General features: G+C 40.8%; 3 protein-coding genes across 12 annotated transcripts; 2 read left to right on the plus strand and 1 right to left on the minus strand.

Moving 5' to 3' along the window:
• Positions 1-6,216: 6,216 nt before the first annotated feature.
• Positions 6,217-47,805, minus strand: LOC135700565 (uncharacterized). Its single transcript, XM_065221092.1, has 5 exons — positions 47,639-47,805; positions 25,066-25,185; positions 15,892-16,099; positions 15,023-15,265; positions 6,217-6,583 (listed from the first exon to the last, which is right to left on the minus strand). Exons 3-5 carry the CDS (start codon positions 15,959-15,961, stop codon positions 6,486-6,488), a joined length of 411 nt encoding a protein of 136 aa, XP_065077164.1. The 5' UTR covers positions 15,962-16,099; positions 25,066-25,185; positions 47,639-47,805; the 3' UTR covers positions 6,217-6,485.
• An 8,104-nt stretch (positions 47,806-55,909) lies between these two features.
• hyd (E3 ubiquitin-protein ligase hyd) lies at positions 55,910-117,023 on the plus strand. 10 transcript variants are annotated; one of them, XM_065221070.1, is made up of 17 exons: positions 55,910-56,459; positions 78,660-79,364; positions 85,780-86,207; positions 86,411-87,446; positions 87,508-90,025; positions 90,084-90,567; positions 90,623-91,107; positions 91,177-91,381; positions 93,336-93,437; positions 96,087-97,382; positions 97,450-97,646; positions 97,895-99,279; positions 99,351-99,557; positions 99,647-99,794; positions 99,866-100,096; positions 100,186-100,338; positions 116,948-117,023. In XM_065221070.1, exons 1-17 carry the CDS (start codon positions 56,398-56,400, stop codon positions 117,005-117,007), a joined length of 9,702 nt encoding a protein of 3,233 aa, XP_065077142.1. In that variant the 5' UTR covers positions 55,910-56,397; the 3' UTR covers positions 117,008-117,023. The 10 variants fall into 10 exon arrangements, with proteins under 10 accessions (XP_065077142.1, XP_065077151.1, XP_065077141.1 ...); XM_065221079.1 differs by lacking the exon at positions 116,948-117,023 and having other exon boundaries at positions 90,084-90,561; positions 96,087-97,102; positions 97,175-97,382; positions 100,186-101,691; XM_065221069.1 differs by lacking the exon at positions 116,948-117,023 and having other exon boundaries at positions 100,186-101,691.
• On the plus strand, positions 77,093-78,362 carry LOC135700546 (testis-specific serine/threonine-protein kinase 1-like). The gene has a single exon (XM_065221060.1). It carries the CDS (start codon positions 77,391-77,393, stop codon positions 78,360-78,362), a length of 972 nt encoding a protein of 323 aa, XP_065077132.1. The 5' UTR covers positions 77,093-77,390.
• Positions 117,024-144,179: the final 27,156 nt, after the last annotated feature.

The raw sequence follows: 144,179 nt of genomic DNA on the forward strand, positions 1-144,179 counted from the left end.
TTAGGCTAGCTCATCTCTTATTATCTAAGAATTGTTCGACCTGAGTTGAAGAATTTCTCCTGATGGATTAAAAAATTAGTGCATGGAACGTTGAACTACCGATTACAAATTTATAACATTATTCCACTCGTTATTATCCCAAATGGTCATTACCCCGAATCCCTTGCGAAAAGCTATTGATTATATATTTTCCTTATATATTAAAAGAAGGGAATATTCCCTTCTTTATCGGTTAACCAAAAAATTAATTGTTTCCTTTTACTTTGACTATATGTTTAGTATTACTTCTGCGTGAAGTCAACGATTTACATAGTTGAAGATGTAAAAAAAATACCACTTTAGTCTGTTATTTGAAATTAGCATCTTTAACTATATTTCCTTTTGTTATATTTTCAAAGAAAGGAATATTCCCTTCTTTATCGTTTATCCAAAGAATTAATTATTTCCTTTTCTTATATTTTCAAAGAAGGGAAAACCCATTGATCCATTAAGGTCTCCTAAAACCCCTTGACCCATTAAGAAGCTTTTTTCTTCTTTTTATATACACGAAAGAAGATTCCAGGAGTGACTATAATAAACAAAAATAGTAAATCTAATACATGTCATACTTTTCTGGGGAATGGTTTTCTGGGGAATGTTATAGAACCGCTTAACAACCCCCCTTTTTAATGTAAATTTGACAAATACCACGATTTTCATTGTTGTGAACCATGAATTTCGTTGTAATTTGATGGTAATGGTAAAAAATGTCCTATGTTTGGACAGTAAATTTTTTTTTCTTTATTAGAGTGACTTTCAGCCACTGGCTGGTTCGTCACTTAAAAGGGATAGAGGGCTTCGGAGAGCGGCCCCCCTGATTGTAAAGTGTACAATTGTGTTGGACAGAGTTATAATAACGGAGTTGGTTTTGTTGGCAGATATTCAGATAACTTGCGGTGTGTCTAGTAGTTGGTCCTTGTCATAATCCATTGTCGTCGCGTGGTCTTGTGTCCGATTATTGTTGTGACTTTGCTTTTATGTGTAGTAGTTTTCCGTGTTCAGTTCCATTGTTGTCGCTGTGTGTAATTTTGTGCCATCATCCGTCTATTTTCGTGTCCTTATTCGTGCATCATCTTAAGGGGAGGTTTACTTGGATTTGGCTGAAAAACAGTTGAACTTTGGAATTTTTTTTCAGGAGAATGCAAAGACATACGAACTTCCGGTTTCGATAATTATATTTGTCCACTATTCCTGAATACTTGGAAATTTTTTGAAGGTTAAAAAACAAAATGGCGGCTCGCGTGGAGGAGTATCAGTCAGGTTTTGCTGCAGAACTTCGAGTGCACACCCTCTGGTGGTGAACTGAAATGAAAATTGATAATATTCCCTATGGTTTATACCTAACTAGAACCACAGACAAACAGACGTAACTCTTTGAAAAACTTGTTCTTGAAAACATAGTATCTCAAAACATATAACGTCAGTAACGACATCTCTCTGGCTTCTCGCGGAAAACAAGCTTGCTCGTTAACTCTTAAACAATATTGCATAAAAGTTCTATATAATCCCCCCTATTCTGCGAGTCACGTGACTCTCTCTCACCGGTGAGGTGACAATAGTCACCTCGTGTGAGGTGACTCTCCATTTGATTTGCATGGAGAGTCACCTCACACGAGGTGACAATTGTCACCTCACCGGTGAGAGAGAGTCACGTGACTCGCAGAATAAGGGGGAATATATAGAAACGTCAAAGTGATCCGATGCCAGCGCTGCGGCGAGTAGTTCGCGGAACTGATAATATTCAAATCAACCGTTAAATGCATGAACGAAGCTACACAATGAAGAGTTACGTCTGTTTGTCTGTTTTCGTTCTAGATCCGACAAAAATTGACCAAATTATGGACATTTGAAAATTTAGTGCTTTTTTTACCCCTTTTTTTCTCACTTTCACCTTGCTTAAAAAATAGTAACTAACATTTTTTTTTTTCATTTTAGGTATAAGCCATACAAGTACCATATAAGTATCCTTCAAAGCGCAATTTTCCGATTGTAAATCGGATCATTTGTTCAAGCCCTATGCTCTAAGTTGTTATAAAAAATATGGTTTCGAGAAAAACGCGTTTAAAGTTTTTGTAAACTTTAAGTTGGGATTATTTTCTCATCAGCGCGCATGACAAAGGTTCACTCAAAGCGCCATAACTCGCTAAATATGTTTCGGATCGTAAAATCCTTTTGGCCACATATTCTACACACTTGTAGCTTTCATTTTATGCAAAAAAAATCATTTTTTTTTTAAATCCAAGTAAACCTCCCTTTATTATAGTCGCTCGTCCGTTTTGAGTCAGTGGTTTTTGCTAATAGTAGTTCAATCCTTTGTCCGTTGTCGTTGCTTGGCACAATATTGGGGCATATATCAAATTTGGTTGATCAATCCTGTCTCCCGCAGAAATGAGAAGAGCGCTGTGGTGCTAGAGGGGTCATAACTCAGGGTGTCCCTGACGCTTGCTGAGATCCCGTATTGGATGCGTGGTCCATAGTACTGGGGGCAGTTGCATAGGAAATGTTCCACTGTATGTGGCACATTGCAAGTCTCGCATTGCTTCCTAAATGGACCTCCGCCTCCCATGTTATGAGAGGCTTTGGTATGACCGGTTCTCAGCCGCGATAGAATTACTTGAGATCGGTGTTCAGGCGGGTCATCCCATCTTCTGGTATCCCCTTTAATTTTCCGGATAAACAGATCTTGAGATCGCAGCCATTCATTTGTCCAGCAATTCCATACTGTAGTCACGATCCACCGCTTGATGTCTTGAGCAGGGACCTTTTGGGTATAGAGGTTTGCCTGTCTTCCGGATGCCGCCAGATGATCCGCTTCCTCATTTCCTCTGATCCCGCAGTGTCCTGGGATCCAGATGAAAGTTGTTCCTTTATGAGCGAGCTTCTGGATAGCCTGGATCCAAGGGTGCTTGGCTGTATCGGACTGAAGAGCTGTTAATACGCTGGCTGAATCAGAAAATATGGCGACAGGTTTGTTGGTAGGCGAGGTGGCGGCTACTAGTATGGCGGCAGCTTCAGCAGAGAAAACACTGCAAGGGTCCGGAAGTCGGTAGAAGGTGCGTAGCTCCGGATCGGATATCCCAATGCCTACCCTTCCGCCTGTTCGAGATCCGTCAGTGTATCTTGCTAGGTGATTTGGGTACTTGGTTCGTTGTAGTTCGGCCACCGATCTCACTAGTGCGGGGGAGTTGGTTCCCGCCCGGAATCTGTTTTTTATCGCCAAGTCGATAGAAAGTCCGGGTGAGTTCCAACCCCTGGCTCCACACCAGTAGACCCTGGCTACCGGGGGGAGTTCTAGGTCGGCGGCGTCCTTCAGGAGTTTGTTCGCCTCCGGACAGTAAATTTAATGGTTACAATAACAATGAAAATCATTGTATTTTTATTGGATTTTTTTTACGGGGCCTCAAGAAAACATAATATTCTTACCCGTTGTTTACAAGGTCTATACCAAAGGTGCTCATTTTACCCCAACGATTTAATTTCAGTTACAAAATGAACATTTTTTAAATCTTCTTTCACTTTTAATATTCAATTTGTATTCATGATGTAAATAGGGCTTTAAACTATCCATTTGGTTAAACATCATTCGAATTTTCCACTGAATTTTGTTTGATTAGTGATGAATTTTTTAAGGTGTCCCAATCATGCCAAAAAAAAACAGTTTATACTGAAGGGAGTGGAATCAACCTTTCATTTAGGTATTGTTTAAAACAAGACGTTTTGAGGATCGCGTGCAAAACACATGCTAACAAGGATTTTTCTCAGTTTTTCAATTATAGACCACACATACTGTTGCAAACGTTTCGCCTTGGACGCAGTGCCTAACTGCGCACGCTTAATATTTATTCACAAACGCATTATTCAATAATGTTCATTTTTATTGTTCCGGCAATAAATAATCAATAATCATGTAAATATATAATTGTAATAATAATTATAATAATACAATAACCGTATCTATAGCGTCAAGTTGGTTAAGTGTGGCAACACAGAAAATGCTCTCATGTTGTTTTATTTTGTGTTTTGTCTCAGAATCGCGTGGACATTTCATATCTGTTTCACACATCTAATTTCGATTGTTTCACTCTCATCAAGATTCTTAAGTTAGTTCATTATAGGTGTGGGCATTCAATAATGTCTGTTGTGTGTTATCTTGTTTGTTTGATGTTTGCTGTTCAATTCAATTGACACATTATGTAAGATTTGATCAGCGGAATATGTATACGTTAGAAAAAGGTAGAAAGATGTTATGATACACACTTTGAAGTTACATTATTACTCGTTTTATTGGTTTTCACTATCATCCAAGCTAACAAACTTTTTATTTGTCCTGTATTCTTGGCTACCAGAGATTTTTTTTATATTTCCAATCAGTAACTGAACTTTTTATTAATTTTTCACCTAAAACGCTTTTAAATTTCGTATGCCAAACATTAAAAATGAAAATCACAAAAAAAAACAAAATTCGATTCTGAAATTCGTTTGTGTCCAAAGCTAGGAACCGTCGATTAATTGTTTTTTTTTTTTTTTTTGTTTAATTTGTGACAAATCCAAAAGAATTCACTTTACAAAGTGTCTCATTCGTGAAGAGGAATATCCTGCCAAATGATCCGTAACATTCACGCGATTATGCTATAAATTCTGAACGATCTGCTGTTCGCTTCGTTTCCCGAATTGATCGATCAATGGTGAGATACAAATGCTTTTATATTGATTTCAATGGAGAATGAAAACAATCGTCACCAGTCTTGGCTGGTTCACGGTTCAAAGACTGTTATTTACTTACAAACTAATACGTTTGCGTTACAATGTGTGCCTTGACTATTTTCAGTACTACTGTAATAAATATTGTTTTCGTTAACTTTCTGTTCAAAATGGTTATCAATTCAGAATGCTTTAGTGAGAAAAAAAATAATTCCAGGTATGTTAATTTCGAATTACGTTCAGTAAAAGGGCTGGTGTCGGGAGAGCTAAAGGGTGCGGTAAACTTAATCTGTTAGCGAACGAATGTGCTTAAATAACTAAAGAGCTAAAGTCAATGTGACCACATAACATCGGCGATCAAATAGGGGTTAATGAAATCGATTACATAACAAAATTATGACTTCCAACGAAGCAAGACAGGTGATTCTTTTCCAGTACATTTTGAATGAATTTACTAGATGATAATTGTCGATATTATGCTAAACGAGATTTCTACACTTGTTGTCGTATAGATTAAGCTCTTAAGGAACATAAGGTGCAAATAAGCGTGAGTGCAATTATTGTTGTCTAAATTAAAGCCAAAATTTTACGATCCTATCAAAATGGTTCATGAAAATTTAACACACATCATTGTTTCCAATACAATTAAGTCAACTCAATGGGATGCCTTACAACATGTTTCTATCAATAAGTAAAACAAACGAAGATTTAGCCAAACTAGTTTGTACTCTAAGAAAATACGGATAAATAGATACTAAATAGAATCAAGATACTGCTTCTAGCATTCTGCAGCGCTTATACCTAACTTAACTACCTCTACTCAAATACAGTTCAAGTAATCTCCTTGGTCACAGACAGTGCTGTCGAATCACAATGACAGGAGAGAAAAAAAATCAATGGCCAAATTCGTTTCGGTTTGTAATAAACTTATACCTTAAATACTTTGTGCCTGGGACAAATTCCTACGTAAAAGTAACATTTCGAAAGATAATTTCAACTATTTTTGATCGCTAATTCATCATATTCACTATATCGTAACTGCACTTATTATTCATTCCGTAACACGGAGCTCAGGGAACCTACGCTTTAAATTGCCGATTCAAAAGGTGTGAAAAATCTTTGGTCGTCAAACACATGGGTAGTCACAGTACACGCTAGTAAAGAAGTAATGCACAATACTTTTGATCAATGACCATTGTGATGTTTTGCTTGGTTGTTTATTTGTTGTTTTGTTTGTGTGTTTGTTGTGTTTCGAAGCTCATTCAGTCGGGTTTGCATTTCAGCGTCAATAATACCTCACTGCTTTGGGGCTGTCCATAAACTACGTAGACAGTTTAGGGGGGGGGGGGGGTTGGCAATTATCCACGGCCCATACAAATTTTAAAATTTTTGTATGGACAATTGTCTACGCAGGGGGAGGGGGGGGGTCAAGAATCCCAAAAAACTGTCTACGTAGTTTATGAACAGGCCCTTTCTAGCTAAACGAGATCTTTCGGTTGCAAAAATAAAACTGGTTTCTCCTTTATACAATCGATGAACTAATAATCGCAAAATTGGACCACACCACGTGAGATTGGATGCTGGGATTAGCCGGGAGTATGGGTTAAAACCGAAGAACTTAGCCGTATTGCTATTTAGCTACTACAGCCCAGAAGGTTTCAGATTTCGAGCGTTGCGCACAGATCGGAGATATATTCTTTTTGTTTTTGTTTTTTTGTAATTGTATGGTGAATGGAGAGCTAATTTTAGGAACCACTTCCTGTGGCTGGAGTCGTTGGGGTATTGGTGATCATTGTGCTGCCACTGCCTGCAGATGGCGTGATGGTGGGTTTGTTGGAACAATCTGTAATTCAAGGATGTAAATTAATACGTTGGGTATACGAATTTCTCATTTAAATATCGTTAATATCATGTTCATTAATCCTTTCCCGAGCAGGAGAAAATATAGCAGCACTTCCCGAGCAGAGAATGAAAACATAATAAAAACTAAATTTGATATTTTGATATAAGCGCTCGTGATACCATATTTTGCCTACCGTGTGGTCGAGTTAACAGTAATCATAACAAAAATGATATCTAAATGGTATATGAAGGATATTAAAAAGATAACAAATAATGTTTTCTTGATAACAAATCCATGTATGCGTTTTGATATTAGTAATTTCGTTAATAATAAACAAAATAATAGTTGAAGATGCTAATTTCGAACAACTGACTGAAGTGGTAATTGTTATACGATAGATGAGGAGGAGATGAAAGTATAGAATTGATAGTTCCGTTTAGATTACGGCAGTGTGAAAATTGCATATAGAAGAGTAGATAGCGAGCTAGGACAACTTTTAAGGAAGGTACAAATCGGTTTTATCATCTCTGTTTGAAACACATCGTTGGTACTTGAGCGATCGGCGATCATCTCTTTTTGCCAGTGGTGGCGGGGGGGACATCCCTCACCATCCCTCTCCAAAGGGGGAGTTTGGTAAAGAGAGATGATAAAACCGATTTGTACCTTCCTTAAAAGTTGTCCTAGCTCGCTATCTACTTTTCTATATGCAATTTTCATACCGCCGTAATCTAAACGGAACTATCAATTCTATACTTTCATCTCCTCCTCATCTATCGTATAAAAATTACCACTTCAGTCAGTTATTCAAAACTAGCATCGTCAACTATGTAAATCGTTGACTTCACGCAGAAGTAATACTAAACATATAGTCAAAAAAATAGGTTCTTATAACTATGGTAACAAACAATTCAAAAACTAAATTAGTTATTATTTTGATATCTTGATCAAATTTAGTAATCTGAATGTTTTTAAATCTATTGGTTGATATTAAGATTCAAAATCAAAAAAATTTAAATAAAGTGCGAATGGTGCCGTATTAAAGTACAGAACTCGAAATAATCAACCAGTGGTACAAATTACACGAAAGTATATTATGAATCGCTTTTGTCATAGACTAATTACAAAAGTTAAAATAATAAAACATGATTGTTATCTAAGGCGGTTACGGCTCCATGGATTTATTTTGCTTAAGTCATTTAATTACGTTACAAATTTAGATAATAACAAAAACTGCACATGTTCGTCACTGACTACATTGTCAGCTCCCCGCATAAGCGCGAACCATAAATTGACCTTACCTAAAATGGTTAAAATTGTTTATAATCCCTGCTAAACTTGAACTGAAATGGTTATGGAACTTTACATGAACGTTTAATGATAAAGTTTTAACCTTAAGTATTATAGTTTTTTGGAAGTGGACCTTACAAATAATGGGTTGTTAAGAACCATTACCATTCAAAATTCTTGTTTTCTCCATACATTTTCGGAAAGAAAACTATACTAAAACCTTTTAACTTATGGTTTGAGAACATTAATGGTAATGGTTATGGTAACCAGTAAGGTCCATGCATGGTTTTATAACATCGATCAACTTTATGTGGAATATATCGCGAATTGGTTGCCTGTAAATTACTGATTACCAATTCACGATATATTTCACGTAAAGTTGAGCGATAATACAAAACCATTAATGGACCTTACTGACTACCATAACCATAACCATTAATGTTCTCAAACCATAAGTAAAAACGTTCTAATATAGTTCTCTTTCCGAAAATCTATGGAGAAAACAAGAATTTGGAATGGTAATGGTTCTTAACAACCCATTATTTGTAAGGTCCGCTTCCAAAAAACCATAATACATAAGGTTAAAACTTTATCACACAAACGTTCATGTAAAGTTCCATAACCATTTCAGTTGAAGTTTAGCAGGGATTATAAACAATTTATAACCATTATCGGTAAGGTCATGTGATGGTTCGCGTTTATGCGGGTCAGTGAGTGACGAAAGCTGTTATGTAAATATCGCCATGTATAGTTGATATTTTACAGCACTGGGCAGGATGGTGTATTCAAAACAAATAGAACGAAGTTAACATTTAGCTTCAAACCCCGAAACAATCGCCTAATTATATTATTAGTGTAGTGTTTGTGAGATCCGGCTTTCAGAACTCAACAGAGATCTTCAAGCGTAATCTCAAGAACACTAAAATCCAACATCCATATGAGCGGTTCCATATCATTAAAGCAACGAGTAATTTTCATCTTTGTTGATTTGCATGAAACCTTGCATACAAGTTTTTGGGGAAGAAAAACGCCGTTTTGCATACTTGGTTCGCCATTTTGAATCTAGCCTTACTTATGAGAAGGGCCTATGAAAAATGCACATGATATCTTCAAAAAATTGTATCTCGGAAACGGTTTGTCCGATTGGTTTGGTGTCTTGGGCGAAGTTTTAGACAATTGTTGGTGTTATATGGAAAAAATATGCACGGTAAAAAAAAAGTTTGGTATTTGTGTTTTGAACTAAAATATAAATTTTCCCTTTAAAGTGACATGTCAATAATTTTTTTATTATCCTTATGTTATAGCTGACTGAAAATGCTATCTAGTGCACAGTAGGTTGTTCTGGAGAAAAATAGGTTACAATGAAAAAAATTGTTTTTTAAAAAAATACAATTTTCAAAAAAGCTATTAAGAAAAGTCAAAAAAGTTTGTCACCCTAATTTTATGAAAGTACCTCAAATTTGCAAACAAAAAGTACTTCGGTAACATTTTTCTAAGATGCACCGTTTAGAAGATATTACTGATTTAATATTGTTTTTTTTTGATAACTTAATAAGTTTTAGCCCTTTTCGGATGTACTCCGTGTTTTTCCAGTTTCAAAAGTATTTTTTTCGGAAAGATTGGAAAATTTTGAGTTAAAATGACACTGACAGCTTAAAGATTCGAGTGAAATTCTCTGCCTTAAAAGTATTTTGAAAAACAAGTTACAAAATCCCACTATCAGGAACAAAGATTTCTTCAAGTGATTTTTGGTGCGTTGTGCTGAAAATGTGCATTCAACTCTTGCATATCGCCTAACAGTTTAATCCATTTAAACTGGATGTGTTTATACTGTGCATATTTTCTCTCTATTGCCGAACATCGCCACAGACATCAAACCGATGAGACAACTCGATTTCGAGATACACCTTTTTGAGAACTGCAAATGTAAGCTCCTCAATTAGCAAGATTCAAAAGAGCGAATTAAGCTTATTTTTCAGGGATGGTGATTGTGTGCAATAAAAAATAACATTATATGTTGGATATCATCAGTTTATTTTTATTCCTGTATTTTTATAAAATTATTGTTTACACAACTTTCTTAACAATATTGAATATTTTGGCATCATTGTCAGGACAGTTTGAATAAAGCTTTGCCTTTATTGTATTTTCTGATAGAGGAAGAAATGAGTGGAATTTTAGAGTTCCTTGAATTGTTTTTGCATTATTATATTGATTATTTAGCTGCAAAGACATATTTTCGTATTCTTCTGTAGTAGAATAACAAAATGACAACTTTGTAAGTTCTTCTTCTTTTCGTTTGTTTGCCCAATTAAACAACTCTCTTGCAGTCTTTATCGGGTGTTCGCGTTCTTTGGCTAAACTTGCTCTGGTAGCCATGCGTTTTATCGTACCTCCAATAGCATCGCATGGACCTTTTCCGTGCGATGTTGCGAAGAAATGCCATTCAGCGTCAATACCATACTTTGACTTAAATTTACAAAGGCTAGAAAAATTTTTTTTCGGTTTTTTACTGTGAAGCAGCACCATCTGACATAAAATAATTTTTTTTTATGTTTTTATTTTGATCAATTTGTAAAAAGTTTATCATTTTATCAATAAACAAATTGACAGCGACTGAATCATGTCTTAGTTCTTCAGAAATTATAATGAAGCTAAAATGTTTAATTTGCATATTTTCAGTATAATATATTACGAAAGGATGGATTGTGGCCTGTTGCACGTTCCAATGGTGTGATTGAACTTCATCCTGCAAAACGAAGCTGTAATTTTCAGAAAAGTCACAAATAGCTAAAAATTACCTGTATCTAATACTTGTTAGCACGTTTTCAGCACAACGCACCAAAAATCATTTGAAGAAATCATTGTTCCTGATAGTGGGATTTTGTAACTTGTTTTTCAAAATACTTTTAAGGCAGAGAATTTTACTCGAATCTTTAAGCTGTCAGTGTCATTTTAACTCAAAATTTTCCAATCTTTCCGAAAAAAATACTTTTGAAACTAGAAAAACACGGAGTACATCCGAAAAGGGCCAAAACTTATTAAGTTATAAAAAAAAACAATATTAAATCAGTAATATCTTCTAAACGGTGCATCTTAGAAAAATGTTACCGAAGTACTTTTTGTTTGAAAATTTGATGTACTTTCATAAAATTAGGGTGACAAACTTTTTTGACTTTTCTTAATAGCTTTTTTGAAAATTGTATTTTTTTAAAAAACAATTTTTTTCATTGTAACCTATTTTTCTCCAGAACAACCTACTGTGCACTAGATAGCATTTTCAGTCAGCTATAACATAAGGATAATAAAAAAATTATTGACATGTCACTTTAAAGGGAAAATTTATATTTTAGTTCAAAACACAAATACCAAACTTTTTTTTTACCGTGCATATTTTTTCCATATAACACCAACAATTGTCTAAAACTTCGCCCAAGACACCAAACCAATCGGACAAACCGTTTCCGAGATACAATTTTTTGAAGATATCATGTGCATTTTTCATAGGCCCTTCTCATAAGTAAGGCTAGATTCAAAATGGCGAACCAGTATGCAAAACGGCGTTTTTCTTCCCCAAAAACTTGTATGCAAGGTTTCATGCAAATCAAAAAATACAAAAAATAAAAACTGGAAAAATTTCCCACTTGTTCGTGGAACCGCTCATATATAAAAACGAAAAAGAAGAAGAAACGAAAAGGTATCGCGATATCATAACTACTTATAAAGGTAGCGCGGTCTCACGCACACTTTTGTGCATCTGGAGAACTCAATAGACAATAGACGTTTGTGAAATCAAATGCACAGCGTTTACGGGCGGATTAAGGCAGATTTGGACCTGTTTCGTACGACCAGAAGGTGTATGCTGGTCAAAAATTCCAAACTGATTTCCTACGTAAGTGATATGAATGTCGCGAATAAACACGAGGAGGATTGTTTATACACTTATACATTTTTGCCAAAACATCAGCCTTATACATTCCATAAGACAAACCACATAAGATTTTTTATGCATCGCTTATACATTTCATTTGACACATGATCTTCATATCTTTTTGCAAGGCGTCTGTTTATTAGTTGACTTATACATTTTATAAATAATCAGCAATAGAAATTTGCCAAAATGTATAAGGAGATTTCTATCCGTGTAAAGGGTGTCCACGATGAAATTGCCACACACAAAATTGATTCGCAAAATTCGAGTTTTCATCCGATTGCCATCAAATTTTCAGGGATTGAGAAATAATTATTAAACTTCATTTTACATTTTACTCGTATTTTATTTACAGTCCATACGCAAATGCCCACACCTTGGCCTTAACCCCGGCCATAAGATTCTGCACAACCTGTGAATCAACCGTTTTTTGCATGTAAACCCATACTTTCTTCAGTTCCTCGACTGTCTTCACTACCTTAGGTCGTTTAAGAAGGTGCTGCTTCATAATCGCCCAGTACTTCTCGATGGGGCGGAGCTCCGGAGTGTTGAGATGGTTGAACATTTTCGGCACGAAATTGACCTTATTGTCCGCATACCACCACGTCGCGATTAGGGGCCTTTTGTACCTTGAACGTTCGAAGCCCAGCCTTAGTTTTGGCCTTCTGGACAAAACATCGGCTTAGGTGCAGCTTCTTAGCCACATCCCTAACGGAGGCGTTCGGATTTCGGTTGAAGGCCCCAACTACGCGGTTGTGATTTTTGGTGTAGTACGGAATACTTTTTCCTTCACTTCTGGGCTTCCGATCGGTGGTCAACCGTTCCTCGAACCGCTTAACCACTCGCGACACCGTGGAATTCGCGATTCCCAACGTTTTAGCGATGGAACGATGCGAGAGATCCTTGTTCTCGTGATGAATGCGCAAGATTTTATCACGCACGAGCTGTTCTTTCGACTCCATTTCCGCGAGTTTTGATCACAGGACTTTAAAACTTGCAGGATGTAAATAATGCACTAAATCCACCCAAATTTTCATTAAATTCTACCCAACGGTTAAAAAGTTAGAGCAATTTCATAGTGTGGCAATTTAATCGTGGACACCCTTTAGCAAAAATTTCCATATACACTCAAAGATAAATTAAATCATAAATGCTTTAAAAGTATGCAGTTTCCCGCTTCACCTTATTGAGTCCGAGCCATGATTACTTCGGCAATAGTCATGCATGATTAAAATCGAAATAATCTTTCCAGTATTAAATTTTATTGTTTTTCAATACTGATATATAATCAAAAAAGATTAAAATTCAATCAAAAATTATTAAAATAGAATCTAAAATGATTAAAATAATCTACAATCTATTCAACCATGATTAAACTGGGACTAATATCAGATGCTTATTTTTTAGAAAGCGAGGATTAATTTTTAATCATTCGATATGATTAAACTGAGTTTAATGTCAAATTGATTAAATTTCAAGCAAAATGGGAATAGTTCAATTTATCAGTGTACAATATTCTTCTTCTTCTTTCCTTTGTTTAACGTCGGTCTCTGTTCCGCAATCTAGTGCCAATCACCGACGGACATCGATTGCCATCCATTGACGGCATTCGAATGTGCAGGAAGGCAGCTTCCACACAGGATATCGCACCCATTCAACACACATGGGCCGGGACCAACGGCTTTACTTCCCTTCCGAAGGATGACGTGACCAGAGTGATTTCGTGGTTAAAAATATTAAACAAATCGATTTGACACGAATACTCTAGCAAGGTTGTGTTAGTGAGATCTTGCGTCGAGAAATCAATATAGTAATTTCTACTGCAAAATTCCTTTCAGTGTATAAACGTCATTGTGTTGGACCTGCTTGGCTCAATAGAGTTCTCTATCAGCGTTAGTATTAGTGAGCAGTTTCACTAATACATGCGTTTTACTGGTTGAAAATAAAAAACAAACCGCTGTCAAGGCGAACACTTTGACAGCTGATTTCGTCGTTGAAAATAATAAACAAATCGATTTTACACGGTTACACTAGCTACACGAAACGAAAATCAATCATTTTATTCATGTGTTTCACTTATACATTTTTCGAGGGGAGCGACACATCTAAATCTCAAGTCTAGATGCTCAACAAATCTCACACTAGCGAATCAATCTTCTAAAAATCTTCTTTCATTTCTCACATCTACTTACATTTCATAAGACAAACCACATAGGTCCTATAACAATGCATGAAAGGTATGTGTGACCGCTTATACATTTCATTTGACACATGAGCTTCATTATTTTTTTTGCAAGGCGTCTGCTTATTAGTTGACTTATACATTTTAATAGAAATTTGCCAAAAGGTATAAGGAGATTTCTATTCGTGTAGGTTGCATTAGTGAGATCTTGCGTCGAGAAGTCAATGAACCTACACGGCGAATGAGAACGACCCAAATTTGAGTTTAGTTCACTCATAATCGCCAAAAGTGCAGGAACTCAGCGATGAGTATAATTTGTCTCATGGTTTCCTGTGGAAAACCTAAAAAAGAGAAGAACTCAGCCACAGTTGTCAACATGTAACTTCTTGTCTGTCAGAAGTAACCACGCTCGGATAGCAGGGTTAATCGATAACTTTCCATTTGTCAAATATTAACCAAAAGTTAAAATAATCCACCAAATGGAACACAGCGTAAGAGGATACTGTAAAATTTATGAAATCCCATAGTGTAAATATTTGATGCCAGTCCCGTGCAATGAACACCCGTTCGATCCGATTTATAATTTTCTTAATTTTTGCGACAGAATGTCTGTAAAAAAAACAATTGGAAGTAGAGTCGTTTGTCCTTGTTCTTCTCTGAAATCCTCGAGGTCAAACGACCGAGTTCGACCTGCTAGAACTTACTCGCACTGAATAGTGCGAGCTGTTCCAATGAACGGCAAAGGGCTGAATGAACAGCTCGAACCAGCACAAGCAACTTGAAGTACGAATGAACGCCTTAAAAGAGACCACAAGTTTGTCGCGATCTGTTTCGACCGCTCACTAAACAAAAGCTGCCGATGCGAAGACAACGTGAATCGATCAAAACGATCTACTGATAATATACTGCGTCTGCTATACGTATTCGCAAACACACGTCAGTTATAATTATTACGACTGAGATACCGTTGTTCGACAATGAATTCTATATTTATCTGCTAAATGAACGCGATATCTTTGACTGTACAGAATCCACTTACCGGAGGTACTCAGCGCTCCCATCTGCGTCGGCAGATCAGCTGTCGTGGTGGTACAGTGTGATCCTAGAATATCTGGTAGTGCGTTCCGTCGACCTATGCGTCCCGTATTGTAAAATTCACTGTGAAATTCGTCGCTCGCCGCTGTACCTCCTCCGCCGCCACCGCCGCCTCCCCCGACGCCACTTTCACCGGCAGCCGATTCCTTCATTTTATCCATTGTAAATTGTTTGATAATGCTCAACACTGGGATCGGAAGAGATAAGAACATAAAACGGCAATTAGGGTACTTACTACATATCTGCTGAATCTAAATTTATCAGCTATCAAGCCAGAGATTATTGAATGTTATGGATGTACACAAATAGTATCACTGCATGCAAACGTAGGTATGTATTAGGCGAAGCATCCCTCCTTTGGTGGTCGGTTTTTGCTTCCCGAGAGCGAATTTACGTCACAACGAATCCAGCTCTGACGACTGTGCACGACACCGTCGATTACTATTTGTTGATAAGATACGACATTTTCCAGTGCTGTTATCAGTGTTATAACCAAGCGATAATGTGTATGTCGCGCACACGGTGGGTTTATTGTTCATTGGGGCGCTTTTCCGCTATCGTCATCACGCGACATGAATTAGTAAAATTAGTGCATTCACCGTATGCTGTTCTCTTCATTCAATCGGATCAACTAGCAGACAGACTGTTTGTTGCTGGACAAACAAGGGAACGGGATGAGTGTTCTATATAGATACATGTAATTGGCAAGCACGTTACGTGTTACAATGAGTGAAACAGAGCTACGCAGGGGAATGGCGGCTGTTTTAATTGCCGATAAAGCCGTATAACACTCTTTCCATATGGAATAAATACCTTGCAAACGGGTAAACTTTTTCGCCAGCCTCTGTTTACCGATAGGATGATCTTGAACGATGTTCGGCATTTTGCAATACTCTTCCTTGGCTCTCGCCGGCCGCGTGCTTATTTCTTTTCGGGGGAATTTAAAACGCTTACCGTTTGCGTATGTATGTACTCTTTCGCGCGCGTTCCGATGCTGACTAGAGCAACTCGAAAGAGTTTACTGTCGAGGAGAATAATATAATAAGATAAGACGTCAATCGGACGGTATCATTATCGGTTGTCTCGGGGCGGGATGTGTGTATTGGGCGGCGTGAGACACATTTGGACACAACCAGAAAGGGAAAAGGAGATATGATGATTGTCTTCGGTTGTACGATAGTCGACAGCACACTGAGAGACCTGCATATACGCTATACCGCGTTCGCTGCGTAACTGACCTATATCAGCGCGTGGCGGAGAATGTCTTCGGTTGACCATGAAATGGAATAAGATATGTATAAGCATCACGTATGTATAAGGCAATGAATACAATTATTAGAACGCGGGAAAGGGATTTTTTTTTAATAAACATGAGTATTAACGCCGGTAAGCTCCATCTCGGATAAACTTTTAAAACCGGCCCTGATTGAAGAATCTACTACATGTTTGTTAAGGATCGTATTGATTAACATCGACGTCGACAACATTCGTGATCGGGATTTTTTTCCTCTGTTCGGGACATAACACTACTGCGACCAGTAATTTGATCTATTGTAGTATATCTCATGTCCTTAGTTTAGTGCATGTCGTATTACTCCATCACTATTGAGAAATGATGAAGTATTCGGTTTTGATACAGTTGTCATTCTTGCCTTCATCGCAAGGAATCGATTCTAATTGAAAGGTTCCGCTATTTATACCCTTCGGAGTTGGAACACCCTCCAAAGGCGCGCCCCTTTGTCAGTCAAAATTGGATTCGTTAACAACAAAAACAAGCTATGACACCGATAATGACCATGAACCCTATTCTGAACCACTTCAAACTAGGGAACAACGATTAGAAGATTTGGAATCACATCGGTGAAGACTAACTAACTCATTTTTTCCTTGTTTCAAGATCATCCTCGGTCCAGGCAACCCGAGGACTTATCACTATCAACAGGGCATAAAAATTAACAAGGACTAAGATGTGTTCCTTTGATTACTGCAAAATCCTGTTTCCCTAGTTTGAAGAAGTCAGGACTAGGAATCGGTGGTAGATCTTACATCCCGTAACGTACCACGAAAAGGTGATCTACCTACGTTACGGGGCGTGATCGAGATTTAATCCGAGGATAATACCGGTTGGAGATTGTGCTACGTTTGGCCTTAAGTCGTTTGGCATAATGGTCGTTTGCCATAATAGGTTAACATATTAACATATTGACGCACAAAATCAAGAACAGTAAAACTCGAAAGAACTACTCATGTTTAAAACAAGGAAAAATCCATTGTGCCAAACAACTTTATACCAAATAACCATTATTCCAAACGGGCTTATGCTAAATGGCCTTATTCCAAACAATGTTTGGTCAAACTGCCATAAGAGACTAGGTTCCCACTCAGAGAAGGCCAGCTTTTAGAACGAGTTTTCAAGTATGTACCGCCAAGAAGCCATTCACCGTGTTTTTTTTAAGAACGTTCTATAACTTTTGCAACACAGTGTGAAATACTATATTTATACCAGATACGAACAAAAGAGAGCTCTGTTGTTCATATTCGGTGTATAGGGGAAATGGATGTAATGTCGGCCTAAATGCCCCTAATTTGGGCCCATACATAAATTCAGTAAGCGACCAAAATATCCATTAGTACCGTCCCAATGACGCGTTCATCTAGATAAAATTGATAAATAGCAGATTTTTAGCGATGGGCCCAATCTTAGATCCATAGGCCAACATTAGAGCCATTTTCCCTATGTAGTATTTTTGCACTATATAGAAAGAGTAATTGTTTATTGTTTATTGTTTATTGAAAAATTCAACTGACAATTATTGTCTAAATGAATAAAACTTAAACTAAATAGTTACGGTCAACGGTACGGAAAAAGCCAAGTAGCCGATGACGAAACACGTCAGCTGATACATTGAAGTAGAACATATAAAAAAGTTGCTCGAATCGGATCGTGTTGTGTATAATTCCGGCTCCGTGGTTCCATAAACAGAAAGTCGCGTTGACGAAGAGACCTTTCAGGGGCATACATATTTAGCTGTGACAGCAGTGTTGGACAGTCAATGTCACCCGTAAACAGCTTTCCAGCGAACATAGCTTGAGCGACCGTCCGTCTCACCTCTAATGGCTCGATTCCCAGGAGACGGTAACGCTCCTCGTACGGTGGCAAGTTCGGTAGGTCACGCCAGTTGAGGAAACGAAGAGCATATCTCACAAACTTGCATTGAACGGATACAATTCTAGTGATCCAGCTAGCATGGAAAGGGCACCAACCAACTGAACTTGACTCCAATAAGGATCGCACAAGCGAGCAGTAAAGTGACCTGAACGGGTCACGAAACTCGTCGACAATTTTGAAAATAATGCCCAATTGTCGATTAGCTCTGGAGATGATGTCATTGTAGTGGATTCTGAAAGTGAGTCTGCAGTCCTAGGTCCTTTATGTGCTCTACACGAGCAAGACAGCGTCCGTAGAGAACATAGTCAAACATGATTGGTTCGATTTTTCGGTGATAGGAAATAATGTTACATTTTTCTATGCTTAGACTCATCAAATTTCTTGAGCACCAGTCAGCAAAAATACCTAACATGTTCTGGAGATCCCAACAGTCCGAGAGGCTTTTAATAATTTAATAGATTTTCGTATCGTCTGCATAGAAAACGCGGCATCCTGATGGTATCAGCAAGGCGATGTCATTTAAAAAGATCGAAAATAGTAGCGGTCCTAGGTTACTGCCTTGCGTAACTCCCGAGTTGTTTGAGAAAACATCCGATTCCGACGCGCCAATCTTGACATGTACATAGCGATTCATCAAGTAAGATCTGAACCAATCCACAGCAGTTGACGAGATGCCAAGTATCTCCAGCTTGGCCAGCAAGATATTATGGTCCACCGTGTCAAATGCAGCTTTTAGATCCATATACGCAGCATCGACTTGCCATCCTGAATCCATGCATCGCAGACAGTTAGAAGAGAACTGCACCAGGTTTGTGGACACGGAGCACTGGATGGATGGTTACGAAAATTCATTGAGTGGAATTAAATGGAAGAAAACCTTTTTTGCTATGGTTGTTTCTTTGGTTTTGCATTTGATAACACCTTTCTATAAGCTGGAGAATCTTGGACATGCTGTGTTACCTTTTTTTTCCTTTGGTTTTGTTTTTTCCGTCGATCTTGTTTTCCGTGCTGAGCACCAATGCTACCGACGCCAGGGAGGCAGCTCCCACACCTGGACCCTACCTATCGACCCATCAACTAATGAACCGGGGACCAACGGCTTTACTTCCCTTCCGAAGGAAGGCGTGATCAGAGATGTTATGCCTCAGAACGTCCCGGCGGCGCCGACTGGGATTGAACCCAGGCCTGCTGGGGTGAGAGGTAATCACGCTTACCACTACACCACCGGCGCTAGTTTTTAAGTGATAATCCAATGGAATCTATCAATCATCACATAGAATGAATAAATCTGCTGACATTGCTATGTTATAAGATGGATCCAACAAACGGTACATGTCGATTTGTTTCAGTGTAGAGAGGGTCTAGTATAAGAGAGGAGCGGATTGGCTGGTATTGAGCCAAACTAACTGTCAAAGCCAGAGCCAATTGAGCAGCGCCTATTTTGATTGTATTGGCAGTGTTGCTAGAAATCACCTAGGCCTAGGTTGCCAAGGCAGTTTGTTTTGGAACCGCTCCTCTCTTATACTAGGCCCTCTCTAGTTGCAACTAAAACTGGACTGCTCCAACAACGCAAAAAGTATAATAAGTGCTCGTTTGCATTGAATCGTTTTGTTATCTTCGGAGCATTTACTATACGATTTAACGTAAATGTGTACTTTTATCACACTTTTTATTAACTGAAAACGCGCCAGTTTAGTTTGGTGGAAAATGTGAAATACTCTCTAATCAAGGATACACCCACTAAAATAAAAATCACGTTGGAGTTACGTTAAAAATTTAGGTAGCTTTCATCCATCCCTTTCTTCGCGTAAGAACTACATGATTCTACGATAGATTTATCCCCTTTTCATTGAAAGAAGCGTGCCATATTTTCACGTAAAAGTTACGTGATTTCATTGATGGTTTTGACGGTAAAGGGTATATTCGATAAAAATTGCACACCAAAAATCTTTTGAACTGTATGAGTAAAAAAACTGAAAACTGGAGTAAATCTTATTCATAGTGTATTGTTTACATATGTTAAGTTTCATAGTTATTGATACAGTAGTTCCAGTCATGTCATCGAAACAAGAAATTGTCCGTGAAAATATTGTGTGCACTTACAATCAAAATCCAGAGATGGATCGCTAAAAAGCTTGGAATTGCAAATACAACTGTGTCTCGTGTTATGAGAACCTTCAAGGGGCGTCTGAGTGCCCGAAGGATGAAAAGGAGTGGTCGTAAAAGTGGCCCAATGGACAATAAAATTGCCAGGAAAGAAGTGCAACAGTTCAAGAACCGTCCAAACATGTCAATTCGAGATGTCGCTAAAAGTCCAAGGTGTCAGTCGGTTTTGTACAGAAAACCATGAAGCATGCTGGGTTACATGTTTACAAGGTGCATAAAGCCCCAAACCGTAATGAAAAGCAAAACATCACTTCGAAAAACCGCGCCCGGAAACTTTACACGAAGTTGCTCACCAAATCGTGTTGCATCGTGATGGATGCCGAAACTTTCGTCAACTTCCTGTGCAAGAATATTTCGTTGCCAAGTCTAAGTTCGATGTTCCGGAGAATGTTGAAATTTTCAAAGATGTTCCTTATCTGGCAGGCGATTTGTGGATGTGGTGAAATAAGCGCTCCCTTCATCACTTCCAGAACAATCAACGATTTACACGAGCTTAATTTTTACAAACTTTATAAAAAATAATGTTACAACTTATAATTTAATTGACCATATATCAGTGAAACCAGTTCCAACCCAGTGTGAAACCGAACTTTTTTTTTTGTCAGTGTGAACCTCAACCTGAGGTAGGTTTGAAAAACAAAGGATCAAACTGACGTTTATCAGAAAACAAGCAAAACCCAATCTTGATACCCGATCCAGGTTGAAACTGAATTAAAAAACGAATTCGCTATTAATTGAAACTTTCAAGCAAGCACGCGCTAAACGGGAGCAACACGGAAACAGCAGTCTGGTAGGCTTTGGACGTGTATTTTCAATAGCGACCAAAAATATCCATTTGAACCGTCCCAATGACGCGTTCATCTAGATAAAATTGATAAATAGCAGATTTTTATCGATGGGCCCAATTTTAAATCCATAAGCCAACATTAGAGCCATTTTCCCTATGTAACGAATAAAGTTTGGTGCACAGGTAAAAATGAGGCACGCGAAGCCTCTGCCATATATTAAGGTTTATTGATTTTTTCCGAATTATCGGATATTTTTTCGGTTTTCCCGGTTAGTTGTCAAATTCCCTGTTATATCCCGATTTTCCCCGTTCGCTGACCTAAATTTCGACGAAAAAACTCCGAGACTCATGCATAGTCCATAATATTCGTGTTTCAATACCCCGTGCGCCACTCCATCGCAATTTTAAAATGTCTTCATTTTTCCCAATATCCCGACTCAGCTGATGTTGCCCATGGATATTACAGGGTATCTCAGAATAGGTGTCAATTTAGTTTAGAGCAAAACTAATCATACAAATTTAAACATAACGTCTGAAAGCTACACATTATACAATCAAGTCATACTGATTCAAGTCAAATCCCTAGTGGTTTTCGTTTAGAACTTAATATCCTGTACAGACTATGGTTTATATCATGTAATATAGGCTGTCTTGCAATGAGCACTTACATGGTATAAGCCATAGTCTGTACGTAGTATAGCCATAGAGGTAACTCTAAGACTAGAAGGTCCTGAAGAAATGGAATGGAAGAATTGACTTTCTTGGCCACGTCCCGAATCAAAAGGTGCGGATTGAACTTGAATTAATCGCCGTTGGGTCGTCTGGGTATCCTTAAACGATTTTACCACACGGGACACGGTCGATTTGTCGATTTCAAACTGTTTCGCGATCCACCTGTGGGACTGGTCTGGACTTTCCACGACCGCTCCCATAATTTTTTGTCGAAGCACTTCTTGCTTGGAAGCCATTGCGATACAATGTCATTTATATAAGGTCCGGGCCAACAGGCTTATTGGTGTTAGTGAAATGTGCAAATGTTTAGTGGTGTTCGTATTTCATTGCAATGTTAATTTTTTTATACGAAACAGCTGTTGGCAGTGACGTAAATCTCACTGTTCGCAGTATGGAATGTTATGGTAAAGTGACGTCGTCACTTGAGTGCTCAGCAATGTTTATAATATTTTTGCTTCTAACACCAGCTAGCTGCCTGTTGGCCCGGACCTTATATAAATGTCATTGATCGCGATAACCACTTGACAGATTGTGGCGAGATTTTGCACATGTAAACATGTAAACTAGTTTTACTCAAAATTTCATTAATTTTTACCCATGCAATAAAAAGTTATACACAAAAGAAAGTGTTGCTTTTTTTTCGAGTACAATCTTTATATGTTGTAGCAAATAGCCCAAACGAATTAGTCAAGGTGTGTTAATTTCTATATCTACTACCCGATTAAGGTCGGTTAACTAAATGAAAGCAAACCGATATTAAAGTTTGCAGTTCCTATCATAATGAAAACTCAGTTTGATTTCAATTGTCGCGACAGAAGTCTGATATCATATTGTGCTTTCATTATGAAGTAAAGACTTTTTAAATGAAAGCAACTTAACTTGAAGTTCTGCTGTTAATTTATTGTTTAAATTTGATGTAAGTTCATCTGTCGTTGAACTAACGACTATTGTGTATTTGTTTTGTCTAACACATTTTAAGTCATTCGTGACTAGCCTAAGGTGAGATTTAAGCTCAAGTCTTTCGGCGCGAGAAGCATGGATGCTAACCATTTACACCAGACCCGTATGCAGTCAAACATTATGAATGCAAAATCAGTAATCAATTGATTTAATTGAAAGTAGGATTACCCGCATGAACGTGAACCATAACTTGACCTTACAGAAAATTGTTAAAAATTGTTTATAATTCCTGCTAAACTTTAACTGAAATGGTTATGGAACTTCACATGAACGTTTGTGTGATAAAGTTTTAACCTTATGTATAATGGTCATACATAACATAAAACCGTCCTACGACTGAAGGCCCGAACGCAATGTGGGCGGAAGCGGAACGGAAACGGCAAGTTTGACAATTGTCACAAATGACATCAAGATGCCTAACCGCAGTCGATTTAATTCTAACTAGTTTTCAATCCGACAAGTAGGCTTACTCAGATCGGGCTTTTCCGCTACCACTGCCGTTCCGCTGTCATTGCGCTTGGGCATTGATTCTTCCCTCATGTTTTCAAAAAGATATTCTGCATTTACCGAAAAACCTCTCTCTGCATTGGCGTTGCCATGCGATAAGCAGCAAATCATTTTCATAACCAACAATAGTTCTGAATACGCCGACCAATAACCTGTGCCAAAAAACGTCCAGTCGTTCCTTTTTGCGATCATATTGATCGAATGTGCATTTACCTGTGCAATATTGTTCAGATGATCAATATTAATGAACCTTTCCATAATGCCTCTAACCATTTGAGACATCGCGTTGTACAATATATACAATATAACATAGAGTTGTCCGTCTGAAATTCACATAGAAATGGCTCAACTTCGACAGCAACTGATTTGAAGAAAGCTAGCTTAATACCACGTTCAGACTACAAAGTTATAACATGTTATAACGGTTGTCAAATAATTGCAAAACAGAAACCACCATCAAGATAGTGCTATAACATGTTATAAATCTGTAGTCTGAACGTACTATTAGCCATCAGCAGCGAGTCATTCGACCAGTTTTTAACATCTTGGTAGGAAGCTGACGTTGGTTCAATTTTGTCTTTATGGACGCCTTGAATAGATTTTCGTATTTGCGGAGTAATTTCGGTTGCCCTCTGAACAGCACCACTATTTTCCAACCAACGGTGACCGCAAAAACTTTAACGGGAATATGGTTGATCCAGAATGCAACGTGATAAACGCTCGTCTTCCTGGTACATCTTTGAAGATATTGTAGATACCACGCAAATATTTGACAACATCCCAACTGATACTGCGAACACTATCCTTGAATGCATTATGCAAAAAATGCAGCCCACAGCTTCCCAGATCTATCAGCTTCTCGCCACCTTTTTGGGACCATCCATGGACACTTGCAGCAACTTGTTCGAAGAGATACTGGCAAGGGCTTCCATAAACGCAGCGATTAGCACTGCTTTATAGTACGGAGCAATGCCCAGGTCACGTCCTAGCTGAAGCTTAGCAGTGATTTGACTGTCGAAAAACATTCTTTATATAACAGTCATTTCAACGAGCTCTTTGCCCCATTGCACCAGTTTTGGGGTAAACGAACTAGAAAGTGGGTACCAAAAAGCAAAATACTTAAATCAATGTGAGGTAGACGCGTTATATAAGGTTATAATTATATTGGATTTGACAATCACAGCATACCCCTGGCAAATTAGTAAAGGACCAACTACACTTACAAAATCAGGAAGGCCTGATTATTGTTCTGAACAAAGCGAAAGAGAAAACAGCCAAATGAAACAACACAAAATTTGTGTTTTAACCCAAAATACTCAATTCGGCTATTTTGGTTCGTTTCAATGTCAACGTTAAATTGACTGGAATAAATCAAAAATAATTTTTTTTTTCCCTGACCTACTAAAATGCCATGACATTCCCTGACTTTCCAGATCATAAATAGAATTCCCCGACATTACCTGACTTTCCGGGTTTTTCCAGGTATGATTTTTCACGTAGCATAAACGTAAAGATAAATGGCTGTAGGAAAGTGGTGATTCTCAAGAAGTAAGTTTGTCAAATTTGTCGAAACTGTTAGTTCCCGTAGGCATCCATAAGATGCAGTCCACAAACCTAGTGTACAGTTTTTGAAAGGTTTTGATGTCGAGCCAAAAACATTACTTACCATAGATAGAAGATTTATTCCGTTAGTAATTCCTACAGCTGTTTAAATGATAATGCTTGTCAAAGGCAGTACCAATTCAGCTCAGTTATCGTTGACGAATATTCGAGTACATTTGCCGATCTGAGAAAGAAAAACAAAAAAATAGCATTAAATCACTACTGTTGATACGGGAAGGGACGCGTAAACAAATTGAATCAAATTCCCCTTCTACGCTGAATTAAAACTTTATAAAAAATATTACCCTGAGCAGCTCACTCTTAACGATACTCAATTCAATTAATTGAATATACTTTTTTCATTATCTCACGGGGCACGTCAAAGGGGTGGGGTGGGCGCGGAGGGAACGATGACACTGAGTAAACACGCACACCAAATCCCAGCGACAGATTAATTGATTGACTGTCACGGGAACGGTTTTGCAAGGCACACCTACCTATAATAAGTACGACAACGACGACGACGACCTTGAGACACATTCATTATGTGCTTGATTTCTTCCGAAAATCGTGCAGAAGGCAGCCTTCTTATACTCGTTTCGACCACGTGCACGAGCGAGCGAGGAAACAGAACGTGCGTAGTTAATTCTGGCGAACAACAAAATGAAGCTGAAGCATGAAACATTCCTGTCTAGGCGGATCGGTGTTCATTTGAGCAAATGTTTTGAACTTAATTTTGCTAAGCAGATGAATTCAGTTCACGATTTCTTGAGGTTCAAATAGTTCGAATTGTAGAAGTACCATTATTTCCAGCAACACTGGTTTCCATTGTTAACCTGTGGTCAACAACTAGTTCAGTTTATTGACGAAACAAGGAGGTGGGGGGCACCAGATTTGAGCGCAAGCACACGATAATTAGATGTTAGCACGAAAGCAATCTTACCCTTCTCCGCACTATGTGCTCTTGCTCAAAGAATGAAGTAATTCCAGTAGATCCCCTCTCTTCCTGAAACTCGTAACGGGCTTCCGCTACTCAAACGTTCGGAAATGTCTTGTTTTTCCGTTTACACATGACTGCTTCCTCCGAAAAGCGAAAAAAAAAATTCTGCCAATCCTCATACTCATTATACAGACGCCGAAGTTCATCTCTTCAAGAGAATCCATTTGTGCTGTTTTCGCGTTTGGTGTAGCATTAACCATACTACCTAGTTGGAGTAAACAAAGGTACAAGTTGTGTAAGGTTTCCTGGAAAAGTGTTCCACTTCATTCCAGCAGCTACGCCGCATCGAAAGACCCATTACAAGCTATTCCATGATAGGCATAACTTTTGCTTTATTCATCAAGTAATAAATATGAAATTTCGTAACACATAGTCTGTACGAGTCAAAGGACAAAAGCAAATAGGATGAATATTGGATTCATACGGTGGAAATCGATAGAAGGTGGAGATTTTTTTTTAAGATTATACTTGCTTATACTCTATTTTAGCCTTGAAAGCTGCCAACAAAAAGAAAAACTTTTGGCGACATGTTTTATTTATTAGATGGACTGAGTGTAAGCGATGTAGGTTGGTAAGGGAACTAGGGGCAAAAAGGTCACCCGGGGCAAGATTGCCACCCTCATTTTTTTTATTTGAAAATTAAGACCATAAATCTATAGACTTCTCTGAAGTTTGTGAAATGCACAAGGAATTAGTTCAGAACTTGGGGTAACTTATGAGTATTAGTGCAAGAAAACCTTTGAATTTACCCAAAGTTCTGCACTAATACTTGTGCAATTCACAAACGTTAGAGAACCCTAATAATCAAATACCATAAACGAACTGTATCCCGGATGGGTAAACTATCCCTGAAATGGTTTGGATGATACCCCGAACACGTCGTTAAGCTCTCTTTTATGGTTATTTTTATTAAGGAAGTCTATGCATGTATTTTCCTATTAGGCATTCTGAAAGTTCTGTCCGAAACGAAGTCTTAAAAAATGCAAAAAATCATTTTGTTTTGATGTACCGTACAACCCCGTAGTTTGAATAGCTGGAAATTACAGGGCGCTCATTTAGAATTTGTTCAACTGATACCCCCCTACACATATACGTTAAGCCATAGTTAAGTGTAGGGCTACCAGTTCAACAAATTCTAAATGAGCATCGTTTAAATGCAATTTTTTCTATTCAAACTAACGGGTTTCTATGGTATTGAAAATCAATTTATAATAATAAAACATCATAAAGTAAGGATTTCTGAATTTTAAATTTATTTATTTCACTATTTCTGCATTGAGACGTCATTATTGATTGTTGTTTGAAATATTAATGCACTAAATTATTCAGAGGCGTAGCGTGCCTCATTTGTTTACCTGTGCACCAAGCTTTGTTCGTTATAGTTTACCACCAAATATTAGTTTTCGTTCTATTTTTCAATGCTCCATGAATTCGAGGGACATATTGTCCATCACTATATTAATCACTACCTAACGTAACATTTGAAGGGCCTATCATTTTGTATAAACAAAACTTGTATGGCCTTTTTCGCGCTAACCGAAGTAGGAGGAATCGCAAAACTTAACTAATTCCAGCTGAACATTCTCTTCGTCGACTTTCTATTTCGTTAATAACTTGAGCACATAACCATTTCTTGTTGTGTTTGTCATATTAGATGCTAGATAAAAGCTTCTTTTATCGATCTGTGTGCTGAAAATACCTACAAAGAGAAAGTCGACGGAGAGAATCTGTCAATGTTACTTAGGACCTAATGCAATGTTTAGCTTGAATTATCGTTTTTATCAAAAGGCTAACTCTTTCGACTGAAGTGTAATAAAGAATATCCGTCAAACATTTCCGAAAACATTTTTTGAAACAAAACAATGTCAAAATCTAGAGAAAATTCATAGTCCCCTGGGTAGCAAACTTGAATTAATCTACTCTTTATTCATCAGAACAACACTATCAGAATGAACCAGGGAAAGCTCATAAGTTTTGACAGGCGCACCGGCGCCACGATGGTAAATGACAGGTGGGCAGGAACTCACAGTCTCCCAGTGTTGGTGAGTTCTTTGCCGTTAATGTTCACGAAAAGTTCACTATTTTGCTATACAGAAATTCAAAACAAAAATTTTTATCTGTGGATTTGAACAGTTTTTGACCTGTTTCATACTACCGGAAGGTGTATGCTGGTCACAAATGCCGTGCCAAACTGATTTCCTACTCAATTAATCAATCTTTGATGTGAAATTCGCTAATAAACACGAGGCGCATTTCTTATAGCAAACATGCCATAACAAAATGGGCATGGTTCATTTATGTAAACAAACTAACACTTCTTCCGACTGTGTCACCTCTCTTACTCGCCTAGCACCGGCGCAACTATCGGCAATTGAGAGATTCACAACTGACAAGAGAGTGAGAGCGTGCTTTTGTGCTCTCTTTCTCCATTACTCTCTTTGTCTGCAATCAGATATCCAAGTGCACAGCGAGAAATGCACACTTTGGGCACCCATACATCACAAATGTTCTTCTAATTTAAACTCACACATTCAAACCGGCCTGCAAGTATGATAAAGTCCAAAGCGTACCAGACTGCTGTTTCCGTGATGCCCCCGTTTGACGCGTGACTGCTGAAAGCTTCAATTACTCAATTACAACCAGTGGTGCAAACCGCCATGTATTGTGGAAAATTTGTAGTATGTTTCAAGAGGTGATAAAAGGTCTGCTTGGCTTACATCAGGCATTGACCATTCACAAACTTGCCACCCGCCAACCAAAAAAGCTCGCTTTTAGGTGCACTATTTAACGAGTTTTGTCATGCAAGTGTTATCGATATGCTTAGAAATCAATGCATTAGAGATTAGGCAGACCATCCGAACTGAATTTAACCCTTTTTGAAGCAAACCAAGGTCGAAGATTTAATTGAATCACACTATAAAATAGTGTATTCATGGTCACTTGTGGTTTGGAGTAAAGAAGTACAGCTTTAATGTGACCAGAAAATCTATAAAAAATTAAACGCATTTTTAAACTATTTACACCTGTGTCCTGCACAGGTTGCACATGTGGACGCGACGCCACTGAAATTATTATATATTTTCTTTAATTGATCAAAAATTGAATTCCAAAAAAATATCTCTGTACGGAGCAAGAGCATGAATCAAATGATACCAAAATAATCAGAAATTAGCACAATTGGGCATTTATGGCATTGTTTTTTTTTTTTTTATTTTGCAAAATTAACAGTATAAAATAGATCCACTCCATTTTAGACGTATGGTAGTTTTGCCCCATAAGTGTGGCACTCTTGCCCGGAACTTTTTTTAAGAGTAATGACATGACATTTAAAAAAAACATAAACATTTGTTTAAGACAGGGTGGCCAGTGAATTTTCATTTTGAAATTCCCGGTTTCCTCGGTTCAAACCTTGAAAATTTCCCGGTTGTTAATTTTCAACAAAAAACGAAATTGAACGTATTTTTAAAAAAATGCTGAATAGAATTTACTGAAAGGATAAAAAAGTGATTTACGAAGAAACTTTTCTTCAAAATTTGTGATTAATAGCAATCTTTATGAAAACATAACTAAACTTGAAAAAAATTCAAGATCACAGATTTGAAAAATAATAAATAATACTTATGACTCGTGGACTCATAATTGTCACGCTCTGAGACTTGGAAGCATTTTAAGGGTTATAACAAATTACAGAACAATCTATAGAATCTTGAGCTTGAGCTTGAGCTTGATTGACCGCCCACGGTTGCTACTCTGTTACTGCCAGATCAGCTGTAAATACACAGAGAACCAATAGACGATGCTTGGGACTAGCAATCATCCTCAATGTGTAAAAACTGGTGATCTTAAATTAGGCAATACCAGCGCCGGCCGCGCCCGAACACAGGTCAAGAAAGGAATGGGAAGGATTGTGTTGACATGACACTCGCTTTGTTGGAAGCCGAGAACACCTCTGCACTTCCACGAGGAATCACTGGGATGTTGGATAAGAGGGTTGGGTTTGCAGCAGGGTTCGTTTTGGTAAACGATAAGCTGAATTGATGTCCTAATGATCATATAACGCGAAGGAGCTTGCGACTAAACCCACGGTCTTCTGCTCAGTAAGCAAAAACGTTTGCCACTAGGCAGACTAGCACCTTTTTAATCACCGAGTTGCTGTTATTACCATGTAGTCATATTAACAAATAAAACGATTGACGAGTCTTGAATGTGGATGGGCCTGAGATTAGACTCATGATGTTCTGCTCAGTAAGCAAAAACGGTTGCTCTAAGGCCACCGAGCCCCTCATATCACATAATACCCTTGCTCAAATTTGTGTATCCATTCAAACCCGGAACCAACGACAACAACGAATTTCGCAAAATACACGATACACAAGCGATTTGACCATAAATCTCTTTGATATGTAAGGACTTGGGACCGCGTTTTTCTGCTCAGTAAGCAGGCCACTGTAACCGACGATCTTTCAAATCCGAAAACTAAAAACTACGAAAAAGTACTTAGGCCTTCATTAGGTCCCACTTTCACGCGACGTTCAATGACAGGGTCCTATCCAGGATTACATCTGAAAAATCCAAATCTGGCCAACGCCCACCTAAACCTGTTCTAATCCACCTGAAATGACTAACCAGACATGCAATAGTCTCATTCCGTGCCTTATGGCAACTTGATGATTATATTGAGCTCATCTTTTGGCACCACCCAGGGGAGACTTGGTCCTGTACCCAATGCTTAACTTATCTCCATTCCACTCAGCTACTCGCAATTTCTTGTGATATAGTGGACGGAATATTATTATATGAGACAATTCAATGCAGACGCCTTTCCAAATTTGGCAGATCCACAGGTAATCGGTGAATTACCACGATAGTTGCTATTCAACAACTCGACAACGTCCCATCGTCAACGCCTGCTATGAGAATTTCCCATTGCAGACGTCAACGAAATGACGTCATCGAGCTATCGATCAACTACCCTGGTTATCGCCTGGTACCTTATAGCACGATGCTAGGAGGCGAACCGGAAGAATCGATCGAAGAATCTCCCCCTACAGAACAATCTATAGAATCTTGCGTACAAACCCTGGAATTTGTAGTAAAATTAAAAAGAATTCAAAGTGTTGATTTCAAACAAATATTGAGAATTATTCTCACACAGGTTTCAAAGGAGAAGTTCTGAGCAGAATTTCAGAATTATTCTGACATGAAGTCCTTAGAAATTGTTAGATGAATTTGGAGGGATTTCTGCGGAGAAGAATGCAAGTTCTAAATTAAATTGAAGGTAATTTAAGAAGATTTCAAAAGGAGTTGTGAAAAACCAAACTTTAAGGAAAATTCCTACGTGATTCTGAGGAGATTTGTGTAGAGATCGTGAGGAAAATGACAGATGAATTTAAGGAAGAATTCCAAAAGAATTATGATCAGAATTAAACAAGAAACAGAGTTCTAAGGGTGTTCTGGCAATAATTTACTGAAAATTAGAAACAAATTCTTTACAATACTTCAAACGGTTTCTAAATAAAATTTCGAAAGATTTCTGCTGTTTTGAATAGAGTTAAAAGAAATTTTGAAAAGATTTCCAAAGGAATCAAAGTCTCTGAATAGGTTTAAGGGAATTCTAAGGAAGGATTCCAATCAAATTCTTAGAAGGGGTTTCAAGGAACTTTCAAAAAGAATTCAACGGTAATTATTATGCGGAGTGTTTTCTGGTTAATTTCCGAAGAATTCCATGATAATTTAGAGCAGAATTCCAAGTTAATTCTGGAATTCATATCATATCATAGAATTTTGAACAACTAAAAATTAAAACCCCGGAAAAGAATAATTCAGTTTCGGTTTTTACAAAGTCCAGCATCTTCAATATTTTCTTTCAAGGAGCATGCACTTTACATCTAAAATGGAAACGACGAAAATCAATTTGCAATATTGCTGAGTGATTAAATTCTAAAACAAGAAGCCGGGAAACTGAAGAAAATTATGCAGCAAATAGAGCAAGACATTCATTTGGTGAAGAATCACTCTATTTTAATGGTTTATTCTAAAAATCTGGTGTAAAATGTGTTCCTATGGTATGGTTTATTCATTTTTCCCGATTCTCTCGTCGAATTCCCCGGTTTTCCCGGTTACTTTTCAAATTCCCGGATATTTCCCGGTTTGCTGGCCACCCTGTTATGAGTTTAATTTTACTTACTTGAATTACAATGCGGTAAACAAACTCCTATCAATATTCATGAAATCACATATGTCAACGCAATATCATTAGAGTGACCTTCTTGCCCCCAGTTCCCCTACATGTCCGATATTTTGACACTACACTGATAAATTGAACTATTCCCATTTTGCCTGAAATTTAATCAATTTGACATTAAACTCAGTTTAATCATATTGAACGATTAATAATTAATCCTCTCTTTCTAAAAAATAAGCATCTGATATTAATCCCAGTTTAATCATGGTTCATTAGATTGTAGATTATCTTTTTTTGAATAAATTTTAATCATTTTAGATTCTATTTTAATAATTTTTGATTGGATTTTAATCTCTTTTGATTATATATCAGTATTGAAAAAGAATAAAATTTAATACTGGAAAGATTATTTCGATTTTAATCATGCATGACTATTGCCGAAATAATCATGGCTCGGACTCAATAAGGTGAAGCGGGAAACTGCATACTTTTTAAGCTTTTATGATTTAATTTATCTTTGAGTGTAGGAAAGATCATTCGATTTTGTTGTTCTGTCTCGACGAAGCGCTTACTCACTCACTCATGTATTCTGCTGAGGATATTTCGCATTGTCCACCGCCCATCCAAATTTACTTGCTGGATTTCCTTGCTCTGACTCTACTCTACTGCTATGAGTCCCTGAGTCTGACTTTGCTGCTATGTCCCACCGGGTTCCAAGCTAGCAACTGATTGCAGATTTCATTTCCGCCCACGTCCACTATGCAAGTAAATAAAGTGAAAAAGGAAGTTGGGCTGCTTTTACCCTGTCTAACTCGTGTAACCACCGGGGAAAATCTGGCCGGTGGTCGGAAACAATGTGAGCATATTTTTCCCATCAACTATATACTTGAGTCAGAAAGTGTTCGAAATTTCATCAAATTTGGTTGAAAAATTAGCTACATGCGATTTTTTTAATTTGAATTTTTTAAGAATATCCGTAAGAAATTTACAAAGGGAATTCTAAGAAAGGTTCAAGAGCTTTCCAAAGATAATTTCAAGAAAACTCCAAGAGATTCTTTCAAGGGTTTTTGGAGAAGAATTTCAACGGAGTTCTGAGGAAAATTCTCATGGAATTTCGGAGTGAAATCCAAAGATTTTTTTTTTAATACTTTCTACATTCTAAGAGCACCGCCACGGGAGTCTCCATACGAATCCCTATATCCAAGCCCCACATAGCAACGTATGCACGCACCGGTAGTAGCTAAACGGGGTTGGGAAATGAGAACGCAACCAAAAATAAATCATGAGTTTTCATATAACAGAGTGATAATGACGTTTTGCTACCTGTCAAATCGTATGGAATATTTTTTAGTAAATCATCAGTTTTGTAATTGCAAATCTGAAAACTAGGTGTCACATGACCAGTTTTACCTTTGCGTAAATTCATCAATTATGTTTGCTGCTTTTGTTCAAACTTTTTCCACAGACAAACAGACAAAAAACTCACAAGTTTTTCATCGAACAAGCAATTAACAGTCAATTTAAAAGTATCGTAGTTGGTAGTACCACCACCTGTGGCGCGCATAATCAATTCCCTTGCGTTTGACTTTTACTCACTACCGCCATCTGTTCAGCGTACTACCCACCACAGTGTACTCAACAGATGGCGGTAATGTTTTAGCGTCGATGTTTTACAGTGCGAAATATTCAATGTGTTATGTCTGTTTGTCTGTGCTTTTTTGGTTTACATTTTATGGTTCAGTTTAGGTTTCGCTTTGTGGTTCAATGCATTTCATTGCGTTGTGTGAGGATGAATACCAATGCAAGAGGTGAAAGCTGGACATCCGAAGAAGATACGGCGTTTTGTCTTGCGTGGTTGGATGTGTCCCAGGACCCCATCACAGGAACAAAGCAGAAGGCAGAAACGCAACGGCAGCAGTCTAATGATCCTAGCATTCCAGGAAATTCACGACTCTTTCCAACACGCTACAACCTCTCCACAACGTCAGGTTTCGGATAGTGTAGGTCTTGGGGCCGTAAATACGAACAGTGGTTTCACAAAACTCCACATGAGATTTCAGCACTGTTGTCTCTGTCATCCTGATGTATTCATGCATGCCATATGCAAGCTGACGGATTGCGGTGGTGCATTTTTGAAGGCCAGTTAATCCTAGTTTACCAGCCACATCAGGCTTTTGCACGCAATAAGGATTCGCGGCTTCTATTTCTGCAACAATCTTTGCAAACAAGTTTTGGGACATTCGAAACTGTGAATCGCTAAACGTGGGATTCTCGGAGAAATAATCCTAAAACAGTCGCTCAGCTCCTACATGAGCACTGAGCCCCCCTGATATTCGGTTTTTTGCCAGGTCGAGATCCTCGAACACGATTTTTCTCGTCTTCTTCCGCAGCCCTTCATGTGATTGCTGTACAACTTCAATGTCTTAAGGCCAGCGCTCAATAGATACGTTTTCAGGTTTTTTGACAGTTATCCCATGCATTATCTGTCAAAAAACCCGAAAACGTATCTATTGTGCGCCGGCCTTTACTCGTCACTTAAAATGATGGAATCAGCTGCCTCCGGGAAACAATCTACTGTCGATGCATTTGGAATATTCATGTTACAACTATACAACTACTGCACATTGATCGATCAATAAAAATGAAATATTACATCAAGATGATGATGTTCTTCGTGGTGATATTGTTTTGGGTTTTAGCAACAAACGGTAGAAAGATATTACTCAAGTCGCTAAACTCAAAATAGAAACCAACATGAATCAGCGGTGGAAGAATGCGGTGCTAATCTAAAATAGCTACCTATATGGAGCCTTATTATAGGGATAGAGACAGCGCCTCCCGTGGCGGGGCTCTAAAGGATATCCGAACAAACACGTCAATAGTAGAATCCAAGTGAAATTTATGCGTCACTAGTGGCGGGAAATAGTACTAGTCGATGGTGATAAATCTATGGCAGCCGGTTTAAATTCCAGAGTTTGAGTGATAAATTATTGAAAAAAGAGTTCAAAATAGTGAGATACGAGCATTACTATGGATGATACATATAGGAAATTTGTCGAATAATGTAATGTTATATTAATTTTCATTGCAATGTCATTGAGAGATAATAAAAATGCGTTTTTTTGATGCACCGATATTATTTAGGTTATGTTTTGTATGATTGAAATCGACGTCCGAGTCAGTCTGCTGGATGATGTTGGGGACTCCGTGCTAGCGGATTTAGAGACCTAGCATATTGTGTGCCTGGCAGCCCGGTAGCAGCAAAGCAAGAATTCATGGGATTGGTTTTGCAAAGTTCCCATCCCGGGGTGCGGCCACATGAAATTAATCTCCCCCCCCCCCCCCCGCCCTTATCCGATGATGTTGTTGGTTTGCGTGGGCGTTCTTTGGTTCGCGTGTAAAGGGCTTTAGAAAGTTTGTTTACAAATGCTTTTGTGCCGTTTTCAAATGTTATGCCTGATATGTGTCTATCCTAAAAAAAATACTAGTTTTCAAATAAAATTGAAAAAACATGCTAAGGTTATGGACAGGGTTATGTTAACAGCCATACCACATCGATTAATGTTGATATGGAGACGCCCTAATAAAAATGTTATGGTTAATTTGCTTAACGACGTGTTCAAGGTATCATGCAAACCATTTGTGTAATAGTTCAATGATTTGGGTTATCGTTCGTTTATGGTAATTTTTTTTAGGCCGTGACCAACCAAATTAAATAAAAATAGAAGAGCCCCTTTGTAAATTGTATTCCAATGCAGGCACTCGATGCTGGTTGATAGTTTAATACGGTAGGACCACAGACAAACAGACATAACACATTGAATATTTCTCACTGTAAAACATCGTCGCAAAAACATTACCGCAACATGTTGAGTACACTGTGGTGGGTAGTACGCTGAACAGATGGCGGTAGTGTGTAAACGTCAAACGCAAGGGAATTGACTATGCACGCCACAGGTGGCGGTACTAACAACTACGATACTTTTAAATTGTCCGTTAAATGCTTGTTCGATGAACAACTTGCGAGTGTTATGTCTGTTTGTCTGTGGTAGGACTGTACATATTCGGATACGATTTGCAACCATAGATCGAAGCATGCAGGGATTTAGTTGGTTTTATCATGTTTGTTCTACGATTTTTTTTTATTTCAATGCTATTTCAATAATTCAGCACTTAAATATCTAATTCTACTTACCAGAGAGATTCTATTTATGCAAGAGAAGAAAAGGTTTCCGTTCGGCTATATTCCTTCAGCTATAGAGCTTTTTCATTTTCATTTTTCATTTTGCAGCGTTTGGTGGGGCAATGAGAGCGCAAGTCAATCCAAAGTCGAGGATAAAGGAAGGGTAATGGCTGAATAGTCTATGCGGACCACTTGAACGCCATGGGAAAAGGAAGGGATTGAAGAGGTCGGTTATTGGGGGGTTTTGAGGAAATTACACATAGTACTAGATTTGTGTTGCAAAATGTGAAGAAACCGAAAATCCATCTCCTACTGATTCATCTTTTCACATATATACCAAATTGATATTTTAAAGCAACCATCAAAATAAACAGACAATATATGAAAAAGGCTAGTTGCCAGCTGCTTTAAAGGCTAGTTGTCTCCCTAAGCGGACCCCCCGCATCCTAACTCTTTTGTTAATCTACTTAATGTTATTAGGCTGTCTAAATTTTCTAATTTAAGTTCGTTTGATGATTATGATATCTCATTAGCCTAAATTAATAAATAATTGAAATCTCTAATTTACCTAATCAATCATAACTCATGCTTTATTTAGTACCTAAACTGCTATGTAATCTAAAATTTGACGTGTTTCAAGTAATTTTGACTTTGATCTATATTTATTATATCTTAGATCGACACACCTTCAAGTGAACACTTTGAAATAAGTTTCCTAGCTGATTTTTAAATTATATAAGGTATATGCTCCAACTACACTCACACGTTTCCACTATGTCGTTCCACTAAATTACGTATGGATATGTCACAATAGAAGCACGCCACAGTGGAAATCCCGAGCCATAGTTCAAACACTTGTCCCAAACCAAAATGAAGCATATATAAGATTAGTTACAATACCATGGTGGTGTTTAATATTGTTCCCTGAGTAATGCTTCAATGAAAACAACAATGAAAGCTTGTCACGCAAATAGAAGGAGTACCGTTGGGCACTTTCTGAAATATTTCAATAGTATAATTCCCTTGCAAACCCAAATAAATCTATCTGCGTAAAAATAAATAAAATAAGTATCGCCAGTATCGCACCCAACGTCAGTGCCTATACGTAAGCGTACTACAACGCGGCTTTCAAATAAAGGAGTAACAAGTGTGATACTATCACTTCAGGCTAGAACTTTGGTTCTCTTATGCAATGGTTAATCAGAGAGGGAAGCTCAGTAATCCTCATCGCATGCTCATGACGCTATTCTGTCACGGCATGAGCCAACGATGCCGGACCTAAACCAACCGTCTCCAACGCTCGACTATGAAGCATAAGATTAGGCCCGCCCACCAACGTCCAGGTTAAAAACTAGCCAAGGGGAGGGATATTCCTTCAGCTATAGAGCTTTTTGACGTTTAATCGGCGCACACTACTGTACCATTTAAAACGAACGAGTGCGAGCAAGAGGGAAACAGATTAGTGGGAAAACAAACCGTCCATTCATCCATGTGTGCTAGATAGAGAAAGATGATTAAACGTCAAAAAGGCCTATAGGAAAGATTCAGGTTCAGCTATAGGAAAGATGATGTTCCTGCGGATGGAACAATATATTGTTTTGATTGCTTCAATATGTAAAATTGTTCTAACATCTCACCTCAAACAGCAAAAGTAATTGATTTAATTCAATCTCCGATGGGATGATCCAGCAGGATTGCATTCTCAGTTTGAATCCTGTAAAAATATTGTTAACATTATTCGTTGATGTTTTGCTGGGAGCAACATATTTTTCATTTTGTAGAAATCTCAATAATTTTGCATTTAAAAATTAGGATTTACTTACCATTCTTACCGGCGCTACTTTTCTGTTCATATTTGCTTTCTGTTATTGAATAAAGCAATTACAATAACACGTAAAACATAGTTTTCTTATCACATACTGGAAAATATATGCAGTTTGACAGATGATCTCAAGTTCATCACTGCTACGATTACAGCGCCGCGGTGGCCGGCATAAACTTGGATTTGTCAATTCGCTATGAAGAAAGCCGAAAAATCCTCTGCACTTCCACGAGAAATCACTGGGATTTTGGATAAAATGGTTGGGTTTGCAGCAAAATTTGTTTTGGTAAACGATAAGCTGAATTGATTTCCTAACGATCCTATGACGCCAAGGACCTTGGGATTGAACCCACGGTCTTCTGCTCAGTAAGCAAAAACGTTTGCCACTAGGCAAACGAGCTCTTTTTATTGCAACACACAAATGATCGATTTATTGTTATTCCACATTAACAAATAAATTAAACTCATGATGTTCTACTCAGTAAGCAAAAATGGTCGCTCTAAGACCACCAAGCTCCTCATACAAGCTACGATCGCGTTGTTATTGCAACCATTCACAACCGGCCATGACGGTGACGTTGATGACGATGTTAAGTTTCACAAAAGTCTCCTTAATATTATAGGATTCATTCAAACTCAAACTCGATGTCGGTGCCCTTTACACAACAATAAGCCTACATATGGTCCCTACGCAAGACGGGAACAGAATCCATAAAACTTTCACATTTTTGGTCTACCGTGTCCCTTACTTCACAAAGTAAACTACGACTGACGTGACGATTTTACCAGCGTACAAATATTGCACATCTTTAAAGATTATACGTCAAACTACCGCATCAAAACTACCAAACCACGGCCCTCATGATCGTGTTAAGGACACACCTAACACCTAATCGCTCAAGTGCCAAGCTTGCATGTTCGATCGCGACTTTTGTTTTCTTATCGAATCATGTTTAACATGACAAAAAAAAATGCATTATACGTAGGCACCTAACCATAATAACCAAGGAACATGCTTCATGCGATCGACGTAATTTCGCTAGCAAATGGGAAACGATGAAAATAAATCTCGATTACTTCCCTCGAAGGTACGCATCCGCTCTCTGCAAACAATGCATCAGAACCCCAATTTACGGCACCCCGCCTACGCATCCCAACACCACCATCAGATGGGGAAATTTTCCCCTACCTGATAGCGGCGACAGCATACCAGCCACACCAAACCGATCATCAAACACACTGCTCACAAAAGCAGACACGTCCCCTTGAAAATGCATACTAATACCATAGAGTTAACTCTAAGACTACGTAACGTGGGTAGATCACCTTTTCGTGGTACGTTACGGGATGTAAGATCTACCACCGATTCCTAGTCCTGACTACTTCAAACTAGGGGAACAGGATTTTTCAGTAATCCAAGGAACACAACTTAGTCCTTGTTACTTTGTATGCCTTGTTGATAGTGACAAGACTCGGCTTTGTCTACCGAGGATGATCTTGGAACAAGGAAACAAATGAGTTAGTTGTCTTCATCTATGTGATTCCTAATCTTCTATTCGTTGTTCCCTACTTTGAAGTGGTTAAGACTAGGGTTCTGATGCATGGTCATTATCGGTGTCATACCTTAATTTTGTTGCTAAGGAATCCAATTTTGACTGACAAAGGGGCGCGCCTTTGGAGGGTGTTTCAACACTCCGAAGGGTATAAGTAGCGGGACCTTTCAATTAGAGTCGGATCCAGGGGGTAAGTTACTCTGCCTCCTTGTGTCTGTGCTTATTGTGCTTCATGTGTGTTTTTGGGTGTCGGAAGGTGTTTCTGGGTGTTTCATCGTGTTAACCGAGCTATCAAAACTTCAACCGAAAAAATATATTTACTGGCAACCATATCCTCAACCATAACAAAACGCTGATAATGGCAGATCCTCCTGCGACTCCTTTGTTGTTGTGCAGATGTGCAGATTAGTAATTCAAACGGGCATTGGCCCTCTCACTGCATGAGAAAGATGAAACGGGTCCAGGGAACAGTCGCACACAAGATTCTCGGTGGAGCGGAGTTCGAGAATCGGCAGGTCGAATACATGAGTTATGATTTTCAGTGCTCATATGGAGGCATCATGTAGCTGATCCAGTAGTGTGAACCCAAATGATGAATCTAAAAAGAAAAGTGCCGAGCCACCAGATCCGAAGCGTAGACGCGTCATCTACGAGTTGTTGGTGAAGTAGGATAACAAAATCTCGCTGATGAGCATCGATGAAATATTCAACGAATGTGGAATCAATCTTCACGTAATAAGGTAAACTTTATGCCATTTAATCATGACATTCAAGTGTGACTCATGCAATGTATTCTTAATGGTTGTTTCAGATTCATTGCGAAGGTGAAAATTGACGATCCGGGACCAACGCTGCAAACAGTAGAGAACAAGGTTGAGAAACCGTACAATCTGCTAAACGAGTGCTTCACGGGATGGGCCGTATCGATGAATAAGAAGGGCTCAATGTGGAATCATGAATATCAAGATCGAAGGCAACGTGCTGATAGCCGTACCACCGGGATCGGCTTCCGTTCTACCAGGCATTTCAACGAAGCATAACATTTGTAGCGTTTTTTGGGTTTACCAAGATAAAGATTAAGGAAAGTACATCCTCGGCTTATTGCAAAGCCTCTAAATCCTACAATTCGTACCTGGCGTCAAGATATTCTTGACTTTTCGAACAAATATTAAATTTTATGGAAGCCTAATAAAGCTGGGAGTAACTGGAAGAATATTTTTTATTAAGACTTAGTGTTCCAGGTGCTTGTCAAACAACACTCAGATGGATGCATTGGTTGACATTGAAAAAGCCCTTCATTCGGAATTTTTCCTTGTGGCCATCAAATTCGTCGTCTTGTTCCTCTGCGGACCCAAGATGCATTCGCGCCCTGATTCGCGCTTTTTACATGCTTTTAAAAACGGCTTAATGCCATTTGTTCGCACAATATCCGCAAGATCCAGAATGCACAGGATCTCCCCCTCCATGAAACTAAACAAATGTGGTCGATCCGCGTACCTCCCATACAAGCTTTCGAGAGATGGTCCACAAACGGCTGCCTTCCAGGTTTTAATTTATTTTCAAAAAAGCTGAATAAAAGCTTACCTCATCCATTTCGAAAAAAAAATCAAGACTGATGGACGGACGGGTTTTGTTCTGCTGTTGTTCTGGCTAGTGTAAAATAATTCAGTGTGCTAGTTTTATCATTATATTGTAAATTATTAAGGCTGTGAACCATTTGCCGAGTTAAATTTAACTCGTGGTTAAAAGTGACATTTCGAAAGTTATTCTCTATGTTCGAAAATCCTTGTGCTGTCGATCGACCGGTTTTCGAGAAGAACTCAGCCACGGTTGTCTAAATTTAACTTCTTGTCTGTCAGAAATAACCAAGCTCGGATAGCAAGGTTAATCGATAACTTTCCATCTGTCGAATTTTAACCAAAAGTAAAAAAAAAATCCACCAAATGGTTCAGAGCCTAAAAATAAAAATGTCTTGCTAAAAGCCTGGAGCAGAAAAAAACAGTTTCAGGCTTTTTCAGTGAAGTGAAAAGGTAAGGAAAAATCCATCATGTTTTACGTATATCAGTTGCTTATATGATTTGCCAATAAGAGTAAAGAGTAACACATTCGTCGTAGATGCAAAACTACTGTTTATAAACATAACAATCGAATGCTTAATCGAATGTGAACAGTCATGGAAGTAGTGCCATAATTAATAGAAAATTATAAAGGAAGTGTTTTTGGAGTGTTAAACACAAGGTGGCAGAGTGAGTTACCCCTTGGTCGGATCCTTGCGATAAATGCAAGAGTGGCAACTGTAAAAAAATCGAATACTTCATCATTTCTCAATAGTGATGGAGTAATACGACACTAAACTAAACTAGGACACGGGATATACTACAAAAGATCAATTTACTGGTCGCAGTAGTGTTAGGTCCCGAACAGAGGAAAAAAAAACTCTAAGACTAGTAGGTCCCGAAGCAACGTGCTCAACTTTTTGGCTCAGCTCTGGTACTATCTTCGGTCCCAAGCTAATCGATGCTACCCTAGAAACATAGGAAAATCCACGAACCCCTCATTTTATCTGTCAAACTTTCATAGCGAAACAAAACAAACATAGTGAAGTACTAGAATTTCGACTAGAATGGGGTATGTTAATCGATTTGCTTGGTCGAGTAGTGAGCCAATTTGCTAGTCAAGTAGTGAGCCAATTTGAAATCGTTAGTTTCCACCGGTTGCTAATACTACTATCAGGTAAGGGAAAATTTTCCACTATCTGATGGTAGTGTTAGGACCCGCGGGCGAGCTACCAGTAACGCCAAATCGACGATCAAATGCATTGTTTATTAAAGCTGATACGGCCCTTCGAAAAAGTAATCAAGATTTCCTCCTCCAGCGATTTCAACCACCCTATAACTAGATATTACTTTTATTTTTCAAATCACTCAGTGCACAAAAGCAATGCACATCGCAAAAACCTAAAAATATATCAGAGTGGTCGAGTCGCACCGGCAACAAAGGGAATCGAGAGCACACCAAGCACCTAAGCAACAGGAAGGAAACATGAGCACAAACCTTTCCAAATCAAATTTTCGCGCCCGGGACACAAAACTAATAATATGCGAGCACCGAAAAACTCCACGCCAGCACAAAGACAGCCCGAACTAAAAAATTAAATTAAATAAAAGCCCGCAGCGGAGCAAAAACACAACCGTTCTCGGACGCTTCTCAAAGTGAACTCTCCACGTCAATAGTCGATTTCTTGCCAATAAAAACTCAATCTCGAAAACAAATTTTAAAGAAAATTATGGATAGAAAGTTAGGTAACTTCTCGCGAGAATCATTAAGAAAACGAGAATAAATGTTCAGTAAATTTCCAGATTTTTCTGGGGGGAATTTCTAAAGTATTCTGCAACAAATCCAAGACTGTTTCCATAAACATAGCGGAGAGTATAAGATTATTGAGGAGAGTGCTGAAAATAACTCTGAAGACATTTTGGAATGATCATAACGAAAATTCATGAAACATTTTCAACGATATCTTGTGATAAGTTCCGAAAAAATCATTTAGTTAAATCACACATAGCATATTTTCCAAGATCCCGTACACTGAAATTGAAGATCCAGGGTATGGACAAATTTTCAAATTCCATGATCCTGTCAAGTCTATAAATTTGTTTACAATATCTTTCTCTTGAAATCCGTGCACAAATTATATGCCACGCGATGGAAGAAAAAATAAGAGAATTCATTCTGCGTGCAAGATTTGAAAACCAGACATGGTACGAGGATCGCAAAGGAGTTGAAAATGGCCAAATCCACCATCTGTGCAGTGCTGGAACGTTTCAAGGAACGTTTGTCTGTTTCCCGGAAGGCACAGAGAACAGACGTTGAGGCTCGAACTAAATATCTTTTAAAACTAGTGTAAAGATTTCTATTCGACTTCAGCGCCACCAACGCTGACTTCCTCACTAAAAAAAACCCTCTTTGCCAACACTGGCGTTGCACAACTTACACTAGACACTAAGTGCCGGTAGCGCTGAGTGGTAATTTTCAACAGAAAATTTACCGATACTAGCGCCAAATTGATCGAAAGTGGAAAATTTATAGAGGAAATCAGGAGATACTTGCTACTCAGTTTTAAAAGATATTTTGTTCGAGCCTCAACGCACAGGAGTGGAACTTCGGATCAGAAAGTGACTCCACTTGTCATTTGCGAACACTAGCGCACCTAGCGGTAGAAGGCATCTTCTGCCTGCAGTTAAGATAGGCAGCATGCTATGATGGTGTGAGTGCACATAGATAACCCGTGTGGAACGCTACCACAACCAGAGCTGGTAAATATCACGGCCGTCATGTGACGATGAGAAAACAGGTCCTCACACTGTCACGGGACGAAACTACCTATCATTAGCTTTCTTGTCATTTTTCAACGATCAAGCACTCATGAGAATAATTCTTATATGGTTTTGACATCAACATTTCTAACTGATTTAGATGAATTAAAGCAAACAACCTTATGTAATCGGTAGAGTGAATACATTATTAAGATTTTGTCGATACAAGTAACTATATATAGCATTCAATGGGCTAGTTATTACGATGATCACAACACTGTCACGTTCTGTCATGACAAAAAATTCGATGAGATTTTGAATAAAATCCCTATCATCGTTTTCTCATCCAATGATAGTGACAGAAGTATCTCTGTAAATATCGCGTGAGATCTTTCATTGAAAATAACATTTGCCAGCCCTGACCACAACACATCGCTTGTTGAGCAGAAAAACAACCCTATTTTTGATTCACCGATTTGTGTGCACTTCCCCTTCTGTTCTGTGCTCAACGTCTATTCTCTGTGATTTAATTAAATTTGTTACTACCTGTGTTCATAATACTAAATTTGTTACTACCTCAATTTTTTTGACAGACCAAAATTTAAAGTGAATTTATTCCTAAAAATAGAAAAATATATATTTGCAGTTTGAACCTTGACTAAAAGAAGCGGTCGAAGAAACCACGCTGGTAGAACAATTCCAAAGGTCCAATTCTTCATCATCAAACTTTCTGTTAAATTAATAACTCGGCTACAAAAATGTTGCCTGTCACTTCTATCGTACTATGTAGATGATGATGGTAATCACCAAAAAAAACTATATTAGTGCCAACATTTAAAAAGGGGCATAATTTCTCTTGTAAACACTACTAATACAATGTAGCCTTAGCCGTCGATTTCTCGTGAATGAAAGCTCACTCTATTAGCCGGCGCCGGTGGTGTAGTGGTAAGCGTGACTGCTTTCTCACCCCAATGGGTCTGGGTTCAATCCCAGCCGAGGTCGGTGGGATTTTTCTAATTCATAAAAATCTCTGGTCACGTCTTCCTTCGGAAGGGAAGTAAAGCCGTTGGTCCCTGTCCATGTGTGTTGAATGGGTGCGATATCCTACGCAGGTGTGGAAGCTGCCTTCCTGCACATTCGATTGCATTCAATGGATGGCAATCGATGTCCGTCGGTGATTGGCACTAGATTGCGGAACAGAGACCGGCGTTAAATAAAGGAAATAAGAAGAAGAAGAAAGCTCACTCATTACACCGACAGATAGATGACTGTTTCCTCTACCAGCTGCTAGCATTGTTATTTTAAAGGGGTGAACTTTTATTTGCGAGATATCGATGGCTAAAGCCATTGTTTACAAAAGCAATTACGACCCTTTGAAAGGTTGGTACTGATATGTTGTATGATAAAATAGACTATAGAAAAGGTCATAGCACAACAACAGCATTGGCAAAGGGGACGCACGATATCTATGACCATTTCGACAACGAACAGTGCACAGTTATGGTCCTTGTTGACTTCTCGTTGGCATTCAACTGTGTTGATCATCGCAAATTTCAGAGGAAACTTTGTGAGGAATTTTCTTTCACCGACGGTGCATGTGACCTTATCTCTTCTTTCCTCGATCATCGCACACAGACGATACGAATAGGAAATGTGATTTCTTCTCAGAGATCAGTGGTGAATGGTACACCCCAGGGTTCTTGCTTGAACGCTTTACTGTTCAGCCTCTACATCAATAGCCTACCCCGTGGACTGAGATGTAGCTATCACTTCTACGCTGATGACCTACAAATCTACATTTCTGATGCCATCCAAAATGTAGACCAACTCGTCAAAATCATAAACAATCATCTGGAAAGTATAGAGCAATGGGCCAGACAGAACTCTCTTTTCCCTAACCCGAAGAAGACGAAAGCAATCATTTTTTTGCAAAGAAGGGGCGGTAGCACCAGCCACTAACAGTTTTCTGTGGAGAACACATTCTTTTGTCAGACAACGTAGTGAATCTTGGTCTAAAGATGGATCGTAATCTGAAGTGGAACGGACATGTGAACAATTAAGAGACTGAAGCCTCTTTAGTGAACGATATAACGGCCAAAGTTTTTGGAACGTTGCGGACGCTCCGAAGATTCGCTCCAGCAAGCAGTGGTCTTCTTCTTCTTCTGTTCACCCTTTAGTGGCAAGTCCACTGTTGAACAAGCAGTAGTCGTGTCGGTTTTTTAACTTCTGTAACGTCACTTACTATCCTGTACAAACATCAGCGCTCGGTGATCAGCTAAACCGACGCAGAGAATCCACTGCTGCTGTAAGGAACTCTATTTTGGTACATGACCTGAACACAAACTACCGGAATAGAATTAGCTGTTTTATTAGCCAGGGTGAAACTTTCCCTCCTTATCTGCAGCAACACCTGAGAAGAGGACAGCTTGAGCGGACGCGTTGCTTTGCGATTCCCCATCACACCAAATCGAAGAAGAAGAGTGTGATGATCGCAACCAGCTCCCTCAATCATCTGGAACCAGCTCCCTCTAGGAACACGACACCAGACAACGATCAGCGCATTCAAGGCAGCGCTCTCAACAAGATCTCAAACCTACAAACTACATACCTATTAAGCAAGCTACTTTCACTAGTGACTTTTTATTGTTCTCCTCAAGTTTAAAAATCAAATGCTAACGTTATGGTAATAAGGTACAATTACAATTACAAAATACGGTTCGAGCGAAAACAAGAATACCTAACTTATTCGATCATACTGGATGTAAACAAAAAATATACAATGTATCCAATTGATATCTCTTGGAGCAGATGTTCTTAATTCAGGATTTGTATACACTCATTTATGTTTTATCGTATTTGTGTTGCAACTCAATTTAGACAAATATGAAAAATATGAAAAAATGTAAATCACATAAACACAGAATAATTATTACTAAGTGCATAGAGTTAGTAATATTTTTTTTCTCTGGTGAAGAAAAAAAATTTATTACTAACTCTGTGCACTTAGGACCGTATAGGCAACAAAAAACTACTGAGCTTCACTGGCTACCTCTACTACGATCTTGCGAGTCCATGTTCCTAATTCTTGATCTTCGTCATGCAAGCTAAGCACCAGTCGAGAAGCCTCACGCGCATCCAAATATCCCCTAGCTACAACATGTAGTATGCAGTAGCATTTCCCCTATAGTTTGCCGGAGCAACAAAAAGAAACATTCAAGGTTAAACGATGATGACGGGGGAGAAAAATGTCCTGTGTAGATACGATACGCTCACAAACCGAGCTCGAAGCTTCCACTTTACTCCCCCACCTTCCAACGCCCGGGGAAACTGATGTGTACGAGAAAAGTACGCCCCACTTGTTCCCGCACGAATGGTGATTATTCCCAACGATAAACGTCTATAAATTATGTAAATTAGTTTTTAATTCAGCTTCCCTGGGCTAACTAAGCGTATATTACTGGTTTGTTGCCGTTGCGACGCCTTCCCGTGAGTTCCGTCCGACGAACGAGGAGGAGGAACGCGAACCAAGACGTAGAATAGCATTTGACTGGACGTGCCTTCCGGCTGCGAAAAACGTACCTCTATTCGAAAGTATCCAGCAGATTCACCTCCTCACCATTAGCACTAGTAATCCTTAAGATTTGAGTGCAATTTTGCACGAAACTATGGAGCCTTATTAACTCTACAAGTCAGACACTACAGAAAAACACACACACGAGCGATTTCTGCTGCAAAAAAATGCCTGCTTCTCTCGGACGGTGCCAAATTATTATGACATATCGGTCCCGAATGCAACACGAAGCTCGTTCACTTCGGATGTTTTCAGAAAAAAAAGTCGGCTGCCCAGTTTCTCAGTCAGCTGAAAGTAAACAAATCCGTCGTCGTTTGAAGTGGCGCCTCAGAATGCGGCGAGCCGGCTTGCTTTATTGAAGTACCAGATTTCTAGGAGGCTTTATACCAATGAGCTGGATTACCGAGGTGAAGCAATCGGTTAAGTTGTGTGAGTAAAACCAACAATCAATACGAAACTAACGATTTTAAATTGGCTCACTACTTGACTAGCCTATTGGTCCCAAGCAAACGATTAACGTACCCCATTCTAGTCGAAATTCTAGTACTACGCAATGTTTGTTTTGATTCGCTATGAAAGTTTGACAGATAGAATGAGGGGTTATTGGTTTTTCCTATGTTTCGAGGGGTGAATCGACTAGCTTGGGACCGAAGAGAGTACCAGATGTGAGCCAAAAAGTTGAGCACGTTATTTCGGGACCTTCTAGTCTTAGAGTTACCTCTATGGTAAAACCATAGAGGTAACTCTAAGACTAGAAGCTCCCGAAATAACGTGCTCAACTTTTTGGCTCAGCTCTGGTACTCTCTTCGGTCCCAAGCTAATGATTCACCCCTCGAAAAACCAATAACCCCTCATTTTATCTGTCAAACTTTCATAGCGAATCAAAACAAACATTGCGTAGTACTAGAATTTCGACTAGAATAGGGTACGTTAATCGTTTGCTTGGGACCAATAGGCTACTAAAGTGGTGAGTCAATTTAAAATCGTTAGTTTCGTATTGATTGTTGGTAAAACCCCTGTACGATACAAGCAATTAGTGACGTCACTACTTGCGTTTACGTTGATTTTTGGTTTACTAATACAACCATATTTCACGATCTGCTTCACCTCTCTCTGTACCTCATTGGCTTTATACCAACAATCAATAGGAAACTAACGATTTTAAATTGGCTCACTACTTGACTAGCCTATTGTAAACGAGATTGTAAAGCCCTACAGTAAAAGCAACAATCAATACGAAACTAACGATTTTAAATTGGCTCACCACTTTAGTAGCCTATTGGTCCCAAGCAAACGATTAACGTACCCTATTCTAGTTGAAATTCTATTACTACACTATGTTTGTTTTGATTCGCTATGAAAGTTTGACAGATAACATCAGGGGTGTGTGGATTCATGCAGAACATGCAGGGGTGAGTGAAATAGCTTGGGACTGATTGGGACCGTTGTTCTGGTACTGAGTGAGCCAAAAATAATAATCATTTTCTTTGGGACCCAGTGGTCTTAGAGTTACCTCTATGGTAAAAGTATGGACGTCTGTCAAAAGTTGTTCCAATCGAACCGTCAAAATGCACCGCCTTGCTCGATTGGAACAGCTTTTTTTTCAGTTTTGTTGTGACAGTCGTCCATACTTTTACCACAAACGAAGTGACAGACGACTTACTGGCGAAGAAATCCATTAAAATAATGTGGTTCACTGTAATAGAATTTTCTTGGAAGCTTGTGCCATCATCCACCAGATGGGTTAGTTTTTTTGTTTTGATTTGAACAAAGTTGATTTTGTGTACAATGATTCTTTGACAGTGTGCAAAGAGTGCGTATCATTTTGTCATTTTTTTATGCATTTCAGTTTTGAGTAGAGTGAAAGAGATAGAACCAAAACATTCTAGTACATTTGGTGAAAATGCTAGTTCAATCCAGTAGTAGTGTTGCCATGTGGTACAATCCAGTAGTAGTGGTGTTGCCATGTGGTACACTGAAAAATTGAAATAGCAGGTTAGTCACCAAAGTTTTCGAGCCACTCCGTCTGTCACTTCGTTTGTGCTTTTACTGTAGGGCTTTAGCCTATTGGTCCCAAGCAAATGATTAACGTACCCCATTCTAGTTGAAATTCTAGTACTATGCAATGTTTGTTTTGATTCGCTATGAAAGTTTGACAGATAAAATGAGGGGTTCATGGATTTTCTTATGTTTCGAGGGGTGCATCGATTAGCTTGGGACCGAAGATAGTACCAGAGCTGAGCCAAAAAGTTGAGCACGTTATTTCGGGACCTTCTAGTCTTAGAGTTACCTCTATGGTACCAGAGCTGAGCCAAAAAGTTGAGAACGTTATTTCGGGACCTTCTAGTCTTAGAGTTACCTCTATGGTACTACCGTTGTACTTCTTTTGGCTAGTACCTCAAATTGTACATTGTGAGGTACTAGATTAAAGGAGTACAACCACAGACAAACAGACATAACACATTGAATATTTCTCATTGTAAAACATCGTCACTAAAACATTACCGCCATCTGTTGAGTACACTGTGGTGGGTAGTACGCTGGACAGATGGCGGTAGTGTGTAAACGTCAAACTCAAGGGAAATGACTATGGGCGCCACAGGTGGTGGTACTACCAACTACGATACTTTTAGATTGACGGTTAAATGCTTGTTCGATGAACAACTTGCGAGTGTTATGTCTGTTTGTCTGTGGTACAACCAACAATCAATACGAAACTAACGATTTTAAATTGGCTCACCACTTTAGTAGCCTATTGGTCCCAAGCAAACGATTAACGTACCCTATTCTAGTCGAAATTCTATTACTACACTATGTTTGTTTTGATTCGCTATGAAAGTTTGACAGATAACATCAGGGGTGTGTGGATTCATGCAGAACATGCAGGGGTGAGTGAAATAGCTTGGGACTGCTTGGGACCGTTGTTCTGGTACTGAGTGAGCCAAAAATAATAATGATTTTCTTCGGGACCCAGTGGTCTTAGAGTTACCTCTATGGTACAACCAACAATCAATACGAAACTAACGATTTTAAATTGACTCACCACTTTAGTAGCCTATTGGTCCCAAGCAAACGATTAACCACAGACAAACAGACATAACACTCGCAAGTTGTTCATCGAACAAGCATTTAACGGACAATTTAAAAGTATCGTAGTTGGTAGTACCGCTACCTGTGGCACGCATAGTCAATTCCCTTGCGTTTGACGTTTACACACTACCGCCATCTGTTCAGCGTACTACCTACCACAGTATGCTCAACAGATGGCGGTAATGTTTTAGCGACGATGTTTTACAGTGAGAAATATTCAATGTGTTATGTCTGTTTGTCTGTGGATTAACGTACCCTATTCTAGTTGAAATTCTATTACTACACTATGTTTGTTTTGATTCGCTATGAAAGTTTGACAGATAACATCAGGGGTGTGTGGATTCATGCAGAACATGCAGGGGTGAGTGAAATAGCTTGAGACTGCTTGGGACCGTTGTTCTGGTACTGAGTGAGCCAAAAATAATAATGATTTTTTTCGGGACCCAGTGGTCTTAGAGTTACCTCTATGGTACAACCAACAATCAATACGAAACTAACGATTTTAAATTGGCTCACTACTTGACTAGCCTATTGGTCCCAAGCAAACGATTAACGTACCCCATTCTAGTCGAAATTCTAGTACTACGCAATGTTTGTTTTGATTCGCTATGAAAGTTTGACAGATAAAATGAGGGGTTTTTGGTTTTTCCTATGTTTCGAGGGGTGAATCGATTAGCTTGGGACCGAAGAGAGTACCAGAGCTGAGCCAAAAAGTTGAGAACGTTGTTTCGGGACCTTCTAGTCTTAGAGTTACCTCTATGGTTGTACCATAGAGGTAACTCTAAGACAAGAAGGTCCCGAAATAACGTGCTCAACTTTTTGGCTCAGCTCTGGTACTCTCTTCGGTCCCAAGCTGGGGGTAAGACAGCTTTCGATCATGAGTAAAATCGGAGTTAATTTTGAGTAACTCTGAGTAACTCACGTTGCTCAATACCTTATTCACATAGCAACCTGATTGTTATATTAAAACAATGTTGATACCGATGCTGTCAAGCAAAGTAAGCTGACGTGCTTTCCAGTTTTCAGAACCTCAATGAAAGTATTAATTAAAAAAGGATAGTTATAAACTATAAACTATAATCTATAATCTTTCAGAGATATAACTTTTGACTGTATGGGTGTTTTATGCAAGCCAGTTGGTAGAAGCAGAATGTGTGTAACAGCTGATATGGAAAAAGGACTATATCCTGGGTGGTAGAATCTAAAATCCATAAAGTGGGATGAGGAGAAGAGGAACAGTGCCCTAAAAAACCTAGATTAGTTAACATTGCCTCATACTGTATGAAAATAATGTTCTGCCCGACAACGACTCAGCAGCATGAAACTCTGTGAACTGTGTCTCAGAGTCGGTGCACTACCGGGAAAACAGGAGGGCCTTCGCGTACTCAAGCTTTCAAATTAAATAAAACCCGGAGCGAATCAACTTAACCACTATATTGTCTAAACATTCCTCAATACACTTAGGAGTGAGTACTGTGGTGTGTTGGATACTCTGGCACGTACTTTTACGACAACTACGACAAATGCAGTCCAGAGAGCGCTCACTGAAATTTCAGAACGATTCTGGCGATAGTAGACGATGAAAGGCTGACTGGTCTACCAGCGAATGGCGGTCTGACTAGCGCGTCTACCGTTCGTTGGCTGTCGTCCGATGGTGGTTTGGTTTAGTGATGTGGTGTTTTGGTAATGGGCTAGTATGACGGATTGTGGAGCTGGTCCCGATGCACAGCTCCGATTTTACTCCTTCAGATGAAGCCAGTCGACGACGGCAAGGTCGCACTCTGTCAAACCGGGAAGGGAATCTCTTCTTAGCTATTAGGGCCGTGTGCTCGAGAGGTACCGAGAGGTGTCCAGGCTTGTTGAAATTTCTCAAACTCAATTTTCAAAGCACCGGATGACTTTTTTGTTCAAGAGAAGAAGCTTCAGAGTTCACCCAGGATTTCAAACAACAGCGTGTGATGGAAAACATGAAAATGAGTGGCAGCAAACCTCACTCCCGTTTTATCCCCCTTCCCGCACAAGTTGTGAGGCTCGATGCTATGATTTGAGAGTAGGAATTCTACTCCTCAGAAAAATGCTACGCTCGGCTCATTTTAGAGTCGTGAGTGAGGCCCCATCAAGGCCTCCTTCAATGGTCCTAGGCAATTAGATATCCGTACTCGCCAACCAGTAAGTGGTTTGAAAAATGTACGGAAAAGGTACTGAATCGGTGAAATCGGTGTTCAACAGGTCACTACGATTCACTACTTGCACTAGATTCCTTAGGTATTAATTTAACTCCACTAGCTAATCACTTCTGGCGAGCGAGTACTGTTTAAAAGTGAACGATGGCCGTTTGATGAGCATCGCAGGACTCTTCACCCCATCACCCTGTGACTCCGTGTCACCATTTTGTTGTGGTCATGGACGCCTTATTCAACAATCGGCCGTTAAGCATGGCCGTGTCGTCTTCCCAGTGGGTTTCATCGCTATAGTTTAAATTTACCTGAAGGATCGATCACCTGCTGCAATAAAGAAAACATCGAAATGAAGGTTTGTAACAGAACGGTTACATGTATCAGGCGTTCGTGTGTTATACACCAGGTACCTCCATTTTGGATCAGATCAAGCTTCACTTCGCCGAACAGTCAAGGACTAATACTAACCTCTGGTCCGACTGACCACGAAGGAGGTTTGAAACTAGGAGAGGTTACCCCTAACCGAAAAGGAGCATTCCCCCTTTGGCACGGTCACTCCGAAATCGTCCTAGACCGTGTCAATCCTCGCCAACGAGGGAAGACGCCTGGAAGGCTTCCAAGCTACACACGAATGACAAGCCCCGTCAAACCGGCGTGCAGTCAAACCACCATTCCCCATCGGTTCGGAAAACACCAGTCACCGTTCGTCGACAGCAGTAGCAGCGAGTAATTGAAGTACGTCGCCAGATCGTCAGCATCAGCAACAAGGTAGCAGTGGTACGTACCGAAGAAAATCCCAACAAAAACAAACAGTAGTTTCCCCGCCAATCCATATCTTATCTTTCAGTACATACTTTGCAATGATCTGTAGTCAGGTGACCGTACACTGCACATCTTGTTCACGAAGTCCTTTGGACTACCAAGTAATAAGTAATCTCTAAGACCCAGCTCGAGGAGTTTCTTGCTACTGAACTTGCCGGTACGAACGAATAGTTAAACGTTATAACTTTAGAACCTAGTTGTACTTTTCACGATATACTTATGTTGGATTTCCTCATGTCTGAAATTAGTTCAAAAAGATGATACGGATCTTTTACAGGCTGGGCAAGATAAGCTTTTTATGTTCACAGGGCAGAAACTTCTCAAATCTCTGGTGGAGTACCAACATGTATAGTCCTGAAATAACACCACCACATCATCAAAAATCTTCAACGACAACACTTTAACCAATCAATCGCTGGTCTGCCTTGAATCTTTTAATGCTTGAAAACTGTGTTTATATTGAAAACCTAATATGCTGTCAGACGATATTTTCTATGATCAGAAAATCGAGACTACTTTGATCATTTTTGAGTAAATGTGAGTAACTCAAATTTACTCGCTGCAAATATATTTACTCTGAGTACAGCTGTCTTGCCCCTAGGTCCCAAGCTAATTGATTCACCCCTCGAAACATAGGAAAAACCAATAACCCCTCATTTTATCTGTCAAGCTTTCATAGCGAATCAAAACAAACATTGCGTAGTACTAGAATTTCAACTAGAATAGGGTACGTTAATCGTTTGCTTGGGACCAATAAGCTACTAAAGTGGTGAGCCAATTTAAAATCGTTAGTTTCGTATTGATTGTTGGTTGTACCAACAATCAATACGAAACTAACGATTTTAAATTGGCTCACTACACAGCAAAAAAAAATGTAATAACGATCAATGTAATTCAAGCTGATGTATGAAATAATGATGTAATAGCAAAAAGCAGATACAATATTACATCAATGGATGTAATTTTGTTCGCAAAATCGATGTACATCGTACAACGTTATATTACACAACCGATGGATTGACCTGGTTGCAGCAGTTTGGATGTAATATTCAACAACTTTTTTTTCTGTGTACTTGACTAGCCTATTGGTCCCAAGCAAATCGATTAACGTACCCCATTCTAGTCAAAATTCTAGTACTACACAATGTTTGTTTTGATTCGCTATGAAAGTTTGACAGATAAAATGAGGGGTTAGTGGATTTTCCTATATTTCGAGGGGTGAATCGATTAACTTGGGACCGAAGATAGTACCAGAGCTGAGCCAAAAAGTTGAGCACGTTTCTTCGGGACCTACTAGTCTTAGAGTTACCTCTATGGTTGTACCCCGTTCACATTACAGCGTATATCACGTGATATACGGTGTCTTGCAATGAGCACTCATACATCTAGTTTTCACTGGAAATCCTATGTATGTGTGCTCATTGCAAGACAGCCTATATTACGTGATATAGGCTGTAATGTGAACAGGGTATTAATCGATTTGCTTGGGACCAATATAGGCTTGTCAAGAGATGAGCCAATTTAAAATCGGAAGTTTCGCGTAAATTCATCAATGAGCTGCATGCGTGCACTGAGAAAAAGACAATGATTGTTTCTATGTGTTCCACACATAGATTTTTGCAATTAGATTTATGATATAGTTTCTATATGCCAGACACATAAATCTCACTTGCACATATCAGCTCTATATGTGATCACACATACTGTTTATATGACACATAATCTGTATGTGTTTTGTTCCATGCTATCTAAATATGTGTGGCCAAATGAATATTATGCTTAATATTTTATAGAAATTTTCTATTAATTATGTGTGGATTTTTACTATAGTGTGAAAAAAGTAAACGTAAGGGAAAAAGATATGATCCATAACACGAGCCACAACATTCAATTTCGGCGGATCGTATCTGTTTACAGTTCCAAGTGACGTGAAATATTTGTGAGTAGTGTTTTTCACGCAGATGAAAAATGTAGCATTTTGTATGAGATTTTCACTTCGCTTCGATCTCTATACAGGCCTTTACCGGGAGTATTAAATATATTTACTGATTTTAAATCAAAACCCCTTTTGTTTCAGTGTCTAATTCTAGTACAGCGAACAAAGGCTTCGCTTTTGAGCTCATTGCCCGCGGCGCTTCTCTGTCAAAAAGTGTTGGCAGCTGAAGTGACAGCATGCTCGCAGTTCGACGCTGGCAGTTTTGCAGAACAACCTCGGCCATCGACAGTAGCAGCAGCAAAACGCATGCTGAGGGTGAAAAATTTCCTATACAAAAGTGGTAACAGGAGGAAGGTGATTTTCAAGTGTAGGAAAAACATCAGTTTAGCAGTGCGTAATTAGTGCTTAGTGGATTAACCGTGACTAGTGTTTGTGCACATAAGATCTGAAATCGATCATTTTTGGTAATCACTTCGGTGTACGGTAAACTCGTGTTTTGGCCCGCACGAGTTCGTTTCACGGTGAGCAAAAGGAGTATCGAGAAGAAGAGTGTTGAATAAGTGTAAAGAAGAAGAAGCAGATAGGCAGCAGCAGCAGTGTCGAGTCGAGTTGAACGAAGAGCTGCTCGCTGCTCTGTTCTGTGTGCGAAGAGCTAGGTGTGAGGAAGGAAAAGAAAATTCACCTTTTTCGAAGAGGAAAATTCAACCTGCAATCAAACGGAATTTGTGGATAAAAATTAACAATGTCAACGCTGCACTTTGTGGTGCATCCGCTGCCCGGAACGGAGGATCAATTAAATGACAGGTAATGTTGGGAAAAGTGGCTTGTAAAATGTTGGCAAATCAAGAAAATTGAAAAGTAAGATGGCAGCCAGACGTTCGACGGCTCACGGCAGCCAGCAGCAGCAGAACAGTGGAAACAACAACAACAATAGCAGGAGCGCTAGCGCTCCGCTCGTAACCAATCAAAAATGGCCGATTTTTCTTTTTTGTCGTTCCTTTTTTATGGGTCTATCGACATGGGGTATCGCCTTTTTCTGCTCGCCCTGGACGGTATGTGCGAATATGTCAGGCGAAAGGTGGAAAATTGCTCCACCTGAATGTGAAAGGATTTTTCGGTAGAAGAGCGCAGCGGACGGGAAAACATTCGACGTGGTGGTGAGCTAATCAGCATCCGTAGGGAAGGTTAGGATGTATGAATAATAATTAGTTGTTGTTCTTAAGTGGTTAATAGAAAGTGTATTGTATTTTAACGAAATGTTGCTTTTAAGGCAACTACATTTCCGAAGGTTATGAAATTGAAGATGACTAATGCTACTAATGTATTCTAACGCGTTATCGTTTCAAATAAATCACCGGTACGCACCAGGTTTCAACAATTTAAACTATTCTGTGGGGCTTTAAATAAGCTATGGGCCAACTGTTTGCTATACGTTTTGTGCGTTCGTATGGTCATTAAAAGGTCATTATTTCGATGGTATGGTTCAGGTACATTGGTCCTTGTTTATGGAAAAATACTGATGCGTCAGCCATTCGAACTATTGTTCTGGTGGTTTGTCGTATGCTGTCTTTCCATGCTTCTATAAGGTAAATCATGAAAATATTGCACATTTCCCACCAAACTGTACATATAAGCTTGTTTACAAAAAAGTGTAGCCCTTGGTGTCTTAAAATTCTCGGTGCACTTATTCCAAATGAAGCAAGACACCAACATCGAACATGATTTGACGGAAATTAACGTGTATTTTTGTTACATTGTTGTTGTATGTTTTTGGGTTTCACGTGCAATCAACAATAATATTGTGGTAATGCTGTCAATGATTCGCGTTTGTTGAAGTCACTGCACCGGTGAGCTACGCTGGATAATATTATAATGTCGTTTTAATTTTTCCAGTGCGCTAGCTACACCGGTGCAGTGGCGTCAACCTAATGTCATTGCTGCGCTGTTGTGTCTGTAGTACACCAAACGTGCAAGCGCCAACAAGCACGAGTCATTCTAGACTAAATTTTGAAAAGGGCTGAATTCCAAAATCACAATTTGATTTTGATGACATAACAATAATTATTAATCCGATTTCTAGACTAACATTTGAAAAGGGCGTAATTCCAAAATCACTATGTATTATCGAAAAATCGCTTCCACGTATAAACAACAAACAAAAAGAAGACCAAAAAAATCTCCGGTCGTAATTCTACTCTAACAAAATTTGCGAACGAAGAACCAAGGCGGAACAACAAACAAAAAATCCCGAGGGTGTATTTCCACGGCGTATCATCAGTGTTGGCAGTTCAAATGATGGAAGATCCGGGGGGTAACAACATGTAAGAAATTATCAGGGCGTATGAGTTTTTCTTCTCAATTTCACGACAAAAAAAAAACTTTTTTTTTTGCAGTTTTAGCATTGTGCATTACTTAGATTACACTATTTCTAGACTAACATTTGAAAGGGGCGGAAGAGCCAAAATGTAAACAAACCATATTTTGCCACATATAGAGAGAATAGTTCACAAACTACTCGATAAATACGAAAAAGTAGAAGAAAATATCATTCAAATTATCAAAAACGTTTCTTCTTACATGGCGTATTTCCAACTTTCAAATCTATGATAAATCTGGTTGTTACGCCTTGCACCAGAACTACGAATTATATGGTTTTAATATGCCAAATGTTTTGATTCTGTAGTATCTAGTCACGCCCGATTCATTTGAAATGCATCCGATTGATAGTTCACGTTTAAACAACGAACAAAAAGCAGACCAAAAAATCTCCGGGCGTAATTCCACTCTCACAAAATTTGCGAACGAAGAACCAAGGCGGAACAACAAACAAAAAATCCCGAGGGTGTACTTCCACGGCGTATCACCAGTGTTGGCAGTTCAAAGGGTGGAAGATCTGGGGGGTAACAACATGTATGAAATTATCAGGGCGTATGATGTTTGCTTCTCAATTTCACGACAAAGAAAACTTTTTTTGAGTTTTTAGTGATGCACGATGATAGATTACACTATTAACTATATGTCAAGCTTATAAAATCAACCAGAAAATGGAAAGTCGTGAAATAGGATTAATTTTTAGGTCAACAAAATTCAGAAGCGATTTTATCGATTTGGTCATTTTGGAATTACGCCCTTTTCAAATGTTAGTCTAGATTTACTATATGTCAAGCTAATAAAATCATCCAGAAAATGGAAATTCGTGAAATAGGATTAATATTCGGGTCATCAACATTCGGAAGCGATTTACGAATTACGCCCGGAGATGATGATGATGATTTGAAGTAGTTTGTGAAGTGTTCTCCCTATATGTGGCAAAATATGGTTTGTTTACATTTTGGAGCTACGCCATTTTAAAATGTTAGCCTAGATTTGATGTTTTCTGCTCGATAGGCCCAAAACGGGCGTTTAGGCCGAAGTAGTGCTCTACCCTACGGCTGATTTCGAGTTGCCGAAAATAGAACAATTGTTTAACGATTGTGCTACATTTCCCCGAATGTCGTTTCCCCGAACGCCATTTCCCCGAATGCCATATCCCCGACAAAAAAAGTTAAGGAATTTCCAACCGTTATTGCTGGCAATTTTCTTACTATATTTTGAGCATAGTGAGCAGATTGCAAACCAGATTAAATTTCAAGCCATGCAAATGGAAGGTTTATGAGATTAACCCAACTAACAATTAATTTGCTTCGAGTAGCTAGAAACGCATTGCCAAAGCACATGATGCTCACTATGCCCCTCTTTCCCCTATATTAATGTATTGAGCCGTTAAAAGCATTTTCATTTTTATATATAGAATTATAATCCAAAACCAAAGAGCACAAAAAAAAATTGGCAAAATATCGTCGGTTTGACAAATTGGTTATAAATTTTAAGGAGATTTTGCCTTCTTTTATTTACGAGCAATTCTTTCGAGAACTTTGGAAAAACATGAAAGATCGATGGTTTGACAAAATGGTAAAATATTTTTATTCCTACTTTTTTACATAAACAGTTCTTTCGGGAGCAAAACTTGTTTCGGAAATTATTGCAATCAAATTTCAACAGGTGACAGTAATAAACAGAAGTTATGGCGATTTGTTTTGTACGCAGAAAATCGGAAAATGTTTTTTTATTAAATTAAAGCTTTTTTCTTGGCCCTTTCAAAAAAAAAATATTGGTACAGAATGTGGCTTATATTATGGCGCAACACCCCTACCAAATATTTTGTCTCGTTTCGCCTCCACAAACGAAAATTTAATAAAAATGTTGAAATCTGCACACATTATTTTTCGGTTTAACTTTTCGTCCATAGTTGTCAATAGTTGTGAGTGTAAAACTCACAGCATTCCTCGATTCATTTGTCAAATCATATATCTCACAAGTTTTGCCAAATTCCACGATTTGAATTTTTAAAAGAAAAAATCTCCTTAAACTATGCTATCCATTTTTAAATCCATCGACCTCACATATTCTTTAAGTTCTCGGAAGACTGTTCGTTTATAAAAGAGGGCAAAAATTTCCTCAAAAACATTACAAATTTGTCAAACCGTCAATCTCACAAGTTTTAAGAAAGTTTTCGAAAAAAAACATTTATAAAAGAAGGATAAAATACGTCTACGGCTGAAAATCTCCTAAATAAATTTAAAAAGAAGGGAAAATCTCCTAAAAATGTATTACTAATTTTTACACTTCCACTTCTGGTACTGCCGCCGCATCACTAAAACTCTCGCCCCATTGATTTACTTTGAACAGAGATCTTCCCTTCTTTTAATCATGAGCTGTTCTTAAGGTTAATTGGGTTCTTTAAGGGTATTGAGGTTAATGCATATTCGTAATCTGCATTGAAAATGGAACCCAAACCCAAAATTTCATCAATTTTGGTACACTGGAAATATTTTAAATAAATACGATTACATTTGCAAAAATCACCTTATTAGCGCCCCTCGGTGTCACTTTGTATGGGAGCGAGCTGTCAGTTTGTCAGTTTAGTGTCAAACAGTGAAGTTATTATTTTGCTTTAAATCTTGATTTAAAAATCGAGATGAAAGTGTGTGGGTTTGAAAAAAATATCGCTGTGCTCAGAAAACGAAGCTCTTTCCGATGATATATAAAAACCGATATATTTTTCAAAATTAGAGAACCCAATTGTTGCAATATTCAAAGATGTCTTCTTAATGCTCGCGAAACCAACCTTTGAAATGTAATACAGTCAAAGTATTTCATTCGAGGAAATTACATTCGGGAAATGGTATTCGGGGAAATTGGGTATATGTTTGTCTGGGATTCGGGAAGTGACATTCGGGGAAATGTAGCACAATCATGTTTAACACTTACTTCAAATACTGAAAGGTTGCCGAAGAAAAAGAGGTTACCGACAATAGCCACACTCACCTGAGAAGTTTGGAGCGTTTTAAAAACGCTTTCGACCTATTTGGGACAATTCTGCCGATTGGAGTGGATAGAATACACTCAAAATAATCCACACGTCAATGCTACGTGAAAAATCACGTAGATTCCAAAAAGAAAAAATGCTTTTTTATTCAAGTTTATCTGACAAAGGTAACTATCATCGGACTTTGGTTGTATATGAAATGAAGCGCCAGTTACTTTTACTGCAGTCGCCCCATCTGTCTTACGTGAAAATCACATCCTTTTTTAAATTCATTTTGACAGCTGCATTCCGCGTTCATTCTGTGTATGAAGAATAAGCAAAATGGCGCATGTTGAAAACAAACTGCAGGGCTGTTACAACAGGCGCGGATTTCGCGGATTTGTCGCGGATTTGAATTTTCAGTCGCGAAAATCGCGGAAACATTAAATGATGTCGCGGAAATCGCGAAGGGACTGATGTGCTGTCACAAAAATTGTGGAATTCATTGTAATCTTTCCGTCCCGGATTATTTTTCTGTCATCAATTTTGTTGTTCATTTGGCTCTCAATTTTTTACCGGTTCAAACCAAACACCCTGCAAATAATCGAGAAATGATCTCAATTCCATAAGTCACATCGGATTTATACGGAAATTCCCTGAGGTCTGTTCAATGTGAGACATTTTCCTTTTTTCCAATATGAACATACCATAGCATCATAAACAATTGCCATGTATACCGGATATTCTAGGTTCTCCAAATCGTCCTGGAGTTCAGTTGATTTGTTCTACTATATCAACCAAGACTCCAATAATGTCTGTAGTATCGAAATATGTCCAAACAGATTCAAAGTGTCTATGTGGATTGTACCCGACGTATTGCTACGTATACAAGACGTTATAAGTTCTGAAATCATTCTGGAGATAAGATTATTTTTCTACTAGATCACCCAAGACTAATTCAATATCTGTAGTATCGAAATATGCCCAAACAAATTTGCAGTGTCTATGTAGATCATGCCAACCTATTTCCGTGTATGCCAAATGTTCTAGGATTTCCAAATCGATAATTCGATACTACAGATATTATCCTAGTCTTTGTTGATCTAGTTAACAAATAATCTGAACTGCAGAACGATTTGGAGAACCTAGATCATCTGGTATACGTGGAAATAATTAAATATTATCCATATAGACACTGTGAATCTGTTTGGACATATTTCGATACTACAGACTTTATCCCGATACTACAGACTTTGGTTGATCTTGTAGAATAAAACATCTGAACTCCAGAACGATTTGGAGAACTTAAAACATCTGGTATGCATGAACATAGTTCATGCACGATCCACATAGACACTGTGCATCTGTCTGGAAATATTTCGATAGTAAAGACATTGTCCCAATCTCGGTTGATCTAATAGATCAAATTATCTGAACTCCAGGGCGATTTGAAGAACCTTGAACATCTGGATTACTCGGAAATAGATCATGCATGATCGACAGAGACACTTTGAATCTACAGACATTATTGCAGTCTTGGTTGATCTAGTAGAACAAATCAACTGATGTCCTGGACGATTTGGAAAACCTATAATTTCCTGTATACATGTAATAAGTCGTGCATGATCCATAAAGTCACATGTATACGATTCGGTTATTATTTAACAACGAAAAGTGCTAGGTTCACATTGAAAATAAAAAAAATCATAAAAATGACTCACCATTGGACAGAACCCAAGCAATTTCCGTGTAAATACACAACCGCAACGTGACCAACAAGTGTGACTTATGAAACTCTGGTAATTTCTCGATTATGTGCAGAGTATTTGGTATGAATCGGTACAAAATTGAGAAAACTAAAGCCAAATTAACTAAAACATTTAGGACAGTAAAATACGTCAGGTTAAATTTAAAAAAAAATTGCATTGCAAATGAAAATGCATTTTTTTTTTAATAATGCTCAGTCGGTAAAGGCGCAGCTACAAAGCAAGTCCATGCTGGAGGCGACTGAGTTCGATTCCCGTCCGGTCTATTAATTTTTCGGGTTGGAGAATGTCTTTACTTTCTTTGGCATAGGATGGTACAGGCAAAGAAAGCTCTCAATTAAAATGTGAAAGTACTTCAAAGAACACTAAGTTGAGAGCAGGCAAAAATCTAATATGCTACTATATAAGCGTTAGGCTTGAAATGCCATACAAATGCTATTTTTAGGCAAAGAAAACAGTTTTTTTTTGTCGCGGATTAGTATTTGAAGTCGCGGATTTCTTTTGAGAAATCGCGGATTTCGCGGATCAAATTTAGAAAATCTTGTAACAGCCCTGAAACTGCAAGAGCTGCTAGTTCATTTAAACATCACGCATCACATCAACATCTTAGAAATATTTGATGGTAAGAACGGTTTAATTTGAGATTGTATCTTATATTGATGTGTCTTTTTTGATTTGAATAGAATGTGGAGTCGATTTTGTCGATTTGCTCAGAATTACGACTGATCAACTTCGCAAGTTTTTGGAACCAACAAAAATTTTCTGGCGTATGAAGTTACAAGATCTTTATCTGTAGTAGATGTGCTAAAAATTGAGTTATTTGATAGTTCTCCAGTATCAATACATAAATCGGTGATCAGTCTAAAATGTATTTTCGAGTTAAAAATAGTTCCAATGTTAATCCTGTAGAAGCTAGTTTGTAATAAAATTTGATATATTATCCGTATTGTTTTATTGCATTAATATATTTTGCATTATAATATATTTTGCATTATTTTCCCCTCCCCTTGGCTAGTTTTTGCACCTTGCTGTTGGTGGGCGGGCTTAATTTCATGCTAGTGGAGTGTTGGAGACGGTGGGTTTATGGTCGGCGTTGCTGGCTCATGCCGCGATAGAATGGCGTCATGGGCAGGCAATGGCGATTACTAAGCTTCCCCTCTCTGATAAACCACTGCATGAGAGAACCAAAGATCTAGTCTAGCAGTGATAGTATCACACTTGTTACTCCTTTAATTGAGAGCCGCGTCGTAGTACGCTTACGTATAGGCACTGACGTTGGGTGTGATACTGGCGGGTTTTGCCGCAAATCACTCTTATTTTATTTATTTTTACGCAGATAGATTCATTTGGGTTTGCAAGGGAATTATACACTGAGGAAATATTACGTATGAGCTCCATAAGATATGCTTATGAAATTTCGACAAAAGAAAAAACTTTGAAATTCATAAGAAGTTCTTATGAAATGACGTCAGTGGCGTTGATATTCTTTTTCATACTATGGTCTAGTATTTTTCATAAGAAAATCTTATGAGCGCACATCTAATCTATTTTATGGATTTCATAAGACACTCTAATGGAATTAACTTTATGTATACATGGAGCATGTTGAACATTCATAATACCGAACCTGCAATACATTTTGCTGGCTCGGTGTAATAAATGTTAATTTATTATTGAAGTTCATATAAAAGACAAAACATTCTATTTATCAAAAATACATTTATTTCTATACAAGCACTTATTACCTATCTCGTGTACTCTGAAAGGGGGCCCATCTATGGTTTCAAATATGTATAACACTTAGTTCATTTAATCTTTCTATTGCTTCTGTGGCACCGTTCCTACTCCACAATCTGTGTGAATAATTATTTTGAATTATCGATTATTAACTATTTCAAACAATAAATTACCTTTAAATGTGTTTAAAACGGAAGAAGTAATCGGTAGGTCTGACAACAAATTACATTCGGTCGCCATTTTTCTTTTTCTCACGAAGCACTTATGATTTTTCACACTGATGTGACATACGGATTTCATAATGGCGCTTATGAAATGGGTGTGCGGAACGTATGGAAAATAACGTTGTGTCGTATAAATTTCGCTCAGATCGTGTGAATTACATAAGAATCTTATGAAAGCACAAACAAATAATAAAAACTCGCTTCATAAGATGGATCTTATGAAAATCATTTGCTATTTTTGCCTGAGTGTACTATTGAAATATTTCAGAAAGTGCCCAACAGTGCTCCTTCTATTTGCGTGACAAGCTTTCATTGTTGTTTTCATTGAAGTATTACTCAGGAAACAATGTTAAACATCATTTTTGTACATGGTATTGTAACTAATCTTATATGTGCTTCATTTTGATTTGGGATAAGTGTTTGAACTATGGCTCGGGATTTCCACTGTGGTGTGCTTCTATTGTGACATACCCATATGTATTTTTGTGGTGCCACATAGTGGAAACGTGAGAGCGTAGTTGGAACATTTACCCTACACGCAGAGAAATGGTTTTTAAATTCAAATGGATATATTTTTGACTCAGGGCCTAATATATTTTTGATATTGTTTCAAATATATTATTAGGTTAATTCAAAGAAAAATATTTTTGAATTAACAAACCGGTTGTAGAGTCAATAATCTGTTTGTTGATTCTAAAAACCATTTTGTTGATTCAAAAATATGTTTTGTTGAAATAGTGATACAATATGTTTGAATCAATAACAAAATACATTAGGCCCTGAAACAAAAATCCATTTTTCTGCGTGTATACAATATACAATTTAAAATTAGCTTGGAAACTAACTTCAAAGTGAAGCATTTTAGTCACTTGAAGGTGTCATCTGGGACGAACAAAGATATAAGATAAGATATGTAAAAGCCAGAAGTACTTGAAACACGTTAAATTGTAGTTTAAAAGCATGGGTTATGTAGGTAGATTAGAGATTTCAGTTATTTATTAAATAAACTTCAATTATAGAATTCAGAAAGTTAATTAACATAAGAGATAGGACGCGGGGGGTCCGCTTAGGGAGGCGACTAGCCTATGAAGTTGTATAATAAATCTTCCTATTTAGTTTATTTGTTAATTACAGACAATGTCAATAGTGAAAGTCATATCTTCAACCAGGCGCTTACGAACAAGTGAAATTTTAGGAAAGATGTGTTAAATATGTTGATAGGTTTGAAATAAGAATTAGGATTGTTGTGCTTTAGTTTTCGGTAAGGTATGATGTGTCAACAAAGCCCTTTTGAGCAAATTTTCAAACATCAAATTGATTGAGTGATTTATTGAAAGACATTGCGTTGCGAAAATTGACAAGTCATACATCTAACATAGTAGTAGTAGCAGTGTCGCATAATCTTATCACAATTGCTGCAAATAGTGCTTGAGGGGCCAGCAGGGCTGAATACGGATCAAAACTAACATAACTACTAACACTAAAATGATCCCGGAACTAACACTTATCCATTGCACTTTTAGTTATTTATTAGTTTTATTTTTCTACTAAGTCATCTATGCTTCTTTCTATTGTTTGGATCAAGTACAACTAATACTAATCTACCTTTATGTATGTTTTACTCCCTTTTAACCCATTATCTTTATGAATGGCGAATCATATGACGTGAGACACGTACAAGCTGGAACTCAAAGAATTACTTCGAACAGGATGTCAAACAAATTCAGGACCAATCCAAATGAGACCAGAAACCAACAAAGCATCGGGGAGTTATATATTCTGGGAGAAGTATTTGATAAATAATCAAAAAGTGGTAAGTTAAAATCAGAGCCAAGGATCATGAGAGGTAATTGTCAATAATTCATTAATTAGTAGAAATCTCGATAACTTTTTCAAGGGAGCGTATCGGCTTTTGTAGGCGGTGCGTTTGGTCGTCGATTTGGCGTAACTGGTGGCTCGCCCGCGCGTGCTGGCACTATCATCAGATAGGGGAAATTTTCCTCTACCTGCTGGTGGTGTTGATAAGCGTGTGCGAGCTGCCGGTTGCGCCGGATCGACGATCGGATGCATTGTTTGCAGGAGCTGGTGCATCCCTTTGAAAAAGTAATCGAGAAATAACCATATCACAGACAAAACCATATTATCCTATAATTGATATTACTATTTTTATATATCAAAGAAATTAGTCATGACAGAGTAACAGATGGGGAAGGACAATAGACACAGTTGACACAATAAACAAGACAAGTGGGGATTAATACACAAGACAAAATGACAAAATAAGTGACGACAGAAGACAAGACTGGGACGAAAATCAACCTTTTAAAAAAAACAAGAATGCGCAATTATATTATCAAAACTATTTGGATCAGCACAAAAACAACAGTGACCAAACGGGCACCATAGCCTAGGAACGTCTGTGTGTTGATTTAAAATAGAGGCTCATAGAAGTAAAATTTATCAATAAAAGGGGTCCAGTGTAGAGTTTTAGCAAGTTGCTGCCACTGGATCACTATAAAAAAAAAAAAAATTAATATATTTTGCATTATTTTCCAATTATGTATTTTAGTTAGGAACATACGAATTGGAAAATAATGCAATCATTGTAATAATTGACTGTGAATCAATCTGATTATATAAAAAAACAAAAGGTAAAAATCAACGCAAAACAACGTGCTTTCCACAGAATTTTTTGATAAAATTTACTGGATTATCATCTAGGTTCTACCTAAACACTCCGTAAAAGATACGGGAGAAGTCACGTAGCTATTACGTGAAATTCCAGTGGGATGAGAGTTCATTAGTTCATTCTGTACTATGATCCACGTGAATGCGATGGAAAAAAGCCACGTATGTTTTCACGTAGCATTGACGTGTGGATTATTTTGAGTGTAGCAAGTAGAAGATAAATCGGCAGTGAGCATGCATAAGGGCGTAAACGCGATGATCGATTATCTTCGTCGATAGTCTCTTTTGTTAATAACTTGCTAGAATTAACGTTTCCCGGTGCGTTTGCTGTTGCTTTTGATAGACAATTCAAGCTGTTACAATTCTGCAATGAACAAATTCTAGAAAATTGTTTCGCTTTAGCTGTAGCAATGCAAAGAGAAAATCGATGAAGAGAATCGATCATCGCGTATACGCCCTTATGCATACTCACTGTCGAATTGTTAACAAACACTTCATATGTGTCCGTTACGCTGAGAAATTCCTAATAGAAGTGTGGACGCGTACGTATTCTCGTCAATCTAAGCAGCGTCCACACTTCTATTAGTAATTATTCCCCTAATATACTTTCATCTTTACCATTTTTTCCTTGAAATTTTGCTATTGAAGATAAGTTACCTTACAAATATCATGGCAAATTTGCACTTTGGTCATGATTAAAAAATGAAATACCTACTTACCATAAAAATCGTAATTTTTTGTATACCTGTTAACATTTCTAGATTAACATTTCAAAAGGTCATAATATCTGCATTCATCGATTTTCTACATCGACTTTCTCTTTCGTTAATAACTTAGCTGCAGAAACATTCTCTGTTGTGTTTGACCTTTGGACGCTAGATAAGAATCTCCTTTATCAAATTATGCCTCGCGTAACATTGGAAAAGGATCTATATATGTGTGTATACAAAACTTGTTAGACACTTTTTCCGCGAACCGAAGTACGCCTACGCAATCCAAGAGCACCATCGAGAAGGGCAGAATTTTCCCTACGATGATGTTGTTGGTTTGCTTGGGCGTACTTCGATTCGCTTGAAATCTCGCGTAACATTTGAAAAGGGCCTATGATCAAAATGTAAACAAACCGATTTTTGATACCATTCTGTAGCACTGGTAATTAGCTACCAGTCGTATAGGAATGTTCCGCATTATCGATAAAAATCATTAAAAATAACTTGATTTTAAAAACGGCCGATCCACGAAATTTTTCCAATCATTCATGCTAAAACGGCTTAACCTCGGGCCTAACATATATTTTTTTTCGTTCGATGAGGTTCCATTCATAAGCCTAGCGACGTAGAAGGGCCGATGATTGAAAAATTTCAAATCAAAGCTAGGCCCTACTGCTTGAGGCAGGGCCGATGATTTATTTGACGTTAAGAAAAGGCTTAACAAAGGGCCTACAATTTATGATGACAAGCACAACGGCTTAACAAAAAGGGCCTAACCATTTAAAGATTCACAAAAAGGGTTATTACTGTGATATTAAATTTTTATCGATTTTCATGTATTTTTGAAAACGTTTCGCATGTTTTGGATGTTGTGTACTGAGATATAGTTACTATTGTTATTGTGAACAATATAAATGCCTAAAATACTTCAATTTATTTATATAGGAATTAAATACTGGCGGAAAAATTTACAATTCATTTTCTGGATTGTTTACATTTTGGACATAGGCCCTTTTCAAATGTTACGCGAGAAATGGGCCTAAAAAATTATGTTTACAAAGGTTCAAAGTCTCTTTTCAAATGTGATGAGATTTTTTTTTTCGGGGTTATGCTTTTCGCTAAATTTTAGTTTTTGGATTTTCCCGGACATCATGTGTGTGTGTGTGTGTGTGTGTGTGTGTGTGTGTGTGTGTGTGTGTGTGTGTGTGTGTGTGTGTGTGTGTGTGTGTGTGTGTGTGTGTGTGTGTGTGTGTGTGTGTGTGTGTGTGTGTGTTTTTTTTTTTTTTTTTTTTGGCAAGGAGGAAACCTTCAAAAAGGCCATCGTGCCACCGCTTGACGACTGGGCGCACAGTCGCGGTGACACGGTGTGTGGGATTCTTACCGCACTAAAACCTCCTTAGACGCCTTGCCCTTTTCCCCCGGAACCACTTATCGTATTACTTCGGAGGGGGCCGTGCATTACGCACCTCACTTTACCTCAGCTAATTGGCGCTTCCAGTTCGCTGATCGTCTCTCCAATTTGTGAGCCATTTATCTCCCAGCGTCACGTTCTACTCGGTTATCCCTGGTGGTGGATACAGCCTACTCTGACGGAGAGTTCTCCCGGCTTCGGCTTTCAGTTCGCACTTGTGTGAGCACATTACTACTTTCTAGTTGGTCTTCCCGCCATTTTCGCTGCAGCGCTGACATGATCTGCGTTACTGCTCTGCTGACGGCGTTAAAGGTGCCCTCCTCTCGACACATTTCTTCGACGACATTCTCCGTGCTAAGGGCGAGCATATCCTCTCGCACATCATCAAATCTAGGACATTCGAAGACCACGTGGTCTGGTGATTCTTCCACATTCCCACACTCCGGACAGAAGGGTGACGTTGTGTGTCCGAACCGATGCAGGTACTTCCTGAAGCAGCCATGACCAGACAGGAACTGCGTCAAGTGGAAGTTGACTTCTCCATGCTTCCTGTTCACCCAGGTCGAAAGAGTCGGTATTAGCCTGTGTGTCCATCTACCGTTCTCTGCTGCATCCCACTCCTGCTGCCACTTAGCCATCGACTCCGTTCGCACCATTTTTCGTACTCCTCTGGTTTCTCTCGTCATATAGCACTCGTAGTCCTCCGCCAAGGTGATGCCGATTGGGATCATACCGGCGATAACGCATACTGCCTCCATCGAAATGGTTCTGTACGCACTCACGACTCGCATGGCCATGAGCCGGAACGTACTGCTCAATTTCCTTTGGTTCTGCTTCGTTTTCAGCGCTTCAATCCAGGCTGGACCTCCGTACCTTAGTATTGATGAGGAAACACTAGCCAGAAGACGTCTCTTGCTGCTGCTTGGACCAGAATTGTTCGGCATGATTCTGGCTATTGCGTTGATGACCTTCGTCGCCTTCTCGCAAGCATATTCGATGTGGCTATTAAAGTTTAGCCGGTCGTCGATCATCACTCCCAGATACTTAAGCATGCGCTTCGAGGCAATGGTGTGCTCTCCAACGGTAATCTCTGCCCGCTGCACTGCTTTGCAGTTACTGACCAACATCACTTCTGTTTTGTGGTGGGCTATCTGCAGCTTCGCTCCTTGCATCCAGTTACCAATCGTATCTATCGCCTCAGCCGCCAACATTTCCACTTCTTCCAGCGTCTCACCGGTTACCGCCAAGACGACATCGTCCGCAAAGCCAACGATCTCAACTCCTTTGGGCAGCTTGAGCGTCAGCACGCCATTGTACATTCCGTTCCACAGCGTGGGACCTAGAATGGAGCCTTGGGGAACCCCCGCCGTGATTCTAAGCGATTTCTGCCCCGTGTCTGTCACGTAGACAAGGACCCGGTTCTGGAAATAACTACTTAGAATCCTGCAGAGGTAGCCTGGAACCCTCATTCTATGGAGCGCCTTGGCGATGGCCTCCCAGCTGGCGCTATTGAATGCATTCTTGACATCGATCGTAATCACGGCGCAGTATCGATTTCCTCTCCGCTTCTGTTTGGAAGCTTTCTCGGCTCTGTCAATCACTGTCCGAATTGCATCCACCGTCGATCTCCCTTTCCGGAATCCAAACTGTCTCTCCGACAATCCGTGTTCACTCTCCGTGCATTTCGTCAGCCTGTTGAGGATGATCCTCTCTAAGAGCTTTCCTACAGTATCCAGCAAGCATATTGGCCTATACGATGCAGGATCCCCCGGCGGTTTTCCGGGCTTCGGCAACAGCACAAGCTTTTGTACCTTCCACCTATCAGGGAACTGACCATCGTCCAGACATTTCTGCAGCACCATCCTGAACATGTCCGGGAACGTCTGGATCGCCGCCTTCAACGCCACGTTGGGAATCCCATCCGGGCCGGGAGCTTTATTCGCTTTCAACCCTTTCGCTGCTGCTATGAGTTCCTCGTTGGAGACTTGTTCAACGTTGTCTTCATCTACCTCGCCATATGGTGTAGGTGGCCAGTTCGTTGGGTCATGCTGTGGGAAAAGTCCCTCCACGATGACTTTCAGCTTGTTGTGACACATTTCAACCGGCATCGTTGGGCCTCTGATCTTCGCCATCGCAACTCGGTATGCGTTGCCCCAGGGGTTGGCATCGGCATCGCGGCACAACTCCTTGAAACTATTTGACTTGCTATGCTTTATCTTTCGTTTCAGTGCAGCCCTGGCCTCTCGGAACACCACCCTGCGCTCCTCTCTGTCTGCTTCTGTTCTTGCTCTCTGAGCACGCCTTCTGGCTAGAAGACAAGTAGCACGGAGGGTGCTAATTTCCTCGTTCCACCAGTAGGCTGGACGCCGCCTGTTCGTTGGCTCCAGTTTTCTCGGCATAGTTGTGTCACATGCCCTTGCTAATAATTCGGTCAACTCATTCGCACTTAGGCCCGGGACGCTGTTGTCTACCCTTAGAGCTTCGATGAAGAGATCCTTATTGAATGCCTTCGTCTTCCACTTCCGCTCGCTTACTTTCGTCCTCCGCATTTCCACCGGTGTTCGTTCGCCGATACTGTACCGGATCGCCTGATGGTCACTATGGGTGTACTCCTCGCACACTGTCCAGTTCATATTTGCCATTAGCGATGTACTGCAGAAAGTAACGTCGATAATGGATTCCCTACCATCTTTGCGGAAGGTGCTGATGGTTCCTTCGTTGGCCAGACTGACGTTCAACTTTGCCAGAGCTTCCAGCAGGCTATACCCTCTTGCGTTGGTACATCTGCTCCCCCAATCCACTGCCCAAGCATTGAAGTCTCCTGCGATGACGACTGGTCTCCGTCCAATGAGCTCTTCGGTGAGCCCATCTAGCATCTGGTGGAACTGCTCAATTGTCCATCTCGGGGGTGCGTAGCAACTACATACAAAGATTCCATTGATTTTGGCGATCACGAAACCTTCATATGAGCTTGCCACCACTTGTTGTATGGGATACCTGCCCATGACTTGTATGGCCGCCATTCCTGCTCTATCCGCCACCCAGTTACCATTATCGAGAGGGACTCGGTATGGCTCTGCAATGATTGCAACGTCGCACTTTGTTTCCGTTGTTGACTGCCACAACAGTTGCTGTGCTGTGTTACAATGATTGAGATTTATTTGGGTTACCTTCATTATTGCTGGCCCACCATCGCCTTCTTGAACTCAGGGCACCTGAAACTTCCCGTCACATGGCCATTTCCGTCCTCCTTTTTGCAGAGCATGCACCTCGGTTGCTTTGTACAGTCTTTTGCAACGTGCCCCTTCTCTCCGCATTTCCTGCACAGATCAGATCTGTCAGGGCCTTTGCAGTGTCTCGCCTGGTGACCGAAGCCCATGCATTTGTAGCATCTCTCCATTTTCTTAGATACCCGAGGAATAGCTTTCAACGGGCACACTGACCACCCAACCTTGATTCGGCCAGTCTTCAGCAGCTCGTTAGCTGCGTCCGAAGAAAGTCGTATCAACGCCGTCTGCGTGCCACCATACGCCTTTCTCAACCGAATTGCCATCGGTACGTCTCCCAGGTTGCATTGCACCTTCAGCGCACTTTTCAACTCGTCTTCTGTTGTGATCTCGTCCAGATCCCTGCACTCGACCACTGACTCCTGGGATAAGGCTCTTACGTTCGCCGTCTCGCCAAGAGATTTTTCGACGAGCTCCTTAAAAGCTGAGCTCTTAACCGTAGGGTCCCTTTTCAGCTCGAATAGCATCTCGCCTTTCTGGGTTCGCCTGGTTTTCACCACATTCTCGCCTAGTTGTTTCAACTCCGGATCGTCTCTCACTTTCCGGAGGAGTGCTGCGTAGGACGTTTTGTCCTTCGACTCAACAACCAGAGCGTCACCCTTGCTTCTCTCCCTACGAGGCCTAGGCTTCTCCTTATTCTTCCTGTCTTCCTTCTTCTTCTCTTCCTTCTTCCTCGCTTCTTCTTCCTTCCTCCTCGCTTCCTCTTCCTTCTTCCTCACTTCATCTTCCTTCTGTTTTTTCTTCCTCTCCTTCTGGTTCTCGACTTTACGCCACGCACCATTTTCTCCCATCTCCTTGATGCCTTCCTCGTCGTCCCTGCGTTTTTTGGGCTCCTCCTCATCTCCTGGCGTGTCCCTATCTCTCTTTTCAGGACGTGGATTTGTGGGTCCCTTCGGAGTCTCATGTGCTTGAGCCAGTCTTATGCTCTCCTTGGCCTCCAGCAGAGCCTTTTCGGCATTTTCGGCCCTTTTTCTCCACTCTTGACATTCCCGATCTGCCACTGTTATGCCGGATTTGATACCGGTCACAAGTTGCTTGATCTCTTTGTGTACGTTGTTTTTATCCTTCACGAACACATAGAGATCATCGATCTTCCTCCTGACCTCCGTCATTTTGGTTCTCCCGAGCTGCAGTTCTTGGGATTTGCTACTACTGGATATTGGTGTGAATATCTGGCTTAGCCCAACGCCTGGCTGCTCTTCTTGAAACTTACTGCTGCTGCTGGAACTCGCAGTGACCCCCAGGTTCGACACTGGTGATCTCTGCAATATCCCACTCCTTGCGAACACGTTTGCTCCTCCGTTTTCACTGTCTGGCGTATTGCCGTCGTTCTTCATATTTTTTTTGGTTTTTTCTTTTTCTTCATTTTTATTTTTTTCTCCAATTTTGTGTGTGTGTGTGTGTGTGTGTGTGTGTGTGTGTGTGTGTGTGTGTGTGTGTGTGTGTGTGTGTGTGTGTGTGTGTGTGTGTGTGTGTGTGTGTGTGTGTGTGTGTGTGTGTGTGTGTGTGTGTGTGTGTGTGTGTGTGTGTGTGTGTGCGTGTGCGTGTGCGTGTGTGTGTTTGTGTGTGTGTGTGTGTGTGTGTGTGTGTGTGTGTGTGTGTGTGTGTGTGTGTGTGTGTGTGTGTGTGTGTGTTTGTGTGTGTGTGTGTGTGTGTGTGTGTGTGTGTGTGTGTGTGTGTGTGTGTGTGTGTGTGTGTGTGTGTGTGTGTGTGTGTGTGTGTGTGTGTGTGTGTGTGTGTGTGTGTGTGCGTGTGCGTGTGTGTGTTTGTGTGTGTGTGTGTGTGTGTGTGTGTGTGTGTGTGTGTGTGTGTGTGTATTCAATCCAACCCCCGCTGGCCGGCAGTGGTATTATGGAAGAAATTTGCTTACAACATTCCTTGATGTAATAATTTAAAGCAAGTTTAGTCCGGGAGTTAGAAAGCGATAGCTCTACTGCAAATTCAGCAACCCATTTCAGAATGCCTGGTAATTCACGTCCATTCCGAGGTTACTTTCACATACAATAAGCCCCGCATGTAAACACTACCGTTATCATATGAATAATGGTACTGCAAACACACTTCCACATTTCGAAATGTGATGTTTCGAAATCTGGCGCGTATTTAGTAATATATGGAAATATGCATTTATGATTGATTATAAATCAGATGGATCTCACCAAATTCTGCCTCCGAAAAAGGACCGGTTTGTTCACTCGCGGTAATCGAAAAAATCTTCCGCGTTGTTTTTACAACCCAACACGACATTTTGAATCACATTCGAAGTTTTTCATTTGCACCGAATTTTTGCTTGACACCTCATTCGCGTGCATCCTCCGGAAGGCACAACGTCAGCACCAAGAAAAGAAAAAAAATACCCGGTAAAACTCTTCTTGGGAGGGAGGCAAAGCACCAAAAACAAGCGAAATGAAAAACCGACCGACCCGACATCACAGCACCACAGCTACTCGAAACAAATTCTTGTCCCAGATTTTTCACGTTAATTTCCAATATCACTAAAAAAACTTCTTAAGACGTGATAGATCTTAATTTACACTTATCCACACGCGAAAACTAATATTTGATTTGGTACAATTAAAAAATATGCGCAAAACAGATGAAATCAGCGCCAGCGAAAACAAAACCAACCGTTCACGGGCAGAGCCTACTGCGTTTTTTTTCGTCAAAAAGCTTACCTAAATTTGAGCTAAGTTATACCATAAATCGCAATAAATGCAGGAACTCAGCCATGAGTAAATTTGCCGCATCTTTTCCAGGTAAAATATCCCGAACATGAGAAAAGTAAAGGTTGGATTCTCTCAGTCTTTTGGTACTACTCCTAGACTGAGTAAAATTTTCGTCAATTTTCCTCATTTTACAGCAGATTTTTCAAGTTTTCCACAGGAAATCATGAGGCAAATTTATTTATCACTGAGTTTCTGCATTTTTTGCGATTGTGAATAAGCTAAACTCAAATTTAGGTTGATCTCATTGGCCGTGTAGTGAAATGATACGAAAACTAGGTCAGCAATCCAGCAAAATATTCACGGTGTAGGGAAATCATTAAAAACCATTGTCAGGCTAAGGTACAAACTTTTCTAATAGAAACTTTTCATACTAAAAAACTTCCCAACCAAGTCAGGATAAGAACGGGTTGTCCTGCGCTGCACGAAAAGTCGTATCCATTACACTCGGTCCGGTCCATAGCTGCACGTCGCCAGCCACGCTTCTGCAGGGGTCCACAGGTCGCCTTCCACCTGGACGATCCACCCTGCGCGCCTTTTCCGTCTCGTTCTAGTCGGTTCGTTATCGAGAACTTTTTTCATCGGGTTGTCGTTTGACATTCTTACGACGTACTCAGCCTACCGTAGTTGCCAGATTTTTGCGGTGTGGACGATGACTGGTTCTCCCAGTTCGTGCTTCATTAGCCTCCTTTTCCATACCTTTTGCCCCATCCAACAACGTTCTTGCGGTCCTACGACGTTGTTGAAGTTCATCCTATATTAACCTGTCGTAATCCGGGCAGTTTCATGTTCCGAATTTCCAATCTTAGTCCTACTTTTTCGTTATTTAAAACTTTTTAATTTGTCCAGGGCGGCTTGTTGGAACTGCCCTAACCTGTCTTACCGTGGAACCATTGTGTACAGCTTTGCTTAGAGTCCCACGCTGGCACTAGGACAGTGTTCAGCCGCTCTTGGGTAAGCATTTCCTCTTTCGTCGTATTATGATTACCGCGCCAGTGTTCGCGTCGCACCTCCTCCCTAGAGGATCACCAGTCTAAGTAGCGTAGTAGACTTCATTCGACTGGAGCGTCTTTTGGGGTCCAAAGTAAATACGATTCATTGTCACAATGCGTCTACGAATTTCTCTGCGGGTGTCATTATCGGCAATTACACACAAGTAAAATCTGCTTAGCTTCAGATTGGTGTACGTTTCCCCCATCGTCCCAAATTTCTCTGCCATAATGTCGATGTCAAAGGTGAAGCCAAGAAGCTGGCCGGACTTCCTGAAGCTTGTGTCACTCGTATGTATTTCCGCTCTTCACACATAACTCGATCCATCGTCGCCTTTACCAATAGCGACAGTTTATTCAGAAATCCGTATTCGATATTCCTGCTGTGCCTGTTAATCGATACTCCGCTGAGCGTGCTTCCAAACAATCGCTGGTAGAGTCGTTAAGAACCAAGGAAGATTACACAAAAAAAAAACTGGTATAAAGAACACTTGAATGAAGAAGACTCTCAAGAAAAGTTCAAAAGACTTCCAGAACGAGCTCAAAAGTTTGGCTGCCTTGAAGGCGATTTTAGATCATCTCGTTTTTATTCGGGCTCGCACTTGTTCGTTTGTCTTCAGATCTATCAATCGCAGTTATCCATGACTTGAAATTTTCATTCGATTTGTCAATTCTGTTTGAGAAACTGTTCGGATACGGATCGCGTTTTTGTCCTCTTTCAGTCTCATTCGGTTCGATCGACCCGGTTTATCTTGGAAATCACGTTTACCACTGCATAAAAATATCAAATTTACGGGAGAAAATTTGAAAAACTTTCCAATAAAATTACCGCAAATCAACTGAAGACAACGAAATGTCCACCGTTCAAAAATGCCATGCCGAGGGTTTGCTGCAGCCACTACGAAGATCATCCCTACTGGCCGTGCGGCAACAACTGGTCGAGAAGATTCCCGATCATCACGCATTGAAATCGCGCGGTTACCTCCTGGGGCGTCGCATTGCAAAGGGGACCTTTGCAACGGTAATGCGAGCAAAGTTCTACGATCCAAAACAAGACAACGATGGCTCGCAGACTCCGTTGGAACTGGCCTGCAAAATCATCGATGAGAGCAAATCGAAGGATGAAGATTTTCTAAAGAAGTTTCTACCGAGGGAATTGCAAATCCTTGAACGGATCGATCATCCCAACATCATCCAGACACACAGCATCCTGCGAAGAGGATGCCGGGTGTTCATTTTCATGCGACTTGCCGAGCGAGGAGACTTGCTGAGCTTCATCCGGAAATATGGCGCCCTTTCGGAAGAGCGAAGTCGCTTCTGGTTCTACCAAATGGCAGATGCCATCCGGTACCTCCATCGGTTGAATATTGCCCACCGGGATCTCAAATGTGAGAACGTGCTCATTTCGAAGAACATGAACATCAAGCTGTCGGACTTTGGATTCGCTCGCACCTGCATCGATGAAACCGGGGTGGCCTTGATGTCAAAGACTTTCTGGGGATCAGCCGCGTATGCAGCACCGGAGATCGTCAGTGGGAAAGCGTACATCCCAAAATCGGCGGATCTCTGGTCTCTGGGAGTGGTGCTGTTCATCATGCTCAACGGGACGATGCCGTTCGATGAGAAGAACCTGAAAAAGCTGATCAAATGTCAACTGGCGAGGCAGTTTACCTTCCGGCCCCAAGTGGAAAAAGCCATTTCATTGGATGCGATACAGATGGTGCGCTACTTGCTCGAACCGGATCCGATCGATCGGATCAACATCGATGAAGTCATGCAGGAACGGTGGGAGGAAAAGTTGGTTTTTGATGACAATAAAAGTTAAAACGAAATTAAGCGAAAATTTTGGTTTTTCATTTTTATGCTAAGAGTCTTAGGTTGTGCTGTTTCTGGTTCTGCTGCTTTGTCCGTTTGCCAAATAAATTTTACTCCCTACATCTTTATAATGACATTTATTACGGGTGTCACTTCATGGTGAAAACGAAGTGAAGTGACCAGTTGTCATTCACGGTGAAGTGATTGCCGTGTAAATCAAATGGGAATCACTTCTCCGTGAAGTGACATCGGTAATAAGGGCCAACAGTATCAAGCGTTCTAATTTCATTTCCTTTTCTTCCGACAGAATCCGTGAGGTGGCGGACAAAATCAACAAGTACGGTGTCCAAACACTCCCGGCGCTCCAGTCGCTCAAAGTTCCAGTCAAACAAATTGTGGTCGGACCGGCCCATCTGGGCGTCCTGCTCGAAGATGGTCGTGCGTTTCGCGTAGCTTTCTCGATCATTCCGGAGCGGTTGGATCTGAGCAAACAGGACGCAAACAAGACCAGTGGCAATGCTGGCAGTGCGGCCAGTCAGTCGAACAACAACTCGAAAAATTCACCCGCCTCGAGACAGTGTCGCTCGCGGGCTCGAATCATGCGCACCAGCAGTTCGGTTCGCGGTGGCAGCAGTTCACAGGGATCCGGTTCGCGCAGTACCGGTGTGATTATGGGAGGAGGATCCTCCGGCAGTCGATCGCTGGTATCGGTGCCGGCTCCCTTCGTTCCGGAGGAATTGGTGACGCAAGCACAGGTCGTGCTGCAAGGCAAAAGTCGAAATTTGATCATCAGAGAACTGCAACGTACCAATCTTGACGTAAACCTAGCGGTCAATAATTTACTCTCACGTGACGACGAAGGCGGTGACGACACGGAGGAGGGCAGTGATAATTACGTGGCGGAAGATTTGATTTCGCTGCTGGACGGAGGTTTTCACGCAGACAACAGTGTGATCATTGATGCGGAGGCGATGTTCTCGGAGGATATGTTCGGGTTTTCCAACATCCGGAAGTAAGTACAAACAAGATGATGAGCTCCTCTCTGCTGTCTATTGGTAGATGATAAAAGGATATTGTTTTAGTTATTGTCTATCCTGAGCTATCCGTCTTTATCTATTATTTATTTGTTTTGTTTATTAGTTGTAGTTAACCTATTCACCGTTTCGGTTCCCGGTTATCATCTACAAGCGATAGCGCTTTTTTTTTTAGTTTCGCGAGAGGACGATTGATGATACCTGAATACAAACTGTGTACATATGTTATAGATTTTGTTTAGATAAGTAAGCGGTATAACCATTAACATTACTGTATTACGGGAGTTAAGCATTGGGTATGCTAGACTGTTCATAATCGCAAACGGCGTTTTTTATTAAAAAAGTTGATGATAGTAATTAGGCTTTTAGTTGTAACATCATCCAATTTCATTAGCCAAAAAGACGGTTTCTTGACTTTTGATGTTCGAATATTTTCTTAAAATGTCTTTTGAATCCCAGAACTTCCTCTCTGAATTACTATTAATAGATGTGCTCTGCACTTTTTGTAACATCCCTTCAAACTCTCACTGGAAATTTCCCGAACTTCATATTCTTTTAAAAGTAATTTTACCTTTCCTAGAAGTCACACTGGTTAATAGTGTTGCTGTTCTATGTTCTCCAGTTTGAAGCTGATTAGCGACTATGGACAGTTATTTAGGGTATCATCAATCTCAAAACGGGTGCTCTGCAGCAGGAGGTAGCATTTGTTAGACGGTTTCTTTTCTACCTACTCCATTACGTTCAGTTTGGTTTCAAGTTTAAGGTCTCCCGGATGTTGGTTTCGTTTTGCCTTTGAATCAAATAACTACTGTGGTGAACAAACTGCCAATTTTAAGATATTTGTTTGACATGTACAGAGCTCTTCTAGCTCAGGGTTTCTTGTAACCTTTTCTAAGCAATAGACAGACTTCTCTGACGTTTATGAATTGCACAAGTCCAGAGAACTTCGTCATCAAAGCGAGTGTCATGTCAACACAATCCTTCCCATTCCTTTCTTGACCTGTGTTCGGGCGCGGCCGGCGCTGGTATTGCCTAATTTAAGATCACCAGTTTTTACACATTGAGGATGATTGCTAGTCCCAAGCATCGTCTATTGGTTCTCTGTGTAATTACAGCTGATCTGGCAATAACAGAGTAGCAACCGTGGGCGGTCAATCAAGCTCAAGCTGCACAAGTCCAGAGAACTTCGAGATTAGGACGTAATTGCTTTTGTAAACAAAGGCTTCATTTGACGATTTCTCGCGAATTAAAGCTCAATCTAAAAAACTAACAACATAAACAGGTAGATGAATGATTCCTCTATCATTTGATATCGATATTGTGCTTTTATTCGCGAGAAATCAGCGATTGACGTGTTTGTTTACAAAAGCAATTACGCCCAAATCTCAAAGTTCTCCGGAAGTATTAGTGCAGAACTTAGGGGCTGTCCATAAACTACGTAGACATTTTAGGGGGGTAGGGGGGGTTGACAATTTTCCACGGTCCATACAAATTTTAAAAATTTTGTATGGGCGATTGTCTACGCAGGGGGAGGGGGGGGGGGGTCAATAAACCCAAAAAACTGTCTACGTAGTTTATGAACAGGCCCTTAGGGTAAACACAAAGGTTTTCTTGCACTAAACTTATAATTTACACCAAGTTCTGCACTAATACTTGTGCATTTCACAAACGTCAGAGAAGTCTATGTTGTGTGTGTGTTTATTATAGAGATTTTAAGCCGCAAGCTGGATCATCCCTCAGCCAGTGATGCCACATATACAGATTTATCTGTAATGATACAGATTTTTTTTCAATATTTTGATACAGATATATGCAGATTACAGATTTTTGAAAAATAGACAGATTTTTCAAATAAATGCATAAATAAATTACATATATTTTTTTTATATTTATTATTTACGATAAATAATCATTTTTTCCCTTCTAAGCAACTTGAATTCAATCTGATCATCAAATCCAAATCGATTTTTCACTAAATGAGTATTATTATTTTAGCTGCGAATTGCCTTGGAATCTTTCGAATGGACTTCTGATGTTCAGATGTTCTGATTTCTCGTTATAAGGGATTTTAGTTTCCCTTTCTATTTGTTTAATTAATCATATCACATGGCTACAGATATGAAGGTTAATTAAATATATTTTTCGTCAAATCGATAAACAAGCCATTTTAGAAAACCAACAAAGGGGTTGATTAAAGTTTGTGAGTCGAAGAGTCAACTTGATATTTTTATATTTGAAAAGCATACTTATAGAAATAAAGATTATTGCATGCCATTCGACTAAACGTCCAGTAAAAGTTCTGTGTTATGTCCAATGTCCAGATAAAGGTTTTCGTAATCTCAGACAAAAAAAATCAAATTCTATGGATTTTTGATAGGGGAAATGTTTGCTTCAGCAATACCTTAACCTCGTCAGGGGGGTAAACAAGGTCCTTGAGAGCTTGATTTTGGCATGTGGATACATTGTGTTTTAGAGCATCTATTGGCCAAATTTGAGTGCTCTAGGACTTTGTTTACCCCGCTGACGATAATACGTTAAGGTATTGCCGAAGCCGACATTTCCCTTGGTTAATTCATTACGGAAATTTTCAGCCGAAAACAGATTTGTCTCTCATAACTGGTACTTGATGTTTTGTATTTTCAGACTGTAGAAGAGATACAAAACACATCAAGATTGTAGGATTTCAAGATTTTTAAAATAGACAAATTCTTTAGGAAGCAAACTTCATTAAAATGCTACGAAATTCTATAAATTTTGCCGCACTTGTACGTTTCGCGATGATTTTTAGCGAAGTTTCACGAACGAAATTTCTTGAATTTGTACGTAATTTCCACAACTATTCCAAGTCCACTAGGCTTCAAAAAAGTTCCCTAAGAGATTCCTGATAAATAATGAGCTTCCATGAAATAAAATAATGTTCCTTTAACTTCTACAAATTTTCCACTTCTACGCAGTTTTCAGAACTTTTCCAAGTTCCTTCTTTCATCGAATTTTTCTGAAGATCTATGATGTTCCCATAATTATTACTAAATTTCCTCAATGTCTACAATGTTGCCTGAACTTTTTAGAAGTCCTTGAAGTTTTACGAAGTTAAAGAAAAATCCCTGGAGTCATGGCCAATTTGCAGTGCTTGAAGACGTTTTATTTTACCATCGATCAAATATCGATATAATATAGATTCTCAAAATGGTTTCTTCTAGTCCAGAATGTAGGAAAACTGGCCAACATAAAGGACTTAAAAAAAATGTTGTTGATGGTCAAATTTTATTAATCTCTGTTAAATAGTAACATCGAACTTGACAAAATACCGGTGAGTCAAAAATAACACCAAACAATCTGGAGGGGGGGGCAAGATATTTCTGAAGAGGCCTGGCCCCCTTGTCACCCCCATTAGCTACGCCAATGAAACTTTAGTAATTTTTTATGATTCTAAACTTAGAACAAACTGAACTATTTTGAACTATGAATTTGCTCAATGGAGATTTACGTAAATCCGCACTGAGACCATAAAACGGAAATTATACAGATTTTTTTTTACAGATTTTTGTCAGCAAGATACAGATTAAAAAGATTTTTTGCGATGAAAATACAGATCTACATTCGAAAAATGTGGCATCACTGCCCTCAGCTAATAGCTGAATATTCTCTCTCTGTTTGCTCTAGTAGCTAGGGTCGGTTGTCTGCTCCAAGAGACCTGCGGAGAAGTTAAATTTAATCGATCCTGGGGTGGAAAGAACTCAATCTATTATGCGAAGCATCTGCGAACTAAATACCTATAGGTACCTCGTTAGCCGAGTATATCCTGAGAATCCCAAGTGGTACATAGGGTCAACCTGTAAAAAATCTATATAGGGCGACTTTGCTTTCCTTTTAATTTGGGTCTACACTCATAAAATAAATCACACCAGTGGAAAATATCCATGTGAATTTCACATAACTTTCATGTGATTCCATAATTGGAAATTGCACCACTAAATCACATGAACATTATGTCAGGCGTAACATTTGATAACGGCACAAACACTTTTGTAAACAAAAGTGGTAAGGCCCTTTACACGCGAACCGAAGTACGCCCCCGCAAACCAATACAATTACAGTACTTTTTCGCTAACTGGGCTGTAGTATAGTCGCTATATTCATAGTCTGGCGGATGGAATCTCAGTAACCAATTGAGCTGTCAAACAGCGGAACCAATCTAGCAAATCACGACCAACAACAGAAAAGAGCACATCAGCTATTGCGAACAAAACTTCGGAAACCGTTTATTTGTGACTCAAGGCTCGCCTACGCAAACTACCATCTTTGGGTTGAGGAAAGTTTACCCTTTCCGATGATGCAGGTAATTTGCGTTCGATTGGCGAGGAAAGAATAATCAACGGTTTGTTTATAAAAGTCGCCTTTTCAATTTTTGGTCTCAAATATATTGAATTGGTTCCGCTTTTTGATAGATCGAAATTCTATCCGCCAGACTATGAATAAAGCGACTATAGGCTGTAGCCAGTTAAAAATCAGCCATACGTCAAAAATAGACGTCACATTTAGGTTGACATTTCGTTGGCAAAATTAGTGAGGGGTATTCGAATGGAATATTAAGTGTTAGTATAAATAAACTTGTTTTTTTTTTCATTTCACGCTGAAATCAGGACTTTAATGCGTTTTTAGCGAAAGCGTTAAGTCTTTCTAAACTCGCGAAATTAAATGCTGTGAAAATAACAATATCAAACTTTACAAAAGCTTTTGTGCCGTTATCAAATGTTACGCCTGATGTGTCCAATGAAATCTATATGATTTCTCATATAGAATTTCTTATGCTATGTGATATTCAGATAAAAATCATTATTTTTGTAATTGGAAAAATATTATGTGCGTTTCCTAATAGAAACTAAGTAAAAACTTTTTTCAGTGTAGGACAAGGGGTGATCACTGTATACACTTATTTTGCGCCAACAAAAAATAAATATGTACGTTGTACAAAATACTCAGTAAATAGGTTGCAATAGTCTAAAAGACCAAAATTAACCAAGTTTAAGTATAAACTTTGTTTTGCACCGGTACCCTTGTTACTTGCTTTATCACTTTTGTTCTTTTGCCAATTTAATCCACTTTCTGGTTGTTTTGTGCTTCTCAAATTTAAATTTTTAATATTGCGTTTAAATTCGGAAGACTTTTATATTTTATTAAAAAATTTGGTTTATTTGACCCCATGCTCTCCTATAAATTTTTTCAATAGTTTTTAAAAGGAACAAGCTGACTACTAGAAAACATATTCGCTACTTCTGATAAAAGGTACTGAAAATCAATAAAGTATCATAATGGGGAAAAAAACTACAGAAAATATGGGATTTTTGGCAAAATAGGCTCCAAACATGCACTTATCACAGCGTGCGCCGATTCAAAATATGAAGAATTAATTTCTTGACATTTTCCCCAAAGAAAGTCATATGTTACAATGTGTGGTTTCGGCGGCAGACAATTTCAAGCCTTTTTGTTACAAAAATCCCCACTGTGCGTTGGCAGCATTGGTGCTCAGCACGGAAAACAAGATCGTCGGAAAACAAATCAAGGGAAAAAAGTATTTTGTTAGACTTAAATAAAATTGATAGTTGAAGTAGGCTTCAAGCATTAAGCCTGCAAGATTTTTAATCGGGTGGCCACATTGCCCCATTGGCCATATTGCCCCACTTTCCCCTAATCGTTAGTTCAACGACAGATGAAATTAAATTTACATTTTAACAAGACATTATTAATAGCAAAACTTGAAGAGTTAAGAGGCGAACCAGATAAGGACTGAAAGTCTCTATAATAAAGCAAATGATGAAGAAGAAGTTAAGTTGCTTTAATTTAAAAAAAAACTCTTTGCCTGCATAATGAAAGCTTCATATGATAGTAGACTTATGTCGCGAAAATCAAACGCAAACTTTAATATCGATTTGCTTTCATTTTGTTAAACGTTTTTGTTCGGGAAGCCGCCCACTAAAGTTAAAAGTTCTATATAATGCTAATATAAACATGTAAAGCCATAATCAGCCTTATATTGCTAAAAAAGCACTTATCGGGCTCGGGCTATTGGCGGGTTTGTCGGTTACTTGGGAAGACACTTACCAGTCACCCTCCCATATCCTCCAAAGGAAATATTTGCCTGATTCCTGATCATTTTTCGGATTTCTAGCTTCAATCCTTATTCCACACGCATGCATAACAATAGATAGCACCGAAATTAAACCGCAAACCAGCAAACGAGACCAACCTCCGGACAGTTACAAAAACACACTCCGCAACGCGCCCCCTCGCTCTTCTTTACACTCCCGCCCTTCCCTCTATATCATTTTCATTATTTTCATTTCGCTTTCATTAACTAACATATTGTCAAATTGTTTCAATTTCTGAAACAAGTTTGATGTTATACAGTCGTGCTCGCAGTGAACGAAATCAGAACAGCTCCTCGTCGTCGGCTGCTGCCGGTGGCGGTGGCGCTGGCGGCGGAGGTAGCGGTTCCGGAGGCGGAGGAGGAGGAAGCGCCGGAGCTGCTGCTGGAGGAGGATCTGGAGTAGCCGGTGGCAGCGGCACTGGAGCTGACGGAGGCTCTGGTCGGCAGAGTACCGGTAGTGCCGCCGGTGTGGGAGGTTCCAGCGGAAATGGTGCCAGCGTAACTGGTGGTAGCGTTGGCGGTTCCGCCGGAGGAGTTGGTGGCGGTAGTGGTGCATCTGGCGGTCTGAGCAGTGCCGAACGGGAAGGGTTTGGTCGTTGGCGAGATCGGCAGTACTTTGGACCGCGCCGGTGGTTCCAGAGCGGCCGCGAAGATGGATGGGACAAGGAAAGTGGTAAGTGCAACGTGATAGTACGAGGGGAATCGGAAAGGTTGAACGTGTTCAAAGAGTGGCCGCTGATATTGAGCTTTCACCAGATGGATTTCAATAGTGATCGTCGAGAACCGTCTTTAAACAAATCATTCGTGTACGATGTCCCCCGATACAAATCCGTTATTTATCCGAATCAAGACGGGCATTCACTATGTTTCTAATAGTTAAACTTTACTATTCCCTAGATCCAAAAAAGAAAGACTTCGGATCTGGCTATCCGCTGTGGGTGTCGGACGAACTGGAAGCCTGGCCAGAGAAAGATCAACCCGTCCGGTTTACCGAGATTGCATCGCTCTATTCGGAGTTTATCGGAGTGACCAGCAAGGGCGAACTGCACCAATGGCGCTGGGCCGATGTCGAACCGTACCGAAGTAGTGAATCAACCAATATTTTCCATCCGAAAACGGTTCCATTGAACCTGCTGTGTGAGAAGGTTATCCATATCTCAGCTACTTCAATCCGTTGCTCGGTATCTACGGAGAGTGGGAGAATCGCCACCTGGATGGACGAATTGTTGGGCTACGCTGGAAGCAAGCTGGAACATGTGGCTACGAGCTACCCAGAATTTGCACTCGACAAAATCGTATCCTTGCATACGTGCACCTTATACACGGTAGCTCGAACGGAAAGTGGAGAACTATTCTGGTGGGGCGTACTGCCTTTCGGGCAACGAAAACGCCTATGGGACAAGTATAAAGCGAAAGCCAAGAAACCGGTACGGCCAAGCGTCAACACTCCGGAAGTGACGGTAGGGGCGCAGGTTTGCATGAAAAACAGTCCCATGTATCAACACGGTGCTATCGGATTCACGATCTCGAACGGTGTTCCGAAAGTCGGCCAGCTGCTCAATGCGGCCTGGGATCTGACGAACATATGCCGCTTCAAGCTGCTTTCGATGTCCACACTTTCCCAACAGTTGGGACTGGTGACCGGATCGAGTGCCAGTGTACCGTTGGTCAATATTACTCAAACTGTGGAGAAGGAAAAGCCGCCCAGTTCGAGTGGATCCAGCTCCAAGCAAAGCTCCGGTGGCAGCAATAAGGAGACGGCAGATCGATTGGATATGCCTCCACCACCGTCTCCGGCATCGAGCACTTGCAGTGACACCGGCAGTGTGAGCAATTCCCACAAGCGCCAGAAACGGATGGCACCGAAGGACGATTCGGACACGAAGAAGGATGAGGAACAGTGGTTGCTGAAGTAAGTGCACGGTTTTAATTGTTTGAGAATAATTAATTATTTTGGTTTTTTTTTATCGCAGGGATGTCATATTCGTCGAAGATATCCGCTCGGTACCGATCGGACGCGTACTGAAAGTAGATGGCGACTATGCTGCGGTCAAGTTTCCACCCCTGATACCCGCTGCCAGTGCCGCTGGTACCTCCGGCAGCAGCAGCAAGGACAAGTTTGATGACACCATTGAGGCTTGGCAGGACTGCCGGTTGCTACGGAAGGATGATCTGCAGGTGATCAAATCGGCAACCACTTCCCGGGTGCCGGATTGCTTCCAAAAGATACCTAGAAGAATCGTATTGAATCCACATCTTCCGAGTGGAGAGACCAGTTCCCAGCTGCTAACGATTGCCGTTGATTCCAAGGGCATTCATGCTATTATGAGGACCGGAAGCAAGCTGCACTATTGCCTGTTTAACTTGAACACCGGTCGTCAGGAGCAGGACAGTGTTTTCCCCACGGACATTGCTTCATTTTTGGGAACATCGCCGTCAAATGTATCACTGACGTGCGCTGGCGATTGTTCGGATAGTGTTCTGTTGTTGCGAGATGGCAATAATACCATTTACCCGATGTCGAAGGACTGCGTTGACGCTATTAGGGATCCAAGCTGGTTGGATCTCCCACCGATCAAATGCATTGCTGCTGCTTCGCTGACGCTTCCTTCGGTAGGAGTAAATTTAAAATCGCAAGTGTCGCTTGTAGTGTTGGCTCCCGAACAGCAACAGCTGATGTCAAGGATTTTGCGGTGCGATTTGGAAGGAGTTCGTCACGTACTAGGCCAGTTGGATGGCGAGTTAAAGAGTCAACTGATGTCGGTCATTTCGGAACATACCGACGGAAATAGGAATATCGTACACGCGTGCATCAGTATGTGCTCGCCAACATCGAACAAGGATTCGGATCATGATCCGCTGGCTCAAGGAGGTTCTGGTTCGGGAACCGGTACTAATGCAAACAGTGGCACGGGAGGTTCCGGATCCAATGCTGCCGCACTGGAATGTATTAATGTGATTACCAATACAATGATGGGTAACCGCCCCGTGAGCATCCGAGAAATTATGCGTCGCAGTGTCAATCGAGAAATTGACGCTTCCAATTCCAACAGTGCTCCACTTCCGCCGGGAAGTGAAGAAGCACCAGGTGGATCGCTACCGGTCGTGTATTGGCCACCGGAGTATGACCCTACCAGTGGTGATGAGGATAGTATGAGTGGTTTGAATGCTTCTCAATCGCAGAAAACAATGAATGAAACATACATTTCCGACCCTAACGAACGTCGTGCAAATGCACTCCAGATCGTACAACTACTCTGTGAAAGTCCCGTACTGCAGCCATACTTGAGACAGCTGCTCAGTGCAAAGGACGCTCAAGGGCAGACTCCGTTTATGCTGGCCGTAACATGCCGTGCCTATCAGGCCGGAATTATCGTATTCAACGCTATTTTGAAAATCGCCAATGGGGACTCTACCGTACGAGATTCGATGATCTTCCCCCAGGGAAGTGCTCCAGATCAATCGCCGTTGGGAATCCTTTGTTGCAATGACACCTGTTCCTTTACCTGGACTGGAGCCGATCACATCAACCAGGACATCTTCGAATGCCGCACTTGTGGATTAACGGGATCCCTTTGTTGCTGTACGGAATGCGCCAAGGTTTGTCACAAAGGACATGACTGTAAACTGAAGCGTACATCTCCGACTGCCTATTGTGATTGTTGGGAAAAATGTAAATGTAAGGCATTGATTGCTGGCAACCAAACCAAGAGATACGAACTGCTATGTAAAATAGCCACTGATACCGACCTAGTTACAAGGTTCAACTCCCGAGGCGAGTCTATTCTGCTCTTCCTGATTCAAACCGTAGGTCGTCAGATGGTGGAACAGCGACAATACCGTGCCACTTCACGGGTGCGGAACTCCTCGGGAAGCGCTAGAAAAACTCCCTCGTTGGATACAGAAACTGACATGCCGGAGCATGACTTGGAACCGCCTCGTTTTGCAAGGAAAGCGCTGGATCGCCTGTTGAACGATTGGCCCGCGGTTCGCTCAATGATCATGACTGGTGCCGAACAGGAGAAACCTATCGTTCCGAATCCGAACCTGCCATTTTACGACGATGACAACCAGCAGGTTTATCTGCAGTCGCAGAGCGGAACCACTCTACTGGATAAATTCACACACAGTTTGATCGTTCGGTGCAGCAACGATCCGTTGGAAAAGCTGCTCGTTACGCTGGTTAACGAATTGCAAAACGAAACCATCTCGGGAAGAATGGAGGAAGCTCAGAAAGTGGCACGACGCTTCGTGCGATCCGTGGCCCGTGTCTTCGTCATCTTCAGTATCGAACGTTTCCACAATCCGGAAAAATCGAGAAACTCCACTACGCAAGCGAAGCATTTGCAGGCGTACCGTCGAGTGTTTACCACACTGTTCAAATTTGCCATTGAGGAGTTGATTGAAATTTCCGACGCGTTGATTACACCGGTTCGATTGGGCGTGGTCAAACCAACTGCACCTTTTTCGCTGTCGTCCAACAGTATTGATGTGAGTATGCGGCTTTTTTTCTGCGAGAATAAATTGACAATTGACTTTCTAATTGCAGAGCACGGATGACCTGTTCTCGGTGGAACCGTTGGCTCCTCCAACGAATCGTGCTGCGAACATTGTAGACATTGCTACCGGCAGTTCGCGAGGTGATGTAATTGAGAATGAGCGTAGTTCCAATTCGGGATTTATGTCCCGAATCAATCTCCGTCTACGGGACATTGAAGACAATAATGATACGGATGCGATGGCTCAGGATGATGGGGAGACTTCCGAGCAGGAAGAGATGTCAGAGCGGGAACAGCCACCGCCAAGAAGAAGTTCCAGTGTGCGTGCAGTTTCGAGCGCCGTAGCCATCAATGCGAATGAAGAAGAATCGCAAGATCCACTGCGGAACGAAGAGGCTGCCCAGGGTGAAAGTGATACGGAGTTTAACTTCCATGAGGCGGAAACGGAATCAGATTCCGATGACAACCAAAGTACGCAAGATGCCCAACGAAGCGTTCAGACTGGGGCTACCGCTGGATCCGACACAGGTGAAGGTCTGATTGCTCAAAAGTTTTGTTTTTTAGAAGTAAATTTTGCTACAATTTTTAGGTCACGCGTGGATGTTCGAAAATGAAGACGACTCCGGTGACTCGAGTCAACCGGATGATGAAGGATCTGAAGATGGTGAAAGCGATGATCACTCGCATGAAGACTTTAGCTTGGCAGATGAGCAACTGGAACGTAGACAACCATCTGGCAGTAACCAGCGAACGAATTTGGCACCACAGTCGATGCAATGGGCCATCCGCAGCCGTGAAACGACTGGCCCCGAACGGGTTCGGCTTACCACCGGTGGGTCGAATTTGGTGTTTATTGATCCCAATGCACTTCGGCGAACGACAGCAGCTAGCGCAGCTGTAACCGCTGCCCAACAGCAGGAAGCTCCGACGATGACGACTACGGCCAGTGCGCTGGCACGAGCGTTCGGTATCGTGCTGCGCCAAATATCCGATTTGATTGGAATGTTGCCAACTAGCTTCGCTGGTGCATCGTCGGCGTTGGACGTAACCCACCAGGAGGCTATTCAGTTGCAGGTAAGAATCAATCAACTAGTCAAAACTCAACCATTGTGCTAACCAGTTTCCACAACTTTCACAAACTAGATGTACGTCGAAAAACGACTCAAACCCACCTGGGATTGGATTTTGACCGTTATGGAAGCCACGGAAGCGCAGCTTCGCTTCGGAGCATCACTGACGGATTCGACTGATCCGACGCACCCACTGCATCCGCTGAACACACCGAGCACGACAACCACCAGCAACAACACCAACACCTCCTCGTCCGGTGGAGTGATGGGAGTACTTGGTAAGTATCAATTCACTGATTCCTCATTGTTGTCATCTCACATATCTGCAGAATGCCATACGCTGTTTTTCACTAGTTATGGTCGTAGTTTCTGATGATTTGACATCAAGGTTTCTCAAACGCAAACTTTGTTCTTATAAGCATACACTGATAGGCAAAATAAAGTGCCCACCCCATCATTTTTGAAATTTCTCTCATTTATTTGGTTCAAATTCAAATAAACACACCGTAGTCTGTTTCGATGTCTTACCTTTATTATTCTTTTAAAGTTACACCTATGGAATACTGAAAATATAAAGTTTTACTTGAAGTAAAAGAAAATCAATTTGGATTGAAAAAGAAAACAGTGACAAAAAAAAGTGCCCACTTCAAAAATCGGTATGTTTTCGATAAGTTTCCATCGGAAAACCCCTCGATTGTTTTTGTTTTGAAAGTTTGACATGTATTGAAGCAAACGGGTGGAACTGGTGCATTTGTACACGTGATCGCATTTGAATCAGTTGAAAAAAATGGAGGACGTAGTGATTTCGAAAGCAATTCCCGTGTGTATCCGAAAATTGGTTGTTCGTGATGTGCAAAACGGTGAATCGCACCGGTCTGTCGCTAGGAAGTACAATATCAGCAAAACAGCGGTCGGGAAAATTCTGCAGAAAATGAAATCGTTCGGATCAGTGGTGGATCGCCCTGGCAGAGGCAGGATGCGCAAAACGGATGCGAGAACGGACACCAAGATCATGCGTGAAGTGAAGAAGAACCCGAAGGTAACTGTCCGCGAGATCCAGGAGGCTCTTCAGCTAACAGTTTCCAGTCGAACTGTTCGTCGCCGTCTCGTAGCACAGGGGTTGAACAGCAAAGTTGCTCGGAAGCGCCCATTTATCAGCAAGGCAAACAAAGTCAAACGGCTTAAGTTTGCTAAGGAGCATGCTGATAAGCCCCTAGAGTTCTGGAAAACGGTTCTCTGGACGGACGAATCAAAATTCGAACTGTTCAACCGGAAGCGACGGGTTCGTGTGTGGTGTAGATCGGGTGAGGAGCTTCAGGAGCGCCACATACAAGGCACGGTGAAGCATGGAGGAGGAAATGTGATGGTCTGGGGGTGCTTTTCGTGGGGTGGAGTGGGAAGCCTGGTGAAAATCGACGGGATAATGACGGCAGATTCCTACATCGACATCCTGCGGGAAAATCTGGAAGTTTCGCTGATCCAGACGGGCCTTGAGGAGAAATTCGTATTCCAGCAGGACAACGATCCGAAGCATACTGCCAAGAAGACTAAGTCTTTCTTCCGGTCATGTCGAATTAAACCACTGGAATGGCCTCCACAAAGCCCGGACCTCAACCCCATCGAGAATTTGTGGGCGATTCTCGATGCCAGGGTTGACAAAACTGGTGTTACCAATAAAAATAACTATTTTGAAGCCCTGGAGCGCGCCTGGGAAGAACTAGATCCACAGCACCTGAAGAATCTAGTGGAGAGCATGCCGAAGCGCCTGCAGCTGGTCCTGAAGGCCAAAGGAGGACACATTAACTATTAGGCTGGTATTCTTTTACTTTATTTTATGTTTTCTGGAGTTAAAATGCAGTGGGCACTTTTTTTTGTCACTGTTCTTTTTTACACCCATTTTGATTTTTTTTTCTTCGAGTCAGTCTCTTCTTTTTATCTGGTATTCTATAAGTGAAACTTAAAAAGAATATAAAGAATAAGATATAAAAAATACTACAGTGTATTTACTTTAATTTGAACCAAATAAATGAGAGAAATTCAAAAAATGATGGGGTGGGCACTTTATTTTGCCTATCAGTGTAGCTAAAATTATATCTCGTACCATGCACTGCTACCTTTAAATATTTCTACGACTGGATCATATTAGCTTGTTGCGTTCATTTGCACCTTCAAATGTAACAAATGTGTTTTTCTTACTTTTTCATTTTTATTTCCTTACGTACGTACTTTCAGCAGGCAGTAGAAACCGTGCAACTATCACGACGCTCGGTGGAACAACCGCTCGAAGTCTCGGATTTAGCGATAGCACCACTAACGAGAGAAGTTCGCGCGATGGTAGGTCTCCATTCTGGTTAATCTTTACTGTTTGGGTAAATGAATGTGAAAAGAATTAGCAGCAACCAAAAAAAGGCAGAATCTTTTTCGGGGAAGTGGCCAGTCGGGTAATGTAATCAAAGTCCCCATGCTAAGACACGTCTATTGTATGTTGTTCACATTCTTGCGCTATATAAATCTCATCTGCGTTGGATGGGTCGTCAACCAAACATCCAAATTGTCCATCCAATTATGTGTGTGCTTTGCAAATTGAACTAGTTTCTGGAATCAAACATAATATCCTAACTATATTGATTGATTGTCCCTGATGTCATTGTCCAGATGCACAAAAGTGTGCGGGAGACCGCGGATTGCTTTTTAAGTGTTGTGATACCTTTTTGGTTTTCTTTTTCTTCTTCATTTTTATATATGGACGTTCGACAGACACTATTGATCACATCAAGTGATCCAACATGATACAGACACAAGTAAAAAAACTGAGCTTTCGTTAGCTTTGATCTTGATCTATAAGCTTGATGCTAAATTCAAACCAGACCTCGTAACTCAACGCGAAGTGGGCAAATCTATAACTTCGAAATAAAGTTTAAAATTTACAGAATTGTACATAACACTAAGAACAGCTTCTAACCTAGGTCTGGCGAAGAAGTAACGATTTTCGAACCAATTTGAACTGTCATAATCGAACCAGTTTTTACTATAGTCGTTATATTCATAGTCTGGCGGTTAGAATCTCGGGAACCAATTAAGCTGTCAAATAGCGGAACCAATCGAGCAAATCACGACTAACAACAGAAATGAGCACATCAGCTATTGCGAACAAACGTCGGAAACTATTTTCTCGTGACTCAAGGCTCGCCTACGCAAACTAATACCATCTTCGGGTTGTGGAAAGTTTACCCTTTCCGATGATGCAGGTAATTTGCGTTCGATTGGCGAGGAAAGAATAATCAACGTTTGTTTATAAATGTTGATAGTACCTTTTCATTTGTTGGTCTAAAATATATTGAATTGGTTCCACTTTTTGATAGATCGAAATTCTATCCGCAGCCAGACTATGAATATAGCGACTATAGTTTTTACTGTTATTTAAAAAGTAAACAGATAAGAAGTATTGAAATTTGAGTGAATAGTCCACCTTTTTTTCGGATATAACTTCATTGATTATGGGACAAATACGTATTTTCTGGGATTATCAAATTATTTAGTTAAATTTAGTTGAAATTCTTATCAATTATCTAATCAAATAAAAAAAATATAAACTGGGAAAATCTTGCGTCATCATAGATTTGGTGATGAATCGCACTTTTCAACTTCTGCATGTTTTTCAAGCGATAGGTATGAATGATTTAATCAGCATAGGTTGAATATTTGGCATTCAGGCAAATCGATTGGAACTATGAAAACATTAACCTTTTCATCATTCACCAGTTGGATAGAATCTAAGAAATTTTTGCTCAGCGCAAGGAAATATTGATTGATGCGATCTTCCAGGAAGCAAAATAGCTTCTTTTTTATCGGGGAATTGTAGTTGAAAAACTTTGCATAACATCGCATTTCAACTGGTTACGAGAAACGAAAAAACGAACAACTAGGTACTGCCATAGGGGTAACTCTAAGACTAGTAGGTGCCGAAGAAACGTGCACAACATTTTGGCTCAGCTCGTGTACTATCTTCGGTCCCAAGCTAATCGATGCACCCCTCGAGACATAGGAAAATCCATGAACCCCTCATTTTATCTGTCAAACTTTCATAGCGAATCAAAACAAACATTGTGTAGTACTAGAATTTTGACTAGAATGGGACGATTTGCTTGGGACCAGGACTGTCTTGCATCAACGTAGAGAGAGCAAAGTCAGTGATGAAAAATATTGTATTACTATTTTCGTCGCACTCCAAGCAGCGCATGAAAAATTCCGTATGAAGACAGTCCTCTTTTATTTACGTCGTGAAAAAAACTAGCTCAGTACGTTCTCTCTCTCTTAGATCTGTCGGTTACTCATAGAAGATTAAAAACTGTACGTTTTAGTCAGCCGTTCCGTATTGTTTGACAAAAAAATGATAATCGTTGGAAGCAACACAAAAAACTTAAAATGGGTACAAAACGGATTCGATCAACCAACGTTGAGATTAACAGGCTTGTAACTTTACCACTTGTCTATCAACGCTTTGGAGAGTAGAAAGCCTAAAGGAAAACAAGAAGCGCTCATAGTGTAGTTACTAGTAAGTCTGCTCACATGCACGTTCGACGGTATTTGCTTTTTTTTTGTCCATGCATGATAGAAAAAAGAGAAGTGAAGGTAAAAGATGCGACAGGATTTGTTCAAAGGGATTACTGTCGGCTTCTCTTCGTCAATGACAAAGGATGTATGGAAATGATGGTTTTTGTACCGCGACAATTTATTTTTGGTTTTCGTCAAACGTCACTGACCAAACTGACCGTTACCAACTCTGCTTGGGACCAATAGGCTAGCCAAGTAGTGAGCCAATTTAAAATCGTTTGTTTCTACCGGTTGGTACTGCCGTTACAAGAGAGTCATGTACAGCGTATGTATTGATTTGCTTTGTTTAACTTGACAGAGAGGGGTGATTACGATGTGTCTTCGACGGACCTAGCTTCTAACCATTGACCCATCATTTCTGTTCACCAGGTGCCTCCTCGTCGGATGCAGCATCGAGCCGCCGGGACTTCCTAACCTACTGCTTGTCACTGATGCGTGCCCACAATTCGGAGCACCGTGATTTCCTACCCGTGCTGGATGTGACCGCATTGAGGCATGTTGCCTACGTTCTCGACGCAATTCTCTTCTACATGCGTGCGACCAACGATTGTGATATCGATCGTACTACCACCGGATCCAACGTTTGGGACGATCAGGATGAAAACGAAAACGAAGACGCCGAGGAGGATATTTCCACGTCGATTGTTATGGACACGGACTCGGTAGATGACGATTTGATGCGTCCTTCTCTGGGTCGTCGGCATTCGTTCTTCCAAAGGTCCGATTCAACGCTGTGTCTCGGATGTCCCGCACCAGATCCATTCAATACTCCTCTGGCGGAAGCCTTGCCATTGGCCGATCAACCGCATCTGCTGCAACCCAACGCTCGCCGGGAAGAACTGTTTGGAATGCCTAAGCGTCCCATTACTCTTCCGCCAAACTCACAGCAACCGGGTGAAAGTAACGTAAATCTGGAAGTGCCACCGGTACGTTTGAGTCTGTCTTCGACGATTCGAAACGATGTTTCCAATTCGTCCGTTGGTGGTTCCACATCAACATCCAGCAATGTAGAAACCGTTGCGATGGAAATCTACCAAGACGAAACTTCCCAAGACAATAAACAACCTAGCACCAGTGGAACTGTAGAGATTGCTATTCCGGTCAGTATCTATCAGGATTCGAAACAGCACAAAACGACAATCGTTGTCAACGAAAAAGGAGAAGCGGTTTCACCCATCAAGGAAATTACCGTGGGTTCCGAAGCCGAAGTGGAACCAAAGGCCGGCCCATCTGGTGAACAGTCTCAATCGCCAAAACCCCCACCACCTCCTCCACCGATTGCTACCGCGTCCGGTTCATCCGGTGATATTTACTACAAGAAAAATCGTCTGTTCTATATCAAGAACAGTAAGTACAACGAGGAATCCGATGTGGATGTCGACGAGGTCAGCATTAGTTCGGACGAACCGCAAGATTTGTCGCAATCGTTGATCAAGATCGACGTGGACACGGATCAGGATCACGACGAGCTGTCCGAATCGGACTCGGAAGACTCGCCCCAGCTGATGGTTAAACGACAAAAGTTGGACGACGTATCGATGAACGATGACGGTTCGATAGTCGTTGGTCAGCAGGATGCTTCTGCTTCGTCAATTCGTCCCCCGATAATCGTGACCAGAAGGAAAGTGTCAATCGACGCGGCACAGCAAGGCGCCGGTGGAAGTGGTACGTTGGATGCGTTTGTTGTGTGAGGTTGAATTTATTGAGGGTTTCTTCTGCTTTTTGTTTACAGGATCCGATGCCTCCACGGCTGTTATCACCGGGCAAGGAAGCTCATCTTCGTCGTCGTCGTCAACCGAACAACAGGGAACGATTACGTCCTTCGTGACGTATACAACAACTGGAAATCAGGTGACGGTGTCGACGGGACCCGGTGCCAGTGGTGGCTCACCCGGCAAGAGCGTGATTGTTCGAGCTGGTCCGTCATCGGTACGTTTGTTGTTTTCCCGCTTAAATCTATTACAACTTTGAGTACTCTGATACGGAGACTGCCGTGAAGGGTTATGGGCGTGTTTCTCACTATGATGCTCATAAAGCAAACCATACACTTTCTGATGACCTTGAATGATGAAGTTGCTTCCTCGAGGACAGATACGAAGTGGACAGTGTCTTTCTTTATGAAATATAGCTTATTGCAACAGAAAATATTGATTGCAACATTCGTTCTCTTATTGCAGTCCTTCTCCCCATCGGGTAGTACCAGCACGACCGAGGTGATTCAGCATGCCGAAGCGATGGATCTGCAGGAGATATCCGCCCATGTAACCGTGGAAACGACACCGAATGTTCAGCAAACGGTACAGCCGGAACTTCCACCCCGAGGAATCTATCTTCGCTCGGGAAGCAGTCAAGGTCCGTTAAACTCTTCGATCCTTTCGGATATCCTTCTCGGACGTTGGCGTCTGTCATTGATTCTGTTCGGCCGAGTATTCCTTGAGGATGTAGGCGTAGAACCAGGCAGTGTGATCTACGAGTTGAATGGTTTTCCCGTGAAAGAGGCTAAATTTAGACGATATATGGAGAAGTTGAGGAACGCCCAGCAGAAAGATCTCACATTGTCCAAGATGGAACGCAATAGGGCCGCCCTATTGACGCAAACATTCAAAGAACTGAATACTCACTACAACAACCGAAGGCTGCAATCGCCACTGGCGTTTTCGCGGGTGAAAGTAACCTTCAAGGACGAACCGGGTGAAGGTTCTGGTGTGGCGCGTAGTTTCTACACATCGATTGCGGAAGCACTGTTAGCTAATGAAAAGTTGCCCAATCTGGATGCAGCGCAAACTGGATCGGCCAAGTACACTTCGGTTCCCTTCAACAGTATGCTGCAACGTCACCGTGGTTCTAGTGGCAGTGGTGGAGGCAGTTCTTCTGCTGTCGCTGGAGGAAGCAGTAGTGCTAGTCGGGATTCGAATGTGCGACGAGGGCTTTCCAGCAAACAACCACTTTGGAGACCGAACCGTGAATCTCGCAAAACGCTCAACTACGATGCCCGGCCTTTCCGACCGGCGAGCGAACAGGCACAGGGTTCCGTCGGCGGTGGCGGAGTCGGAGGCAATAATAGTCCACCGTTTTTGCACATAAATGACAGTTTACCGGCCCACCAGCAGCAGCTAGGCGAGCGTCTATACCCGAAGGTACAAGCTCTGTACCCTAACAATGCCCCTAAGATAACCGGAATGCTACTGGATCTTCCGGCGACGCAAATCCTAATGCTACTGGCATCGGAGGAGAGTCTTCGACAGAAAGCCAACGAAGCGCTGGAGATAATCCTCAGCCGACAGCGGCTGGAAATCGATAATCTAAGCGTGGGAGGTCCCGGCGGATCTTCCTCTTCGGTGTCAACTGGCAGTAGTGCGGTGGATCAGCAAGCCGGTAGCAGTTCTGGTTACTCGCAAGCACAGACTTCCGGTTTGTCGAAAAAGAGCGGCCCGGTGCTGATCCTAGAAGACTGTCAACTGGATGCTCCACTGTTTTATTCGCCCGGAAAGCGCGGCTTTTACAGTCCTCGGCAAGGTTACCCCTCGAGCGAGCGACTGAATGCATTTAGGAATGTCGGCAGGTATGGTAGCTGTTGTGGATTAAAGTAGTGAGAGGGTCATTGATTTGCTTTGAAAACTATCTCGTTCACAGATTGATCGGGCTGTGCTTGCTGCAAAATGAACTGTTCCCGTTGTTCCTGCAACGGCACGTGCTCAAGTACATCCTCGGCCGGCAGATTCGCTTCCATGATTTGGCCTTTTTCGATCCGGTCGTGTACGATTCGCTGCGACAGCTGGTCAAGGATTCGCACACCAAGAGTGGCATTAGCATTCTGCAGAGTCTGGAGCTGAACTTTGTGTGAGTATTTGAAGGAAATAATCATCGAGTTTTTTGGCAGTGTAACTACCTACTTATCAATTTCGCGTTTTATGTTTTCTGTTCAACAGTATTGATCTTATCCCAGAGGAAGGTTCGGGCTCGGTCGAAATTGTGCCCGGTGGTCGTGACATCCAGGTGAACGAAACCAATGTGTTCGATTACGTGCGGAAATATGCCGAGTATCGTATGATCAAGACGCAGGAGAAGGCTTTGGATGTAAGTACCTTCCTGATGCGGGGTAAGAATGTTATTCGATTTATTTTGTGAATCGTTTTTTTCTCTCAAAGGCCATACGGTCGGGAGTGTTCGATGTGTTACCGGACACAGCACTGGATCAACTGACGGCGGAAGACTTGAGACTGCTGTTGAATGGCGTCGGAGACATCCACGTTGGTACACTGATCTCATACACTTCGTTCAATGACGAATCGAACGAAAGCAGCGACAAGTTGCTGAAATTTAAACGATGGCTCTGGAGTGTGGTGGAAAAGATGAGCAACCTGGAGCGACAGGATTTGGTACGTTTCAATTTGTTTGATTCGAGACATCTACTGCGGAATCCCCGGCCTGGAAAATTTCAAGTTTTAATCAAAATCGTCTATTGTAGGTCTACTTCTGGACAGGATCGCCAGCCCTGCCAGCCTCCGAAGAAGGTTTCCAACCGATGCCATCGGTAACTATCCGACCGGCGGACGATGCCCATCTCCCGACTGCAAACACCTGCATCTCCCGGTTGTATATCCCGCTCTACTCGAGCAAGGCAGTTCTCAGGCACAAGCTGCTATTGGCGATTAAAACGAAAAACTTTGGATTCGTTTAGATTATGATCACCCTACACATCTACACAAGAGAATGGAGACTCACAAACACACACACACATAGCCTGTACCAAATTGTTGTTTGGACCAGTGATAAAAAGAGAGAAACTAGCGGAACGCAACCAAGCGAAACAACCCCTAAGAAGTGCGCACGATCAATGAAATTGACGAACGAGCTGTATTTCTGTATACAACTTTTCATTCCACTTCTTTTGTATGTACATAGATGTCTTTGGTTAATTGGCGTTTGATTGGAATATAAATGCTTTTTTTTTCGAACTTCGCTTCGCACTTGCGATTTCTTGTGTAAAATAAGCAAAGATTACACCCTTGGTGAATATAGGACGATACTCGGTAACAAAAGAAGGAAATCAAACTGTTCTACCAACCTTGTGTGGAAACCGCAAACACAAGCAAAACAAGCCACGCGTTCACTTAGTTGTTTGGAAGCAAAAGTGAGCTAAAACTCACTGATGTGTCGCGTTTTAATGTGATTGAATCATTTATATATTCGATATAAATGCATCTTTAAGTAAATTTATACATATATTTATCATATACAAAAAATAAACAATACTATTACCCTTTAAGCGCAAAGTAAAGATCTTTAACAAACACAAACAGCAAGCAACAACACGCAGACAACAGTCGTAGATAGAATTAGGTTCAGTTCTAATGTTAACTAGCAAACAATTCAGTACCAGAAGAGGGTGTGCTCAAATTAGCTGCAGCTGAGGAGCATGTTTCGAGAATCTGCCATATGGCCAAATGTGCAGCTTCTAAGAACACGCCGATAATATGATAAAATCAGCCAAACGCAGCCAAGTGTAGTATAAATTTTGTTATCATTCGTTTTGATCGTTCTTTGTCTATTAAGTTTGCGGTAGAGCAAAACAATTTATTTTGTTTGGTTTATTTATGTCTCCCTACTAATACTAAGAATGCTTCATTATTTGTTGAAAGCACGGTTCGCCTTATTATTTTTTTCTTTATTTCGTTTTTGGGAAATAAGTTTGAAACTCAATCCAGTTAGTTGACAGCATCCTCTTCTGAATAGGAAAATATCCCAAAATTTAATACACCACTCACTGCAGCAGCGTAGGCACTACTATATACAGAAACTCTGGAAGATAATAATAATCAAACTGGACATCTCTGTACACACACGCACTACTAAATGGTGTTTAATCGAAAATGATATCAAACTGTTACACTCAAGAATAATTACAATAAGCCAACTGAACTATTAATTCGTAATTTCAAAGAAATACATTTTAAACACATGTAAAATTGAACGAATGTTCACATATGATCCTGGAAAGAATGTCCTCCCATACATCGAAAATAGTTGTTTAGCTTCCATTGAAAACGCACATGATTTTCATCCATAATCAAAATTGATGGAATTCATCTGAATTTCACATAACATTTATGCGATAACATTAATTTTATATGATTTTTCTTATGAATTTCATCGGCCTCATAATATTAATGTGATTTTGTGATGGAATTTGCTGCTATGTGATCACAGGCAAGCTTTGTGAAATTCACATGGATTTCATCCATCATATATGATTTTTTTTTTTTTTTGAGTAGGATTCGGCACAAATTTTTTGTGACACTGCACTTCGTTTGTAATGTCCCAATTTATCTGTGAAAAGATGATCATGCTTCTCGAATAAATCCTTCAACTTCACCTCTGTGCCGGATATTAACCAAGGCCAAACGGATTCCGAATGCTTTCATACAAAAATTTGCTCATTAGAGTGGGACCATTTTCTTCCACTATCGCTACCAAAATCAGGTTCCGTTGTACACTTTTAACTTTTTACCTGAATAAAGCATTAACCTCAATGACGTTTTTTTTTCCAGCCTGATGAATTGCCTAATGACTTCTTCTACAACTTTTGGGGGAAAACATACACCTGCTTCCGAATCAATTCTATGTGCTATTCTGGCAATCATAACTTCTATCTTAAATCCTTTGTCCATTTCATTACTCGTCATTTTGATTATTAATACATTTGACTCACTTAGTCACTTATGTAATTCTTCTCCAGCTTGAATTGGCCATCGTCACTACCGTCGTCCTCTCGATCGCCCTGCTGTTCAACAGTTGCCACGTACAATGTTGGTTGCCACATGCCACTTGAAGATGACCGCTGATGTCCCATCTTGTTACAAACGAGGCACCTTTTCGAGTTGCTGGATCGCTGTTGTTTATCCGACCATCGTGACTGTTGGAGTAATTTCCTGTTCGTTGCCACTCGTGTTGTCTTTCACATCCGAGCACGCTTCTATACCTCATACTTCAACGCTCTCCAAGGTTAGGGTTTCGTTTTCTTTGCACGGTCGAAAGCCTTGTCAGTCACTCACACCGTCCACAAACTTGTTTACCAGGTTATGTTGCATCTTATTACAAAACTTGCAGTTTGGACCCTGCGCTTTGATCAGAGAGCGTATAGGGCATCGTTGTGCCAGGTTGGTCCTGGGACATTTCGAGTATGAGAGAGGGTGATTGCAGTTTCCTCAAAAGTGTCTGAGTAAAATGCAAGTACCTACTCTCAATGATTACCCGTAGCTGCGATAGTGAAGATGTACACCGGGCGTGTTTGCCATACATAAACCTTTTTATTTGATTTTGTGTGGGGATGGGTTTCGGGTGTGGACGGGAATGTGGGTGATAATATTAAGTTTACGTTAGAATACAGTTGAAACATTGAGAAATGTATCGCTTTAATTTGAGAAGTAGGCTTCAATTCGCAACCGATGAACCATTCTGATGGCCCACATTACCGTGGAGGCGCCGTGGGTTGGCAGGGTCCAATATGGGACAGCTTGATGTTTATAAAGTAGGGGTAAGAGGGGCATAGTGAACAGGTGGGACATAGTGAGCATCCCGTGCACCAGTTTGGACTTCCGTCCGTTCGAAACAAATTGGTTGGTAGTATGATCAATATCATAATGATATTGAACCTACTTCCAGTTGATTTATTTCATGCAGCTGGAGATCCAGAGCCGAACTGCGGGATGCTCACTATGCCCCACCTGTTCACTATGCCCCTCCTCCCCCTACTATCAGTTAAAACTGTATTTTTGAGCTTTATCTTTATATATTCTTTGGTGTTTCGTAGCAGATAATCATGTTGGTGTTCGCTGATTCAATAGCATTGAGCTGTCCATAGGTGGGCGTTGTTGAACGTGTGGTATTTGCACAACATTTTATGTGAGTACCCAAGTAACTATATAATCACAAAATAACTTTAAATGTAGGTTCAGAGTGACACAATGTCATTGATATACGATATGGTTAGTTGGGTATTCCGATAAAACTATTACTTTAAAAAAACTAATCCTGGTTGTTCTCTTTTTCGTTTGCATGTAACACTATTTGATATACCTGGACCTGGTCTACGATTCAAAGTTGGCTTCTGTGATGATAAATATCACATAAAAGGTAAAATAGGTAGCATCATCTTCATGGAAATGTAAGTATTATTGAATCATAACAATCGACTCGTATAAGTGATGATTCATTAACATATACATAAACACGGTCCAACAAGGCACCCGATTGAAGCTATTTGGACGAGAGTGGGAATGCCAACTCCCTGTTTCGTGGATAAAGGGCGGGCTCTTCTCCCCACTCATTGGGGCATCTTCCTGTTTGGGGGCTCGTCTTTTTGACCAAGTGTGCGATCATGTTGCTGGAAGGAGATTCTTTATTGTCCCGTAGATGCGTATAGGCAGAGGTTATTAAGCTTGATCAAGACAAACAGAGAAGAGAGCCCACTACTATCGGACCTTAGTCTCCGTACTACCAACCGGTGGAAACTAACGATTAAAAAATTGGCTGACTACAAGCTTGCAAATGCTCATTACAGCTAAAATGATATTTTCGGATTTATGAGCTATGAAATATTTTAATGATATGATATTTTTTAATTTAATGAGGAACGAAGTAGGCTGTGCCGGCGAACGGTCGTGTTTATTTTTGCTGTCAAGATTTTTTCTCGTGATTCCCCGTTCTGAAGTGCTTTTAATGAAGAACAATCCCCAGTTTAGTTTTCGTGAAGTGGATTTTAGTCTGAAATGTTAGTTTCTGCTAAATTGGAACGCCTTTGGATACGGTTGTTTGTTCTCTGTTTTGTGGTGCGTTCGCGTTCATAGTTTTCGGCTGCATTTGCCGGATTAGCGCTAGCGCTCTGCCTCCCGGACGTTTATAAGTGTGTGATTGGTAGTTTTCTCGCTTTCCGGGAAGTTTTAGAATAGAGAAAGAAAACGTGATTCAACATGTTTGCAAGCATCAGAAGAAATGTCGCAATCTGCGTTATTTGATTTTCTCCCGGACCAGAAATTAGTGGCATCGCGAGTGATAATTTTTAATTTCAGTTTATTTACGCGCTGCAAGCTGCGTGAAAGAGTTCGGCACAATCGGTGTTGATGTTGGCTCGCTGCTTGAAACTTTTTTTTGTGTGTTCGAAAGAAATTGATCGAAAGTGTACCAAAAGTGCTTCTGAACGTGTTTCGCAGTTGGGAGTGGTGAAGTTCGTAAATTCACGGTTTATGTTCAGTGAAAATTCCGTATCACAAAATTGCTCAACGAGTTCCCTTTTTTTTGCCGTTTGACGACGACGGGCATGCGAGAGAAAAATAAGCATCGGGAATGTACTCCCGGATGTATTGATTTGGTGAGTTCGTTCCAGTTGAAGATTGTTCTTATACATATCTCGATTGCATTTTCGAGGGGACGTCCGGAGAGCCTTGAGATTTAGGCGTTGTTGCTTTTGCGGGCAGACGAGTTGGTCGCCGGTAAGGTCCAGTAAGTGCTGCCAGCAGATGAATCAAGAGGTATTCGAAACAAAATTGGTAAGAAATGTCCATTCAAATCGTTTTATTACAGTTAAACAAATTTCAAAACTATATACGTGCCAGATTTGGAAATAATATTTTTTTAATCTGGAAGTGTGTTTATGATACCATTATCCATTTGATAAAGGTAGAGTGAACATGCGGGGCTTATTGTAAGTAAAAGTGACCTCGGAGTGGTCGTGAATTACCAGGCATTCTGAAATGGGTCACTGGAGCTGCAATAGAGCTAACACCTTCTAACTCCCGGACTAAACCTGCTTTAATTGAAGGGTAATAAAAAGCAGTTTTCTTCCATAATAACACTGCCGGACAGTGGGGGTTAGATTGTACACACACACACACACACATGAAATATTTTAATGATAATTCTTATTTACAAGATGCAAGTAGAGCAGGTAAAGCATAGAGGTAACTCTAAGACTAGAAGGTCCCGAAGAAACGTGCTCAAATTTTTGGCTCAGCTCTGGTACTCTCTTCGGTCCAAAGCTAATCGATTCACCCCTCGAAACATAGGAAAATCAACTAACCCCTCACTTTATTCTGTCAAACTTTCATAGCGAATCAAAACAAACATTGTGTAGTACTAGAATGAGGTACGTTAATCGTTTGCTTGGGACCAATAGGTTAGTCAAGTAGTGAGCCAATTTAAAATCGTTAGTTTCGTATTGATTGTTGGGTATAGTGTGTGTATGACACCAAGGTTGCAAAGACTCATTTCAGCTAAAATAATGATTTTCGGAATAATAAAACCAAAAGATGGTATGATGGCATGTTTTACTTGTAACTTACAAGAAGAGGTTACAAAGTATGCGTTTGGAACATAAAACCTGTAAATTTTGCTTTCTATGAGGCACAATCAGCGATTTGCTGATCGCTGAGTGAGTGAGTGAGTGAGTGAGTGAGTTTGTGAAAAATCGCTGATTGTGACTCTCATGAAGTGAAATAAACAGGTTTAATATGTCAAACACATTCTTTGCAACCTCTTCTTGTATTCTACCAATTCAAAATTTGATCATGGCATCTAATTATTTCATAATTTAGAAAAACATTGTTTTAGCTGAAATGAGTCTTTGCAACCTTGTATGACACATAAAACCTGTCAATTTTGCTTTCAGAGGGTCACAATAGCGATTAGCTGTAACGATGAGCAACGTGATGAGCGAGCAATCAGCGATCATACCATCGCTAGCTGTAACCTTCTGAAAGCAATATTGACAAATTGTTTATGTCATACACAAGCTTTGCCACCTATTCTTGCTACTTAAAAATAAAAATTGCCATTATAGTATCTCATAGTTTAATAATTACGAAAAATAGCATTTTAGCTGTAATGAGCAATTGCAAGCCTGCTTGACTAGCCTATTTATTGGTCCCAAGCAAATTAACTTTACCCATTCTTACTTTAACTTACGATTACCCTTACTTACCCCATTCTAGTCAAAATTCTAGTACTGCACTATGTTTGTTTTGATTCGCTTGAAAGTTTGACAGATAAAATGAGGGGTTCGTGGATTTTCCTATGTTTCGAGGGGTGCATCGATTATCTTGGGAACGAAAAGAGTACCAGAACTGAGCCAAAAAGTTGTGCACGTTTCTTCGGGACCTTCTGGTCTTAAAGTTACCTCAATGGTACCATAGAGGTAACTCTAAGACAAGTAGGTCCCGAAGAAACGTGCTCAACTTTTTGGCTCACCTCTGGTACTATCTTCGGTCCCAAGCTTGTCGAATCACCCCTCGAAACATAGGAAAAACCAATAACCCCTCATTTTATCTGTCAAACTTTCATAGCGAATCAAAACAAACATTGCGTAGTACTAGAATTTCGACTAGAATAGGGTACGTTAATCGTTTGCTTGGGACCAATAGGCTACTAAAGTGGTGAGCCAATTTAAAATCGTTAGTTTCGTATTGATTGTTGATGGTACTACAATGGGTGGTAAACCACTATCACCATCACAAAACTTGCAGTTGGGAGCCAGATTCTTGATTCTAACAATCTATTCGTCATGGTTTCTGGTCCATTCTCTCCACGTTGAGCACGAAGGAACACCCTTCTTTACCGGAAATCGTATTATTTCCTTCGGTTGATATGCCGTACACAAATCCCTCAGCAGCTTGTACGTCTTTGCACCCAGGGGATTAATAAGAACCACTTTCCTTATATCGTGTTCAATCTGGTTGGACACAAAAAACTTATCCAATTTTTCTTATAATGAGAGAGAGAAGGATTAGTGATTTCCATTTAATTCCACTACCTTATTTGCTTATACTTGACAATGTCAAGGATAAGCAAATAAGGTAGTGGAATTAAATGGAAATTACTAATCCTTCTCTCTCTCTCTCTCATTATACAAGTATTCCAATAAGACGCCCACATTCATCAGGATTCAATTTTTCTTTGTAAAGTTCCATTTTAAGACCAGCTAAAACTGCCTACATTCTGCCGCTTTAACTATTAACTATTTGAAATTACATTTCATTTTAGCCTAGGTGCTCAAGTTACTACAGTAACTTATCTGTACCTTATTATCCCTGCCAATCACATGTGTGCTCCTGTCCTAGCTCCTAACTGATTAAAAATGCATCTAACGGAGTTTCATTTCCCCAAAACGGGCCATTTACCGGAATGTCTAAAATCATAGTCATTCAGAACGGAAATATTGAATTCTATTTTAAAAATTTTGCTAATGGGAATATTGCCTTCTTTATTCGAATATCAAATGAAACATAAACAAACGATCAAAATATCAATATTAAACCAACGTAATGAACACATAAAGAAGGAAATGCTCCCATTTTATTAAAAATTTAAAGCTTTCTTTTCTAAAATATCCGAAAACCAACTATTGCGGAAAAAGGTTATGCTGATAAATGTGGCCCATTCTAATATTAATAACGGCTAATTTGGAGGTAGCTAACTAACAAGATAAAAGGAGCACATATGTGATAAGCCCCGTTAAATTTACTGAAAAGTCACCTCTATTTCTTATTTCGATCAAAACCGATTATTACAACCCGTTTCGATCGAAATCCTAAAAAGGGGTAACTTTTCAGTACCTTTAAACTCCCACCACATTCCCTGCCAATCACATATGTGTTCCTGCCCTAGCTCCTAACTGATTACAAATGCATCTAACGGAGTTTCATTTCCTCAAAACGGGCCATTTACCGGAATGTCTAAAATCATAGTCATTCAAAACGGAAATATTGCATTCTATTTTAAAAAATTTTGCTAATGGGAATATTGCCTTCTTTATTCGAATATCAAATGAAACATAAACAAACGATCAAAATATCAATATTAAAACAACGTAATGAACACATAAAGAAGGAAATGCTCCCATTTTATTAAAAATTTAAAACTTTCTTTTCTAAAATATTCGAAAACCAACTATTCCGGAAAATGTTATGCTGATAAATGTGGCCCATTCTAATATTAATAACGGCTAATTTGGAGGTAGCTAACTAACAAGATAAAAGGAGCACATATGTGATAAGCCCCGTTAAATTTACTGAAAAGTCACCTCTATTTCTTATTTCGATCAAAACCGATTATTACAACCCGTTTCGATCGAAATCCTAAAAAGGGGTAACTTTTCAGTACCTTTAAACTCCCACCACATTCCCTGCCAATCACATATGTGTTCCTGCCCTAGCTCCTAACTGATTACAAATGCATCTAACGGAGTTTCATTTCCTCAAAACGGGCCATTTACCGGAATGTCTAAAATCATAGTCATTCAAAACGGAAATATTGCATTCTATTTTAAAAAATTTTGCTAATGGGAATATTGCCTTCTTTATTCGAATATCAAATGAAACATAAACAAACGATCAAAATATCAATATTAAAACAACGTAATGAACACATAAAGAAGGAAATGCTCCCATTTTATTAAAAATTTAAAACTTTCTTTTCTAAAATATTCGAAAACCAACTATTCCGGAAAATGTTATGCTGATAAATGTGGCCCATTCTAATATTAATAACGGCTAATTTGGAGGTAGCTAACTAACAAGATAAAAGGAGCACATATGTGATAAGCCCCGTTAAATTTACTGAAAAGTCACCTCTATTTCTTATTTCGATCAAAACCGATTATTACAACCCGTTTCGATCGAAATCCTAAAAAGGGGTAACTTTTCAGTACCTTTAAACTCCCACCACATTCCCTGCCAATCACATATGTGTTCCTGCCCTAGCTACCTATTTTTTTCTGGCTACCTATCTGACTAGAACCTGTAAACTCTATCTTTTATAACTAAATCCTATATCTCAACACCTAACACTTGTATTCCGAAATGCAACGATCGAGCTCACAGTAGTGGTCCTTCGAACTTCATAATCAAATAAGATCTTCGATGAAAGCATTCTGCCACATCGATTGGTTTGCTTGGACGACACTCCCAACAGTATGGTATGGGCCATCCAAGCACGGTCCCTAAACAAATTTTATTCACCAAAAGGTCCCTATTCGGTGTTAATGGGTTCCGAGGAATCGTCGGAGCAAAGATGGTAGCTCTAAGTATTAGCTTGTACCCGGCTACAACACCTATACTCTTCAGAAGACCTCGGAGAAGCTAAATAATTTCGATGAAATTCGTTGGACCACACACCAGTGAGCTCGATCTAATCACAAAAAAATCTACGCCAAACTGCTAGAACAAATTTAGAATTTCCATCAATCCGAGGAACACAGCCGAAGCCAAAAACGTCGAAATAATAGATTTCCAGCCAAACAATTTATTTACCCAATTGGGGTTTGGGTCACTGGAATTTTGGAGAAGCATCACAGTAGGCTGCTTCGAAAACGTCAAATTTGGTTCCTCGGTTTGAACACTACAATGTTGACGATGGGTACAGCTTTCCCAAAATCCAGCGTATACATAATTTGTCTGCGAACGCTGCAATTTGGGAGTTGCAGTTTGCGTACAAGAGTCAGCAGTTATCGCTGCATACGTCGAACGTTCCAAAATTTCATGGAATGTTTTGGCGTATGTTTCAAAAACTGCTGACGTTGTCTTGCAACGCTGTACCTCGGCAATTCCAGTTGTCAAAACCGAATCTAATTCGGCTTTGGTACACCTAAATCCCTTACAAAAAATTTGCGGTTCTTCATCAAAATCTACCCTATCATCTAATTCATTATTAACCTTAATATCTACTTCTTCATATTCATCATCTAAATTTACCTTATTATTATCATCCGTGGGTGAGGCATACTGGATAGTTTCAAGGCTGTGTTTTGGCACCGGTTTAACATGCTTCCAAAATCCCTCGCCACCCATCTGTTCGCTTGCCGTTGTAACAAAAGGCCGCCGAATGTAGTCACCAACCGGTGACCTTACATGGTCATACTCGCCGGTCGCCGGTTGAGTCTTGGCCCGTTCATGACGGTCCGGCCCTGACAGCAGCTTGGGCTTTGAAGAAGCCGTCTTAATGCAATGAGCTGGATTACCGAGGTGAAGCAATCACTCACACAACCACTGTACGATACACGCAAGTACACGCAAGTAGTGACGTCACTACTTGCGTTTACGTTGATTTTTTGGTTTACTAATACAACCCTATTTCACGATCTGCGCCACCTCTCTCTGTACCTCATTGGTCTTAATGCGCCGATACATAGTCGCAAGCTGGCCGTCAGGGTCGGACCGCATGAAACCTGGCAAAATAATCGGCTTAGCATTCTTGCCGGACCGGGTCTGACCGGCATCACGACCATTTGTCACCTTTCTCGCAAACATTCTGGATTTTCTTCTATTTAGATGGTGGGATGGGGAGCGATTGCAGAAACGTCCGTCTTGAAACTTTCTCAGAAGCCTCTTAACGGTTGTTTTTTTTTTTTTTTTTAGTTTAAATGATCTTTATTTTAGTTTAACTTGGACGATTACCATATAAATTTTTACTAAGTGATTTAATTGCTTTCTTCATCTTTAGGTATGGGCAAAATTTAAAATTTGTTTTACAGGATTAGTCCTAGACTTAGTACACGGTCGACCACCTTGGTGGGATTGGTTTGTTTTGTTTTTAGAATTTGAAGAGAAACTACTTAATACTACTATTTACAGCTTAAAACTAACCTACTCTACTATATACACTTAACCTACTATGTACAAATTGCTTATTAAAGCATGTTCAGAAAGATTGCATTTTTGAATAAATTTAGTTGTCATATCATCAATTTTGGAATCTACTTTGGGAATTTCTGCCTCTTGATGGAGGTCTGCTATTCTTGTGTCGAATGGACGATCTAGGATCATCCTCAACACTCTATTCTGTGCAACCTGGATTTTGTTCCTGTGGGTCTGAGCGCACGATTCCCACACCGGGGCGGCATAGAAGATCGCGGGGGCTATGATCTGTTTGTAAACAGCCAGTTTGTTTTGCCTTGAGAGGCGGGATCTGCGGCAAATGAGCGGATACAAACACCTAACCAAGGCGGAGCACTTAACTAGGGTTTTCTCTATGTGCGAGCGGAACAGGAGCTTCTCATCGAACAACATCCCGAGATAAGTAACATCAGTGGACCACTCGACCCTTGTACCATCCATTATTACGGTACAGGAGGGAGACGGTTTAAGTTTTGGTGATTGTCTGTGAAGGAACATGATCGCTTGGGTTTTCGAGGCGTTGATTTTGATTTTCCACTAGGTGGCATAATCAGTAAAGGTGTCAAGGCATCGTTGCAGCTTGTTCGTAATTTCACGAGGCATCCTACCCTTGACGGCTATCGCGGTGTCATCTGCGAACAGAAAGAACACGCAACCGTCTCCTAGAGGAGGGATGTCCGACGTGTAGATGCTGTAAAGCAGTGGTCCCAGCAGACTCCCTTGCGGAACACCTGCTGGGATCGGAAATTGTCCCGAAAGGGAACTATTCAACGACACCCTGAACGACCTTTGCTGGAGATAGTTACGGGTGATTTTCACAAGGTATGGTGGAAAGTTGGAGTTACAAAGCTTGTATATAAGTCCGTCGTGCCAGACATTGTCAAACGCCTTTTCGACGTCTAACAAGGCCATGGCTGTGGACTTGGATACAGCTTTGTTACTTCGGATGTTATTCATCACCCGCACTAGCTGATGATTGGTGGAATGCCCCTTGCGGAACCCGAACTGTTCCGGAAGAAGAATGTCATGTTCCTCCACAAACTTGTTTAGTCGGCTGAGGATCAATTTTTCGAACAGCTTGCTCAGCGCTGAGAGCAGGCTAATCGGTCTGTAGCTTGACGGTAGTGAAGGGTCTTTCCCAGGTTTGCGGATCGGGATGATTTTTGCCACCTTCCAGATGCTTGGAAAGTAGTGCAGCTCCAAGCATCTGTTGAGGATGGCAGCCAGCAGCGAGTGGACCCTCGGGCTGATATTTTTCAACGCTAGGTTGAATATTCCGTCAAACCCGGGAGCCTTCATGTTTTTACTATATTTCAGCGCTGAGCAAATTTGTTCCTCTGTAATCCGTTCTTCTGGAGGGACGGCACAAGGGGAGGTATCTAACGTCTGGACGCACTGCACAACCTGGTTCTCGAGTGGACTTGGGATTGTAGAGCCAAGCAAATGCGATTGGGCAATGTGCTCCCCAATTGCATTGGCCTTCTCTTCGTTGGTGATAAGCCGTTCGTCATTGACTCTAAGTGGTGGAATGGGCTTGGGGTGAGACTTCAGCACCTTGGCAACCTTCCAGAATGGTCTGGAACGGTCGTCCAGGTTCTGAACGAGCCGCCCGAAACTCTCGTTCCGGATTGAGACCATTCTGGAAGCGATCTGCCGATTCAGATCGACCATTTCGTATTTACGCTGCAGATCCCCAGTCCGCTGAAACTGGCGTCTACGAACATTTCTGAGCCGAATCAAGAGTTTGGTGTGGGAATCAATTGCTTGAAACTTACCCCTCACAGGAACTCGTCGAACGCACTCTTCGTCAGCCACGGATATGGCTTGATGGAGACCCTCCAGAGCCCGGTCGATGTCCTCCACTGTGTCGAGTGGTGGGTTGTCGTCGATGTGGCGGTCGACCACGCGTCGAAACTGGACCCAGTTGACTCGATGGTAGTCCTTCCGCTGGCACGGTGCAGGGGCCACGTTGTAGCCCAGCTCGGTCAGCACCGGTTGGTGGTCCGAACTCAGGTCGTTGACGGCAACCGGCTTGGCTAATCTGGTGTTTGCCAAGAACAGGTCCAGCGTCGATGGGTTGCCCGCCGGTGATGTGAAGGTTGGTTCGTCCGGAAACCAGACGGAATAGAGACCATGCTGGGAATGGTCGAATAGCAGGCGGCCGTTTTGGTTCTGCTGGTAGTTCCGCCAGGCCTCGTGCCGGGCGTTCAGGTCCCCTCCGATTACGAAGCGGGCATTGGTGCGGGTTATGATGGCAAGGTCGTTCTTGAACTGCTGTGCTGTACCATTGCTAACGGTACATTGCCGGGGGCAGTAGACAACGATGAACCGGACGTTTCCGGTCGATGTTTCCACCTCAACGCCGACGGCCTCGATGATGGAAGTGCGGTAGTGGGGTAGGGTGCAGTACTTGATGCCTTTCTTGATGATGACCGCGACACCGCCCCCCCTGGAGCTGGTGCGATCAAGCCGGACAATGCTGTGGTCGGGCAGCCAGAAGCTGTCACCGGTCTTGAGGTGGGTCTCGGTGAGAAGGCCCACGTCGATGTCGTGCTTGCGGAGGAAGTCTGCAAGCTCAATGTTTTTCGCCCCTACGGAGCGAGCGTTCCAGTTGGCGATCTTTATGGGTTCACGGTCCATAATTAGCGACGAAGGAGATGATAGCTTGGAGCTGTTGTGTTCTTGTTGCGCAGGTGCGCTTGATGATGATGGCCTGGGCCAACAGTGTGACGATCTCATCCGTTGACAGCGGAGAATCGTCTGTAGCTTCACCGGTTGTACCGGCCAATCCCGGAGCAGGGGGATCCGTCGATGGGCCGGAGGCTTGACTGGGTACTGCAGCGGCAGCCGACTGGGCAGCAGCCAACTGTTGGTTGAGCGGGAGCGGCGCCAACACTGGAATTGGCCGTGGTTGGACCGGTGATAACGGAGGAAAGTTCTGCGCGTTGTTTTCCGGGACCTTCTTGCGACCGGGCTGGTTGTTGGACGAGGCCTTCTTCCGGATCTCGGCGTATTCGGCCCGCTTCGGACAGGCCTTACTCGTGGCCTTGTGGGCAGCACCGCAGTTGGCGCATGTGGGAGCGGCTTCCTCGATGCTGTCGCAGTCGTCGATCTTGTGGTTTTTGCCGCATTTGATGCAGCGGCTGGCCATGCGGCAGTTCCTGGTGCCGTGCCCGAACAATAGGCAGTTCGAGCACTGAGTGACGCCACGGTGGGTTGGCTTATACCGCTCCCACTTCACTACGATGTGGAACAGTGTGCGTGTCGTATGGAGATCCTTCACGGTTGTGGAGTTCTTCTGCAGATGGACCAAGTAGAGCTGGTCACGATACTTGATGGGCTTGCTGCGGGTCATCTTGTGGATTTCGACCGGCTTGAGGCCGTTCGCCTTAATCTCGTCCATTAAGGTGGTGGTGTCCATGTCGTGGAGCCCGCGCAGCACCACTTTCAGCGGCTTGGTGGCCTCGACGTCGTGGGAGAAGTACTCCAGCTTCATCCTGTCCAAGAGGGCCTGGACTGCGTTGTAGTGATTTTCGGCCGAGACCATCAGTTTGTAGCCTTCCGTGCACCGTTGAATGGTGCAGCGAAGGCCCTGCTTAATGTAGAAATCCAGCTGCTCCCATAGCCCGGGAGGGAAGCCCTTCACATAGAAGGGTGGCAACTTAACTTTTTTAGGCACCGTCTCAGGGTCCGACTGCGGCTGGGCTCCGTTCTGCAGGGCGGAGAACGGATTGTTGCTCAGCAGCTTTTTTGCTGCCGATGCGGTGGCGCTGATGTCTTCAGGTCTGGGTCGTTTAGTTCCGGGAGGCCCCGGCTGCGGGTCCGCAACGCCTGTCGGGACGGGCAATGGGGTTTTCTTCTGCTTCTTCTGAGCTGGCTCGGTGGTCGCGCCGTCTCCTGGGAGGGTCTGTTTTCCCGGTAAGCCGGCACTCGCGTTACCGCGCGATTTCTTACCCATGGCTGGGTCAGCGAGAGCGTCACTATACAACGCGGAGCTAATTCGACTTGCGAACGAACGAACGAAACTAGAGAGAATTCAAATCGACTGAACTGCTCAACAGTCTGGCAGCGAATGATGATGATGATGATTGTTAACGGTTGTTAGGAGCAGCGTTACTTATATAGGCTTTTGGAGGGTGAAAATTATGTTAACATGGTGTTGCTATGGTAGCGACTGGATGTCGATGCGCGTGGGGGGGCAAATCGTGAAAATCGGTTGTTTTGATCAAAGTAGGCATGCATGATTTTTCTTCACTGAAACGTCATTTTTTTTTTTTTTTTCTCAATAGACAACATCAACAGGAATTCAGCTGAAAAACAACGTCCGAGTTTAAGACAAGAGATAACTTCGCCAGAAAGCCAACGAAGCGCTGGAGATCATCCTCAGCGGCTGGAAATCGATAATCTAAGCGTGGGAGGTCCCGGCGGATCGTCCTCTTCGGTGTCAACTTGCAGCAGTGCGGTGGATCAGCAAGCCGGTAGCAAATCTGGCAACTCGCAGAGACAGACTTCGAAAACGAGCGGCCCGGTGCTGATCCTTGAAGACTGCCAACTGGATGCTCCACTGTTTTACTCTTCCGGAAAGCGTGGCTTCAGCAGTCCTCGGCAAGGTTACCCCTCGAGCGAGCCACTGAATGCATTTAGGAATGTCGGCAGGTATGGTAGCTCTGTTGTAGATTGCGGTATTGAGAGGGTCATTGATTTGCTTTGGAAACTATCGTGTTCACAGGTTAATCGGGCTGTGCTTGCTGCAAAATGAACGGTTCCCGTTGTTCCTGCAACGGCACGAGCTCAAGTACATCCTCGGCCGGCAGATTCGCTTCCACGGTTTGGTCTTTTCCGATCCGGTCGTGTACGATTCGCTGTGACAGCTGGTCAAGGATTCGCACACCAAGAGTGTCTGGAGCTGAACTTTGGGTGAGTATTTGGAGGAAAACAATCATCGAATTTGGTGGCTACTTATCAATTTCGCGTTTTATGTTTTATGTTTTCTGTTCAATAGTTTTGATCTTATCCCCGAGGAAGATTCGGACTCGGTCGAGATTGTGCCCGGTGGTCCTGACATCCAGGTGAACGAAGCCAACGTGTTCGATTACGTGCGGAAATATGCCGAGTATCGTATGATCAAGACGCTGGATGTAAGCTTTGGATGTAAGTACCGATTTACCGGGCACAGCACTAGATCAACAGACGGCGCAAGACATGAGACTGCTGTTGAATGGCGTCGGAGACATCCACGTTGGTACACTGATCTCAATAGCGAATGGAACGAAAGCAGCGACAAGTTGCTGAAATTTAAACGATGGTTCTGGAGTGTGGTGGAAAAAATTAGCGACAGAATTTGGTAGGTTTCAATTTGTTTGATTCGAGACATCTACTGCAGAGATTTCCGGCTTGCAAAATCTCTAGTTCTAATCAAAAATCGTTCATTACAGGTCTTCTTCTGGACAGGATCGCCAGCCCTGCCAGCCTCCGAGGAAGGTTTCCAACCGATGCCATCGGTTACAATACGACCAGCGTACGATGCCTATCTCCCGGTTGTAAACCCCTCTCTACTCGAGCAAGGCCGTTCTCCGACACAAGCTGCTATTGGCGATTAAAACAAATAACTTTGGATTCGTTTAGATTATGATGATCACCCTATACACATCTACACAAGAGAAAGTCACATTACAAGGTACAATTTCACGCTTTATTTATTTATTCGTTTTATTCTAACGCACGTTTTTATGTTACAGGAAATCAATCGAGGGATAAAGAAGTTATTTAAAAAAAAGGTAGATTCTACTTGTGCTTCAGCACCTTTGACGACAAACCCCGGAGGCAGGCGCATAAACAGTTCCTCCTCAAGATCACCGTTCAGACACGCGTCAGAAGTTCTTCCAGCATAGCCTTCTTGTCGCCATCAGGGCCAGAAAGCGCTTCCTTCAGAGTTTTAGGCTCCCCCTGAATCCCAATTTCCACTCGATATACTTGAGTAGGCAGCTGACCCTTCGTAACGCATCTTCGAAGACATCCTCACCCGGATCCATAATGGCCTCATCGTATACCTCGGACAAAGGTGGTTTATTCGTCGATAGACTAACTCGGAATGAAACTTTATTTCTGCTTGGTGTGGTGGTATACAGCAATCAGTGTATATGTGTGTGTATGTGAAAGGAAGAGTGTGAAGAGAATATATATTGCACTGATATAAAAACGATCCTGTCTTTGTTGTGATTGAAATGACAAGGGTCTAACCAACAATCAATACGAAACTAACGATTTTAAATTGGCTCGCTACTTGACTAGCCTATTGGTCCCAAGCAAATCGATTACGTACCCCATTCTAGTCAAAATTCGTGTACTACACAATGTTTGTTTTGATTCGCTATGAAAGTTTGACAGGTAAAATGAGGGGTTAGTGGATTTTCCTATGTTTCGTGGGGTGAATCGATTAGCTTGGGACCGAAGATAGTACCAGAGCTGAGCTAAAAAGGTGAGCACGTTTTTTCCAAGGGAGGGGAGGTGGCTGTCAATTACGAACAATCGTCGCCTACCTCGCATAACTGGTGCCAAACGTAAACAACCCATAAGAAACATACAGGGTTTGTTTACGTTTGGAACCAGTTTCCTACAAGAATGATCAGTAGGCTGATTTGACAGCACGTCCCCCCCCCAGGTTTTTTCGGGACCTACTAGTCTTAGAGTTACCTCTATGGTCTAACACTCCTCCTCAACGAAGACGGTATCGGTAATGGACCTGATGCCGATCGCGTTCCTGTGTCTCTCTAACTTGATCCGCTCCAAGGGCTTGGTCATCATGTCCGCTTCCATTTCGGGGGCCTTATTACGGGTACCACTATACGGTGATAAGGAAGTGATACTCATAATAAGAGCCGTACAAATCAAATGGGAATCACTTCACCGTGACGACAAGTGACAAGTTTTCACCGTGAAGTGACATCCGTAATAAGCCCCCGGATGTTGGAATGTACTTCACGATGACTTCACGTTGCTGCAGATCCTTAGCGAATGCGTGTTTAGTATCGATATGTTTCGATCGCTTCCCAATTCCCATCCCCATGGACATGGAGGATGACGGTACTGAAGCAAAGGGTTATGTTTAGTCTCTTTATATTTGCAACTATGATAATTTCCCATAGTAAAACATATCACCTTCATAATGCTTAAGTATGCTTCAAACGATTAATTTTTGGTTGTTAATAGAACTTCCATGATGAAATCGGCTGCTTCATGCAGACTGAGCAATTCTTCTTCTTCTTCTTCTTCTTCTTCATCATCATCATCATCATCTTCTTCTTCATCTTCTTCTTCTTCATCTTCTGTGAGCTGTGTGAGTTTGACAGCTCAAAAGGGAGGGCTGAGTGACGAAGACTATATTACCCTATATGCATCTTTTTATGTCGCATGGACAGCTTTTGGGCAGTCGACTGCTTTACGTTTTGTGCATTTCACATTTATGAATATCAAATTTATAAATCTAATTTACATGCTTTTAAGAACTTCACTACCTCTTCGAATGTATCAATGTCCTTTGATTGGAACAGTTCAAGCAAAGTTTTAAATTTACACTCGAATGGATATTTTGATCTGATGTGTCCAAATCTACAACATAACAATATAACATGCTCTGCCGTTTCGGGTTCTTAGCAAATTTCGCAATCCGGGTCATCAACGAGTTTTATTTTGGCGAGCCAATACTTTGAATAGTCATGGCCTGACAGCAACCTATTCAACAGTCTCACTTCAGTATTACTCAAACTTCTATCATAAAACCAAGGAATTTTCTCAAATTGATTCTGAAATCCGAAAAATTTGCCTTGAATTTCTGCATAGCACAGGTTTACATTTTCTAATAGTTTGTTCTTTAAAATCAGAAAAGCATCTTTGATAAATAGTACGTTGGACATGACCACCGGTCCGTTAATAGCGTGTTTAGCGAGTGCATCTGCAATTTCATTGCCATTAATATTTACATGGCTAGGAATCCACTGAATGGTAACCGACCAAAGTGAAGCCTTACGGATCATCTCATTTAAAAATTTATTGTTTTGAGAACTATTAGATGCCGCATTTAAAATTTGGCATGATGATCTAGAGTCAGTGTAAATAACTGCATTTTCTATTTGATTGTCACAAATATTATTTAAGGCTATATCAATTGCAATGACTTCCGCTGTCGTTATGCACGTTTCATTTTCTAAACGAATTGATTGTCTTGATCTGAGATAATTGTTAAAAATACCTATTCCACATACATTACCACATTTTGATGTCTCCGTAAAAATTCGAGGTCTATATTTATATTTACCATTCATTAGACACAATACTGCTTGTTTTAGCTGAATTGGATTAGTATTACATTTTTTGCTTACTAAACATTTTATATAGCTTTCAATTTTTAAATTTATTGGTTTCTCAAGCAACTTTTCTATTACAAGCTTATATTTAAAATATACACTTTCTAAGTATGACCACTTGTCCTGAGAAATTGTATTCAAGTCTGTAGATTTAAGTTGTTCAGAAACAATATAATTTGTGAAAAAGTAACGACCAATTTCTTTTGCTGTACTACTGATGTCTTAATTCAACTGGTTCTTGTCCCGCTATTGCAATAAGTGTATTTAAAGGAGTTGAACGTGTGCAGCCTGTAACTTTCCTCAACGCAATATTATTAACTGTTTGTAAAATTTGTTTGTTCGTTTTTTTAGAATTATTATAAATTGAAGAACCATACTCAACTGCACTTCTGATAAGAGATTTGATAAACATTTATTAAAGTTTGAGGATGACTACCAGTTTTTATACCACTAATTACCTTAATCATATTCAATCTATCAGAAATTTTACTTTTTTTTTTTTATATGAGCTCCAAAACTAAGAAATTTACCTTAAGTTATTCCTAAATACATATGATGATTAACTGTTTCTATTAATTGGTTGTTAAAAGTTTAACGTTAAGAATATTGTTGCTATTTTGGAAAATGATTGCTTTTGTTTTCTCATGATTTATTGTAAATTTTAACTTTCCCATTTCTATACTCAAATTATTCATAAATGACTGTGCTTTGTGATTCAAATGTTCCAAATTTTTAGCTTCGATAATTACACCAAAGTCATTCCGTCTCGCACGCTGAGCCGGTCAAGTCGCATCGGTCTCGTTGTACGACACTAGTATTTGAGTTTTTGAGTTTTTCCCCACGCGAGGGTTTTTTCTCGCCAAAGTTAGTTGACATAGTGTTAAGACAACTAGTGCGCGAGTGAGGAAGCCGTTAATCATACGCCGAGCGCTTTGATTACGGTCCAGCTTTAACATCAACATCTGTAAAATCATCACCACTTTTGGCCCATTGATAGCAACAACGAAAGCACGTTAAATTGCCTACCGAGGCGACCGAGGCATACCAGCTGCAAGGTTATCGACCCAACAGCCGTTGGGGCAAACAATAGCATCGCACCAGTCATCTGCCGCCTCAGTGCAATAGGTATACCGTGTCGCTTTGTTTTCACCAGTATCGCATCTCCCCGCATGGTCCAATATTAGATTAGGTTGGGTCATAATTAGGGTGATCCAAAATTTTGTAAATAGTATATATCTATAATATTTTTTTCTTGATTTTTTTTTCTCGTACTATTTTTAAGTAGAGTATAGTTAGGGTGATCCAATTTTTTTTTCAGTGTATATATATTTTTTTTCTATTTTTTTTTCTTGGTTTTTTTTTCTTTCTTTCGTATTACTCTTTAGTAGAGTAAAACTATATAATTTTTTTTTGTTTTTTTTTGCATTTTTTTTCTATTTTTGATATTATTTGAAATTACTGTAATTATTTGTAAAATATTTACCAAAAACACCATTGCGGCGATATTTAACCGCAATGGATGAAAATGATAAAGGCGGGGGATGGTCGCTTTCCATCTCAGACGACGAAACTCTTAATTCCACCTTACACGAAAGTCTCGAGGAAGTTGTGGAAATGAAAACCCTTGACGTTCCAGTTGACTCGCTCTCCAACAAAAATACTGGAGCATATCCCAAGAAAAGGTATCGCCCACAACCCTCTCCCCCACCATCTCCTCCTCGTCCACCTGCACCCCCCACACCATTGCCCCCGAAAACCTCTGCGCTCCCCCGCCTAAAGGCTTACCCACAAGCCTCGAAAGGCCCATGGGTTGTTTTTTACCGGCCCAAACAAAAACCTTTGAACATTCCGAGGATCTCTAAGGATCTAACAACACATTTTTCGGCCGTTACCGATATTTTCAAGGTAACACCAATAAAACTGCGCGTTACCGTTGATGACCGGAAGCAGGCTAACCAAATTGTTGCGTGCGAGCTTTTTTCATTGGAATACCGAGTCTACATACCCAGTAGTGAGGTAGAAATTGAAGGAGTGGTCACCGAAGCGAGTTTGACTAGTGATGATTTCTTGGGTCCCGATTCCTTCGGAATCTTTAAAAACCGTGCCCTGCCGAAGGTGAAGATATTGGACTGCCTTCAAATGCAGTCAGTATCCGTAGTAGGCTCCAAAAAAACTTATTCCTTGTCAAACTCGTTTCGTGTGACCTTTTCGGGTTCAGCGTTACCTCACTACGTCGCTATTGGCAAGGTTCGGCTGCCTGTACGTCTGTTTGTACCTCGGGTAATTAACTGCTCGAAATGTAAACAACTTGGTTATACATCGGACTACTGCTCGAACAAACCACGCTGCGATCAGTGTGGAGAGCAACATCAAGAGGGCCCTTGCGGTGCTCCTCCAAAATGCGTGTACTGCAAGGAAAGCCTGCATACCCTGACTGACTGCCCAAGGTATAAACAGCAGGGAGAAAAACTTAAGCGGTCTCTGCAAGCTCGCTCCAAGAGAACACTAGCAGAACTCTTGAAGAATACCGCTTCATCTTCTCAGACCACACCAAAAAGCAGTAACACGTTCTCCATTTTGCCAGTTGATGATCTAGACTCTGACTCAGAGGTCGGTGAGGGTAGTCCGTTTGTCTTTAAAGGCAATACGAGAAAACGAGCAAAAAAACACACCACCGAAAAGCCTCGTAAGGCCACCCTTCCACCTTGGAAAAATCAAGAGGTAACGGAAATGCACCGAAGCCCATTCCACCGGGTTTTCAACCTTGTAATTATGACAAGAACTTTCCGTCACTTCCTGGATCATCAAAACCCCAGATGTCCCAGTTTTTCGGCCAGAAATGCAGCTGAATAATCAGCAAGAACATGATGCCATGTTCACGTTTTCTGAAATTGTGGAGAGCATCTTCAATATATTCAACGTCTCTGACTCAACTCGGAACATTATTAATTTAGTGCTTCCATTCGTGAAAACTCTTTTGAAGCAACTAGCTTCTAGGTGGTCCTTCCTTGCATCGATCATATCCTTTGATGGATAATTTTCCGAATGAGGTCGGGGATATGATCTCTGTTCTTCAGTGGAACTGTAGAAGCCTTATGCCAAAACTTGACACATTTAAATTTTTAGTTAACAATTTACTTTCTGATGCATTTGCCCTTTGTGAAACATGGCTCTCTTCAGACAACGATCTTGTTTTCCACGATTTCAACATTATTCGCCTTGATCGGGCAGATTCGTATGGAGGGGTGCTTCTGGGGATCAACAAGCTCCATTCCTTCAATAGAATCGATCTGCCTTCGGTGACAGACATTGAAGTTGTTGCATGTCAGGTTAACATTCGAGGTAAATGCCTCAGTATTGCATTGCCTCAGTATATCTTCCACCGAGAACTGCGATTTCTCGTCAAAGTTTCTCGGATATCTGCACGGCTATGCCGGAGCCACGGTTGATCTTGGGAGATTTTAACTCTCACGGTACAGGCTGGGGGGAACTGTACGACGACAACCGCTCAACCTTGATATACGACATGTGCGACTTCTTCAAAATGACAATTCTGAACACCGGGGAAGCAACACGAGTAGCCAAACCTCCAGCAAAAATAAGCAGATTAGACCTCTCACTTTGTTCGAGTTCACTATCGTTGGATTGCTCGTGGAAATTAATTCAAGATCCCTACGGTAGTGACCATTTGCCAATCAAAATTTCTATTACCAATGGTTCATCTCCTACTCGCTCGGTCAACATCGCGTACGATCTTACGAAAAACATTGACTGGCGAAAATTCGCGACCGCGGTTCTTGATGCCAGTCAATCGGTTGACGTACTTCCTCCGCTGGACGAGTACTCCTTTCTCGCGCGTGTCATCAGCGATTGTGCGCTGCGAGCACAGACGAAACGTGTTCCGGGTGTTTCCGTCCGCAAGCGACCTCCCACCCCGTGGTGGGATAAGGATTGCACCGACGCGAACAGCGAGAAGTCCGCCGCGTTTAAACGCTTCCGCAAACACGGCAAGGTCGGGGATTTCGAGCGGTACACTGACCTCGAGAAAACTTTTAAGGACTTAATCAAAGCAAAAAAACGCGGTTACTGGCGTCGGTTCGTCGATGGTTTGTGGCGAGAGACTTCCATGATAACACTCTGGAATGTCGGCAGGAGAATGCGAAACGCGTCATCACCGATTAACGAAGACAAGGAGTACTCGGACAGTTGGATATTCAGCTTCGCGCGGAAAGTTTGCCCGGATTCGGTGTCGGTTCAAACCAACGTTCGTGATCGTCCGTCGGGTAATAACGAAATAGATTCCCCGTTTTCGATGGTGGAATTCTCACTTGCTCTCCTTTCATGTAACAATTCAGCTCCAGGAATGGATAGAATCAAGTTCAACTTGCTTAAAAATCTCCCAGATGTCGCGAAGAGACGCTTGTTGAACTTATTCAATCAATTACTGGAGCACAAAATTGTTCCGGATGACTGGAGGCAAGTAAGAATTATCGCCATTCGAAAACCTGGTAAACCCGCGTAGGATTATAACTCGTACCGTCCCATCGCGATGCTGTCCTGTATACGGAAATTGTTGGAGAAAATGATTCTTTTTCGTCTAGACAAATGGGTCGAGTCGAATGGTTTACTTTCAGATACGCAATTTGGATTTTGTAACCCTCGTCTAGGGTGACAATTTATAACCCACCCTTTTAACGTGTTTGCCATGAGCGTGTGCCTTGTCTGTTATGATTTGTTTTTGTTTTGGTCGCACGCTCGGCAACATACTCACCACTGATTTATTTGTAAATATTTTAATTTGTTATTTTCATCTTAGATTTTATTCGTGTAGGCATATTTTTAGGATTAGAATATAGTGTAAAAATTATCGTTTAAAATTGTCTCGCGTGTAGAATGAAGTTAGGTCCCGTTTCTCCTCCCGCTGCAAAAGAAGGCGAAAAACATAAGCAGCACAACATTCGAGCGCGGTTGCAGGAGAACGATGGCGGTTGTTGTATTGTCCGTGATTGTCAAGTAGTACAGCGAAAAAAAGAAAGTTTCGAGCCACGGTAGGAAATCGACGCGTTTTTTGCCCCGTCCGTTTGAAGTGAAAAACGAAAAGTTGGAGTGCCGTTTTCGTGGCGTGTGTCCGCTGGAGGGATAATTCCCAGCACCGTCGCGTGGAAGTGACGTCGTTTCCCCGAAAAGTGCCGTGGTTCGTGAGCTTCAGTGAAGGGTGTCGGATCGCCGCCAAGGGAAGCTAAATTTCGAGGATTTTTCCGCTTCCCGGCTAAACCCCAAGGATCCCCGAACACCCACCGTCCTCACTGCGGTGGCTCAGCCAGTAGAGCCAGTCTCGCCACCGCAGTTAAGAGCCAAGGAGGGACGAAGCAGGCAGAACCGAAGGAGCGTTCGCCTGGGTAGTGCACTGCGGTGACTACCGGGACCATCTACGGCGAGTAGTTGGTCCGGTGATTCGTCACCATCGTCGCCGAGGGGGTTCCGATAAAGGAGCCTTGCTCATCCCCCCCGCTAAACGCCAAAGACCGCTGCAAGGCAGCTAACGTGAAGAAGTACGATCTGCAACCGTCGCCGCTATCGTCGAAGGGCCCCATCGAGTGACACCGAGGACAACGAGGAGAAAAGGGAAAGGTTAGAGGATAATAGACGTCTTAAATTGTATTTTTCTTTTTCTTTTCGTATCAATCCATCCAAATCCGAACGTCTTTGGGGGAAGTACTCTGCTCGTAGCCGCCCCGCCGGGGTAAATCGGGCCAGCTATAGGCTGGCAAGTAAGCCGCAACTTACAATTTCGGAGAGGCAAAGGAACGAGCGACTGTCTTGCGTTGCTTTCAACTGGCCTATGCGCAAAAACAGCAAATGGGTTCAGTTTTCTTGGACATTAAGGGGGCTTTTGATTCTGTTTGTATCGATGTCCTTTCGGATAAACTCCACGATAGTGGGCTTTCACCAATTATGAACAACTATTTGAGCAACTTGTTGTCTGAGAAATATATGAGCTTCTCTCATGGAAACTCGACAACTTCACGAATTAGTTACATGGGTCTCCTCCAGGGCTCATGTTTAAGCCCCCTTCTTTATAATTTTTATGTAAAAGACATTGATGGTTGTCTTGATGAAATTTGCTCGCTAAGGCAGCTTGCAGATGACGGGGTTGTGTCCGTTATAGGACCAAGTGCACTGGACCTGCAAGGACCATTGCAAGATACCTTAGACAATTTGTCTACTTGGGCTATGAAGCTGGGTATCGAATTCTCTCCGGAGAAAACTGAGTTGGTTGTTTTTTTTTCTAGGAAGCATCATCCTGCACAGTTACAGCTTCAACTAAAGGGTAGAACAATCACTCAAAGTATATCTTTCAAGTATTTAGGTGTCTGGTTCGATTCCAAAAGCACGTGGGGAAAACATATTGCGTATGTGAAACAAAAATGCCAACAAAGAATAAATTTTCTTCGTACAATTACTGGAACTTGGTGGGGAGCACACCCGGAAGATCTGATCAGGTTGTATCGAACAACTATCTTGTCGGTTCTAGAGTACGGTAGCTTCTGCTTTCAATCCGCGGCGAAAACACATATCTTGAAGCTGCAACGAGTTCAATACCGTTGCCTCCGAATCGCGCTTGGCTGTATGCACTTGACGCATACGATGAGCCTCGAAGTACTCGCGGGTGTTCTCCCACTGACAGATCGTTTTGCGGAACTGTCCTTCCGGTTTCTTATCCGTTGTGAAGTAATGAACTCATTGGTAATAGAAAACTTTGAGAAGCTGCTCGACAGAAATCATCAAACAAGATTCATGAGTCTCTATTACGAGTACATGACGCTGGAGATTGGCCCTTCTTCATTCAATTCCTCTCGTGTTTGCCTCCAAGACTTTTATAGTTCCTCTGTAAATTTTGATCTGACCATGTTGCAAGAAATCCGTGGAATACCAGATCACCATCGGTCGATGGTTGTTCCCTTAATTTTTGCAAACAAGTACCACCATGTTAGTAACAATAAGAGTTTTTTCACAGATGGGTCAACTATAAACGCTTCCACTGGATTTGGAGTATTCAACGAATTTTCTACTGCCATATTTTACGCAGTAGAGCAAATTGCCTCACTACCATCTGATCACTATTTTATTTTTACAGATAGCCTTAGCTCGTTGGAGGCTATTCGATCAATGAGGCCGATGAAGCACTCCTCGTATTTCCTGACCGAAATCCGAGCTAAATTGAGTACTTTATCTAGCTGCTCCTATACTATCACCTTAGTTTGGGTCCCATCTCATTGCTCAATTCCGGGTAATGAGAAAGCGGACTCGCTAGCTAAGGTGGGCGCTATGGAAGGCGATATTTTTGATCGACAAATCGCCTTTGCGGAACTTTTTTCAATTACCCGTCAGCACGTCCTCACCAACTGGCAACAAAAATGGAATGAGAGTGATCTGGGAAGATGGTTACATTCTATTGACAAATCCAACCCAACTAACATTTTCAGCTTTGTAAGCCAACTTTTCCAGCGTTGTGCTGTAACGTAGTTGAAAAGAAGCTGCAGATACAGCTACAAGCAGAAGCTAGCAAATAGTTTTGGAGAGCGTTTACTCAACTTTTTCACAACCATTATTCAATTTGTCAGTCGCACTGAATAACAACAGCCAAAAAACGCTAATGTCTCTTTTATACACATACTAATCAACTTTCAACTTGTTACTGCAAAACAAAGCTAATAAAGTGAATATATTACTCATTTGATGGCTTCTACACAACCAACCACTCTTGCTGAATAACATAAACATCAAAAGTGCTTTTTCAACAATGGTATATAATTCTGAATTTTATCGTGTTTTGTTTCGAAAATATCTTCAAATAAACAAACATCATCCAGATCACCCGATTCGTCCACCGACTAAATCTATTGCGACTTAAAAATTAATTTCAGTCGGTGTATTAACATAGAGGTAACTCTAAGACCACTGGGTCCCGAAGAAAATCATTATTATTTTTGGCTCACTCAGTACCAGAACAACGGTCCCAAGCAGTCCCAAGCTATTTCACTCACCCCTGCATGTTCTGCATGAATCCACACACCCCTGATGTTATCTGTCAAACATTCATAGCGAATCAAAACAAACATAGTGTAGTAATAGAATTTCAACTAGAATAGGGTACGTTAATCGTTTGCTTGGGACCAATAGGCTACTAAAGTGGTGAGCCAATTTAAAATTGTTAGTTTCGTATTGATTGTTGGTATTAATCAGCAGATTAAATCGTTTTTCGTCTGGTGCTACACTGAGCAATCGGCCTATTTAATAGTTTTTCGTCGATGGATTTAGTCGGCCAACTTTGTCTGCTGTTTAATCGGCAGATGATTTCAAACCTTAACATGTTTTCTGTAATTTAACTGTCTTGAAGTAGCTTTTTATTTAGGAACAATGCATTACAAAACAGTTTTATGCATTTTGTACAAGGTTCATCCATGCTGACAAGAAATTTGCATGAAATTACATTGAAATTAAACAATTTTGCAAACAATCAATGAAATTGTCAAGGGCTGTCACAGACTTATCACCGTCGGTTAGTGCTTATTCCTGCCACCAGGCGCGCAGGAGTTTAAGTTGGTGTCGAACAAGCCATGGCCATGCATGGTTCAAAGAATTGGACATGAGCCGTGACTTTATACGTGTCATGTCAAGGCTCATGTATAATCACTACTCGTTAGACTCGCATTTCTTCCGAATCGGGCTCGCAGGCAGCAATTTGTGCGCTTGTGGTAGTGGCTATCACGATATCGACCACGTGCTTTGGTCATGCACCCTACATTGTGTTGCTAGATCCGAGTTATCCGCATCCCTCAGGGCCCGAGGAAAACAACCTATGCCGTTAGGGACATCTTGGCGAGCCGAGATCTCGAATATTTTAATTTAATTTATGTGTTTTTAAAACGGATCGATCTGAGGATTTAGTAGTTAGTGTCATCTTGTGTTCTCTCAAGTTGCTAGGTCTCCATCGGTGTACCCCCATGTTTGTCTTTTTCTCCAGTATGTCACTTAGTTCTAGATCAAGAGCACATTGCTCTAAAAAACCTCGTGTTCTCAGTCCCTACCCTGCCACCCGTTTGTTACAATTTGTTACCCCTAACCTCGAGAAAGCCGCGAGTAATCGGCCCCCGCTTTACTAACGTTAGTTTTAAGTAATTTTGTACCCAAACGATGAATATCGGCTCCGCAAAGCTACGGCAAATGAGCCTGGAAAAATAAACGCATTTAAAAAAAAAATAATTTTTAGCATAAATATTAATGATTTTAACTGTCAAGTGGAAAGCTACAAAGTAAAAAAAAACAGTGTAACTTTAACGCATACATTCAATGACGTTTCACCGTTACTGCAGTGTCATCATTTTTGCCTAGATTTTCGGTTTCGATAGCTCTGATCGATTTCGACTTCGGCCTTTCATGATAAAAACGGTACTGGACGTTCCCCCAGCAGCAAATCTCTCCAAGTTGCAGGCTCATGGCGAATCGAGCGTAATACCACAAACGAAGTGACAGACGGAGCGGCTCGAAAACTTTGGTGACTAACCTGCTATTTCAATTTTTCAGTGTACCACATGGCAACACCACTACTACTGGATTGTACCACATGGCAACACTACTACTGGATTGTACTAGCATTTTCACCAAATGTATTAGAATGTTTTGATTCTATCTCTTTCACTCTACTCAAAACTGAAATGCATAAAAAAATGACAAAGAATCATTGTACACAAAATCAACTTTGTTCAAATCAAAACAAAAAAACTAACCCATCTGGTGGATGATGGCACAAGCTTCCAAGAAAATTCTATTACAGTGAACCACATTATTTTAATGGATTTCTTCGCCAGTTAGTCGTCTGTCACTTCGTTTGTGGTAATACCAACCGGTGGCAACTAACGATTTGATATTGGCTCACTGCTTGACTAGCCTATTGGTCCCAAGCAAATCGATTAACGTACCCCATTCTAGTCGAAATTCTAGCGCTACACAATGTTTGTTTTGATTCGCTATGAAAGTTTGACAGATAAAATAATAGGTTTGTGGATTTTCCTATATTTCGAGGGATGCATCGATTAGCTTGGGACCGAAGAGAGTACCAGAACTGAGCCAAAAAGCTGAGCTCGTTTCTTCGGGACCTTCTGGTCTTAGAGTTACCTCTATGGTAATACGACCACGGAACGATCACTCTGGGACTCCGTTAACAACGGAGGGGCGGCGTAGTCTATTCCCGTTCCATCGGAGGACAGCACATTGGTTCGCAGACGATGAATAATTCGTGGAAATTAATGAATATTTCCTGGGAACGGAAGTGCGGCCGACTATGTGCACTGAGATCAGCTACCAAATAATGCCGAATTTATGAGAACAAGGAGCGGATTTTGGTGGCGATGGCCAGCAAAATCATCAAAGAATGACTTGCCTCTCGTGTGAAATCCATTTTAGATTAAACGAATGTCAAATGTTTTAAGTGTACATAAAATAGCCAAAAACAAAACAAGCAACTGTCAGACTAAGTATAAGATTCGCAAATATCATACATACACGCCGGTGGTGTAGTGGTAAGCGTGACTGCTTTCTCACCCCAATGAGTCTGGGTTCAATCCCAGCCGAGGTCGGTGGGATTTTTCTGAGGCAAAAAAAAACTCTGGTCACGTCTTCCTTCGGAAGGGAAGTAAAGCCGTTGGTCCCGGCCCATGTGTGTTTGAATGGGTGCGATATCCTATGCAGGTGTGGAAGCTGCCTTCCTGCACATTCGGTTGCCGTCAATGGATGGCTTTCGATGTCCGTCGGTGATTGGCACTAGATTGCGGAACAGAGACCGACGTTAAAAATAAAAGGAAATACACCATCGGTATTGATGCTGATACTTGGAGCTGTCCTTCCCCTAGGTGTAATCTGTTTAAATCCTAAGAATCTGTATGTGAATACAGATTCTTGGTTTTAAAAACTCTCAAAAATCTGTAGAAATACAGAATTATCTGTAGTTTTGGTAACCCTGATAGCAGGGTTATTCGATAACTCATCTGTCACTTTTAACCACGAGTTAAATTAAACTCACCCATTGTGACACAGCCTTGGAAGTAAAATTAGGGCCATCCATAAATTACGTATATGTTTGACCAATTAACCCCCCTTCCCCCTCGGAGCGTGTTTTGCAATACACCTAATACATGGCCGGTCCCAACTTCTGAAACCCCTCTCCTCCCTTAACTACTACGTTATTTATGAAAGTTCCCTAATCATTGGGCAACACTGAAAGACAGTAGCACACACCACACAAAATGGGTTGGACATTTATGCGAAATTTCGGTATTGATAGGCAATATTTCGCGATCAAAACATTTTAGCTTGAAATCCCTCCATTTAATTCTCGGTACATCTTTAATCTATTGATTGAATTAAAAAAAATCTTAATATGGTTTTTTTAAGGTTTCGTGCGTTTTGTGAACACACATTCATTATGTTGCATAAGAAAACGGGAACGGGGTGTTTCTGTGGTGATAAAAAGGATTTTCCTACACAGATTACAGTTTTGTGTACCAAGCACTGAAATTATCAGTGCTATGAAAGTCCCTCCTACTTGGAAAATTATGCTATAGAACGGTTTTTTTTTGCATAATTCTTCAAGTACTTGCAATGCTTATCTCTTAGCATAAATAGAGGTACCGTCGAGTTTTTTTTTCAGTGCTAGGTTCTGAAATTCGACAGTGAGCGTTCAAAAGGGCCTACTTGTAATGTTCAATTCTCTTAATCGATTTTCTGTTTACAGCTAAGCGAAAAAAACTGAACGACAAAGTCCATGATTAATTTCTTTAGGTTGTCGTTCACTTTTTTTCACCTGAATATGCACCGAAAGCGAATTGTTCCCACTTCTCTCAATTTCTATATGGGGATTTTTATCACTTCCTACCAGCGGAACAGCGCCATATCTGTGGAAAATGGTCGAACAAAATGATTAATGCAAGTTGAACATTGTATTAGGTCCTAAGTAACACTGACAAGATTCTCTTCGTCGACTTTCTCCTTGAATCCACTCGGCCCAGATATTTTCAGCACACATATCGATATAAGAAGTTTTTATCCAGCATCTAATACGACAAACACAACAAGAAAATTGGGCGAACCAGCCAATGGCTGAAAGCCTTGTAAATAAAGGAAAGAAAAAAAAAAAAAAAAACAACAAGAAACGATTCTGGGTTCAAGTTATTAAGGCTGTGTTCCATTTGGTGAATTTTTACTTAAATTTGACAGATGGAAAATTTTCAAATAAACCTGCTATACCAGCAAACTTATTTCTGACAGACAAGGAATCAATTTGACAGACGCTTTCTCGGCCGACGTACAACAGAGGGATTTTCATTCCGTATCGAGCGCTGAGTCGGTTAACACGGACCCGGTCTCTCACACAACATTAAGGCTGTGAACCATTTGCCGAGTTAAATTTAACTCGTAGTTAAAAGTGACATTTCGAAAGTTATTTCTTATGTTCGAAAATCCCCGTGCTGTCGATCGACCGGTTTTCGAGCCACGGTCGTCAAAATTTAACTTCTTGTCTGTCAGAAGTAACCACGCTCGGATAGCAGGGTTAATCGATAACTTTTAATCTGTCAAATTTTAACCAAAAGTTAAAATAATCCACCAAATGGTTCAGAGCCTAAGTATTAGTTGTGATTTTTTTTCCACCCGCGTGGTTTTTTTCGCATCACAGTGCAGTGTCCAGGTGATAAGCGCGCGTGTCTCGGAAGCACCGAAATTTGGCGAGCCAGTTTATTTCGAGTGTCCATCTCTACCCATCCCGGTGAAAGATCACCATCATTACGACGTCTCCATTGTATCGCAGTTATCGACGTCTCAATTGTATCGCCACCTGCAGCTGCAAGCAAGCAGCAGCAAACGGCATAAGTATAATAGGATAGTTTTTTCGATTGCCTTGCTATTGTATAGCAAAGTTGCCTTGTGGCAGTGTGCTCTCCCTAATAGGGTGGGGCATTTTTGCAATTAGTAAAAAGTTAATTTTTTTTTTATATAATTTATTATATTTTTTTGATAATTTTTTTTTGTATGGTTGCTCGCACACCGCGTATTAACAACTAGTAGTTAGATAAATTAATTGGTGAAGGTTATTTTTAAGTTTTTTTTTTTTCATTTTTAAGCGGTTGTGCACCGCTTTTGCGCAACACTTATGGCGTCTTCGGATGCCTACGTTACGCGAACCAGATACTACCAACCGTCTTCAAAAGGACCATGGGTTGTCTTTTTTCGGCCCAAAAATAAACCTTTGAAAACTCTCGACATTACGAGAGATTTGCTGCGAAAGTATCCGGGAATCTTGGTACACAAGGAAAGATTCAACAAACTGCGGGTAGAAGCACCGACTTATGATGTGGCAAATAAAATTGCTGAACACGAGCTTTTTAGTGTTGAGTATAACATCTACATCCCTTCTCGAGATGTGGAGATAGAAGGCGTGGTCTTCGACGCGAGTCTGACTGTCGAAGACTTGAAACGTGCCTCGGGCTACCGCGCTAGTGAAGATACTGGATGTAAGGCAATTGCATTCAGCATCTTTGCTAGACGGTAAAAAAGTTTATTCGGCGTTTCGGGTGACTTTCGCAAGTTCAGTTCTCCCAAACTTTGTTAAAATTGATGGTGCTTTTTTTCCGGTGCGGCTGTTTGTACAGAGGGTATACAATTGTACCAACTGCAAAAGGCTGGGACACAAATGTGGTAAAAACCACAAAGAGGATTCTTGCCACAAAGAATCAGTAAAATGCGCTTATTGTGGCGAGAATCCTCACCCCTTACAGGAGTGCCCGATGTACAAGCAGCACTCAGATAAAGTGCAGCGTTCAATCTCTGGACGCTCCAAGCAGACATATGCTCAAATGGTGAAGGCTGCATCAGCCGTCCAAGATGCAAACCAATTTTTGATTTTGTCAGCTGAAGAATCGGACTCTGATTCATCCGATGAAGGTGATTCTACGGTGGTACACGCACCTTCAAAAACGGACGGATCCCCAAAAAGAAAATGCCCCTTCCCGAAAGTGCGCCGTCACCTCCAGAAGATTGGCAAATTCCCAGGGTAATGGAGACGAAAAAACGAAACCGAAGGCTCCTGCTGATCCAATCCCTGGCAGCAGCAGGAACTTCCCACCATTACCCAAAAAAGATAAAAAAAATAATAAAGCTGCTCCTCAAACTTCTCAAAAGAAATCCAAGTCTGAACGAGGTTTGCTAGCTTTTTCGGACATTGTGGAATTCATATTGAACATGTTCAACATACAAGACCCTCTAAGAAGCTTAGTTTCTGCCTTGCTTCCAACGTTAGAATCATATCTTAAGCAATTGACTGTTTCATGGCCCCTCCTTGCATCAATCATATCTTTTGATGGATAATTCGTCGAACGAGGTTGAAGATATGATCACGGTTCTACAGTGGAACTGCCGTAGTCTAGTGCCTAAACTAGACTCGTTCAAATTTTTACTTCACAATTCTGATTGTGATATATTTGCTCTCTGTGAAACATGGCTTTCTTCCGATAAAGAACTCAACTTCCACGATTTTAACATTATACACCTGGATAGAGACGATTCTTATGGAGGAGTACTTTTAGGGATCAAAAAGTGCTACCCTTTCTACAAAATTTCCCTTCCTGCTCTATCCGGCGTCGAAATCGTTGCTTGCCAAATAAATGTGAAGAACAAAGATCTTTGCATAGCTTCAGTATACGTTCCACCAAGAACCTCCATTAGCCGTAGTCAACTCTGGAATCTAGTTTCGATTCTTCCATCCCCAGTATTAATTCTGGGTGATATGAACTCCCATGGTACTGGGTGGGGCGATCTATATGACGACAATAGAGCGGCTATTTTTAACGATTTATGCGACGATTTCAACTTGACTATTTTGAACACTGGTGAAGCGACACGTATAGCAAAACCTCTGGCTCGAGAAAGCCGACTCGACCTATCTTTGTGTTGAAGATCACTATCCTTGGATTGTCTGTGGAAGGTTATCAATGATCCCCATTGTAGCGATCATTTGCCAATCATCATTTCAATTAAGTGTGCCCCTCACTCTGCAGAACCATCTCGAGTTCCATTTGATCTTACAAGGAACATAGATTGGCAGAAATATGCAACGGCGGTGTCAATCGGTGTCGAATCAATAGATACGCTTCCGCCATTGGAAGAATATCGATTCCTCGCCGATTTGATTTACAAAAGTTCACTGGAAGCACAAAAAAGAAAAGTTCCAAGTGCGCCCTTCAAAAGGAGACCAGCCACACCTGGATGGGACGAAGAATGCACAAAATTGTATGTAGAAAAATCGGATGCTTTCAAGCTTTTCGTTGACACAAAACCTCCACATACTTCGTGGAATATTCAAAGCTTGAGACAAAGCTGAAACAATTAGTCAAAGAAAAGTAACGCGGTTATTGGCGCAATTTCGTCGAGGGACTCTCACGAGAAACCTCAATGAACACCTTGTGGAGGGTGGCTCGGAACATGCGTAACCGCTCATCTTCTAATGAGAGTGAAGAATACTCCAACCGATGGATATTCGATTTCGCTAAAAAGGTCTGTCCGGACTCAGCTCCAGCACAACACATTCTTCGAGAAGCGTCTCCGAGCGGTAGCTCTCTGGATAGACCATTCACAATGCTGGAATTCTCTATGGCTCTTCTTTCATCGAACAACTCCTCACCGGGAAGCGATATGATTAAAATCAATCTTCTGAAAAATCTCCCAGACATCGCTAAAAGACGCTTGCTAGACTTAAGCTAGACTTATTCAATTCCTTACTAAAAAATAACATTATACCGCCTGAATGGAGACAGGTCAAAGTAATAGCCATTCGAAAACCTGGCAAACCAGCGTCTGACCATAACTCATACCGTCCGATTGCTATGCTTTCGTGCATTAGGAAATTGTTGGAGAAAATGATCCTTCGGAGACTCGATCAGTTGGTCGAAACAAATAACTTGCTATCAAATACACAGTTTGGGTTCCGCAAGAGCAAAGGAACAAATGATTGACTAGCGCTGCTTTCTACAGATATTCAACTGGCCTTTGCGCACAAGGAGCAATTGGCTTCCATTGAAATTCTGTCAGACAATCTGCACAGATGTGGACTTTCCAGAATTTTAAATAAATTCTTGTACAATTTGTTGTCAGAAAAGCAAATGAACTTTTCCCTTGGACAACTGACAAACTTCCAGAATTAGCTACATGGGCCTGCCCCAAGGCTCATGTCTCAAACGCTGTACAGACTGGAGTGGAGAGTTATAACATGTTATAACGGTTGTCAAATAATTGCAACACAGAAACCACCATCAAGATAGCGCTATAACATGTTATAACTCTGTAGTCTGAACGTACTATCAGCCCTCTTCTTTATAACTTTTATGTCAAAGATATCGACAACTGTTTGGCAGAACAATGCACGCTTAGACAACTTGCAGATGACGGTGTGGTTTCCGTAAGAAGTCCACATGCCATGACCAGCCCAAATGCATCTTAATCTTTTGGGCAGAAACATTACTCAATCATTGTCTTTCAAGTACCTTGGGGTCTGGTTTGATTCAAAGTGCACTTGGAATACCCATATTACGTATTTGAAGCAAAAATGTCAGCAGAGGATCAACTTTCTCCGTTCAATTTGCGGCACATGGTGGGGTTCTCATCCGGGAGACCTCATAACGCTTTATAAAACAACAATTCTCTCTGTTCTAGAGTACGGCTCTTTCTGCTTTCTCTCGGCAAGAAAATGTCACCTAATAAAATTGGAACGAATTCAATATCGTTGTCTGCGTATTGCTCTTGGCTGTATGCACCACTCAACGCATAACATGAGTCTCGAGGTTCTGGCAGGAGTAACACCCCTCCAGAACCGTTTCTGGGAGCTCTCTCTCAGGATACTAAGCAAATGCGGAGTGACAAACACACATATAATTGAAAATTTTGAAGAAATTCTTGGGCTGAACACATAATCTCGATTTATGAGAATCTACCACCACTACATATCGTCAGATATGTGTCTTCCTTGTTAGACTCCAGACCGTGCTCACTTCTCCAATCGCAGTTCCTCAATTGAATATGATCTGACCATGAAACAAGCAACTCATGGGATTCCCGATCAACTTCGACCTATTATTATCCCGCGTATTTTTACTGAAAAGTACCAACACGTCAATTGCGTGAACAGATATTTTACAGATGGGTCTCGTCTCAGTGGATCCACTGGCTTCGGTGTCTTCAATGAAAACTCTAGCGCCTTCCGCAAACTTCAGGAACCTTGTTCCGTTTTTGTTGCTGAGCTGGCAGCAATCAACTTCGCATTGGGGATGATTTCCAACATGCCCGCAGACCATTACTTCATCTTCTCGGATAGTCTCAGTTCGATTGAGGCTATTCGGTCGATGAAACCAAGTAGGCACTCATCTTATTTCCTTTCAAAGGTAAGGGAGCAGATGTGTGTGCTGGTCGAAAGATCATATATGATTGCCTTTGTATGGGTCCCCTCACATTGCTCAATTCCAGGCAATGAGAAGGCGGACTCTCTCGCAAAGGTGGGCGCGCAGGAAGGCGAATTGTATGACAGGCAAATTTCACACGATGAATTTTACCATTTAGTGCGTCAGAGTACCTTTTCGAGTTGGCAAACCGATTGGGACACTGGAAATCTTGGACGGTGGTTACATTCAATTATTCCTAATGTTTCTTCGAGAGCGTGGTTTAAAGGCTTGGGTTTAAGTCGTGACTTCATTCGCGTGATGAGTAGACTTATGTCCAACCACTACTCGCTAGATGCTCATCTCAATAGAATAAACCTCGTGGACAGCAACATCTGTCGGTGTGGAAACGGTTACGATGACATCGATCACGCAGTTTGGCAATGTACGGATAATTACGCCGCCAGAGAGTGACTTTTGAAAACCCTTGAGGCCCAAGGAAGACAACCATATGTTCCTATCAGAGACGTGTTGGGAACTCGCGATATCTGCTATATGCAGTTGGTTTATGTGTTTCTTCAAATGTCTAGTACAGTCGTACCTCGATATAAAGCAGTTACGTTATATCGAAGCAAAAAAAAAATATTTTTTTAATCGAAATTGTTTATCGTTACCCAAAGATGACCCAATTTTTTTCTAGTCATCTAACAGGTTTACAAAACCTTTCTTATATAATTTTCTCCAATTTTATTAGATAAGTTCCCAAAGCTTACCTGAAAGATATGAAAATGAAAAAAAAACTAGACTCTGTGCCTAGGGGCACAAACGGAAGTTTGATGTACGACCGCGATTGGTCGGTACACTTGTTTTTGTGCTTAGTTCTTTTAGTTGTTTAATATCTATATCCTTAAAACTCTTTAAATATTTCAAATGGTGGCCGATTGTGTGAAAATGGAATCGATACCAACAGTAAATCAACTGCGGCGCCGGTGGTGTAGTGGTAAACGTGATTGTCTCTCACCTCAAAAAGCCTGGGTTTTAATCCCAGTCGGTGCCGGTGGGGTATTTCTGAGGCATAAAATCTCTGATCACGCCTGCCTTCGGAAGTGAAGTAAAGCCGTTGGTCCCAGGTCCATAAGTTGATGGGTCAATAGGGTAGGGTCCAGGTGTGAGAGCTGCCTCCCTGGCGTCGGTACCACTGGTATTCAGTACGGAAAACAAAATCGACGGAAAACAAATGAAGGAAAAATAACCATTCACCACGCACGGTGATTGAGTAAACACCGTTCGGCGAGACAGGAGGGAATTCGATTTTTAAATCTGTGTTAGTGAAAGCGCTGTTTGCAGGCAATCGGTGATATTTTGATCACCATCGCAACAGTCGCACATTCGTGCAATTTTGAATAGTGACCTTTTCTAAATTGATAGTTTTATTCTCATTCGTAGAAAAATTTCCAATCGATTGGCGTTTACGAATTAAAATCCATCATCTCTGGATCAAAATCAAACCAAAATCATACCGCAACCAACTTTGGTTTTTGTAATTGGACCTGTTGTCTTAAAAATACATGGTATGTTAGATTGAAACTTATGGGAACTGACATCCGATTAATGAGCTTGAGAAAATACTCTTTAACAAATGTATGGTGGTCCTGAAAAGGATCGTTTTGACGTGATGGTTCAGTAATGCTGAGTTACTATTAGGGTGTTCAACACAGATAAAGCTGGCGAACTGTATGTTGTTTGGAACGAGGGTGACGCACTTGGCATAGATGGCCCACTGTGGCACACGACGCGCAACTGAATCCGATCAGTAGCGGTGCGGTTTCTTCCTCTTTCTTTGGTGAATCGAGGGCTCTTGTGGGAAGCCGTGATAACTAGCTGCTTGAGGGCAGCCCTTCACTATGTACTGGAGAACGCCAAGCGCACGCTATGTCTGAAGGCACTTTTTTTTGCAACATTCATGTACCTCAGTGTTATCTTCACAGGATGTTAGTATTGATCCTAACAATCAAGTCTGTGATGGTTTTAAAATATTTCATCTTGGGTTTTTTGAGAAAAAGTGTTTTGAAGTTTACAAAGCCGATTATGAAGGCATATATGGACTATTGACGATACAAAACTATTACGAATTGAACAAATGCAGTTAAACAAGGTTCAAATGATGATTGCATTAATCTAAATGGCATTAAAGAGTTCTCTTTGACTCTCAAGTAAGATCCGTATTGATTATGTCGACTTTGACCAAAATCAATTAATATTTTTGGCTAGAACAAGTTCTTTTTTAATTTCTCTTCCCTCATAAGAGCAAAAGGGATAGAAACGAGCAGGACAGCCTGAGGCAGCCACGTAATCGTAGTAGGCATTGATTATCGTCCTGTTTCGAGTGTTTTTGTTTTTATTTGAGGTATCGTGTAGAAAATCTGGAAAAAATTAAAAAAAAACTGCATGAAGAAAATAGAGAGTTCGCTTATTGTGCTTCGAAAAAGCGACTCTGTAAAAAAAAATCAAGCCGCTTTAGTAGCGACGATCGTTGAAAGATTTTTACTGGAGTTCAATAAAGGAGATAGTAGGTATCCGAACGTTTTGTGTCCCGTACTCAGCAGGTGGTGAAGTTAAATTTGCTTGGATTTAAAAAAATATATATATATATATGTTTGACTTAATGGCGAGATCGAAAATAAATTCTGGCAACCATGACGAATTGGTTTGAAAATCGTCTTTCCGATAATACAGGAATGAAACTCACATGAAGTTTGCCCAGTGAGTTTAGGTAGTCCTAACCTTGAATTACTACAGAATTGCTAGAGCTTCATTGCAATTCCTATATTTTGAATAAGGAAACATTCAGGAAGGTTCAGCGACTTTCTAGGAAATTCTGCGAACTATAGGGAACTTAAGTGAATTTTAGGAAAGTTCGGCAAACTTTAAATAAGTTTCTCCAAAGAAGCAGAGAAATTCAACAACTTTCAGAGAAGTTCATTGAACTTCAGGAAAGACTTCAGGAAAATTCTTCAAACTTTAAAGGTGTGCGTCGCTCTCCAGATCTGCCAAGTTCAGGGACATTTTGTGAGCTTCAGAGGAGTTGAATGTCCTCCTGGTAAGTTCTACGAACTTCAAGAGAGTTCTGTGAACTATAGAAACATTATATGAATTTCAATGATGTTCTGCAAACAGTTCTTTAAACGTGAGGAATTTTTTGCAAACTTTAGGATGGTCTGTGAACCACAGGGAAAATTTAATAACATTAGGAAGTAGTACTATGAATTTTTAAAAATATCTGAGAATTTCAGGGAAAAAAATCAATAACATCAAAGAAAATCATGAAAGTTTGAAGAATATCATCGAAGTTCAACGAAATCATGGAAAAACTTATGAACAGGGATTTGAATTTGAATGTAACTTCTATAAGCTGTATCATCGGGTCGTTGGTGGAACAACTCCCACTCCATGTCTTAGAAAACTGGTAAAATAGTGAGAATTTGTTGCGATATCTCTTTCTCTTTTACGCTTCCTTTATGAAATGTGATCGAGGGCATGAGCAGGGTGGAAGTGGGTGTGATAACATCCAGGGCCTGCCATTCATCGTCTGGCTCGACGTGGTGGTGTCAAGCTCATCTCTGGTCTGATGTACGAGGAAACCCGAGGTGTGCTGAAGGTGTGCCGAGAAAATGTGATCATCTTCCAAAGGCTTTACTACTTTTCAGGGCCACCAACATTTTCCAAAAGAGTTGATTTTCTGAATATGTTCCAAATAAAATTCATATCAAAAGGTTCTTTTCAGGGCAATCATAGTCATACTAAAGAGTATAAAAAGAGAGAACCCCGCTAAAATTCCTATTCCTACACAGCCAAAAAATAGTAATATCGATCAATGTAATTCAAGCTGATGTATGAAATAATGATGTAATAGCAAAAAGCAGATACAACATTACATCAATGGATGTAATTTTGTTCGCAAAATCGATGTACATCGTACAACGTTATATTACACAACCGATGGATTGACCTGGTTGCAGCAGTTTGGATGTAATATTCAACAAATTTTTTTCTGTGTACACAAAACACAAGCTCTTGCTGCAGTTAACAAAAATATTTATTATATCATACCACGTAGTCCTACGTCATCATTGCGTACAACCCCATTGGGCTGTCCCTTGTAGTTTTTTAAGAAAAATATCAAAACACCCTCTATCTACAAACCATGAAAACCCTAATAAATGAATACAATCAATGTTTTCAAATATAAAATCCCTATTTTTTAATATCATTATAACTCATCATTACAAGAACTTTTAATAACCTTTCATTTGATATTTTGATCTTTGAAATTGGCCCAGTTGTTCAAAAGTTATAAATTTTATGAAAAAAGTCATTTTTGAAAAAAATAAAAAATAAACGATTTTTTGGACTACCCTAACGTTGAAATAGTCACCCTAATGACAAAATAAAAAAAAATGTTTTGCGATAATCGCAAAACTATATCGTTTTGCAATGGAATGGCTCAATAATAGTAAATTTAGAGACTAAACCATTGTTTAATTATTTTATTGATTTAAACATTCTGACATTGTTACGATATCTGACGGTACTGAAGAGCGAATCTTACTGTAGCATTGAAACTTAGTGTTTTGACAACTTTAATCCCCTTTTGAATCATTTTCAGCTGAATTTGTTTCGATCCGTAACAGTTTTGTATAATCAATAGTCCGTATACGCCTTTGTTAACAGCTAAATAAACTTCAAAACACTTTTTCTCAAAAAACCCAAGATGAAATATTTTAAAACCTTCGCAGATTTGATTGTTAGGATCAATACTAACTTCCTGTGAAGATAACACTGAGGTACACGAATGTTGCAAAAAAAGGGCCTTCAGACATAGCGTCAAGCGCTGAAAGCACTGCTTATGACGACCAGACACCACCACTCACCACACGCGGTGATTGAATACACACCGTTGGCAAGACCGGAGTGAAATCAATTTTTAAATCTGTGTTAGGGAAAGCGCTTTTCGCAGGCAATTGGTGATAATTTAAATAATGATAGCAACAGTTGCACATTCGTGTGATTTTCAATAGTGACCTATTGAAAATTGATAAAGTGCTAATTTTAACAGATTTGTAGATGACTTTCCAATCGATTGGCTTGTTTAGTATTGAAATTTATCCGCTATGGACAGAGTTATAACTGTTCAAAATCTTTCAAAATTTTGTTACGTGTTCCATTTTAAGTTTTGATATTGCTCACAGGCACTCCATTTTCAAGCTCTTGTATTATCTTTACCTTTTCAGTTAACAATAAACACGCACGCTTTTTCTTTTGCGCTTCTTTGCGCGGTAAACGAGCCATTTTTATTTTATTTTCGTAGACTTTTCTTCTAGGTACGTATCCGCAGCAATAAATAACCAACAATATTCAAAATGTCAGATAGAACAGTGTGTGCAGAATCTTTTGGAGATTTAAAAATTCTTACAGCGCTGCTGAAAACATAAATTACATACACGTTATTTGAAAACTACCCAAATTTGGGTAGAATTCACCCTGATCGGTCAAAACTGAACCTACCCAAAAATGGGTAAATTGTGTTGGGAGTGACAAGTTAACAAATGAACTACGTCGGTCAGATTCATGTCAATGTTGTCCATTTGTCAACTTGTCACTCTCAACACAGTTTACCCATTTTTGGGTAGGTTCAGTTATGACTGATCAGGGTAGATTCTACCCAAATTTGGGTAGTTTTTAAATAGCGTGTACTGAAATAATAAAAATCTGAGAGAGAAGAGACAGCTTCGCTATCGATCACGCAAACGTCATCGAGATCCAGTCATGAACTGTCACTGCAAACTAGGCCAACAATTAGAAATGGGGCTATCATCCTTTTGAAAACAACTTTTTTCGGGTAGGGAGAAAAAAAAGAAAACAAAGAAAACAAACCATCCTCTCTCGGATAAAAATGATGTTTATTCAACTCAGCGTTATATGAAAAATTTAATAATACTATGTATAAAATAATTTAAATTGGATTTATAACGCTAATAATCGATTTTGAGTTGATATTTTTCAATTTTTAGACTTAAAACAAAGTTACGTTATATCGAGGTGAAAGTTACGTTATATCGAGCTACGTTATATTGAAGTTGCTTTATATCGAGGTATGACTGTATAAGAATTTAATTCCTTTGTCTTTTGTCTCTCTTTAATAGTTTTTGTTAGTCTTGTCCCCCCGTCTCGATGAGTCTCATCGTCGCCCATGTGGGCAGAACCAGCAGAAACGAAGCGAACCGGAGAAAACCACGAAAAAGGAATTCTTTCTAATATAAAATATACACGAGGCCGAACTTGTTTCACACGGTCTTTAATAATAACTATACTCTAGCAATACAGAATGTGGAATGGAACAAGGTATGAGAAATAACTGTACGCCTGCTACTGCTCGTAAAGCTGGTGTTGTTTTTAGTCTGCGATGTTGGCAACTGCCATAGATGTCATCATGATGATGTGAGGGGTAGGAAACGGTAGGATGGTTTATCTGGAGATAGGTGGTCGGTGATTTCTCCCACACTCCTCCTCAACGAGCACCGGATCGACTCATCTCGAAAGCCCGCTCATCTCCACCAGCTGTCGAAATTTAGTCGCACCCAAGGGTTTTGTGAGTGCGTCCGCTATCATCCGCTCCGTTGGACAGTAGACCAGATCAACTTCGCCTCGCTCCGTCATATCCTTCACAAAATGTTGTCTCGTGTCTATATGTTTGGACCTCTTGCAATGAGGTCGATGAAAGACAAACAGCTTTGATTATCTTCGAACACCGTTGTCGCCTTCGAAAAATCTTCTCCCAAGTCTGCCATCAAGCGTCGAAGCCAAAGTAGCTCTTGGCACGTTTCACTTAAAGCGATGTACTCAGCTTCCATCGATGACAAGCTGACGCACGATTGACGCCGACTCACCCAAGCG

The sequence above is a fragment of the Ochlerotatus camptorhynchus genome, unplaced genomic scaffold (genome assembly GCF_037179485.1).
Source record: "Ochlerotatus camptorhynchus isolate MF236.1 unplaced genomic scaffold, CSIRO-AGI_Acam_v1.1 ptg000138l, whole genome shotgun sequence".
NCBI lineage: Eukaryota > Metazoa > Arthropoda > Insecta > Diptera > Culicidae > Ochlerotatus > Ochlerotatus camptorhynchus.

What these genes read in the sequence shown, in the direction of transcription:
- LOC135700546 (XM_065221060.1), top strand. Translation starts at nt 77,391, where the DNA reads ATGTCCACCGTTCAAAAATGCCATGCCGAGGGTTTGCTGCAGCCACTA.
- LOC135700565 (XM_065221092.1), bottom strand. Translation starts at nt 15,961, where the DNA reads ATGCCGAACATCGTTCAAGATCATCCTATCGGTAAACAGAGGCTGGCG. An exon ending in AAAGTTTACCCGTTTGCAAG is followed by an intron (nt 15,266 to 15,891) that starts GTATTTATTCCA and finishes TTCCGATCCCAG; the next exon opens with TGTTGAGCATTATCAAACAA. An exon ending in GGGAGCGCTGAGTACCTCCG is followed by an intron (nt 6,584 to 15,022) that starts GTAAGTGGATTC and finishes CTTGAATTACAG; the next exon opens with ATTGTTCCAACAAACCCACC.
- hyd (XM_065221070.1), top strand. Translation starts at nt 56,398, where the DNA reads ATGTCAACGCTGCACTTTGTGGTGCATCCGCTGCCCGGAACGGAGGAT. An exon ending in GAGGATCAATTAAATGACAG is followed by an intron (nt 56,460 to 78,659) that starts GTAATGTTGGGA and finishes TTCTTCCGACAG; the next exon opens with AATCCGTGAGGTGGCGGACA. An exon ending in GAGGAACAGTGGTTGCTGAA is followed by an intron (nt 87,447 to 87,507) that starts GTAAGTGCACGG and finishes TTTTTATCGCAG; the next exon opens with GGATGTCATATTCGTCGAAG.